The following is a 101,472-nucleotide window of genomic DNA, read 5'->3' on the forward strand; positions in this document are numbered from 1 at the left end:
AGACCATGGTTCAAAAGGCGTCCCTCAGTAAAAGGTCATGTAAAGAAAGCTGTGAAAAAAATCATTATTTCAAAGTAGTGTGAAAAAAGCCATGTTTCAAAGGCGTCCCTCTCGCAAAAGGCCATTTAAAAAAGCTGTGTAAAAAAGTCATTGTTTCAAAGGGGGGTAAAAAACTCGAGGTTACAATCTATCGTTTAAAAATATGGAATCTATATGTTTTTGAAATATATAGGTGCGTTTAAATTTTAAAAACCGTCTTTAGAAATCAAGTGGTAACAAACATCTTTTCGGAGAGGGCTCGGCAGCGCAAATTTTAGCGTAGCTAAAATTGAGCAGGGGATGGAGCCCTCGAGAATTCAGGCGACGATGGTGGGAAATTTTTCACGAAGTGAAAAATTGGAGTCGCCCCCCGTGGGTCCGAAGGACGACAGACATAAAAAATGCTCTTTACAAAATATGGAATCTATATGTTTTTGAAATATATAGGTGCGTTTAAATTTTACAAACAGTCTTTACAAACAAATGTTAACAAGCATCGGTTCGGAGGGGGATCGGCAGCGCAGATCACGAAGTGATCGAGCAGGGGAATGGATCCCCCGAGAATTCTGGAACCCAGGCGGGGAAAATTTTCACGAAGTGAAAATTCGGGGTTCCCCCGTAGATTCGATGAATATTCGAAGAATTTTCGAGAATAACAGAGGCTTAAAAAATGCTCTTCAAAAAACCGTCTTTAATAATCAAGTGTTAATAATCAAGTGTTATTAAAATATCAGTAGCAGCGCGCTTTATAGTCTACGTGGTATAATGGTTTATCTTGTGGCTTTTAACAATGGTCTTAAAACTCAGCGCGTGGTAGAAATATTCTTTAATAATCAAGTGTTAATAAATCATCTTTTTAAATCGTTGTCTTGGGCGAGAAATTTCAGGCAACTAAGCCTGAAATTTTGAGCGCAACAATGTCATAGATGCTCTTTACAAAATATGGAATCTATATGTTTTACATAATTTTTGTTAAAAAGTGTTTTTAATAATTGTTTTAGGATTTTGAATTTTTTTGTATATCGCTTTTGTATTAATTACTTATTGCAAACAGTTATGTGATATGTAGTCAAACATGAGGAGCAGGTATGTATGATTTTACTCTAACAGAGACCCCACGCTACATGCTTACGACACATTATAACTGTTTGTTAATATTTAGTTATTTGAACCGATATTATAATGGCCATAAGCTAATGTTGTTACACCATCATCTAATATATATCGTTTATCATCAAAACAGCTGAGTGATACTTTATTAATTTCATAGCTACTAAGCTGATGGTTTACACTTCTAATAGTTTTCATTGTATGATGCATTTGTTTGTTTTCAAATAGTGTTGTTTTATAGTCTTCATGTTTTATTTCACTCTTAATAATATTTTTCTTAATTCCTTTAGCTTTTTTATCTCCTTTATTATTATCTTTAATATAACTATACATCTTACTTCTTAAACCAACAAATTCTTTAACACTATTCCAGCAGCTTCATCTTTCATTTTACCAATAACTTTTTTATTAGTTTTATCATGATATTTATGGTATTCTGGGTAATCACTAAAATCAAATTTATCTTTATCAACCCAAAAATCTTTATAGACATCTTCAGTTTCGATTTCATATGTTAGACTATCTGTGTCTGTGAAAAGAAGTTTAGCTTTATCACCATACCGCTTCTTGATATAGTTGTAATGAAAATCATACATCAACGTTTTACTTAAATCTAAGATGCACATACCTACATATGCCGGCCTATTAAGGGTTAGTGTTTCTTTGATCTTATGCACAGCCACAAGGTTCTCATTGAAGATTTTACTACTTACATAAGTAGGTTTTGAAGCTAATTTTAATAATTTATCTTTATTAGTTACTAGTCTAACATCTACTCTTTTTCGTAAGTTTTCCATCGTCTTACCGAATACTGAATTATTCATGAGTTTGAAGAAGTCTTTTTCAAAAGAATTTTTTGCATTAGTTCTTTTTTGAGTATTAAAGTCTATGTATTTTTTTAACCATGGAGATTGATTAAATTCAAGTACTCTATGTACTTTAGTTAATTTTAACCCAAGATCTAGGTATAATTGAAGATTTCTATAATGCAGTACATACTTGTATTTATTTTGTAATGTAGGTATTAATTTTGAAACTAAGCCTGTTGATATATTGTGAGTAGATGAAATTTTTTCACAATATGGTGATAACATTTTGTTAGTTACCTTAACTTTTTCTGGTGCGACAGGATAATCGTTATGTAAATTATGTAGTTCTTCAGGGTATTCTAAATCAACTTCTAAAATTAAACCTTTTTTACTATCTGCTTGATATTTAGCAAGGTTTATGTTGTTAATCTGTTTCTCAGTTAACCATTTAAAGCCCACCCATATAAATTGTTTGCGTCAAGATACATTATATATTTTGAGGGTTTATTCTTATCAAATGTTTTCATATATTTGTTATTTGCCTTACCATATCGATTACAAATATAACTCATGCCTCCACGCATAGCATTTTCGATGAATTGAAACATGTCAATATCAGTCATTAGTTCTAATTTAATATCTGTCATTTTAAGCATAGCATCCCATGAAAGACCAGGACTAGTAAAATAATGACATGGGTCTAAGTTATAGTATTCTAAGCATGTTTTTCGAAAGTTTTCAAATACATCAGCTAATAACAAAACATCAGATTTCAGATACAGGTTGTGATACTCACCCATGTTTTTGAGATTGAATGTATTCCACACTTTTTGTGCATGCTTATAAGAATCATCTGATATATTCTCATCAGTAAGAATACTATAAAAGTCTTTTTTTGAAGGCAACCCCTCATCAAACTTTTCAAAGCTATCCATATAATCATATGGGTATATACCTTTTTTAGTCATTAAATTAAGTTTTTCACCTTTAAACTGCTTAGAGGTGTATTTAAACGATTCTTTAGGTAAGTTACTAACAAGCTTATCAAGACTAGAACTCATAAATTGAAAACTATCAATAAAAGTAAGATGGTTACCTAACATAAAAGCCATATACTTTTCCATATTATTTGGTATACAATTTATATTCATATGCGTTTCCTCACCTTTTTTGTTTTTGTATGTATGTTTCTTAACAATTGCTCCGATTTCTTGCATAATAAAATGGCTATCATACCCACGTAGATTGTGAAATATTACTGGGATCTTTAATTTATCAGAGTCTATTCTAAGTTTTAAATTACAATCTTGATGTGCTGAGCCTCTATATTTACCAGTGATATGACAATGGTCTCGAACTCGAATATCTTTGTTAGTATATATTTTGTTACAGATATGACATTCATCAGCTTTTTTAAATTCTTCTTCATCATCAGAGGTCATTTTTAATGGTTTATTAAAGTGAGTTTTCATAATATTTTTACAATATTTAACTTCTTTTAACATAGCTTCCATAAATTTGTAAACAGCCTTTTCACCTCTATATATTTGAATTGGTTTAGTGAATTTATCATTTTAACAACAAACAATTTTGTATCCATAACCACAGTCAGTATGTTTCTGATAGGCTTCTGTATATGATTTTTTATTATTTTGGTTACAACCAGATATCTTTTCTGTTAGAGCCTCAAAGTCAGCATATATGACAAATGGTACTTTTTGCTGCTTATTATAGTTTTTGAATTTCAATATGTTATTATTTTTATCAGGCATTCTTACTGATTGTATACCATTTATTAGTATACAGTTTTCTATATGGTTATTTAATATTTTTTCAGAACTAAAACATTGAAGACATCTCATACAAAAATGTTTTCTTTCTTTATGTTTAGTTTGATTGTACATAAATTTATTAAAATCTTTTATTAATATATAATGTTTGTTTTCATTATCAGTTATCAATAGTAGTTCCATATGGTCTTGAAATTTTTCTTTTGAAATGAATAATGGATATGGTTGTTTATCTTCATAACCGAAAACGTTAATGTTAATTCTGTTTTGCTTTTCGATTTTATTATAATGTTTAACAGTCACTGGAAATTCAATCTCAGAGTAGTCTAATTTGTTAATATATTCCTTATCAGATATTTTAATTCTCTGTGGGCTTTTATTTTCTGGGTTAATATGTCTAATATGGCACCATCTAAAACATTCATTGTCTCTATTTTTGATATTAATTAATCCTTTTTTACTATTTTTAAGTTCTTGTGGTAAATTAATGTATGAAGATCCTTGTAATGGCTTGTATTTAACAACATTAAGATAATGATTATCTATAGAACGAATAAGCCATCCAGAACCTTCTTGAGTGAATTTATCAATCTTATTTAATATATTTTGTTCTGAAATTTTTAATGGTTGATTGATTTCATTAGTATTAATAATTATCATAGATGGACTGTTGAAATAAGCTGTTTTGTTAAAAACCAGCTGTACCACCATCTTTTATTTCAAATTTTTCAAATGTTACCTTAAGCGTTTCAATAAATTTTAATCCTTTCATTGTTGTTAATATTTCTTTAATATAATATGTAAGATACTTTCTTGTGCTTTGCATTTGTATTAATGGTACTTTATTGTTAATAATACTTATTTCATATGACTTTGTATAACCTTTAAGAGCATTGTTTGTTTCTCTTATTTTAACTCTAGGTGTTGGTAATGGTTTTTTATTTTTATCTGATAGCATCTGTGTATTATTCTCATACTCTTTAACCATCTCTTTTACACTCTTTCTTGGTTTGGGGACTGGTGTTAATACTTTGATTAATTCGTTTTTTCTAAGTTTATAATAACCTTTAACCTTTTTTTCTTTAGCAATAACTTTTAACTGTTGTACAGTCATTTGTTTGATATTGGATTGTGATAGTACTTTTTGTACTGGTTTGGAAATTGAAGTATTAATAACTTCATCCCTAGGCTTTTGATTTAATATTATATTAATTAAATCATTTCTAGTCAACTTTTTGAGCGCATCTCTATTCATCTTCTGCATACTATTTAAAATACTCATGTCTTTAAGTACCTTATGTTTTGTTTTATCTCTATTCATATATATACTATATATTTTAATTTTTTTTTAAACGCACTAATTTTAATTATAGAAATAAATCTATATTTAAAACTTTTTATAAAAATAATTAAATTAATTTATTTAACTTTTTAAATATTTTGTAAATATTCTTCTAATTCAGCTTGAGTTTTTATTGTATTAGGTAACATACCGGGTCTTAGACCGACCTCCCATGGAACCCTTCTCGTGTACCCAGGTCACTCTGTTTAATTTTTCTCTAATAATTGGGTCATCGAGAGCTTCTTTTGTTGTTGTATTATAATAATAGTGAAGTTCTTGTTTATGATCATTAGTTTTAAATATTAATAACCTTAAATGTTTATGATGTTCAACTAATTTTAATTGACGTTTATTTGCTTTTGTAATTAGTGTATGTATAAATGTTGGGAGATCTTTACATTTTTCATATCCTGTAGAATCAGGTGTATAATGTAATAATTTTGTTGGTAACGAATCTATGTATATAAAAAAACTAAATTTAGAATATAAATCTTTATCAACCATTCTAAAATCCCAGCCAGCGCCGAAATACACTAGACTAAGAATTTCCTTATTATTTTTTATATTTTCTATCATATATATTATGTATATATATTTCTTTAAGTATATTTAAACGCACCATAAAATTTTATAAAAACTATATTATTTTTTAATGTTTTGAATTTATTAAATGTTTCCTAGTTCTAAGATTTAAAGTTTTATATGCTAAACTATATGTTTTATTACATGAATCACAATACCATGGTTTTGAGAGCATATATAATGTCCTATGTTGTTTGATTTGTTCTTTAGTATAAATTTTTGGTCTTCCTCGTATTGGTTTATCTGAACACATATATACTAATACTATATATTTTATTTTTTAAATAGTTATTTAATGCGTTTGAGATAAATTTTAATAATTCCATTAGCACTTGAATGATTACAATATTCATATAAATCAAATTTTATAACATAAACATCTGTATCTATATTGTTGATTTCATACTTAAAATAACAATCATCCCATCCATGATATTTATTAAACAAAGCTTCAGTGATATGTGTAAACTGTGGTATATAAAAATCACTACTAATAGTATATATATTAGGTATATAAAAATCACTACTAATAGTATATATATTAGATGGTTTAAATGTATTCAATATAACAGGTTCATAATCAATATTCATACTACACATAACATGTAATATTTTTTTTATATTTTCTACATTATATCTATCTTTTGAAAAAGATAACCAGTCTTTTGTATGTAATTCATACTTTGTATCTATATATCTATCCGTATCGTTTTTATAATAAATTTCGTACGTTAATGATTTAATATACATGTTTTTTTCTTCCATTAATATATTTAATAAATCTAAATTAATTTCATGTCCTTTAAATTTATATACATCTTTGTTTTTTATAACTTTCACCATTCTATATAATTACTATATATTTTATTTTTTTAAGGTGCGTTTAAATTATCCTTTGTTTTATACAATGTTTTTTCAAAATCCTTCAAAACACCTTCTATATTAGAACTAGTTTTTTTACAACATAGAATAAAATTTCTAATCTTTTTTAATATATCTTTAAGATCCATATATAATCGTAAATGTTTTATTTCTTTGATTCTATCCAATTTTTATAATAAGTACAGTCATTATCTATATCCCACTTCAGAATTTTATATACTCCACCAAATAATCTATCATCAAAAACCCTCTTTGTCTTACTATTTTTCATATCTCTAACAGGGTGTTTTAATGGTATACCCCTCCTACTAGCTAAGCGTATTATATAATAATTATACATACTAATATTCTTTTTCCGTATCAACTTATGTTTAATCATAGTACTAACAACCTTTACAAAATCATTTGTCAATTTCTCAACATATTCAAAAGTTACATACAATCTAATTTTATTATAAAACCATTTCTTTCTTGAATGAACTGATCGTTGACATTTCCAAATTTCAGGTATCCATTCATTAACAATCTTATATGAGTGAACAGACCCACAGTGCTTACAAACATTCATTTTTTTGTTATCTGAAATAATTTCTTGATTTTCACAACATAAGTATGTCTTAACAGATCTGTTAATATAACTATCACATATCTTTTTATCACAAAAGCAACAATTTACATAACCAAAAAACTCTTCTAACTCTTTATGAATCAATTTATTACAATACATATACTAATACTATATATTTTATTTTTAAGTAATTTTATATAATAAATATCCCGATATAATACCAATCACAACCATTGTACCAGATTGATAATTTTTCATATTCTTAGATGGTTTGTAAAAGTCATTTAATTGTGGTTCTCTATGAAATGTTAACCCATTGTAATGTATTGTTTTTACTTTTCTAAGCTCATCTAGAGCTATATTTGTAAGTTCTATATCATTATCAGCATATTGAAGTTCTTGTCTTAGCTGTTGTATTTTATCATGTTGCTTTACTTCATTTTCATAGAATGCCTCTTTAGCCTTTTGTAGTTTTACTAAAGAATCGTGGTATCTTTTCATTTCCTCAGCGTAACCGTTTTTATCAAGTTTATGAAATACCCAGCCTGCTAGGCTAAATCCTAACCCATTGACAACAGCTCCAAAAGCTGTTTCAATTCCGCTAGTAATAACACTTGTCATATATATTTATATAGATTTAAATGGATTTTCAGGAACCCATTTTTTGTCTTGAGCATATTTAACTAGCATTGTTGATGTCGTAATAGCAATAGTTAGTTTTGTAAAATCTTTAATATTATCAGTATCTGTTAATTTTTGACCTAGTAGTTTTTTAGAAACCATAGAAAGACCTATAGCAGTTGTTGTTATAAGCAGTGCATCAAAAGCTTCTTTCATAAATTGTTTCTTATTCATAGTATTACTCATATATAATAGGAAATATTTTATTCAAATGAGTCTAAATTATATTTTTTATTTTTTTGTATTAAAACATGTTTTTCACTAGTTGTTTCTTCTCTCGCTTTATCGTTTGTTAATTTTTCCTGCCTTTTATCATTTTTCCTTGTATAATAGAGACTAGCAATAGCAGTTAATACTCCAATAGTTCCAAATAAGAATCCGTAATTAATATTCCAGCTATTATCTTCAATTTTCTTTTCATTTTCTAATTCAATTTTATCTCGCATTTTGTTTTCTTTAGAAGCTTTCGATATAGCAGCTAAGCGTTTACCAGCTTCGATTCTAAGAGGGTCTTTCTCTTTTTTAACAGTAGTTATCTTTAGGTTTTCTTCAGACATGTTATATAATAATGTAGATTTTATTCACAGATAACTCACAGATAATCTTATAGATAACTTACAGATAACTCACAGATCTTTATATCTTTTATTATATTTACTCACCATACCATCTATAGTAGTACAATTGCCTATTATAATATCATCTATAACTTTTATGTCTGATAGAAATATCACTTCATCATAAGGTAATCCTCTTAAATATGATCTTATATCTATAAGTATTTTTTCATATGATGTATATGCAAATTTACACATTTCTAAGTTATTATTAATCTTACTCTTAACTAAATAACCTTGAATTAAAGCCCCTAAACCACTCAGGGTCGCTATAACTATCGGGTTTACGGTTATACTACCTACAATACCAGCAGTCGAGACTAGAAAAATACTTCCCATGTTTAATGATAGTCTAATTTTCTTTAATTTACTATACTTCCATTTATAACAGGTATATAACTTGTGATAGTACAAATACAACTTTTTCAGCTTTTCAAATTCCTCTTGACTCAACTCACTTGAAATATGATTAAAATCTAAAACTTTTTTCATATTATATTATAAAACATATTTAACTAATATGAATGATGATAGCGTTGATATGCCTAGTAAAGCAATCATATCTGTTTGATGGGGATTATTTACTATCATTTTAGTATGTTTATGTACTACTGGTTTTTTATAAACTTCATCTAGAGTATCTAGGTGTTGTGAGGGTGTATTATTTTGATGTACTTTTTTAGGTTCTTCCTTTTTAACTCCATAATAATTCACTTTAAAGTTAACCCCGAATTTCATAGTTTTATTAGCTAATGTTAAAATATTATTATACCCATCAATCTTTTTATCTAATATAATCATACGTCTGGGTATTAAAATCATACCAGGACTGATTGCCATATTTAAAATAACATTCGTGTCTTTTATACTTTTTCTCATGTTAGATATCAATACAGTCGTATCATTCTGTACTATAGTATCCTCTACTAATTTCCTAAAAACTTTTGAGTTTGCATACTCTTAGCGCCATGATTAACTATTGACCATCTTGTATTCGCCTGGGCTCCTAAAATTGTATAAACAAAGCTTTCAATAGACTCTTGCAAAAGAACTTTTCCGACTGATGTAATACCTTCAGAATGATATGCAATGAAGCTACGATAATCAGTAGTTGAATATTGAAAATTAACATAATACCCATCATTGTTTTTATCAAATTTTAAAATACCTTTATAAGGTATATGCTTTTTCAATTCCGTAAAGTCATATTTATCTAATAACGATGGATGCTTCATAAATTTTCTGATCTGATAATACAAATGATATTTAACAAGGCTTTGTATAATTCTACTTTTATTAAAATTTAAATGATTAAGCGCAATACCGCATAAAAAACTGGCAACATATGCCCCACAAATCATAGCGTAGTACTCTTCTTTTTTATAATTTAAATGATTTTTAATATTGTATCTTATACCAGTCGGCTGTTCTTTTTTACTTTTAATTTCACTTGTCCACGTGGCTGTTATAGGTGGTAAATTACTCATAAAATAATCATTCTCTGTTACATACAATCTGAAGTTACAGATATCAACATTTACTGGTCTTTGAAATGTAGGTTTTACAATAAACTTTGAGGACCACCTATGTAACATAGGATCGAAATAATCCTGGCTATAACCTTCGTCTCCATTTTGAGCTGCTATGAGATTTGAAAACAAAGGTGTTTTAGTTGTTTTTAAATATATTTTTGGCCATGTTGGTACATGTTTTAAATCATCATCGCCTAATTTTATAGCATTTTCTTCTATTTGCTTGTTTGACATATAATATAAGCTATGTTATGTATGAAAAAGTTCACTGTTTTTATAGACGGAGATAGTAAAAAAATTGACTTACAAGAAAGTATAGTAACAACTAACTATTCATATTTATATATTAAAAAAGCTTATGTGTATTGGGAATATAAAAATGTTAAATTAAATAATACTTTAATTTTTACAATAGGCACAACAAAATATAATATAGATGCTGGGTACTATACTTTTAAAATGCTTAAAACGTTTCTTGAGTCTGTTAACGTAAAGCTTAAGATGGTAGAAAGCAACGGAACATGTAAAATAACTAATAATAATGATGAGGTACTAGTATTGGCTGATACTCTTATAAAAATGCTAGGTTTTAATGATACTATAAAAACTATGAAAAAAGGTATCGTACAAAACGGTATTTTTAAAGTGGATATAAACAGAGGATTACACTATATTCAAATTTCTTCTAATATTGTAAATTCAAGTTATAATAATAACCCTGAAGGAAAAAAAAGTAATATAGCTTTAACTTTACCAGTAATAACAATTCAGTCGTTATATGGTACTGTTTACGAATACAATGATATTGAATCTAAAGTTACAATTATAAAAGGAGCCTTTAACGAGCTAATATTTAATGTATTAGATCAAAATGGTAACCCTGTTAATGTAGGTAGTATTCTACTTGAATGTTATCTTGAGTAAATTAAATGGATGAAGACATTAAAATTGAGCAAAGTTTAAGAGATATTTATTATAATCCACAAACAGGGTATCAATCAGCAGAACGGCTGTATCAGAAAGCATTAGAAGAAGGTATAGATGTTAATAGAAAACAGGTTAAAGAATGGTTAATATCTCAAGATACATACACTAGATATAAACCTATTATTAGGAGACATAAATTCAGACAAACAAGGGTAAACTATCTTGGTGAACAAATACAATTAGATTTAGTTGATATGGGTTCTTATAAGTATAAAAACAATGGTTATTATTGGATATTAACAGCTATTGAAATATTAAGTAGATATGCATTTGCTATCCCTGTTTATAGGAAAGACACAAATAATATGACAAAAGCTGTTGCAAAACTATTAAGTCAATTTAAAGATAGATTTAATGATTACCCGAAACTAGCGCAATTTGATGATGGTAAAGAATTTTATAATTTAGGTGTAAAATCATTATTAGAGAAACATGGAATTAAGTACTTCTCTACTAAAAATGATAAAAAGGCTGCGATTGTCGAACGATTTAACAGAACTCTTAAAACATCTATGTGGAAATATTTTTACAGTAAAGAACATATAAATGGATTGATATATTGGATGATTTAGTATATAATTATAACAATACAAAACACAGTACAATCTTGATGAAGCCTAAAGATGTTAATGAAAATAATGAAGATGAAGTATGGAATACATTATACGGTCATGAAGTTGCTTATTTACCATTACCTAAGATTAAAATTGGTGATATGGTTAGAATATCAAAGTATAAATCTATATTTACGAAAGGCTATGAAGCAAATTTTACAGAAGAGTTGTTTAAAGTGACTAAAGTTATTAGAGGAGATCCGAATTTATATGAGATAGAAGATTTAGAAGAAGAGCCTATAATTGGTAAATTTTATGAAGAGGAACTATCAGTTGTGAATAAGAAAGATGATGTTTATAGAGTTGAAAAGATATTAAAACGTAAGAAGGTTAAAGGTAAAAAGATGGTTTTAGTTAAATGGTTAGGTTATGATAATAAACATAACAGTTGGATTCCTGAAAGTGAAATACAAAATATAGAGTAATCTATATAATGGCTGAAGGAGGTTTTGATTATATTGAATTAGAAGATAAGAAGAAAGAAGATAATAATGATGATAATGAATATTATGATGAAACGTCATTTACTGATGATAATGATGATAGATTATTTATTACTGATAATTATGGTGTAACAATAAGAAAAAAGACAAATAAAACTAATACTCTTCCTGATGTTCCTACTTCAACTCCTATTTATACAAATATTAATAGACCTAAAAATGAAGTTTCTTTTGCTGTTGAAAAGTTCATTACAAAAAATTATAAAAAAGAATTTAGATTTAATAGCCTAAAAGGTATGGCAGCTTCTGAAGGTATAAATTTAAAATTAAATTTAGGTAAAACTGATATAAATAATATTACTTACAAACCATTAAATACAAGAAATAAGCGAGGTAAAGGTATAATTGTTTTACAACGTAATAGTAATGGAATACTACAATATAATAAACATAAAAATGCTAAAGAAGCTGTTAAACAATTTAAAAACGAAATTAAAAGAATTATTAATTTGCAAGATGAATATATAATAACTGAAGAGAGTATGCCTATGGTTGATTTAAATAATCAATATACAGAGAATTTCAATCAAATAACTAATGAAGAACTTAGAGAACATATAGGTGTGATGGCCCCATCTGAAACTATTGATAAAAAAACACGACCACAATTCATAGAAGCACAAATAAATCACTTTGCTGAAGAGTTAAACAAAACTATAGCTAGAATAGATGACATAGAAAATGAAAACGGTATTGACAACAATATTGATGAATTGACTAATTTGCACGAAAGAGCCGAAGAATTAGAAATTATAATTAGAGAAGAAAAAGATCAATTAGAAAAAGAAGATGTACTAGAGAAACAAGAAGAAGATATTACTAGATTACAACGATTTAAAGAATGGGTTAAGGAAAATATACCAGGATTATCAGCTTTAGCTATATCTGTAGCTAGTATAATTACAACCATTTTCATTGCTTCAAGAAAAGCAATCCTACAAGGTGCTCAAGCTACTAGTAAATTTTCTAAGGCTTTAGTAAATATAGGTAAAAAATTATGGCCAGTATTAGGACCATTATTGAATATTATCGCTCAGGCTATATCTTTGGGAGCTAAAGGCCTAGTATGGGTAGCTTCTAATCTTTGGATTTTAGGTATTGGTGCTGCTTTGTTAATATATGATCAGTATAAACAAAGAAGAAAATAAAATATGTTTTAATATATATGAATAGATTATTACAAGAAGAGCTTTTACCTGGTTATAAAAGGACTGCTATGACAAAAATTAAAGGTAACCGTACTTTTTATAGTATAACCTTTAATCCTAATAGCCTTAAACCTAATGATCAAGTTTATATTAATATTCCGAAATTGAAAGCAAATAGTTGCTTAGTGCCTGGTTCACTTAATCTATCGTTTGATCTTAAAATCAGTAATACAAAAAGTCACTTTCTAAATAATCTCAGTCAAATTTTACAAAATAGGTTACAAATTAAAGTTGCTGGAGAAACCCTTTACGATTGTAAGTGAACATAATGTTATAAGTATATACAAAGACTTGTGGTTACCTAAAACTGATAGACAAGGTCTTATTGAATATGGCATATGTAGTCAAAATCTAAGAAAACTGATTTCTAAGGATGATAGTGCTGTAACAAGTGGAGATTCAGAAAAAGTAGCAGACAAATTAATGTATGATATTTATGGTACAAGGCAGAAAATTAATATTGATAATATTCTTAAAGACCATGGCTTGTATTGCCCTTTCAATATGAATAATAACTTTCAATACATAATAACATTACCACCAAGTGATCAAGTCCTTATCCCTCAAAGCGGTAATTCTATAGGTGATTATGAATTAGAAAATATTCAGCTTGAATATGAAACTATTGAAAATCAAGAAATTGCTGATGATGTAACAAATTTATATTCTATAGGGACGAGTCTATTTTATGAACATATAACCCTCTTAAAAAAGGAAAAATGGGATAAGTCGAGTACATTACAGAATGTTAACGTCAATGTCCCCCGCAAAAGCATGAAAGGTATTGTACTACTATTCAAAGAAAATTCAGTTAGTAATAGTGAAAATTTTGTATATCCACTCATCGATGAAGTTAAATTAACTGTAGAGGGAGTACCTAATGTGATTTTTTCTCAAGGCATGAATAAAACACTCTTTTATGAAGAAGCAAGAAAATTTTTTGATAGAACTATTCCGATAGATTGCTTCATGACAATTGAAAAATTTTATAAAGATAAATTTGCATTAGTTATCGATCTACGCACCTTTCAAGAAAAAAATATTGCTGGTAACGGAAAACGAATCATGAATACGCAAAACGGCATTCTGCTCGAAATTAAAAAAAGAGTATATACAAAAGATTTAAACTGTTATATCTATGTTGTTAGTGATGCTCTTGTTCAATTTGTAAATAATGATCTCCAAAGTATCCAATACTAGAATAACCAGTAATATATAAATGAATACACCCTTTAATATGATTATTGTAGGAATGACGAATTGTGGTAAAAGTCATTACCTTCTAACAATGTTAAAAAAAAACTTTAATGGACATTTTGATTACATTATTTTATTATGTCCAACGCTATCATATAATAAAACCTATCAAGAATGGAAATATATAAATGATTCTGATTTAATTAAAGTAGAATGTGACCAAGATCAGGTAGATATTGTTTTAAAATATGTTAGTAATGTATATAAAGGTACAAATAGTCTTATTATACTTGATGATTGTGCTAGTGGCTTAGATGTTAAAAATAGGACATCAGAATTAGTACGATTAGGGTACAGTGCTCGCCATTATGGGCTTTCTACTATTGTGATTACACAGCAATTGACTAGTATTTCTAAACCTTATCGCGAAAATATAAGTTATTTAGTTACATTTTATAACCCAAACCGCAATGACATGAAAACCATATTTGATGATTATCTTTATGGTGTTGAGAAAGATGATATAGAAGAAATAACCAAAAAATTGAAAAATAATAAGTATGCACATTTAGAAATTCAACTTGTATACCCATACCAATGGAAAATTGTTATTCCGCAATAAAACATGTGTTATATATATATATATATGCCAAAGCGTAAAGAGCCTGAAACAATTAATGATATAATTAATGAGATTGATTCCGCAAATGATGCTATCAAAGATGCTGTATGTGATGATAATAAACAAGATAAACTGCAAGAGGGTTTTAATAAAAGAGATCAACTACTTAAACTAGCTGAAGATGGTGATTTAGACAAGTCAGTTGCTTACATTAAAAAAGCTAGCCAAAAAATTATTGATAAATTGTACACTGAATACAAGAAAAAACGATTACAAAAAGCTAATGAGTTTTTAACTGATTTAGTTATATCAAAATTTTCAGATATATTAAAAGGGTTTGATGCTATTGAAGATCCCAAAGAATTAACAAAACAGCTTAAATCAGACGACCTTTTAAAACGAGATGTGTATAGTTTAGTAGAAAAAGTATCCCCTCTATTGCCTTTTTTAGGGTTTCTATCTGGGGGTATAATAACCGTTAAACATGTTTACGAACATAAAAATAATAAACCGGATATAAAATCTGAGGAATAATATAAATGAGCTTATTTTATGGGTATGATAAAACAGATATTAATGTAAATATACAAGGATCTGTAGATAAAACAAATCTATCAGATCATTATTATACTAAAACTCAAGCTGATGGTAAATTTAATGACTACTATACTAAAACACAAGCTGATGGTAAGTATGCTTTGATTTCTAATTTACTAAAATATTATACTAAAACACAAGCTGATAATAAATATGTTTTTGTTTCAAGATTAGCCAACTATTATACAAAGAATGAAACAAATGGTAAGTATGCTTTAAGTTCTAATTTAAATAAATATTATACAAAGACTGAAACAGATGGTAAGTATGCTTTGACTTCTAATTTAACTAACTATTATACTAAAACACAAACTGATGGTAAATATTATACAAAGACTGAAACAGATGGTAAGTATGCTTTAAGTTCAAGATTAGCCAACTATTATAATATGAATGAAACAGATAATAAGTATGCTTTAAATTCTAATTTAAATAAATATTATACAAAGACTGAAACAGATGGTAAGTATGCTTTGACTTCTAATTTAACTAACTATTATACTAAAACACAAGCTGATGGTAAATATTATACAAAGAATGAAACAGATGGTAAGTATGCTTTAAGTTCTAATTTAAATAAATATTATACAAAGACTGAAACAGATGGTAAGTATGCTTTGACTTCTAATTTAACTAACTATTATACTCGAACTCAATCTGATAATAGATATGCTTTAAATTTTAATTTAGCCAATAACTATTATACTAAAAATGAAATAGATGATATAGTAAATAGTAAAGTAGTATATCAAAGTAACCAATTAAATTATACCACAAATGTTGATAGCCAACGAAATATTATCAGAATTGTTTTTGATAATATTACATTTATTGAATTTACCCTTTTATTAATAAATATATCTGATTACTCAAAAACAGTAAAATTAGATATTATGGTAGATAAGATTAACAAAAAATTTATCATTAAAATAACAAATGATAACGAAAAAAAGATAGCTAATGCATTACTAGATTTATATTACGTATACTGTGTTGATGATAATTTAAACTATATTTATATTATTATTGAACCAAAAAAATCTCCAGCTTCAATTGATTATGACGAATGGAAAAGAAAATGGCTGGCAGCATTTAATGGATTAACTAAAATGCAAGTTTATTCACACAATCAATCTACATTATCTATGAGATATAATGGTTATTCACAAAATTTCGGAGCTATTATACAAGATAATATACTATCAACTAAAAAATTTGTAAATGATGAAATCGAAAAATTAAAAAAATTTATTAAAGATAACTATCAAGCTAAACCTAAAGATGAAGAATAATCCTCATGTTTGACTACATATCACATAACTTTTGTAATAAGTAATTAATACAAAAGCGATATACAAAAGAATTCAAAATCCTGAAACAATTAGTAAAAACACTTTTAACAAAAATTCTATAAAACATTGTGAAACATGCTCATGTGACACACGCTTAACAGACAAATTAAAAAAACATATAGATTCCATATTTTGTAAAACATTGTATTATTATACATGCGCTGGTGACATGTGCTATTACATTAAACAACCATTGTTGAAAAACATGCACTAAGACACGCGCTTGACAGACTCCTGGCAGGGCCTTGTTAACAATTGATTTTTAACACTTGATTATTAAAGACGGTTTTTTGAAGAGCATTTTTTAAGCCTCTATTATTCTTGAATATTCTTCCAATATTCATCGAATCTACGGGGGAACCCCGAATTATCACTTCGTGAAAATTTTCCCCGCCTGGGCTCCAGAATTCTCCCCTGCTCGATCACTTCGTGATCTGCGCTGCCCTCCTCGAACCGATGCTTGTTAACATTTGTTTGTAAAGACTGTTTGTAAATTTAAACGCACCTATATATTTCAAAAACATATAGATTCCATATTTTGTAAAGAGCATTTTTTATGTCTGTCGTCCTTCGGACCCACGGGGGGCGACTCCAATTTTTCACTTCGTGAAAAATTTCCCACCATCGTCGCCTGAATTATCGAGGGCTCCATCCCCTGCTCAATTTTAGCTACGCTAAAATTTGCGCTGCCGAGCCCTCTTTGAAAAGATGCTTGTTACCACTTGATTTCTAAAGACGGTTTTTAAAATTTAAACGCACCTATATATTTCAAAAACATATAGATTCCATATTTTTAAACGATAGATTGTAACCTCGAGTTTTTTACCCCCCTTTGAAACAATGACTTTTTTACACAGCTTTTTTACATGGCCTTTTGCGAGAGGGACGCCTTTGAAACATGGTCTTTTTCACACTACTTTGAAATATTGATTTTTTTCACAGCTTTCTTTACATGACCTTTTACTGAGGGACGCCTTTTGAACCATGGTCTTGTTTTACGCTGTTATAAAGATAGTTTTTACCCACGGTTATATGTAGTATAGTACATGGGGGATATGAGTGCACTTTTAGTGCACTCGTACCCCCATGTACTATACTACTGAAAAACATCTCGATGGAAGTTCAAATGTTAATGACGAGTCCGTTAATGGCGATTCCCCAAGTGTAGGCCAGATACAAGATGTTAGTGATCCATCTGAATCCAAAGTAATCCCACCAAATTGCGTTGATGTTGATTCCCCAAGTGTGGGCCAGGTGCAAGATGTTAGTGATCCATCTGAATCCAAAGTAATCCCACCAAATAGCGTTAATGTTGATTCAGAAGCAAAGACAAATGACTCGACAACTAGCGAAGTTTCAGAGCCCAAGGAGGATGATGGGAATGAAGTTCCGTCTCCGAGTCTCAGTCTGATATGCCCAGCGAGACGTCAAGTGAAGGCAAGCCACCTCAACAAGATTTTATCATATCACCCAGAAGGATGCATTCTTGGTGTTTGATCATTGTGTAAACTATCGATGAAACTCGCTTGCTTTATTTTTGACTACTCGTTGTGAAATTAAACAAACTTTATCTACTACTAAAGATATCTTAACTAAGATCTTTACTGTTCTTAAAGATCTTACGGTAAAGAATCATCTCTTATTGATATAACTTTATGTACTACATGAACAAATTGAACTCAACTCAATACTAAATAGCTCTATCAGTATTTTTAGCATTTTGTTAAGATTTACTTGCGATAAAAAAAACCTTTCATGATTTTCAGATCGCATGAACTCAAATCTAAAGTTCTCTCACTAGAGTTGCTGTTAACTTGTCTACAAAGTGCCGGACCTGTTTTCCGTACTCATGCAATGTTTATCAACGCTATAAAACAATATTTACACGTCGCATTATCAAAGAATGGCATCTCATCTGTTCCTGCTGTGTTTGAACTATCGTTGTCACTTTTGTCAACTTGCATGAAAATTCAGATTGAGGTGAGTTTTAGGAATTAAACTTTCACGTGACATTTTAGGTTCTGTCGAAACTATGATTTAGATCAATCATGAATCCGATATTATTGTGTAAACTTTCCGTGAAGTGTTAATTGTTTCGTTTGTTTTATAATTTCGTTTGCTGTTGCAATAAGCGCTGATATTTTTAACATTTCAAAACTTTTCACTTTTTTGCTATAATTTCCGTGTCGTAACCAGACGACTTAGGTTAGTACTTTATGTTATATTGTATAATTTTGACCAGGTGTTCTTCAAAGATATTTTCTTAAACATTTTGGAAACGTCGACAAGTTCTTTTCAACATAAATGGATGGTAATGGGGACGTTAACTAGAATATGTTCAAGTAATTTCATCATTGTCATGTAAGTGTGTGTACATCACTTCAGTTCATCATAATTTCAGTTCATCGTCAACTTTTTCATGTATTCCTTCTTATCCATTTAGTCACCAATCTTTCAATCCATTCGTTACAATCATCCATTGAATGCCCTTCGTTTGTACCACAATTCATCTTACCTGTACACCTGTACATTTGGTCTATCCAATTCATCTTACGTGTACACCTGTACATTTCGTCTATCCAATTCATCTTACCTGTACACCTGTACATTTCGTCTATCCAATCCATCTTACGTGTACACCTGTACATTTCGTCTATCCAATCCATCTTACGTGTACACCTGTACATTTCGTCTATCCAATCCATCTTACCTGTACACCTGTACATTTCGTCTATCCAATCCATCTTACCTGCACCTGTACGTTTCCATCAACCATCTTACTGTACACCAGTACATTCGTCTATCAACCATCTTACACTTACATTTCGTCTATCCAATCCATCTTACGTCCTGTACATTCATCCATCCAATCCATCTTTTGTCCCATTTCGTCATCAATCCATCTTGCGGTACACCTGTATTTCGTCTATCCAATCCATCCGTGTACACCTGTACATTTCGTCTATCCAATTCATCTTACGTGTACACCTGTACATTTCGTCTATCCAATCCATCTTACGTGTACACCTGTACATTTCGTCTATCCATTCATCTTACGTGTACACCTGTACATTTTCGTCTATCAATTCATCTTACGTGTACACCTGTACATTCGTCATCCAATTCATCTTACGTGTGCACCTGTACATTTGGTCTATCCATCTTACGTGTACACCTGTACGTTTCGTCTATCAAATTCATCTTACGTGTACACCTGTACATTCGTCTATCCAATCCATCTTACGTGTACACCTGTACATTTCGTCTATCAATTCATCTTACGTGTGTACATTTCGTCTATCCAATTCATCTTACGTGTACCTGTACATTTCGTCTATCCAATTCATCTTACGTGCACACCTGTACATTTCGTCTATCAATTCATCTTACGTGTACCAGTACATTTGGTCTATCAATCTCGTTCATCTGCACATTTATCCATTTAACAATAATATAACGCGTGAAATGATTGCTCTGTAGCTGTGTTTGCATTAGCCTGTACAAACTGATGCTATCTGAGCTGTCAATTATATCAATCAAAGATAATTTGCAAATGAATCATGAATACATGTTAGAGAAAACTTTTAAACTTTTTCTTGAAGTTGTCTGTTTCGCATTACTTCTATTTACAAAAGAACTAAAAGATGTTTTTTGTGTTTGTACTGGCTTATGCAAACCTTGTGACTTTTGTGAGAACTCTCCAGCTGGTGCAAACCGTCAACTTTCGGTGTAAAGCTTCCACTGACATTGTATCCAGTTCTACCAAATATCTCCTCCGTTTGCTTACCCCTGTACAACAATTAAGCATCTTTTATTTCCAAATCCCATCCTATATTCAGTCTTCACAATTCTCTCGTTCGAATTTTCTTCGTGGGTGTGCAAGAGGTGAGGTGTGACCTTTCCCTTATTAATTATCAATATACCAACAATCAAATTTTTGATTTTGTCTTCCTGTCATCCATTAATATCCATTGATATTAGCCATTAATATTTGCCATTGATATTAGCCATTAAAGTTTTCCCCGTAAGTTTTGCTTTTTATCGTTAACATTTCTATGCTGTCTTAGACATTTCTATGCTATCTAGAAATAAAAAAACATTTTCTGTGTTTCTATGGAGTTATAGAAACACGCGGAAAACTTTTCCCCGTAAGTTTTGCTTTTTATCGTTAACATTTCTATACTGTCTTAGACATTTCTATGCTAACTAGAAATAAAAAAGCATTTTCTGTGTTTCTATGGAGTTATAGAAACACGCGGAAAAGTTTTCCCCGTAAGTTTTGCTTTTTATCGTTAACATTTGTATGCTGCCTTAGACATTTCTATGCTATCTAGAAATAAAAAAACATTTTCTGTGTTTCTATGGGTTATAGAAACACGCGGAAAAGTTTTCCCGTAAGTTTGCTTTTATCGTTAACATTTCTATGCTGTCTTAGACATTTCTATGCTATCTAGAAATAAAAAACATTTTCTGTGTTTCTATGGAGTTATAGAAACACGGAAAATTTTCCCGTAAGTTTTGCTTTTATCGTTAACATTTCTATGTCTTAGACATTTCTATGCTATCTGAAATAAAAAGCATTTTCTGTGTTTCTATGGAGTTATAGAAACACGCGGAAAGTTTTCCCCGTAAGTTTTGCTTTTATCGTTAACATTTCTATGCTGTCTTAGACATTTCTATGCTAACTAGAAATAAAAAAGCATTTTCTGTGTTTCTATGGAGTTATAGAAACACGCGGAAAAGTTTTGCTTTTATCGTTAACATTTGTATGCTGCCTTAGACATTTCTATGCTATCTAGAAATAAAAACATTTTCTGTGTTTCTATGGGTTATAGAAACACGCGGAAAAGTTTTCCCGTAAGTTTTGCTTTTATCGTTAACATTTCTATACTGTCTTAAAGACATTTCTATGCTAACTAGAAATAAAAAGCATTTTCTGTGTTTTCTATGGAGTTATAGAAACACGCGGAAAAGTTTCCCCGTAAGTTTTGCTTTTATCGTTAACATTTGTATGCTGCCTTAGACATTTCTATGCTATCTAGAAATAAAAAAACATTTTCTGTGTTTCTATGGAGTTATAGAAACACGCGGAAAAGTTTTCCCGTAAGTTTTGCTTTTTATCGTTAACATTTCTATGCTGTCTTAGACATTTCTATGCTATCTAGAAATAAAAAACATTTTCTGTGTTTCTATGGAGTTATAGAAACACGCGGAAATGTTTTCCATGGTTTTGCTTTTTATCGTTAACATTTCTATGCTGCCTTAGACATTTCTATGCTATCTAGAAATAAAAAAACATTTTCTGTGTTTCTATGGAGTTATAGAAACACGCGGAAAAGTTTTCCCCGTAAGTTTTGCTTTTTATCGTTAACATTTCTATACTGTCTTAGACATTTCTATACTATCTAGAAATAAAAAAACATTTTCTGTGTTTCTATGGAGTCATAGAAACACGCGGAAAAGTTTTCCCCGTAAGTTTTGCTTTTTAATTTCTATGCTGTCTTAGACATTTCTATGCTATCTAGAAATAAAAACACATTCTGTGTTTCTATGGAGTTAGAAACACGCGGAAAGTTTTCCCGTAAGTTTTGCTTTTTATCGTTAACATTTCTATGCTGCCTTGGATTACTTTGCTATCTAGAAATAAAAACATTTTCTGTGTTTCTATGGAGTTATAGAAACGCGAAAAGTTTTCCCGTAAGTTTTGCTTTTTATCGTTAACATTTCTATACTGCCTTAGACATTTCTATGCTATCTAGAAATAAAAACATTTTCTGTGTTTCTATGGGTTATAGAAGCACGCGGAAAAGTTCCCCGTAAGTTTTGTTTTTATCGTTAACATTTCTATACTGTCTTAGACATTTATACTATCTGGAAATAAAGAACATTTTCTGTGTTTCTATGGAGTTATAGAAACACGCGGAAAAGTTTTCCCGTAAGTTTTGCTTTTTATCGTTAACATTTCTATGCTGTCTTAGACATTTCTATGCTATCTAGACATAAAAACATTTTCTGTGTTTCTATGGAGTTATAGAAACACGCGGAAAAGTTTTCCCTAAGTTTTGCTTTTTATCGTTAACATTTCTATGCCTTTTACATTACTATGCTATCTAGAAATAAAAAAGCATTTTCTGTTTCTATGGAGTTATAGAAACACGCGGAAAAGTTTTCCGTAAGTTTTGCTTTTTATCGTTAACATTTGTATGCTGCCTTAGACATTTCTATGCTATCTAGAAATAAAAACATTTTCTGTGTTTCTATGGGTTATAGAAACACGCGGAAAATTTTCCCGTAAGTTTTGCTTTTTATCGTTAACAATTCTATATTGTCTTAGACATTTCTATGCTATCTAGAAATAAAAACATTTTCTGTGTTTCTATGGAGTCATAGAAACACGCGAAAGTTCCCGTAAGTTTGCTTTTATCGTTAACATTTCTATGCTGTCTTAGACATTTCTATGCTATCTAGAAATAAAAACATTTTCTGTGTTTCTATGGAGTTATAGAAACACGGAAAGTTGTAAGTTTTTTTTTTATCGTTAACATTTCTATGCTGTCTTAGACATTTCTATGCTATCTAGAAATAAAAGCATTTTCTGTGTTTCTATGGAGTTATAGAAAACGCGGAAATTCCCCGTAAGTTTTGCTTTTTATCGTTAACATTTGTATGCTGCCTTAGACATTTTCTATGCTATCTAGAAATAAAAAACATTTTCTGTGTTTCTATGGGTTAACAAACGCGGAAAAGTTTTCCCCGGTTTTGCTTTTTATCGTTAACATTTCTATACTGTCTTAGGATTTCTATACTATAAATAAAAAACATTTTCTGTTCATAATAGGTCGAAACACGCGGAAAAGTTTTCCCCGTAAGTTTACTTTTAATCGTTATGCTTGTCTTGACTTAGTTTCTATGCTATCTAGAAATAAAAACATTTTCTGTGTTTCTATGGAGTTATAGAAACACGGAAAAGTTTTCCCCGTAAGTTTTACTTTTATCGTTAACATTTCTATGCTGCCTTAGACATTTCTATGCTATCTAGAAATAAAAAAACATTTTCTGTGTTTCTATGGGTTATGAAACACGCGAGTTTTCCCCGTAAGTTTCCTTTTATCGTTAACATTTCTATGCTGCTTTAGACATTTCTATGCTATCTAGAAATAAAAACATTTTCTGTGTTTCTATGGAGTTATGAAACACTGCGGAAAGTTTTTCCCTTTTATCGTTAACATTTCTATGCTGCTTTAGACATTTCTATGCTATCTAGAAATAAAAAGCATTTTCTGTGTTTCTATGGAGTTATAGAAACACGGAAAAGTTTCCTAAGTTTTGCTTTATCGTTAACATTTGTATGCTGTATAGACATTTCTATGCTATCTAGAAATAAAAACATTTCCTGTGTTTCTATGGAGTTATAGAAGCACGGAAAAGTTTTCCCGTAAGTTTTGCTTTTATCGTTAACATTTCTATGCTGTCTTAGACATTTCTATGCTATCTAGAAATAAAAACATTTTCTGTGTTTCTGGAGTTATAGAAACACGCGAAATGTTTCCCATCAGTTTTGCTTTTATCGTTAACATTTCTATACTGTCTTAGACATTTCTATACTATCTAGAAATCTTTTCTGTGTTTCTAAGTCATAGAAAACATTTCTGTTTACAGCCTTAGACATTACTATGCTATCTAGAAATAAAAAAAAACATTTTCTGTGTTTCTATGGAGTTATAGAAACACGCGGAAAAGTTTTCCCCGTAAGTTTTGCTTTTCATCGTTAACATTTCTATGCTGTCTTAGACATTTCTATGCTATCTAGACATAAAAAAACATTTTCTGTGTTTCTATGGAGTTATAGAAACACGCGGAAAAGTTGAGAAATTTTTCAAGAACGCGTGCATGAAGTGCGATCGCTTCCAAGCAATTTCAAATTTTATGTATTTTCAAAAATTCAAATTTTTTAAGTTTACTATTTTCTAAAGGGAATTATCATAGCTATTACAACGGAAAAATCTAAAACATCCTTTGAAAACTCAAGATTCGTGTTATATTGACAAAGACAAATTTATAAACGATATTTCCACTATTTTAAAAGTAAATATCCTTTCAATTAAAATCGTAGATTTGTCTCTTGTTAATAACTCGAATCTTGAGTTTACAAGATGATGTTTTGTAGTGTGTTTTGTGCTATATTTCTTTCAGTAATCGGCTGAAATACTTTTAGAATAGCTAAGCTTTATGTATTTTTCGAGACTTGTTTGAAATTTGTGCGGTCTTTTATTTTGTGGTTTTGCAAAATTTGTCTGATTTGAGAGTTATTTTGACTTATCATTTATGTATAGCTAATCGGACTTTGTCCGATTTTTATTGGGTTTGAACGAAAGCTAATCGTAGTTGTGCAAATGTCCTATTGGTTCCTGTTAACAGGTGCAAAATGTAATACTTCTACCAACTTTTTCCGAATTTTGTCAATGAAACTCAATTTGAAAGTCTAACTAAAAATAATCAACGTAAATAATTTTAGAAGGAAAGGTCCTACCTAAACCGTGTCATACCTTCTTCTAAAACATCGTCGGTACAGAATAACTATTACCGATATTATGAGGATTAAGCCAAAGCATGCACCCACTGACGGTAAGACGATGTTGAAAATCAAGTTGTTCTTGTCTGTAGTCCTCGTTTTTGTCGATACGAAGAATTTGGAAGAAAACACGATTTTCACTCGGGTTGTGTTCCTAAAACTTGCCCCACCAGAAATATTAAACAAATGAACAAAAATGTAGACGCCTTTTTCATTTTCTGGTATGGAGTAAAATTGAAGTCGCATAGATGAATTCCACTGGCCTTCCCTCATAAGCACTTCTCCTAATTCAGGAGATACTTTGAATGAACTTTGTTGAAACTCGACTTTCCACGATATATTTATATCTCCGGTCGAACCTTTGAGTCTCATCAGTGGTAAAAACATTTGTTTACTATGAAGTTTAGGATCGTACATCACACTGTCGTGTTTGTCAATGTATCCATAAGGCATCGTGGGCGACATATCTGATTTATAATTTCATGTCAGCAGTAGTAGATGCGTAGTAGCTCCTGCCGACAATCTTGCATTTGTTTTTTGCATAAAAAAATTTTACGTCAAAAACCCTTGAGATGATCATCATCATCATCATCATCAGCCTGTCACGCCACTGCTGGCGGATGGCCTCCACATCTTTCTCTACTCTTCACGGTCTTGGGCTCTCTGGGTCCACATGCTGCCCGCTCTCTGCTCGATGTCATCTCTCCATCTACTTTTCGGTCTTCCCTTGCCTCTTTTTTTGTCCCACGGGGTCCATTCAGTTGTTTTCTTTGCCCATTCATGATTTTTCATTCGGGCTAGATGTCCTGCCCACTTTCCTTTGGCTTTATTAACTTTCTCGATGACATCCTTCACTTTTGTTCTTGCTCTCAGGTCTTCATTCCGGATCTTATCTCTCCTCGTGACACCGAGCATTGATCTTTCCATACTTCTTTGCGGATTGCCAGTTTCTCTCTTTGATGGTTGGTAAGTGCCCACGTCTCTGCTCCATAAGTCATTGCTGGTAGTATGACAGTGTTCATGATCTTCCTTTTGAGACACATGGGCATTCTTTGATCTCTCATGAACATGCTGTACTGTCCAAATCTCTTCCAAGCTGATGTTATTCTCTCATCTATTTCTCTCGCCATCTCATTTCCTGGTGTTAGTAGTCTTCCCAAATACTTGTACTCTTCAACCTCTTCCAGCCGTTCTCCATCAATCGATATTCCTTTTCTTCTCCTTTTCTTTGCTATTTCATTGCACATGATCTTTGTCTTCTTTTTGTTCATTTTCATTCCATCTTTCCTCCCTTCTTCGTTCAGATCGTTCAAAAGTTTGCTGAGGTGTTCTTCCTTTTCAGCAAATAAGATGATATCATCTGCAAATCTCAGGTTGTTCATCCTCTCTCCATTGATGTTAATTCCCACTTCAACTTCCATTCTACTGAATATTTCTTCCAGCGCTGCTGTAAACATCACTGGTGACAAGGTGTCTCCTTGCCTCACTCCCTTCATGATCTTGATTTTTCGGCTAGTTGATTCAGTTCGAATCTGAGCTGTGCTTCCATTATATGTTTCTTTTAAGATGTTGATGTACTTTTCCTGTACGCTGTGCTGTTTTAGCGCCTCAAAGACAGCCTTATGCTGGATGGAGTCAAAGGCTTTTTCATAGTCTACAAATGCCATGTGGATGGGTATTTTATACTCATTGGTTTTCTCGAGTATTTGCACAACTGACTGCAGATGGTCGATGGTGGAATGACCTCTTCTGTAGGCTGCTTGTTCTGGTGGTTGGTGGTCACTAAGGGTGTTGTTTAATCTATTTTTCAAGATCTTCATGAAGAGTTTGTAGACTTGAGAGAGTAAGCTGATTGGTCTGTAGTTTGCGAGGTTTTCTTTTCTCCCTTCTTAAATATGTGTGATGATGGCATTTTTCCACCCATTTGGCACTATTTCTTCAGTCATCACTCTATTGAAGAGCGTCCTCAGCTTCGATCTGACCACTTCGCCTCCCGCTTTTAGCATTTCAATCACAACCTGATCTTCTCCTGGTGCTTTGTTGTTCTTCATACTTTTCATTGCGTGCTCAATTTCACTGTCAAGGATCGGTGGAACATCCTCTGCCTCTTCTTTTCTGATGTTCTGGGCTGCATCTTGGTATAAGTTTTCATAAAATTCTGCGCACCTCTCCAGAATTCGCTCTCTGTTATTGATGACGGTTCCATCTTGTTCCTCTAAAGTTGGTATAAGAACCTTGCAGCCTTCTTTCTCTTTAGCTCTCTTCAATCCTTTCCCACTCCCAATTGCTTCCTTCACTCGCATGGTGTTGTGCTCTCTGAGGTCTTCTCTCATTCTCTTCCTGATGGTCTTACAAAGTTCATTGTACTCTCTTCTCTCCTGGTCATTCAGATCTCTCTTTGCCATTTCTCTTCTCTCTTTCAACAGTTCTTTTGTTTCAGGCTTGAGCTTTTCCTCTTGTCGTCTTTCAACTCTTCCAGCTGTTTCCATGGCACATTCTTTGATAGTCTTTGTGATGTTAAGGGCCATTTCCTCCACACTGTCTTCTTGTAAGGTTTCGAATTCATCACATATGAGAATATGTTTAATATCACGCTAAGAAAATTGTATATAATAAATCTAATCATGCAGTTTGAGTTAACAAAATTTAAAACTTGCACAAATCTAATGCCTGCACTAAAATGAACGTTTTCAAAGGTACGCATTATGTATATGTGTCCATTCCATTTTGCTTTACTTATAATTGAAGGACAATGAAAGATACATTCTCACTTTCTTTAAGTGCACATGCCAATAATGGTATTGTGTAGTTATCTACACTTACACAGACAAGAAACTACAAATATGTTAACTATGAGCTTACGGAGTAAAATAAGTTGAGTTCTGTCTAAGTTGAGAAAATCAAACAAAGAAAAAATGGCATCTATATACTTTACACAGCAATCTATGATGATAATGACATGTTACCTTAAATCTAGAACAACCTTGCTTGCCTGGAGCATATTTTAAAAATTCGGCAATTTGCTCTTCAACGTTGGCCTCGCTGCATCCTTTATGAGCTCTGAGGCAGGCTTCTAACCAGTGAAACGAAACAGAAAAGACATACTTTAAATAAATTGCATTGATAAAACACTAAATCATTTTCGTGAGATGAATGATAAACAACAATTCATTATAGTGACATATGCAAAACAGTTTAATGTATTAACTTCTAAAATTTGCAACAATATTCCTTATGATTAGGAGCAGCATAAATAGCTGTATTTCCAATTCATGAACGAGAAAAAGGAGACAAAACATGGTACTGCTGCAGCAATCATTATCATCTAATTGTGCTTACTTGTTATAACTTTGCAGAGGGCAAGGTGCTGAAATGGTCGCTTTGACTTTCTGCCTTTTAAACTATATTTGAACCATAGAATATTTGTTCCCAGCTTTGTCATAATTCTTCTAACACTGTTTGCACAGGTGTTTGCGCACAGTGCTACCAACAAAGCAGCTAGTAAAGAAAGTAAAAGATAAATTATATGGAAAAGTTCAATTTAGACATATATATAAATAACGATTTTGACCTTGAATTGCAAAACAAAACCATCCAAAGTGAATGGTGAGAGCTTTTAGAAAGACCAGCTTCTTCGTTGAAATTTTCAGCACAAATAAAACGACACACCCCTAAGAGCCGCTTGAAGTATCGTAACGTATTTAAATCAATCAGAACACGACATTGCTCTTACGAAAAACACGATGCTAGATTCATATAGTTTAATCAGATAATCTGACCCCCTAACGTCACGAAAATGGTCATTAAAATTACGTTTTAGACTTTGACAAACGTGCATGTTTTCAAGCTTCAAACACAAATGGTAGAAGAAAAGTCAATATTATGTTACGTAATTGCAAATGAAACTATCGTTTTCACGTTTCCAAACTGATAAAGGGGAAGGGCTATGCCTTCCCTTGTCACATTTTTTTTACGTAACACTTGAAAGAGTCATGCATAAAAACTAGTCGGTGCAATAAATATTACTAAATACGTATGGGTGGTTAACTTTCCAAAACTTACCAACTTTCTTCTGGACTTTTCTTCATCAAGACTAGAGGATAGGTCCTCAAGTTCTTCAATGAATCTAAGGGATTAGGTACAACATCTTCCAAAATTTCGTGCTCGTCTACACCTTTCTTAGTGCTTAACAGAGCACACAATATTGACAACGCTTCTTCTTGTTTATCAATTAATGTTTCCAGTTTGGTGAGAACTGATCTTTGGAAGCGTACAAGATGGATAAGAAAATAATAGAATAACTTATGTATAACCTACGTAATATCTTAAAAATATAAAACCTTACAACATGCTAACAAGAAAATTCAAATAAAACTCGCATCAAATTGCTATTTAAATACGCATACACAATAACAACGCTATTCAAAATTATATACTGTAGAAAAGTTACCATTAATGTTTGGTTGAATGGCTTCCTGCAGGTGTTATGTTCATAAAACTTGTCGAAGGCGTTTCGTGCGATGAAAGGTCATGCGCATCTGCAAAGCAATCACGTGTTGCAGTTAGTTGTGAAGAAAATAAAAACATTTCAAACGACACGAAATGAACGTAAATGAAAACGTAACAACAAGACATGCAATAATGAATTGTAAGAAAAGCTTGCCTAAGACATCACTGTTTCGTTGAGAATGTATTTCTCTTGTTGTGCCAGTTGTAAGAATTCCTTGCGAAGAGACGTTGCCCTTTATCTACGGAGAAGACATGTACTGGGTTTAACATATATCTTAATTGCACGCACGAACGTCATTTAAATTAAGGCACTACAAGTTTCAAAAGTCAAAAACAGAAAGGTGACTAAAATAAAAAACTTCGAGAAAGTTTCATTAAGTTGTTTGATAGCGATCGCTGACAATTAGATTTGAACGAATGTATTTTGATTAAATCGTGGTGAACACAACTGCAATTTTAACTATAACTAACATTTTTTCAACTAATTACAACAACATTTTAAAGGACGAGCGCCTACAGCACCTGTAGAACATACATAGGCCCTATAATGCGACGATGGGCGAAAAAGAAACAGTAAATGTACATTACGAATGTAAAAGTTAGTTAAAAAGAATCAATCAAAATTATTGTTTGAGATTGAACTCTTGATGGTAGACAGTTTGAGATAGAGCTTTTTGTTGAGATTGAACTCTTGATGGTAAACAGTTTGAAATAGAGCTTTTTGTTGAGATTGAACTTTTGATGGTAGATGGTTTGAGATAGAGCTTTTTGTTGAGATTGAACTCTTGATGGTAGATAGTTTGAGATAGAGCTTTTTGTTTGAGATTGAACTCTTGATTGTAGACAGTTTGAGATAGAGCTTTTTGTTGAGATTGGACTGTTGATGGTAGATAGTTTGAGATTGAGGTTTTTGTTGAGATTGAACTCTTGATGGTAAACAGTTTGAAATAGAGCTTTTTGTTGAGATTGAACTTTTGATGGTAGATGGTTTGAGATAGAGCTTTTTGTTGAGATTGAACTCTTGATGGTAGATAGTTTGAGATAGAGCTTTTTGTTTGAGATTGAACTCTTGATTGTAGACAGTTTGAGATAGAGCTTTTTGTTGAGATTGGACTGTTGATGGTAGATAGTTTGAGATTGAGGTTTTTGTTGAGATTGAACTCTTGATGGTAGATAGTTTGAGATAGAGCTTTTTGTTTGAGATTGAACTCTTGATTGTAGACAGTTTGAGATAGAGCTTTTTGTTGAGATTGGACTGTTGATGGTAGATAGTTTGAGATTGAGGTTTTTGTTGAGATTGAACTCTTGATGGTAGATAGTTTGAGATAGAGCTTTTTATATGTTTGTAAATGATGATCGTCCAGGTTAATAAAGTCCTGAGAAGGACTGTTTTTGTTGTTGTTGACTGACGTTTCGACAACCTTAGCGGTAGTCATCTTCAGAGTCAAAATGAACTCTGACTTTTGTGGGCCTGCTAGAACGGAAAAAATTAGATTACCAAAAGCTGGTCTTGGACGTGGACGTATTTCTTTTCATAAAGATTCAAGTGCAGCCAAAGTGAAGGCAAAATTAGAAGAGATCTATCCCCGGCTGGTATCAGGCGGGGGTTTTGAGATATTAAGGAGTTGTTTATCACCCAAAGATTTGTATCTTATAACCCCTCCACCAAATATTAGATATTCTGTCCACTTTCTTCGTGATAGTTCAGGCCTAGGGCAGGCAATTGCATATATTCGACCAGTTCAAGCTGATCTAGATTCCTCATCCTTGGAAACGAATGATCACGCTCTTGCAGGAGATGCTCCAGAAAACAAGGTATTGTATTCATAGCTTTGAGTAATTTAAGGGATAAATTATTATACAGAAAATGTTATATGTATACATACATTGTTTTTGCTAGGATATGTCTATTGGACCAACAGTGAAATGTTTAAATTGCTCAGTGCAGATTCCAATGAATTCAATCAGGAATCATATGGTTGAATGTGGAATGGACAATCACCATATACAATTTAAGAAGGTCAAGATCAATGTATGATATAAGCTTGCATTAATTCATATTACACATTTACTTTGAAAATGTCACACTGTTTTTTGTTCACCTACTTATTTTGAAAGTTGAAAGTATTTTATCTCAGATAATATGAATAATTTTTTTATCAGGCAAGTTTTTCTGGAACTCCATTAATGTCTGAACTGCATGAAATGTTTCCTGACCTTTATGATACTGCCATAGAAGAAGCTGTAAGAGTTTGTGAGGGAGACATTGAAGTGGCAGTTTCATCATTGTTGGATCACAGTAAGTACTTACATCATTATATCAAGTTCCATGTATGGGATTATCAATATATTTTGGTCGTAGCATAAACTCCATTGAGGCTGAATGGTGGTGTGAAAACACAAATATTTTATTTTTCATTTTTTTAATAACTACCTCCAGACAATGAATGAATTAATGTGTTTATACATGTAACTTCAATTATAAAGGCAAAGGAATATTACTTAAAGAGGAGATGCCTAATTATGGTGCTGTTGATAGCTCAGACTCAGATTCAGAAAATCTTCAACAGGCAACAGCAGTTCTTCTACAAGAAGGTAAGAAGAAATTAATAGGTACATACATGCTGCTAAACACTCATAAATGCATCATAATTGCAGCATTTATCTTAATTATTTTCAAAAGAAACAAGTTGTAAATGATTTGATATAGTTTTCTTGATTGGTTAAAAATGATGCTTGCTTCATGCATGACTTTTAGCTTGTTGTTTTAACTGGATACTTGTTAATTTAACAAAACTCACAAGGATAAAAGATTGATGTTACAAGAAGGTATGAACTTTCATCACCATTTTTAATCTGATATGTATGTGGTCGCGTTGTTTATATTAAATCTCTCATCCGTTTGTTGAGTATGTGACATGTAAAGAACTAAAGCAAGCATAATTTTGTTCACACAGTCGTCTTACTTCTAAAACGGAAGTAATTTTAGAAAAATTAAGCGATATTTTAGAACTACATTACCGACATTACAAATTAGCTAAAGCAACATCTCGATGAAGTATGACTAAACATGCATGAGAAATCATATCTAAATTCATATACCAACTTTCTAACTATTGACAATAAGCTGCATGGTAAAGGAAACAAAGCATGTTCAAAGGTATGGGAGAGGTGAAAAAGCATACTTGTCTATGGAAAAAATGGGAATCTGTGAAAATTTATGTAGGGAGGATAGCATGTCCAATCAGGCATCACCTCCCTTCTTTGCTGACGCCACTTTTGATTTATCTCTGTATGTCTAGCAAAATGTTGATAGTTGTATACAACAAACCGTTTTTTTTAAAGTAAGAAAATTTGAAAACTAAGCAAATGTTGAACACAGGAAGAATAAATTAACACACAGAGGAAGAACGCGACCGAATCTATTTTTGTGAAATGTTGTTTCATGCAACACAGTGTGCTTTTAAAATTATACTTTTGATCATATTTGTATAACAAATTTAAGATTTACTTTTATTGCATCCTTTACTGTTGTATCTACAGTGTTTTTTATTGAACATATAAATAATTACAATTTCTTGCAGCTGATGTTTAAAATGTATTCATGATTTACAAAGTTTTATCTAATAACAAAGTTTCTTTATAATATGAACTGACTTCTGCAAGAATATACATGTATGGAATTTTTTAGTAATGAAGTGAAAAAATCCATTCAAAGTTTCGAAAATCGTGTCTCAATCATTGGCATTCAAATCCTGTCTTAGATAGGTGATTCTCTATTCCTGAGTTAAAACTTGTGAAACTTTATAAGATTTACCAGCAGTCCTTTGGAATTTGTCCAATCTCACTGTTATTATGTACTCTGCATGAGGTTCTTATTTATGTATTTTTATTTTTATAACAATTGTTTTTAGTCAGTGATGTATACTCAATTATATAACTGGAATATTCTACATGGGCGTCATTAAAGTGTTTTAATACTGTTTGTTGAAGGAGACCCTGACTCACTCTTCATCTTCCTTCGTTATTCAAATGTGTTTATGTGACAAAGCTCACAAGGATAAAAGATTGATGTTACAATAAGGTATGAACTTTCATCACCATTTTAATATGATATGTATGTTGTCGCGTTGTTTATATCAAATCTCTCATCCGTTTGTTGAGTATGTGACATGTAAAGAACTAGAGCAAGCATAATTTTGTTCACACGGTCGTCTTACTTCTAAAACAAAAGTAATTTTAGAAAAATTAAGCGATATTTTAGAACTACATTACCGACATAACAAATTAGCTAAAGTAACATCTCGATAAAGTATGACTAAACATTCATGAGAAATCATATCTAAATTCATATACCAAGTTTCTAACTATTGACAATAAGCTGCATGGTAAAGGAAAGCAAAGTCTTTTCAAAGGTATGGGAGAGGAGAAATAGCATACTTGTCTATGGAAAAAATTGGAATCTGTGAAAATTTATGTAGGGAGTATAGCATGTCCAATCATGCATAACCTCCCTTCTTTGCTGACGCAACTTTTGACTAATCTCTGTGTGTCTAGCAAAATGTTGATAGTTCTATACAACAAACCATTTTTTAAAGTAAGAAAATTGGAAAAGTAAGCAAGTGTTACACACAGGAAGAATAAATTACATACAGAGGAAGAACGCGACCGAATCTATTTTTGTGACATGTTGATTCATGCAACACAGTGTGCTTTTAAAATTATACTTTTTATCATGTTTTTATAACAGATTTAGGGTTTACTTTATTGCATCCTTTACTGTTGTATCTACAGTGTTTTTATTGAACATATAAATAATTACAATTTCTTGCAGCTGATGTTTGAAATGTATTCATGATTTACAAAGTTTTAATTAATAACAAAGATCTTTTATAATATGAAGTGACTTATGCAAGAATATACATGTATGGAATTTTTTAGTAATGAAGTGAAAAAATCCGTTCACAGTTTCGAAAATCGTGTCTTAATCATTTACATTCAAATCCTGTCTTAGATAGGTGATTCTTTATTCCTGAGTTAAAAATTGTGAAACTTTATAAGATTTAGCAGCAGTCCTTTGGAATTTGACTAATCTCAATGTCATTATGCACTCTGATGACGTTCTTATTTATGTATTTTTATTTCTATAACAATTGTTTTTAGTCAGTGGTGTATACTCAGTTATATAACTAGAATGTTCTACACATAGACGTCATTAATGCGTTTTAATACTGTTTGTTGAAGGAGATCCTGACTCACTTTTCATCTTCGTTCGTTGTTCAAATGTGTATATGTAACAAAACTCACAAGGATAAAATTTGATATTACAATATGGTATAAACTTTCATCACCATTTTTAATCTGATATGTATGTGGTCGCGTTGTTTATATTAAATCTCTCATCCGTTTGTTGAGTATGTGACATGTAAAGAACAAAAGCAAGTATAATTTTGTTCACACGGTCGTCTTACTTCTAAAACGGAAGTAATTTTAGAAAAATTAAGCGATATTTTAGAACTACATTACCGACATAACAAATTAGCTAAAGCAGCATTTCGATAAAGTATGACTAAACATGCATGAGAAATCATATCTAAATTCATATACCAACTTTCTAACGATTGACAACAAGATGCATGGTAAAGGAAAGCAAAAACCTGTTCAAAGGTATGGGGAGGAAGAATAACATGGTTGTATTTTCTACATGTAGGACGTTGAATTTTTCTTAATAAACTATATTTGCTTTTGGAAAAAGTGATGAGGTGAAATTTATGTAGGGGAAGGGGACAAGCATGTCCAACAAATGTGCAAAAAAGTGAAATGTTAAACACGGGAAGAACATATTTACACAGAGAAAAAACGCAACCGAATCTTTTTTTGTGAAATGTTGATTCATGCAATACAGTGAGCTTTTAAAATTATACTTTTGATCATGTTTGTTTAACAGTTTTAGGGTTTACTTTTATTGCATCCTTTACTGTTGTTTCTACAGTGCCTTTATTGATCATAAGTAATTATAATTGCGTGCAGTTGATTTCCGCCATGTATTCATGATTTACAAAGGTTTATTTAATAACAAAGACTTTTTATAATATGAACTGACTTACACAGGAATATACCTGTATGGAATTTTCGATTAATAAAAAGAAAAAATCCATTCACAGTTTCAAAATCGTGTTTCAATTATTGGCATTTAAATCCTGTCTTAGATATTCCTGAATTAAGGTAGCATTTTGCCTGGTGCTAGTAATATAATAGGGGCCGGCGCCTCCACATTTGGACACATGAAAATTGCAAAATTAAAGTTTATAGAAAAAGCAATGAATGATTTGTGTATTATTTGTACTTTTCTAATGTTATCTCATCATGCAGAAGACATTCATCAATTGTTAAGTTTTTAGAAGTTCTCGTAGCATCTTCAAACGGAATCACGTTTTAAATGTTATCACAATGAGCAGGCATGTGGCTAGGATGTAAAATTTGGGGGAGCAACAACATTTTTTGTGGGGGAAGAAGTTGTAGACGTCAAATTATACATTGTTATAACAATAATATAACTTATCGGTGGTTAGTTTTTGTTGGTAGCCGCTGTGCATGCGCGGCAACCACTATGCCATTCTGAAAAAGTGTCTGAGTAAGGCAGTGAGGCAGGCAATGTTTCTTCGTCGTGATATCCTCGGCTGTGTCATCGGTGATAGTCGTATATGCAAACGATCACGAAAAGAATTGTTTTAATTAAAGTCAATATTTATTTTGTTCTTCAATTACCTATGCTTTAGAGCGTATAATCTTCACTTTGTTTTAGTGACTATAGTCAAAACCTTGCAACTGAAAATATCATTCATTTATACGCTTTACTGGTGATATATAGACGTCAAATATACCTCGTTTGGGCAAAAAATACAAGGAACTTGATACTCTGTGCAGTCCATACTTGTATTTTGTTCTGTATTTTATTCATATGTCGAGTTGTTTATCTCTCACCCTGTGTTCTGTGTTTTGGTGAGGAAAATGTAAAGCAGATAGGAAATAGTTTTCTTTATTTTCATTTCAATTAGTAATGATGACGATTTGGATTTAACAGATTGTCAAAAATGACGAATAATTTAAATTTATGATTAGAGTCAATCTATGGTCCTATGAGGTCTACTGCAGTTTAGCGGACACCTTGGACGCTGACCCAAACCCTACCCTATAATCCCAAGCAAAAACGAGCCCGCGGTCACAAGCGCTTCGGGTGTCCGCTAAACTGCAGTCTAGCAAAAATATAAATTGGATCAGAATCATCTGCAATATAGTCCTATCAAAATGTTAATAAGCAAATAGTCATAGAACACAGCAAACCAGTTTGATATATCCTGTTAAAAGAACGACGTATCTCTTCACCACACGATTGTTAGACAAATAAGATATATTATTTATTAACTAGGAGTTATTATATCGAGGTAGTTACTGCCTCTCGCGCAAGTCTACTATTTTAATGCCTTGATGTAAGATCAATTACGAGTCATGTCTCTAGGCAGTGAACTTAATTTTTATGGAGGAAGAGAAATGAAGCACACAAGTCTTTATAAATGACTTGTAGTACTATTTTTAATTTATCCTTTTAACTTTTGTGAACATTTTGTACATTTAAAGTTATACCTTTTTTCGCAAACTCATTCCTCATTTCTAGAATAAAAAATGGCTTCCCCACCTAAAAAATTAAAGATTGAGGAGAATGGATCTCGTTTAAGTAAACTTTTAATCAATAAAGCAACCCAAGCCTTAAAAAAAACATTGCAATTTATTATAAACCTTCAATCATCAAACTTGAAAGATAAACTTAATGATGCTTTTAACAAAAAGAAATTGGAATCGTTAAAAAAAAAAAATGTTGTCAACAAAGAGCAATGGAACCTTCTTTACCCGTCGACTGGTTCACCTGACATTGAAAGCTTTGATATTTCATTATTGACTGTCTTATTGCGTAACATATGTGGTCTAACAGCGCCACATAGTGGATGGGATAATCTTCCTTCCTCTTCAGATACTTCACTCTCAGCAAATATTGCAAGAATAAAGTTTTATCGAAACAAAGTCTACGGTCACATAACTACAACTAGTGTAGATGACAGTGAGTTTGAGCATTTATGGCAGGAAATTTCAAAAGCATTGGTTGGTTTGGGTATTCAACAAACTGAAATAGATGAAGTAAAGAAAGCTCCTCTCACTGCCGATGAAGCAAATTATATTGAAATGTTAAAAAACTGGTGTACTGTTGCTGAGAAAACAAAAGAAGATGTGGAAGATATAAAAAATGACGTGAAGGAAATTAAAGAAATTGTGTCAGCAAAAGCTGATGTAACTGAAATTACACAAGTGATGTCAACAAAAGCTGATGAAGCTCAAATTACACAAGTGATGGCAATAAAAGCTGATGTAGCAGAAATGAAACAAGAGATGGCAACAAAATCGGATGTAATAGAAGCAAGAGAAATGTTACGGGGAAAAACAAGTTCGAATCTTGCGAAGTGTAATTTCAAAGGTCTTATAGAAGATCTTAACAAGAAATACCTTGAAGGCACTAGACAATGGTTATTTGAAAGACTCACAACTTGGTTTAACAATAGAAGTAAAGATGCTTCTAATGTCATGATTTTGATTGCCGGTCCTGGCGTTGGTAAAAGTGTGTTTGCTGCTGAGGTGTGTCGACGATATTCTGAAAAGAAGAAACTTGCTGCTTCTCATTTCTGCAGATATAATAGATCAGATTATAAAAATCCTCAAATATTGATTGAATCTTTGGCCAGTAGCATGTGTGATACAATATTAGATTTCAAACCTAAAGTGAATGAAGAATTACAGAGAAAACATTCCTACGAATCAGTCACCGATGCATTCCTTGTTTTATTAAATAATCCATTGCATTCATTTGAAGATCATGAACCAATGCTTTTGGTTATTGATGCCTTAGATGAAAGCCAAATTGATGGCAAAAGTGAATTGCTGGAATTGATTGCAGAAGAGTTTGACCGACTGCCTAAATGGATTAAAATCCTCATCACCAGTCGTCCAGAACTTCCTGTTCAAAAGGCGTTGAAAGACATGAATCCTGTGGAAATTACAACTCATCCTCGTGATATAAACAACGAAGAAGACCTGCACAAGTATTTGAGACATCAATTGAATTATCGGGTGCAGAATGATTACTACAATCTATATTCATTAGTTATAAAATGTGAGGGATCATTTCTTTATGCTTACTACGCGCAACTGAGCTTGAAAGAAAAAAATGTTGACCTTACTTACGAAAACATTCAAAAATTAGTACCTAGTGGGTTAAGCGGTGTTTACACAAAGCAATTTAAAAGAGTGAAAGAATTGTTAACGAAGAAAAGTCCAGGAAATTCTGTTGTCTCAGAAACTACTTTCATACAATTTCTTCAATTGTTGGCTGCCTGTCGGGAGTTTTTACCATTAACTTTAATGTTTAGCTATTTAGGTTTTTCTGGTGACATCAAGTTTGAAGTCTGCAATAAATTCATTGAACTAATATCGCAAATTTTGCCAGTTTACGATGACTGTTTAACCGTGTATCACATATCGCTAATTGATTGGTTGAAATCAGATGGTTACGAACAGCATGAGTTTACAGTTAATCCAAAAAATGGTCATAAGTTCTTATGGCATGCTTGTGAGAAAGTGTTTGAACAAATCAAGTCGATGAACATTTTTGAAGATCAGATGGACACTGCTATGATTAAATATGCTTTGAAGAATGGAATCTATCATATGATAGAATGTGGCGAAAATGTTGACTTAACCTGGGCAGTAGATGTCAAAGTGGTTTGTGCGAGGTTAAGGGTTGTGAAAGGCATTATCATGAAAACCATTATGTCTGAATTAGTTGGAATCTTTAAGAAACAACAAGCCTTCTTGAAAAAAGATGTATTTGAGGAACTAGTGTTTCATTTGTTTATGACAAAAAAGATGTCATTTCTTTTTGATAATAGCGTAATTTGTTTACAAATTATTGCAAACAGAATTCATGGCAGTAACGAAAAAAGATTATTGTCAAGGGATTTATTGAAACAAGGAAAGGTTGTTTGGTTTGAGAATTTAAACTTAACATATTTAATAAACCATCATCATTTGACTGTCTCCTTGCGTGCTAACGTTACATCTCATTGTTTGTCGTCCAATGAAGAACTTCTTGCTGTAGGATATGAAAATGGTCAAATATCTATTTTTGAACTACCTGGATTTGAAGAACGATGCATTCTCGGCAATGCACTTGATGATTCAAGGTTGGATAAGTGGGATGATGAATGTCGTATGAATAATGTTAACACAATTATGTCCCTGTATGACATCTATGACTATTCAACATTAAAGGAATCTTGTTTTGTACGTGGAAACATCTGTTGTTGTTCCTTTTCATCTACCGGTAATAGACTAGTAACTAGTGATGGATCTACTGAAGTAAAGTTGTGGGACGTTAACAATGAACGTTTGTTATTATGTTTACAGTCAGATGATGTCGTTAATCGTTGCTCTTTCTTAGATTCTGGCTTGTACATTACAGCAGATCATGTAAAAAATTACATTGAACTTCCTAAAGAAGTGTTCACTGTATGGAATTCAGTAACTTTACAAAGAATTGATCGACGCTGCGTTGTTGATTACCAAAAACTACAATGCACCGATAAATATTCAGAGTTCTTTGTTGCACAATTCGTCAAGACTTCGTATGTTTTTCAATTCCCAAATGCAATCGATATTTTTTCAAGTGAAAAGAAATATTCAGTAACTTTCGATTCAATGATAACACACCATTATCGTGATTGTATTTTTTATCATACAAGCCAGAATTTAAAGCTTTCTGAAATCACTCAGTTCACAAAATACAATGATCAAGGAGAAATTGAGTTTTGTTTACCAAGTGTTGGGTGTCAATGTGCTCATATGAGTATTAACAAAGTCCATCCAATCTCGTTTAAGGAATTTTACGTTGTGCCGTATTTTTCTAAGCTTAAAATTTTCAAAACTGATCATCCTTTGAAACCTTCATTTATCTTTGAGAAATTTATAATTAAATGTTGTTGTTTTTCACCGGATGGATCTTTTTTTGCTGCTTTCGCTGTTGGTGACCACATCAACATTCATATTTGGAGCATTGAACGTTGCACTATTATTCAAACTGTACCAATGCAAATGAAGGATGCAAAAGGATGTTGGTGGTCGCATGGTTTACTGTGGATATGGGATGGTTCTGATCATTTTATGAAGATATCAACTTCGTCTGAAATTTATGTAGATTCTACTCAAGCAAAGCATGTTAACATTGGATTTAAACCTAAGAAAATCTTAACATTTGGTGATGTCTTAGTTTGTATTGACAAAGAAGAAGATTTTGTTCAAGTTGTTAGAATTACCAAGGGTGAGATACAATACAACAAAAGACTTCCTGTTGATAGTTCAAAATTTAAAGCAGCAGCTGTATCACCTGATAATACTGTTATTTTAACTGTAAACAAAACAGTTTACACATTATGGAAATGGGAAAATAACAACAATGAACTTTACTTGAAACCTTGGCATACTGCAGAAATACCCATAACAGCTGTCAATGAAAAATTTGTTGACGAACAGATAACTGTAAATGATGTACAGTTCAACTGCTGTATAAGTGATAGTAAACAAGCAGTCATAGAATTTTGCAACCCCTTGAAAAGTATGGTCATTTATGTAATTAATGTTCACGAGAATGGTGATGTGAATGCCATTTTGCATAATGTCAGTGAAAAGTTATTGGGCCTCAACCTAATCGTACACAAATCTTTTTACATTGGAAAGTCTCGTGGGCCATTGCTTGCTGTAGATTTAAAGAGTGGTAAAGTATGCGCTAAATTTGACGATGGATTTCACCTTTGGCCTAATATAACTATGCATTCCAATACAGGAACTTTAGCTTTAGTTGGGAGATTATTTTGCAGAATTCAATTTTTAAAACTTAATGTTCCTGAATAAATACATCAACTCAAACTTTAATAGTAAATTCACAAATCTTTTGAGAAAATTGCACATAGATGTTGATGGTCCTAAGGATAGTTGCATGTTTTCAACTACTATAGTTTTCTACAGAAGAAGTAAACTTATTCTACCAGGCAATTTTTAAGAAATTATTTATATTTAACAAAAATAAATTTGGACCAATTTTGCAAAAGATCTTTTAATTTTATCTGTACACTTTCTTGGAATGTCTTACCTCTTGCTATTAAAGAATGTAAAACATTATCTATGTTTATGCAATAATCTGAAACGATGTATAATTGCTTTTTATAACACAAATGACTTGTATTTAAAATGAGCGCTTCTATACTAATTGATCATGAATATTTATTTTTTCCTTTCTAAGATTCTACTTGTAGTCTTCATAAATGAATTGTCATTTAAACAGGGCATCCTCTAGATTAGACTACTACTGTAAGATGCTCTGTCAAACTTATTATTATGTATTGTATCTCTGAACAAATTTCATGTTGATGATTTACTTTTTAATAGAAATGTATGGTTAGATAATTTGGTTATTTTTATTTAACAAATAGATAACATTTAACAGTTGTCTATGCAGTTATAGATACACGGGTATGGCGTCATTGTGATAAAAACTGAGTGGCCACGAGCCGCCGGGAATATAAAATGTTTGAAAACCGGGGTTTTTTTTCTTTTTGCTCAAATGCGTCCAATGCTTCAACTAGGCATTCTTAATTTCTTTATTTGCCCATTCAGGGATATATTCATGTAAATATTCAAATAAATTCTCCGTTCGTTTGTCATTTAAAAACAAGGAATTTTCTGTGACCTCAATTCCGTGCGTCTGTCCTCTTATAGATCATAGCTCTCGACTAATGAAATTGCTTAAATTCTTCCGGCTATTATATAATATTATAAATAAGACGTTCACTGCAAAGAAATGAAAGATTGTCGACAACTCATTCATTGTGAGTCATTTGATAATATGGTGTTGTTGTAGATAAAGATTATTTTGATGAAATTATACAGTGACTTTCTTTTGACATGCTTTCAAGAATTGTAAATACAATTTAATATCGTGGAAATAGGTTTTGTATGCTGTTAATAATTCAGGTGTATAAAAGCACCATTTGGCTTTTATGGTCATTAGTTGAAAAATGTGAGAGATCATTTTTTACGTTTATTATGTACATATGACCTTAAAGACAGAAAATGTTATATACTGTCAACAATTCCCGTATGTAAAAACATCATCATGACGTCATGTCAATAACTGTGATGAAAATCAATAAAACTTTTACGATTTTGACATAAGTTCTTTTGAATTGAGGAATTAAATTTTCTTGAATAATATTTTCTTGATTAAAATATTGAATAATATTAATTCTCACTTTCTGTGTTCTCAATGGTTAAAATAAAATTTATCATCATGATGTTGGGGTTGATACAACGTCCAAGTACAGTTTCAATTTGTGACAATTGTAAAGAAAACAATAAACATTTTACTTACTATAAATATTAAAGCTCAGCAAAGTGCTTTTAAAAAACCCATTCAATACAAAAATGACGTATAAAAAGGAATATTTATTTAGTAGCGTAACGTTTCGTTTTGGTTCTCAAGATATCATCAGACAGTATTGAATTACAAGTATAAAGGGATTTATATATATAATAGCTATTTACATAATATTAAATTATATGGTTGGATTAAAAAGGTGAAAGTATGTGTGGGATAAGATGGTTTGAAGTGGAATAAGTGGAAATCACGAAAGAAACAAAAACACACACAATCACAAAGTATACAGACATGGAGTTTTCTTGTGAATTGCATTTATCCTTGGTCTTTAATATTTATAATAAGAATTTTCTTTCCGCCTCGTATATCCCTAGTCACTATTCTGAAGGAACATTTTACTGATGATTTTAAAGATCTTTGTGCTTTAAACACTCAACGGATTATTTTAGTTCTAAGTTTGGGGCATCTTATGAAAGAACAGGTACGAGAGCGTACATTTTGTTGCCTTTTACTGATTAGTAAACAACTTAAGTAAACATTGGAGTTTTCCAAAATAAACATGTTTCAACATCACGTGATGTCATCTTTAGTATTAGTGACAATATTATGTATATGATACAACATATATGATAGTAATGTGATGCAGTGGTAATTTATTTATATATAGGTAAATTATATACAGTAAAATATTGACATGAATTAATGGTGATTGTCTTTGCAAGGGCTTCTTAAATTCAAAATTTTAAAATCTTAAGTTTTTAAGTTTTTCTTACTGTACGAAAGTGAGATAAAAATATCTGTGCGTGATAACTAAGGACAAAATAAAAATTTAGAGGGAGGAGGCTAATCTGCCCCCATGCCTCAAAACTATTTTAGAGGGAGTGCCACATATCCCCCTAGCAGTACCACAATCCATAAACCTTTGAGACCATACTATATAACATAGACTGGTTAACGTCTTTATTTAACATCTCTATTTCTGAATGACATGTTATTTGTAGTAGAAAATCAAACGTTCTCTGGGCTGGATCATGGGGAGGGCCTTGTTGGCGTTGACCACGTGACGAGTGATTTTGAGGGCCCCGCGCAAAGTAAATATTTTTAAAGGTACTATTGTCTTCGTGTGGCAAAAGTAAAGCAAAAATAAAACTTTATATTACAGTCAAAATTTGGAGTGCCTCCATTAGATGTCAACTAAGCATTTTATTACAAACTACGAATGGGATGAAATTTTATGTAAGTAAAACACATCGTAAGAAACGTTGGACTCATCATTGTAAGAAAATCATTGTTGAAAATAACAACGTTTTGTGGATAAAAGATGTTCGTTAGAAAGAAGAGATAGTTTTTGAACTGCCTGGGGCCCACGAAAGCTTGATCCGAACCCAAACGTTCGTCTACTTTTCATCAAATTTCTTATGACTTCTTTAAGATTATGATGATGGACTCTCCTGTCGGGGCGACAGATGGGTAGGCATGCAGGTCTATCTGCGAGAGTGGGACCTCATGTGTGAATGGAGGCAAATTTGTTATGCACACGAACGTCCGCAAACGCTGCAGGGGTACGAGACAAGAGGGGCAGAGCGTTGCTTCCTTCGGGCCCTCTTCTCCTTGATGGCGGCTTCTCTACTGGCTTCGAAGTTCCGAACGCCCTGGGAGCATAAATGCCTCCACTGCAGTCTGTCTCCCGCGAACTCCTCCCAGGTGTTTGGGTCTATGTTGCAGCTCTTGATGTTGACTTTAAGGGTGTCTTTGTATCTCTTCAGCGGTCTTCCTTGGACACGGCTCCCGTCTTGTAGCTGACCATACAGCAGCATCTTTGGGATTCTGATGTAATCCATCCTTACGACATGGCCTGTCCATCGGACTTGAGCTTTGATTATCAAACTCTCAATGCTGGGGAGTCCACCCCTTTCAAGGACTTCAAGGTTGCACACTTTGTCCTGCCACTTGATGCGGAGGATTTTTCTCAGGCAGCGCTGTTGGAACTGCTCCAGCTGTTGTATGTGCCTGCGATAAGTGGTCCTGGTTTCACAGCAGTACAGCAGAACACTCAGGACCACAGCCCTGTACACAGCAATTTTGGTGACGATCTTGATGCCGTGTTCCTGCCAGAGTCTTCTCTTTAGTCTGCAGAAAGCAGCACTGGCCTTTGCAATACGCAGCGTTACCTCTGCGTCCAGGGAACCATTGTTGCTGATGTTGCTGCCAAGGTAGCAGAATTTGTCAACAGTCTTGATGTTGGTGTGATTAATGATGACAGGATGTGGTGGTGAGGTGTCACTAGTCTGGGATGGTGGAAGCTGGACCAGGGTCTCAGTCTTGCCCAGGCTGAAGGTCAACCCAAAGCGATCTCATGCAGTTGCGAAGCGGTCTGTTATGCACTGGATGTCTTCATGGGAGTGAACAGCTAGTGCACAGTCATCTGCGAAGAGAAATTCACGCAGGAGTGCCTCGTAGACTTTGGTCTTGGCCTGAAGTCTTCTGAGGCTGAAGAGCTTTCCATCAGTACTGAACTGAATGTACACCCCTTTGTCGAAGTCACGGAAGGCGTCGAGCAGCATCGCTGCGAGCAGGATGGAGAAGAGAGTGGGGGCAAGAACACAACCTTGCTTCACACCGTTCTTCACGGGAAATGGGTCCGATCTCCCCCACTTTCCTGGACTCTTGCCTGCATGCCATCGTGAAAGGAGGCTACCAGAGAGACTAGCTTCTTTGGACACCCAAATTTTCCCAGGATCCTCCAAAGGCCTTCCCGATTAACGGTGTCGAATGCCTTAGTTAGGTCTACGAAGACCATGTGGAGTTCCTTGTCTTGCTCGCGGCACTTTTCCTGCAACTGGCGAATAGCGAAACCATATCAGTAGTTCCCCGGCCTGCCCGGAAACCACACTGAGATTCAGCGACGATGGCCTCGGCAACATTTGTGATTAGCTTGTTGAGGACTACTCGGGCCAAACTCTTGCCTGCGATGCAGAGGAGGGATATGCCTCGATGGTTGTCACATGAGGTCTTATCGCCTTTCCTCTTATAGATGTGCACGACGGCAGCCTCTTTGAAGTCCTGGGGGACCTTGACAACTTTCCAAACCTCCTGGAACAGGGATGTCAGTTCGTCCAGGAGTGCCTGGCCTCCGTTTTTGTAGACGTCAACTGGAATGCCAGGAGCCTTTCCAGACCCTGTCTGCTTGAGGGCTTTCGCAACCGCGTCTCTGGTGGGTGGGTCGGCAATTTCCTCTTTGATTGGCAGCTGGGGGAGGGACTCAGTGGCTTCTTCTTTCATCTGTGACTCTCTATTCAGCAGTTTGTTGAAGTGTTCAGCCCAGCGTGGAAGTATGTCAGCTTTGTTTGTTAGCAGTGTCGTTCGGTCTGCAGACCTGATGGGGGTAGAGCCTGACGATTTTGGACTGTATACCGCGCGGAGGCCATCGTGGAGCTTTTTTGAGTCGTGAGCATCAGCTGCTACTTGGATTTCTTCGGCTTTCTTTTCCCACCAGGCGTTCTTCAATTCCCGCAGCTTGTGTTGCACATGCTGCCTCAGTTGCTGGTAGTCTTGTTTCTTCTTCTCGCAAGCTTTGTCCCCTATAAGGTCGCTGTGAGCCTTATGGAGCCTGTCAATAAGCCCGTTGATCTCAGCGTCATTCTCGTCAAACCAGTCTCGATGTTTTCGCTCAACGTATCCAAGGACACTCGCTGCAGAGTTGTAGACGGCTTCTTTGAAAGTGCTCCAGTCTTCCTCTATATCTTTGCCCGTGATGTTAATGTTTCCCAGGGCTACCTCCAGCATCTCTTGCAGCTCTTCTTTGTTGGGTGGAATGCGAGCTACATTCAACTTCCTCAGTGGCTTCTCTCTTGCTGATTTGTTCTTTCTGGCGAGCTGGATGTTCATCTTGCTCCGTAGCAGGCGGTGATCAGACCAACAGTCGGCACCACGCATGCAGCGTGTGATGTGCACGTCTCTGCGGTCCCTCTGGCGGACGATTACGTAGTCCAGCATGTGCCACTGTCTGGAGCGAAGGTGCATCCATGTGTTCTTCAGCTTGTCAGCTTGTTGAAAGAGAGTGTTAGTAATGGTTAGCTCGTGCTGTGCGCACAGAGATAGTAGCATCAGGCCATTGTAGTTGCACTTACCAGCTCCATGGCGACCCAGGATGTTTGGCCATATGCTGTAGTCTACTCCAACTCGTGCGTTAAAGTCTTCAAGGATGATGAGTTTGTCTCTGTGGTCAACAGTGGAGAGTAGCTGGTTGAGCTCTTCATAGAAAGCTTCCTTCACTTCATCTGGGTTTGTCATTGTATGGGCGTAGGCGCTGACAATTGTAGCGTTGAAGTCTTTCTGGAGTTTCAGCCGCAGGGTCATGTAGCGATCGCTGATGCCATGTGAGTGCGTATGGCAAATCCCACGCCTGAGTCTCTTGGGGCGTTTTCCGGTTTCCCCATGCAGTAGAAGATGTAGCCACCACCGACCTCTTCCAGTTGAGTTTCATCTGCAAGTCTGGTCTCACTCAATGCGGCTATGTCCACGTGGTATTGTCCAATTATGTACGACACTTATGTAACTTATTTCGACACTTACGACACTTATTGCTATTATGTACGACCGCTTACGTACCGTATAGTACGACCCAGGCAGGTGCAAGTAGGGCAGGCTTTGTTTAAGACGTTCCATGCCCCAATGCTTAAGCGCTTTCTTGTTTTGTTATATTTAGTTGTACGACCGCTTAGTTGGATGCCCATCGTTCATAAAGTTCAGCATAAGTTTTCAAAAGAGAGTGGATATCTTTTCCTTCAAGCGTCATCACAAATGTCGTTTGATTTTCCCATTCTTACTTGCACCTGGCAGGTGCGGTTCCTGCCAGGTGCAAGTAGGGCAGGCTTTGTTTTGAATGAAGCTATTTTGTTATCTTTCGGTATAAAAAATTTTTTAGACTCTAAAAAGTATATGTTCTCAAAATTTTAATTTAATATTTTCGAAAAACGCAAGTTGCTCCTTAAGAAAAATTCATGAACTTACTGCAGAGAGAAGTTTTTGTGATTAATTGTTTGGTATAAGCTAACCTCGAATGTTACCAGTTAAAAAATTTATGAAATGTCTAATAATTGTTGATACGTTTTTTTAAAGTGTACGCCTTTCCTAATTGGGGAAATTTAAGCTATTTTAATGTATTTATTTTGTTTCTTTAACCCTTGATTATAATCTTTTTATCTAGAAGAGTGGAAATACATTGATGAATCAACGAAACATAGAGAATTGTTTTTAAAATTGATTGAATATGGGTGCAATCCCAGTGTTGAGGTTAAAGTGGTGGGCAATGTACGTGTAATATTCTCAGAAGAATTTTGCATTAGCGAAGGAAGTGATGCAACCCGTGTTTATCTTGGACTGGGTAAGGATGGTTACGGTAAAGCAGTCAAACGAATACATCGAGATAGCTTTATCCAGCTTGCACAGCAAGAAAAGAAAATTTTGAATGAATTCAATGCAAAAAAGTCGAAATATGTTGTGAATTATTTCTACTTAGAAGAAGATACTGGAACGGATTATGTTTATTTGATCTAAGACTTATGTGAAGAATCACTGGTGAAGTTTGTGGAAGATTCTACTTTGCATGATCTTCAAAAAGCTCTTCCTGATATGCTTAGACAAATTTTAAAAGGATTAGCTGATCTTCATAGCGACCCAAATCCTATTCTACATCGGAATTTGAAGCCTTCCAATGTTCTGCGAGACTCAAAAAGCAAATTTCTGATAGCTGACTTTGGCATGAGTCGAATAATGAAGAATGACACAACAACATATAAAAGCAATTCTTCCATGGGAACCCAGCATTGGATAGCTCCTGAATCATATTGCGAAGATGATGATTCAGTAAACAAAGCGCGTTACAAAAGAAGGTCTGATGTATATGTAAGTGTAGGAATGTAAACATTTGTAAGTTGTAAAGAAACTCAACGTTGTTAAAGGGGTTATATCACGAATTTTAGCCCCCCTTTTTTATTAGCTAAATTGAAAGACCTTATTTCAGTGATTTTAAATCTGCAATTATAATTGAAATTGGATTGGTGAAAGTGATTTTATGGACGTTCAAAGTCACGATTTTCAGCATTTTTTTTGCGAACTTTTTGATGGTATGCTAATGACTTGTGACGTAGATTGTTGAACACATATATCAACATGGCGTATTCTACTAGTAATCTTAATAAGAAACGCGGAGGAAAACGCTGTGTTGCTGGCGGACCTAATCAAATTAGTTGCGCCAATGATTCAAAAACAGAAGGAATGTCGATGCATCTGTTTCCTAATAAAGAAACAGAGCCGCAAAGACATAGAAAATGGGTAAATTTTGTGCGTAAACATAGACCGGGTTTTGAGGCTTCCTCTACCTCGTGTCTGTGTTCTGCGCATTTTGAAGATTCTTGTTTTGACCTTAATTTGAGCTTGCAAGTCAAGCTCAAAAGAAGGTTGAAGAAAGATGCTATCCCAACCATTGACGTGGCTGGGATTCCTGAACCATTACAGGACGAAATAACCGATCGAAAGCGCAGACAAGTAAGTTTACGCTTGTTTATGTTAATTTTTCTTTTGTCATATGTAAATTCGATATATGTTTTGTAGATTATTCGACATACTCTCCATAAGCCATCGCTGAAGGAAACATGTTCTCTCGATGAGGAAGTACCATCTACTAGTGATGGAGCTGAGCATGTTGAAGTATGCACTGGGGAAGCAAACGATTCGCCATTTGAAGAAGAACTACATGCAGTTGGTGAAGATATTTGTGAATCCCAGTCTCCATGTAAATCGTGCCATCGTCTTAAGAAAAAACTTACATCTTTACAAAAGACTTTAAGCTGGTATAAAAAGACAAAAGCATCTTTGAAGAAAAAGGCCCAGAATTATTTTACAATTATTTTAGGATGTAATGATCTGCATTTTTTCCTTAGTGGAACAGCAAAGACAGCAGTTACAAGACCTAACAGATGATGCAGATCAAATATTAAATAGCTCTGGGAATAAAAGTACTTGCAAATGTACTAAATGCAAAGCTCCAATGAAAGGACATCCTCGAGGTCAATGCTTCACTGAAAAAGAATAAATTGAAGTTGGTAGATGATAGGGCAGTGGTCAGACATTGCTTGGAGCCTGTCTCGAATGGAGAAGTAAGGCACCTCCTTCCCACCACCAGCCTGAGGGTTCACCTTAGGCAAGTGATAGTACCCTCTAGCCTCCCTATCTGGGCACTGATATACACACCTTTCTTGATGATTACAGTATTAATATAACATTGAATGGTATGTATACTTGTCAGATTGAAGATGACTATCTCACTCGATTGTGCAACTAATTAATTTTCATGAATAATTTTTTTTATTGTAGTTTAATGCCCAACATGCCCTTTGTGGATGCAGTGCACTCAAGTGTGATGACCTTATAAGATAATCTCATGTGGCTTGCTATTTTCCATTTTTACATTTATGCTATGATTTAATTCCATATAATTTTTCTTTTTTTTTCCCAGACTGACATTGCAGAAAAGATTTTCTTTACCGTATAGTGCATCCATGTATCTCCTATTTGGTTTTCATCTAGGCATATTTCCTGACCATTCTAAACTCAGCAAAGAAGGCCGACAGTCTCTACAGTGCACAAGTTAAAAGACCTTTCCATCATCGCCCCTCTGATGGTATGTAACCTTTTGTGTTGCCACTTGGATATGCTTTCCGAATAAAGTGGTAAACACAAGCAGGTAAAGGCCGAGTATTCTCCCATCCCATAGACCCACAAAACCATCGCATCAGCCATCTGTATGCCACAGCTCTCAAGTACCTGAAGTAAATAAAAAGGTTGGACTAATTATTGTTGATGAAACAATGTTGATGATAACATTCTTTCTCATACAATTTACAATCTTACATATTTAATGATTGTGATGCTTGGCGGCGATAAGCACGTCCATTCCTATCTCTCAATAGTGGCCCGACGTTTTCAAGGACAGCCTCATGAACTAAAGGCCCAAATTTGGCATGCTGTGTTATGCATGATATTTTCTCAATGCTGCCATCGAATGTCATTTTCTGCAAAGCTGGTCCTATTTCCTTACAGCATCTGTACTCTAATGCGCCTTCTAACAAATCGGTATGACAGCATTGACAATTACACCTGAAACGTGGGAGCATTGTGGTTTATAAAGTAACTTTATGTATATTACAAACAGGAGAAAACAACAACTTACCATTCACCGAGTGGAATTACGCCATCACTTCGTTGTTCTAAGGTCGCAGGAGAATTCCATCGGGATCATCTGGAGTATGCACTTCATCACCATCTCCTGCGAGCGGTTCATCGTCATATGCGAAGTCGTTTAAATGCTCGACATAACCCACGGATTCCGAGCTCGAATCAGATACGCATTCAGACATCGAATTCGAATTATCTGAGCACTGATTTGAAGCCATACTTTCCGGACAACTTGTTTTTTAATATTTTATTGAAAATACTGTCATTATTTGTTTTTAACACAAGAAAAACGACAACAAAATCACCTCCTATAATATAGTATTATATTGACGGAAACAGACGTGTTCAACTATCTACGTCACAAGTATCAATATGGCGTCGTAAAAAATTCGCAAAAAGTACCCGACTTTGGAGGCAAAATTAAGGAACTTATATTTATCTGTTTAAGTCCAGCGACATGTCATAGTTCTTCAAATAATCCAAATTTTCAATTAAGCTAATAAAAAAGGGGGGCTAAAATTCGTGATATAACCCCTTTAAATTGCATTTTGATGTAACGCTTTTTATTATTTTAGAATGCAGGGATGGTAGCTTATTATGTAACAACAAAAGGAAAACATCCTTTTGGAATTCAACGGTATAGACCGGACAACATGCTGAATGGAAACCCTGTTGGTTTGAAAGAAATCAAGGATGAAACATTAAAGGACCTTCTGTCGTGGATGCTAAATCTAAAACCTGAAGACAGACCATATTCTAACGAAGCATTAAAGCACCCATTTCTCATGTCAGATGATGAGAAGTTTGAAATGTTATGTGAAGTTGGGAATCTTCATCAGATTAAGATGAATGATCTCCAGTCAAGTGTCGTTCAACAATTGAATAGCGAATGCGTACTTTGGAAAAATCAAATTAATTGGGATGTCTATGATTATTTTCGCACGTACGAGAGAAATGGAAAACTTCATAAGGTCTATTATACATCTTCATGGGCAGAATGCTTGCGGCTCATTCGAAATACTCGCCAGCATTGGAACGATCGACCTCTACCACAACCAGAATTATTTTACAAGATTGGCGATTACAGGGCGTATTTTCTCCGAACAATTCCTAATCTCTCTTTTCGGGTACATGCTGCTGTCAGGTCAAATGAAGAATTAAAAATCAAACCAGAACTCAAGAACTTTTTTAATTTTAATGAAAGCGAACTACATCAATAAACAATTTAGACAAAACAGAACCTGTTAGGAGTAAAAAAAGTAGTTGTTAAGAAATCATTCATACTGTAAAGATCTTATTTTACAGATATAAAGAAAAACAGTTTCCACGACGTATTTAGATGAGATTTCACCACATTTCTGCTGAATCTATAGCCTGTGGTATTCATTGATACAATGTAATATACCTGATTATTTAATTTTTATTGTAATTGTTTTGAAGAAAGACTGAAGGTGAATATCACATCAAAAGTTGACTTTTATGTTTGGCTGCACTGATAAATTTTGCACTACATTCATCCAAAGTAATAAACTCATTTACGATAAAGAATTGTGTTTCTAAAATTATTATAATTACTAAAAGTCTGGCATTGGTGTTTAGGGCTCTTGGGAGCTCCTTATCGCATAAATTTGACCATCAGGAGTTGTGCATAATTCCATAAGTAGAATCTTTTGTGTATTACTATCCCACATTAATTACGTAACTGAACCACATAAAATAGTTAAATTATATAACTTTTTCATGAGATTGAGTGATTGACAGCATTTCATCTAATAATTTGTAAATGGACTCAATAATATTTTAATTAGTTTTATAGAAAAATATTCATAGTTGTTCTCATTTTCTGATGTTTTGCTTATTTCATGCGCTGTAACCATGACAATTATTTTGTGCCTAAATCCATACAACTAAAATGCAAGTGCTATGTATTTAAGATTTCTTAAATGAATATTGAATATACACCTAAATACACGTAAGGTTAACTACGGCGCTCTCTATTGCCTATATTCTAAAAACTCTCTCACACTCACATTTACTGAGTAAAGTTTTAAAATAATCTTAGAACTGCTGGAAAACCTTGTATTTACTCCACAGATAGAAAATAGTGCAAAGTTATGTTGATTTTATCATCTCAGATCCCATATCATCTGGTAGGTATCCGCACATTAATGTCACATGAAAGCGCTCAGTATTAGTTGTGTGAGAGTTTTAGTTTAAAGTTTTGTAAATCATTTATATAAATTTTGAGCTTTTTGGCTTTTTTATTTCATTGAATTCACTTCGCAAAGAGCATACTATAACAACAAAACAACGTAAATAACTTCTAAATGACAAAGAACAATGCTACAGCTTTCTCCAGTTACTGTAGCCTTTTAAACACAACGTTGCAAAGAGCATACTATAACAACAAAAGAACGTAAATAACTTCGAAATGACAAAGGACAATGCTACAGCTTTCTCCAGTTACTGCAACCTTTTAAACACAACGTTACCAACATTAAAAACAACACGATTTATATAATGTATAATAAGTGCGAAAGATGTATCTTGAATTGGCGAAGGCTGACATTTTTGCCTCTTAAGTTGTTTGGATTTATTCTAGAGTGTACTGCATCTATTTATTTAAGATTTTAGAAACGTTCTTATTTTACAATGAGTTGTAACATATGACAGCTAAATTTTCTGGATTGTACAATCGTGTTTGACTTTGGCAGCGAAGATTGGCTTGTAATAGTAACTAATCTTCATCAATCTTCACATGACTATAAATTATTTTGTATTCGTTTACAAACCAAATAGTATGCTCTTTTAAAGGACCTATGACACAAAAATTTTTATGTTTGCAATGACCAGAACTTTTAAAATGACAGTGTACTTTCTAGAACAGTTTATGTATATCACTTTTAATTCTTGAGATATTGAGGTTTATGCTATGTCCGATTTATCTAACTTGTGACGTCACATTGCATAATGAGAGCTAGGAGTATTAGGTATATTTAACGATACTTTCCTTCACAAGGAAATAGTTCCATTTGTTTTGACGTGCTTAATGGTATAAAATGCTCGCTATTAGTATCAACCTAAAGTTGTCAGGAAAATGAAGAGTATTAGAAAAATTTTTAGAACTCATTATGCAATATGACGTCACAAGTTAGATAAAATAGAAATAACAAAAACTTCAATATCTCGCAAAGGAAAAGAGATATGCATTAATTTTTTTAGAAAGTACAATGTCATTTCAAAAGTTCTGGTGATTGAAAAAATAAAAATTTTCATGTCATCGGCACTTTAAAACGTCATAAGTAATTGTACATTTCCAAGTATAACATTGGGCTGAATTGTAAGGGATATTTTATAACACTTAGTAAATATGTATGCTTTGTAACTTATGAAGCGGTAGATAAAGCTGATAAATCACCTGCTGAAATTCACTATCCACCAGCTAGAGGACCACCTTTCACTTGAGGGAAACAAATGTAAATTATAATCCCATTTACCCCAAAAATTGGATGGAAGTGTCAATAACCATTATGAACATTTTTAGAAAGCCAAAATTTCATTTAATCAAATTGAAGCATTCGTATGTACTATAATTTGAAGCATTCGTGTGTACTATTATTTGAAGCATTCGTATGTACTATAATATGTCATGAAAAATGGCTATTCTTTTCTAAACATAAACTACGTAAAAAGAAAAAAATCATCTTCTTTACTTTAAAGACTTATTCCTAGTGAATGAATTTCAAAAAAATTCGTTTTCAGACTTGACCACATACATTTGCCAATAAAATTATAACTGAGAACATAATTATTTTAAATATAGGTATAGCCATAAATGCCTTTCCTATTACAATGTACAATTTTTGATGTTAACGTCAGAAATTACTTAAAAACTTCAACTATAATATGGGCATTTCTAAAACAAAAACAGTGTATTGGGAATCGAAACCAAAGACTAAATTGTACAGCTTCTAAAAGATGTGTGTGCCATTTTTTGGTAAATTAAATCATCAATTCGTAAAATAATTCAGAAATTTAATCTTCCGAAGATTGTCAGACGGTCAAAAATGGTTCATGGTCACGTTAACTTTATCTGGAGCACGTACTCAAAAAACGTCTTTTACAAAATGAATTCTGTCTGTAGTTTTGATGATTGTACATAACATGAAGTAGAACTTTAGTCTCTCACTAAGGTCACTGTTTTTTAGACCCAACCGAAGGCACGAGAACTTGGAGAATACTGAAAAGGAAAAAACCACTGGGGATTTTAGCCGAAATTCCGCGCCCAAGGGAAACCCTTACAAACAATAATTTTCACATACCTTTGAAGCGATTCAAAAAGCCAAAATGTCAAAAAAGTATAAGAGAAAGATTAAAATGCACTTTCAAGTCTGAAAATATGGTCTTGAAGGTATATAGTCATTTTTGTAAATTTCTCCATTTTTAACGAACACAGAATTTGCTACTGTTTATCGACACACAAATCTATCATTGAACTGAACAATTTTCTACTTTGAACGAGAAAATTGTTATTGATAAGAATTTCGTAAAACGTGTGCTTTTCACATCTAATCCATATCCGAATGATTAAGACAAAACCTTAGCTGATATCCTAGAGTATCACATGGAACATTGTTGGTCATGTATCGAGGGTGATGCAACTAATGCAAATGCCTCAGTCTGATTATTTTAATGATTTCATAATTTTTATTACTTTGTTACTTCGCTTCGTGTACTTTAAGCTAAAACTTAATAAAAATCTCAAATCTAGGAATTTTTCTTAACCACAAAGATTGATCGTCGCCAATTTTTGTTGCTATTACTGTTATTTACCTTTATCTAACAAAACGTAAACATTCGCGAATCAATACAAAGACGGTCTCCTAAATAATATTCAAAATTGTGAAATATGTCTAATGATGCAATCTTTTCATTGGAAACATCGCTCAGTATTTCACTCAGACTTCAGTTATCAAATAAAGAGTTACGTTGGAGCATTACGTCGAGGTGGGGCGAAAATTGCATCAGTCCGAGATCCTTGATCAAGTTTTCACAAGGACACGTCACAAAATTGATTGTTCTCTTCCCTAAGTTGCGTTGGGAAAAGGTCTCTGGATAATGCGAAGACGTTCAGATGGACTTCGGCTGACAAGATAGCAAGTAACTTCTTTTTGACTCTGAAGATGACTACTGCTAAGGTTCTCGAAACGTCAGTCAACATCAACAACAAAAATAGTCCTTCTCAGGACTCTACTAACCTGGACGATCTACATCCACAAACATGTAACGACACTCCCGCGGGTTCAAACCAATTACTTAAAAAATATCGTTAATAAGTTAGTTTCCGTTAACATTCTTTTGCTTGCTTGATCAATTATTTTTGTTGTTTCGTGCGAGAACTTGCAAAGCGATAAAAGAGTGAATACAGCCGACGACGTTAAAGAAAAGCTCGACTCGTGTCCTGTATTAATTACCATTACCATAAATAGATTAAAATAATTTAAAATTCTAACGCATATAGCATAGAAATACTTCTCGTAATGAATTGTACTTCTCGTTTGTAAAATAAATAAAAAACGAAGGGTAAGGGTGTAAGTGAACCAGCAGATGACCCGATTCTTCGACAGTCGTGCCCAATTTTACTGTTGTACATTTTCGCTCGTTTTTTAACGTAGTATACGTTTCCTTCAAATTGTTTGAAAATTAAAATGTCTTAAAGGTGTAACTCGTCTTAAAGGTGTATATCTTTTGTAACAAACGTCATCTATCAAAATGAAAGTTGTTTTTCATGCCCTTAATCAAAAACTCTCAAAATTTTATGTGCTCTGCTAAATCTACGTCTACTTTTGTGCATAAAACACATTAATGCAAGATGCTGGAGGATGCATTCTTTACCAAGACATTATAAATTTAGGGTGATATAGTAACTATTGACAAAAATATTATTCATCAGTTTCCGTAAAAATTGTGGACCACATAAACGAGATTGAGCATTTGTTGTAGAAAAATAAAGCTGTGTGCATGTGGCATTGATATTGAAATATGTTCTCATTGGTTTTTACTCTCAGGTCAACAAAATTACAATTCCTGTGTTTTAGCAAAATTTTAAACCATTGGCTCCTTTGTCAATCAATTTACTCTCATATACTTCAAACTCACACAGGCAGCACTTACTAATTTTTAGGAATTCTAGTCTAGAATATAACAAGGCAGACGGCGATTTGCAACCTTCAACCACAAACAACGTGGTATTGTTTAACATGGTATTGTTTATGACTATGTTTAAAATTATTTGTTGAGCTCTAATATTTATATTGAGAATCCGCTTTCCGCCTGGCTCTTCATTGGCAACAATATTGATAAATCGATATGACAATAAAACGCGTAAAGAATTCAGGAAGTATCAAAAGCAAAATTGAGCTAAAAATTCCTTACAACATGTCAAATGCGTAAATGGCGGATCTGACTTAAGGACATAAAAATTCTGGGACACATCGCACCCCTGATTTGCCCAACTGTTCTCTTCCTATTTTGAGCTTTAACGTAAGTCAGGTCCATTTAACTTTATAAAGATGAAATGTAAGTACTGTGTATTTACTGGCGAAGTAAGAAATTTATGGCAGAAATCAACAGGTCTGGTTATAATCTTTGTAATGTGAATGGTTTTACTATTCGCCACTAAAAGGTTTAACCTATAGTGGCAAATTTGTTCAGAAAGGATGGTCCCTGATATCTGTACTGTATTGGTTAAATATGGAGGTTACACCATAAATGGAATGATATAAAGTTATTAAAAGAACATTGTACAAAATCATACGTATGTATGAACATTTACATTGGACTATGAAAACTGACGACATTCTATAATGACTTTATTCTATAAAAATGAAAATAGGCAAATGCAAAAGAGAATGAAAAAACATGATCCAGGTTTTATAGAACTTAAATGAGTTCATAAGTGTCAAATTTTATTTGCATTAATATGAGGTTATCATGAAGGATCACGGTGGTCTATTTTTACAATTTGAATAAAAACAAAAGAAATCATCTTTAAACTAGGATTTTGTAACCAAATCTTTCAATCTGTAGTTGTCAATATAACGCGACCACGTCTTGACCACGTTCAACGCGTTTAAATATAAAAATCGTTTTGAATCTTATGATTTTTTTGCGTTTTAATGTCGTTATGCAAAGGAACGATGCATGATGTTGTAGAGTAGGTTAGGATTCATTAGACCTTAAAGGACATTGGCAACGAAAATTTTTTTTTCATACGTTTATCATAGATAGCTATGGAATACTTAATTTCGTGTTTTCGTGTCTCTTTTGAATTTTGCTGTTGAGAAAATTTGACATAAAGTTGAATCCTTATCCGCCATTTTGGAAAAAAAGCCTTATGCTAAATTATGCCGAAATACATTACTGACGTCATTGGCTGGTATCCACTGAATGACACAATATAAAATAATAGTATTATAATAATATATAGCACATTTGTTCACTGGAATTTTAAAACAAAAACAACAGTCGGTGGTTGTTAAGATTAACAAAAGTTGTGCAGTTTATCACGCTTATATACTTTTCCAATATTTAGTCGTTATAAGACGTAGAAAAGTTTATTTTAGCAGATCTTACAACTAGGCTTTCGCGACATACCAAGTGTAAGCCCAGACAACAACAAGCGCGTTTTATACACTGCACATTTCGTGCAATAGAAATAATTCATTTTACATATTACAAACCTGTGACCAACAAATGAGTTATACGTTTAATTTATTATTTGTATACATAAGAGTCTTTGAAAGATTATGTAGTTTTATATAGGTGATAAGCTCTAAGCCGCTATGTCTTGTTCATGACTGTAGAGTTTCGTTTATCCGTAATGTTTTACGTGCGTGTTTGCGTGCACAATGTACAAGTACACTTTTCGATTAACTTTATAACTTATGAATGAATACAAGTTTTGGGTGGATCACTCATGCATTTTGCTTTTGCGCAGTTCGTGACAACCCTTTGACAATGATATGGCATTGCAATTGCAGATCATAACAAAGAACATCAAAGAGCGTCTGTCTAAGACTTTAAATTTACGGTCTTTCGTGATAATATGCGTATTTAAAATGTGTATAAAGTCCGTCTGGTGACGCGAAGCGTTTTCGTATGTTAGCATAAACACAAGCAGGAACTGGTCTTCGATGTTTCTTCCCCAAAATTTGAAAAATCCACCTAGAACATCTTTGATAGGCAACTAGTCGATACAGCTTGTGTACTCTCTCTAGATCCTCATCAGACAGGGGCCAGTTTTCTTCAAGATGCCGACACACGTCTATCTTTAACACACTATCTGAGAGCATATTGTCCCTAAATTCTTGGTGTGTTGTCAAGCAATACTCTCCTTGAGTTTCTGTTTGGCCTAGCAAAGCCTCATACTCATCGTATTCAAGTGCTTTTTCGTGGCAAAATCGATTGCCTTTTTTGACAAAGTACAATGTCCACACTTACACCAACTAAGAGTTTGAAGGCGCCAAGCATTTGCTTTCTCAAATTCAGCATGTATTTCATCCTCCGACGAGGACAAGTCGCTCTGCTCACTCTTCTGTTCGGAACCACTTTCTTCACTAGTTTTGGCCTTCACTTCAGGTTCATATTGATAGGGCAGAACCTCACCCGGTTGATTTTCGTGTATGTCATCCATTACAGCAAAAAAAACCCGTAAAATACGCTTTAAATGTGTTGTAACGCAGTCAATCACAAAGTATATTGTATTGTTGTTTTGACTGCTCACCAGCCAATGACGTCACTACCGGTCGAGATAATTTTATCAAAATTTTATCCAAGATGGCGCAATTTATAAAACTTTTGCTGCAAATATCTCAGCAACAAAATATTTTTGAGAAAAAATTTTTCTATTTTAGTTGTTAGACATCACAAAGGTTCAAAAATATGCCATAAAAATTTTCGTTGCCAATATCCTTTAATGAATTTAAAAACTAGACTTTAATTTTGAGGAAATCTTTATTGAATCTTGCAGTCATGTCTGGATAAGTTAAGGTTCTGAGATTGGTTTAAAGGCGTTCTGATTGACGTCACCAATATCTACTAGACCAAAATTATAATATTAGCGTTATTTAATGTGCGGAATAATTTAATTAATAAAAAATTGACGTAATATCGCTGAAAAATAGTCAATTGTTAGTAGCATTTCATATATATTAATGAAGGGAGAGCTTAGTTCTTTTGTTTGGCAACAATACGTTTTATTTTTAAAAATTAGATTTGATAGATATCCGGTAATTTGTTCCAGTACAAACAATGAATTTTAACCTTATAGAGGCCGTTGTACCTCACAAGCAACAATCACCAAACTAGATGTGTAAGAACTTTTGAAAAGGCACGGCTCTCAGAGGGTTAAACAATCATGCGGAACAAATACATATAATGACATGCTTAACACTATTTATAAAGACATCATCCACTTCAAGCCACATATAAACCACGAGGCGTCATGGAAAGTAAATGTTGTTCATATGAGGTGGAACAAGACTTTACACATAGATGACAAGTATAAAGATTTGTGATTGTGCCAAGCAAAATAAAGTTGTTGCCTTCAACTCTCCTCGAAGACTAGTTACCGAAACACGTCTCAATTGATTACAGATGTACTTAAACGTGTTGATAAAAAATCAAGACTACCAATATCTGAATGCTACTGAACAAGGACATACCGCACATATTCAAACATTTGAAAGCCACGATGTACAGATATATACTATCCGTATCACATCCTAAGTGTTGATAGCAGCAGCAAAAAGAAATTTGAAAGAGGAAAACCGTTATGACATATGATACACACGAAGTTACCTGTTTCAAAATCATGTATGAAAATAGATCCTACGGCTGGAAACTACAAATGTAAGTGACTAAACTGACGATAAATGATATTTTGTATTTGCATTTATCTCTATTGCTCTTGTGAAACTCTCAATGCATAGAAGTATAGTTTTCATAGATTAAGGTGTAGACTTGCAATGAACGAGAGCCGTAATTGTTTTTTGCTCATTTTTCTACGATTCTCTACTATATTTTTAGTAGTAGAACCTCGGAGAAAACAGAACGCCCTTAAATTCTCTCCTAAACTTAACTTAGCAACATATGATTGAAGATTCAATTAATATTTGGACAAGATTAAAGTCCAGTTTATAAATTCATTATCGTCTCATGAATCTTAACCTACAACATATTGCATCTTTGCTTTGCATAACGACATTAAAACGCCAAAAAAATTGTAGATTCTGATGAATTTTTTGTTCAAATACGTAGAAGGATTACTTGTTGTCTTACTGAAAAGTGAAAAGCTCCTAAGGAGCCAATCACAAAAAAAAATTTTAGTCATGACATAAATTAAGCAAATGTTAACAACAAGATCTTAGTCACTTAAACGTTGTAGAAAGAAAGGTGAATTTTGTCTTTTTATTGACGGATTACTGAAGTATGAGTTGCATGGAATAATCAACTAGTCTTAATGGTAGGCCTCGTAATATGAAGAGTTCTTCATCACGAAATGTCGTACAGGTGTTTCATATTTTCTTATATTGTAGATCCCACATGGATGGAGTTGTGAAAGTCCCTTTACCACCTGTGTCATTCACTTCAATTACTCTTACTAGTTTGTCATTACTCATGTGTCGTGGTGATTCATGGCCAAGAATGTTCATTTGTAGTTTGGATTTTTTGTGGATGTCAGTTGTTTGTTTATATAATGATGATGGGCCCCATTGTTATATGAGCCCACCCAAAGGTGGTCAGCTGACATTCATAGGAGTTCAAATCTGCACAAAGCATTCTTTGAGTGATGATATAACTGGGGTATTGAAGTGTTCTCTTTTCCTTCACTTTAATTTACCATAAGAGTGCATTGTAAAGAGTAATCTATCGAAATGGTGATTCATAATACCAGTAGCCCCTCGATTGGTTACGTTGATAACTATGTGTATGGAATGGTACAAACATATTGAATGGACATTGGCTAACGGCATTTGTACATGTGAACATTAATATTGAAATGATTGGACCATAATCTACGAAGATGGAAAACAAGCGAGTGGAAAAACATGATCCATGTCTTGTGGTTTGTAAGTTGAGTAGATGAGCTTTAAAATTGACTTATAGCTATGAGTAACTGCATGTGATATTCAAAAAGGATCCCGATGGTCTATTTATATAATTTGAACCATAATCATGAAAAACACCCATATTAGCTAAAAAAATGTCCATAAAAGATGTCAACTGCTGTGAGAAAATAGCTGGCTTTCACTCGTTACTTTTTACTAATTTTATTGAACGTTTATAAACAAAATTGCAATGCTGCAAGTAGGGTTCATTGAATTTTTAAGATAAAAATGTTACGATATACACGTTACGATATATACGTAAAAACTGCGCTGTGAAAAAAGTGGAAGAGACCTACTGAGGCGCCTGGATCCGACGGAGCAAGACAATGCTTGAAAATCAGGTATTAAAGTTTTGTTCTTTTCAAAATATATAATTTCTGACTTTATTCATTCATTATGTTTACATTTATAATGTGTTTTTTTATAGAGTAGCTATGTCTGTAGGCGTAATAACTAGACATTGAATGAACGATCAAGTTGGACAGAAGCACGAAGAAACAAGCGTCCTTATTGAATGATCCCTACTTGCGACTTTCGTTATGCATACTATTAATCAGTATAACGCATTTTTAAATTCAACCGTTAAAAATTTCCGTAAAACTAAATTTTCACAATTGTCAAATTTTCGGACGAAACACACGAGTGAAAGCCAGCTATTAATGAAGGTCTTAATAAAGCAACATAGAAATTTTGATCGAATGAAATCTAGTAGACATCAAAAATAATTTGTATGCAAGTCACGACGTCACTTTGGTCATTTCATTTTTCATTGTTATTGGTCGGTGAATGATCAGGCCGAACGTACTGAATAAATTTTTCATATGATTTATGTATGAGCTGCTATTAGTTTTTATTTTTCGTCTATTCATGAAAATTTTTGTTAACATTCTGCACTCTTTCATTTTTTGTTCTCTACTAAAGTTTTCGTTTCTTTCGTTCAAACACAAAATATTTGCGGTGTCAATAAGTAGGGTAGCCAGCCAACTTTTTTGTCGCCGCTTTTTTGTCGACGTGTTATTTGTCGCTTTGTGAATTTAAGATACGAACGACGAAGCTACGATCTGACTACGCTTCATGTTAAAGTAGATCATCGGGATCATTGAAAACAACAAAAATATGAAACATCTTAAAACAACAAAAATTTTAGGAAATTTTTCTAAATTTTGATCTTTTTATTTATTGGAGGGTTTTTTACCGGATCCACCGGTTTTCCCTCCCATTTCGTTTTGTTTTGGAAAAAAAAACAGTGTCCACATTTGGGGCCAAGCGAAGTCATTTGTCATAACAATATTGTAGCTATCATTATTATTCACGTCTATTTTATATTTCTCGGCCTTTGGGTATATTTCCCAAAACACTGCGTTTAATAAATACAATTACATACATTTTCAAAAAAAATATGTACGCAAGTTTTCTGCTCAGTCAGATCTTCTAAGACAAATTTTTTTAATCTTCTGCATCAACCGACTTAGCGAGAAAATAAAGATGATTTGGAATACCTGATACAGTATGGAAATGTGATTTTGCGTATTTTGTGTGATTTGTAATTTAGTATTTACACCAAAATTAGTTTTCAGCAAATATTTTAATTATGTATTTCCAAACTAGTGTGAAATAATATATTTATTGTGCAACTGTGACGATGTTAACAAGTCGCGTGACATGTATTTTTAGCCAGAGCCTTTGATCAGTAGCTGCGGGGAGTGTGACAATTCCCAGCCTTTCATGAAGATCTCAAATTGTTTATCAACTGGAAAGGAGATTTATTTTTCGAATAATTGTTATCCAACTTTTTTGCATTCGGCCCCTGGTGAATTGTGAAATTGTTTGCTTAAAGATCATGTTTAATTAAGAATTGATCATATGAAGCTCAGTTGATATTCATGTGAATGTTGGTTTGAGATCAATTAATCCTTTTATGTTGTTGTATCTTAATCATCTATGGTGAATTCCTGTGATGACGTTATAATCTCATGACGTCATTGACATGGTATGATTGCGTGACTAGTAGAAATGTAAAATTATTGTGAAAGACAAGCTTTTAGCAATTTAGTATTTCCACCAAAAATAGTTTTCAGTGAAAATTTTGATGATGGCATTTCTAAATTTTTGTGAAATCTTATTTATGACGCAAATGTGACGATGTTAGCAAGTCACGTGACATGTATTATTAGCCAGAGACTTTGAACAGTGACTGTGGGGAGTGTGACAATCCCTTTCTTTTGATGAAGATGTGAAAAATTTGATCAAGTGAAAAAGAGATTTATCCTATTGATAAGAGTTATCCACCTTTTGTGCAACCAGCCCCTGTGACTTGTCCAATTGTTTACATTAATATATAAGATCGTATTTAAGTAAGAATTTATCGTATGAAGCTCAGTTGATATTCATGTGAATTTTGGTTTGAGGTCAGTTAATCCTTTTATGTTATTGTATGTTAATCATCCATGATGATTTCTCATGATGACGTTATAATCTACGGTGGCCGGTACGGGTCACCAGAAAAATAATTTAGAAAACATAATAAACAATACGAAAACATCACTCAAAATCATACTACACATTTCAAAATACTCGCTACACATTTCAAAATACTCACTACACATTACTACACTACACATTTCAAAATACTCACTACACATTTCAAAACTCTACACATTTCAAAATACTCACTACACATTACAAAATACTCACTACACATTTCAAAATACTCACTACACATTTCAAAATACTCACTACACATTTCAAAATACTCACTACACATTTCAAAATACTCACTACACATTCGTCCCAGTCTTACCCTGGTCTGGCCTGCCCACGGTCATCATTAGTTTCCATCTACGAAACTGACATGACATCATAAAGTAAGCATATTAAATATATAATTCCGCATTTCACAAGACAAACAAAATGGGACGTTGGGAAAATAGCATGAAAATATTGGCTGAACTCTGATCAGAAATTCTTCCAGGGTTTTGCTGGACTTGGTCGGGCAACAACATTAGTAGACGATCTACATACCAAATGAAAATACAAAAGCAACCACCTTCCAAACCTCTATAATTTCCCTACCCAAAACAACTATTTTAAGGGGAGTGCCACATATGCTCCCTAGCAGTTCCACAATCCATAAGGCTTTGAGCCCATACCATATTACACAGACTGATTAACGTCTTTATTAAACATCTCTATTTCTGAATGACATGTTGTTTGTAGTAGAATATCAAACTTTCTCTTCGCTGGATCATGGAAAAGACGTTGTGGCGGTGGTTACATGACGAGCGGTTTTGAGAGCTCCGCGCAAAGTAAATACTTTTAATGGTACTATTGTCTTTGTGTGGCGAAAGTAAAGCAAAAACCGTAGTTCGGAAGAAAGAATTTTAGTTTTTTTTATAAAACTTCATATTACAGACAAAATTTGGAGTGCCTCCATTAGATGTCAATTGGGCATTTTATTACAAACTATGAATGAGATGAAATTTTATGTAAGTAAAACACATCGTAAGAAACGTTGGGCTCATCATTGTAAGAAAATTATTGTTGAAAAAAACAACTTTTGTATTTAACGCTTTAGCGGAAACATTCTTAGTAAATATCACAACTTTTATTGTAGCTATTTTTGTTCTAAAACAATTTTTAATGTTTTTTGTAGATAAAGGTTGTCAGTTAGGGGGAAGAGATAGTTTTTGAACCACCTGGGGCCTACAAAAACTTGATCCGAACCCAAACAATTGTCTACTTTTCATCAAATTGCTTATAACTTGTTTATGATTATATGACAGAAAAAAAGACGTAGCAAGTAAAATATAAAGGTTTAGCTCTCTGACGATGATTATCAAAATGCGTTTAATTTTTATTATAAGTTGTGTTTGTGTTTGGAAATCAGAATTATTAAGTCATTGCAACAAAGCCAAAAAAGCAGAACATCAAATTCATAAATAATTTTTGTGATCGACTGAGAAAATTTCTCTTGCTCTATAGAATAATTTTAATTGCTTTCATGTGACTCACGTTGGTTAGTTCATGGTTATGGACTTTGCCCCACTCATTATTATCAAATGTTTATGTTTGATAAATATTAAGACGACCAACCTCTTTGTACGTCTTTTCCATTAATGATTTCGTCGATCTTTCCTTCATTTGCTTGTATCGCTCCATTTTGACCGAATCAATAAAAATCAGTAGATACAACATAATGTATTTGAAAGGAATTTACATTGTGTTGTATCTACTGGTTTTTATGATCAAATGTATTTCTTTCTTTACATATTACAGTTTGTAGCAATAATGTTGAAATTACCTTTTCTTGTACTTCTTTTTTTGTAACAAGTAAAAATACAACAAAATAAAGTAGCAATAGTTCTGTCTACTTCTTATATCGATCTACTTTGAAGCTGTGGTGACTTGTGCAATGAAGTGTTTATTGTGAGATTGTATTTAAGTAATAATTGATAACATGAAAATCAAACGATATTCATGAAAATCAAACGATATTCATCCATGACGATTTCTTGTGATGACGTTATAATCTCATGATATGGTATGATTGCATTACTGGAATAATGTCATAGTAAAGTGAAAATAGCTCTTGTCCTTTTCTGTAGCTAGTGCGATCATCATCATCATCATCATCATCAGCCGTTCACGCCACTGCTGGCAGATGGCCTCCACAACTTCTTCCACTCGATTCGGTTTTTAGCTCTCCTCATCCAGGTCTTTCCAGTTTCCTCTTCGATCTCGTCCCTCCATCTTCTCTTTGGCTTTCCTCTTCCTCTGGTGCAGTTTCTTGGGTACCATTCTGTTGTCAATACCTGCAAATTTAGGAGTTTGGAAGTGTAAGAACAACCTTAGTTAAAGACAATAGTTAAAAGTCTAATCATTACTAACATATATTACTGAAAGTACTTAACAAAAAACGGAAAATGCCAAATGAGAAATTAATTTAACCTAGTGCAGAGAAGCCTTAACCTCGTGAAAGGAGCCTTTGTTAAAAGATATTATATCTTTTATTACATGAAGTACGACAACTTAATGTTGCCTGTTTTCTGAGAAAGTTTTCCTTCTTGTTTCAATGTAATAAACCATATTTAATCATTGGTACTTTGTTTGAAGTTTTCTCTTATGCCAAAGAAGACAAGTACCTCCAAAGTTTGTACGCTTCTACCTAGGTATTTATATAAACAACTAATATTTGAAATATCATCGATCAATTTTCTATAAAAGCGATTGCGTTGAGTAGCGTTGTCAGTTCTCAAGTTTAGTCACGCTATGAAAATTTCGGAACTTTATGATCATTTATTTCCTTAGAAACCTTTTGTTTTCATTGAGAGTCTTTTACTGATCATCAGAAAGTTTAATAAAATCAATTGTGTTTTTTTAATGTACACCGTGAATGTTTAACGACATCAAAACTCAATGTTCTAAAGCTATTCATCCGACATCACTATTTACTTAATAAAAACTTAAACTGTGTTTGCATTAGCCTGTACAAACGTTCGTATCTGAGCTACATCAATTATATCAATCAAAGATAATTTGCAAATGAATCATAAATACATGTTAGAGAAAAATTTTAAACTTTTTTCTTGAAGTTGTCTGTTTCACATTACTATTATTTACAAAAGAACTAAAAGATTTTTTTTGTGTTTGTACTGGCTTATGCAAGCCTTGAGACTTTTGTGAGAACTCTCTAGCTGGTGCAAACCGTCAACATTCGGTGTAAAGCTTGCACTGACATTGTCTCAAGTTCTACCAAATGTCTCCTCCGTTGGCTTAACCCTGTACAACAATTAAACATCTTTTATTTCCAAATCCCATCCTATATTCAGTCTTCACAATCCTCTTGTTCGAATTTTCTTCGTGGGTGTACAAGAAGTGAGGTGTGACCTTTCCCTTACTAATTATCAATATACCAACAATTAAATTTTTGATTTTATCTTCTTGTCATCCATTAATATCGATTCATATTAGCCATTAATGTCCATTTGTGTCCTTTATTGCAGACACACAGACGGTCGTTGATATATATTTAAATTACAACTGTGAATTGGCTTTGTCGAATATCTTTCAAAGATTGATCAATGATTTGTCTAAAGTTGCCCATGGACGTCAAGCTATTGAATTAGGAGCGACACCAGTAAGTTGATGAATATGTTTCATAATGTTTACTTCTCTACATTCTCTTGTTCATATCTATGCCAATCGAAAGGGACTGGAACGTAGTCTATTATTATGAAAAGGACTGGAACCTAGTCTATCAACATGAAAAAACTGTAGCATAGTCTATCAACATGAAAAAAACTGGAGCATAGTCTATCAACATGAAAAGGACTAGAACATGTCTCTAATATTTTGTGCTGACAATGTTGATTATAATACATTTTTTTATCACGTTTTTATATGAATAGTATCAATGTCGTCTTATTTTTATATGATTTTTCCAGGTTCAAGAACGCGATATTGGTATCAAAGTTCTGGAATGTCTCGTTTCTATTCTTAAATGTATGGTAGAATGGAGCAGGGATCTTTACTTTAAACCTGATTCTCAGGTGGACGATAACTTTGGTGAGTTTTAACATCTTTATGAAACTGAAGAAACTCGCATGTAGCGAATATAAACTTAATATTGTTATACATTTGGATAAGTTATCGCTTTATGATCCGTTGTACCCCTCTTTTGATATCGGTTCCACTGACGATTTTTGTCTCCATCAAGATCTCATCTTTCTATACTCTGTATCCCCTATTTATCGAAGGTACTCCATTATTTTCTTATACACACGTTAATGTCCTTAATCGTAACTAGTTGTTCAACAATTGTAGTTAACCTCTCAGGATCTAAGTTATCCCTTAGTTATCTTTTTTACCTTTGCTGGTCTCGCGGTAGATCAAGGCTATATCTTAATGTTTATAGTTACTCATTATTGACCCATTGTACCCTCAATGTTCTAGTCTATCTCTCAATAATCTATACTATCTTCCCGATGATCTAGGCTATCTGTTAATGATCTATGCTAACCTCTTAATGATCCACGCGATCCCTTATTGATCTCTAAATCATCATAGTTATTCCTCAATACTTTTGTTTAATCTCTTCCATATAAATTTCCTGACAGATCTGGTTGATGGTGCACCAACAATTTCTCGAAAAAGAAAGCACCGAGGAGAATGAAAACGGGGGGGGGCGGGTAACCCGGTGATTTACAATCTCAAAAAACAGGGGTTACTCTGTCGTCTCTAAATAGTACAAAAGCCATCGATAATGCTGAAGAATTCGAGAGTCTTAAACAGAAGAAGGAGACCAAAGAAAAGGGAATTCAATTGTAAGTTTGGTCAACAATTTTGCTTATCTTCTGTACTTTTATTCAATTTTACGATTTACTTTAAGATTTAACAAGAATCCATCAAAAGGTATTAAATTTCTTCAATCTGAAGGTGTCCTTGGTGAGACAGCAACGGAAGTATCTCAGTTCTTACACACTGATGATACACTAGACAAGGTGAGGATCATTTTAGACCATCTATATCCCTTGCAATCCTTATGTTTCATTTCACATGATGTTGTCTTCTTTCACTAAAGTTTTCATTTTGTCACACTTGCACGCTATCTTTGAGGAATTTGTAGAAACATTAAATGTTGCTTTTGATTTTGACCCAGTGTTGCGTTTTATGGTTTTAGACTATGATTGGTGAGCTGAATGGTGATCCAGGACAGTAAGTATGTTTTTTCACACCTCCCTCGCGTGACAATCACGTGAAAATCACGTTAAGACGTTTGATTCTCATCTTAAGTATTTATTTCAACATAAATTGAGTCAAGAAAAGTTGATTATGTTAATTTGCCATGAAGCCCATGGATGGTTTGCTCATGATACATGAAATAGTAAATCAGAAAATTTAATCGTAAAAGCAAGAATGTTTAAATTTGTTTAAGGTTGCATTAAACTCCATGTAAAAGGACAAAAGCTGTTTGAAAGTAAGCATTATCTTCAAATCTTTTGGTTATTTTGTCCATAAAAAACAAAACAATTTTTAAATGCTCAAAATTTCTCTATCCAGTGGATAATATTGACCGAATTCAGTAAGATTTTCCACTGTTCAAAATAAGCAAACAGTATGTTTAGTACACTTAGATATATTGTTCGTCATATCCTCAACTGTTCGTCATATCCTCAACTGTTCCTCGTGTCTTCCTATATTTGCTACATATGAACGGGAGATAATGTACGCCTATATAGATCAGTTGGATTTCACTGGTACCAATCTTGTGCAAGCTCTGCGATTGTTCTTACATAACTTCCGGCTTCCCGGTGAAGCGCAAAAGATCGATCGACTCATGGAGGAATTTGCGAGTAGGTTCTGTGAAACGAACCCAAAGTAAGGACATGATTTGTGTCTTGTTATCTGTTGTTTTACATCTCGCATTGCATGCTGGTTAATGAAACTTACGAAATGACTTTTGTCTATGAACCATGTGTTAATTTTTTTTTCATTTAACATCAACAATAATTTAGGACTAGTTTTTGACGATTTTTGTTTTTTTTATGTATTTTCTCATCGAACTTTTATTATTCGAGTTTTGAGGACTGCAATTTGCTGTTAGATAGATGTAAAGTGAGTTGTTTGAACTGGGAGTATTGTTACATGTTTGTAGATGTAGATCGTCCAGGTTCGTAGAGTCCTGAGAAGGACTGTTGTTGTTGTTGTTGACTGACGTTTCTACAACCTTATTCATGTACAAACATGTCTAGATATAGCTAGGTTAGACTGTCTATGATAAACTTTTATTTTATATTTATCATTTATATTTTAGTGACGATGTATTTGCTAGTGCAGACGCTGCCTACGTTCTGGCTTATTCTATCATCATGTTGACTACTGATCTACATAGTTCACAGGTTACACAGACTTACTTCATTTGCAATGGTTTTCTATAAAAGTGACTTTATGTCTAAGATCACGTGACTCCATTGTGGTCACGCGAGATTTTCATGGCGTTGATATGGAGCCTTCATTGCAATCACGTGAAAAATTGAGCCTTTAGATGCGACATCGTAATCACGTGAAATTTTCTTTCAGGTTAAACGGAAGATAACGAAAGAGCAGTACATTCAAATGAATCGTGGTATAAATGACAGTAAAGATCTTCCATCTGAATATCTTGAAGCAATTTATGATGATATTGCACAGAATGAAATCAAGATGAAACATACACCAAAAGTGAACAGTAGATACGATGCTACATGTATGTATTGGAACATTAATACGAGAATCAAGGCTTAACTGAAAAATTGTACAGATGCTAGGTAAAGGTCTTGACTGCGAAGTGTAGAGTCCTAGCTCTGAGATGAAGGTGAAGGTCTTGAGATGGAGGTGTTGGTCTTGAGATGGGTGTAGGAAAGGGCTTATAATGGATATTGTGATGTTCGGTGTTGGTCTTAAGAGAGCTCCAATGCATTTTCATGAAAGTAAAGAGATTTTTATTGTGCTTCCACTTTATAGATTTACAAAGTGAGAAACATCGTCGTATGTTGTATTCTATGGAAATGGAGCAGATGGCGGAAAACGCCAAAACACAAATGGAAGACGTGAGTCATATTCAGACGGATTTTGTCACGGCGACACAGATTGGTCACGTGAAGACAATGTTCAAGGTACGGGGGGCGGGGTGGAGTCTTGAGGGTAATGTTTGTGGTGTATGTAAGGGTTCATTAACGAAGCGTTAATTGTGATGTCAACTTATACGGACTGTGCCAAGTACGGGGGGCATAGATTTCAAAACATGATGACATTCATCATAATCTTGTTAAAGAAAAGAATTTATGTAATGATTTTGTGTAATGAATGTTTACGATGACGAAGAGTAAATTTGTTTGATAATCTAATATTTTAACTGACCAGTGAATGATTTGACTGGATTTTCTATTGAGATAATCCACTACTTAAGCTAAATCTGCTTCTTACAACCGGCCCCAGTCCCCATTGTTGACCATTTTGTTTTGTGTGTTTAAGGTTGCATGGAGTCCGTTTCTTGCCGCGTTCAGCGTCAATCTACAAGACAACGACGATCCTTCTGTTGCTTCATTTTGTCTTGATGGAATCCGCTGTGCAATACGAATATCTTGCATATTCAGCATGCCTGTAAGTTGATAATCACACAACATTCTGTTTTTTTAATATTTGGGTATGAAATAACGACATTAATGTCTCTGCATACCTTTTCATCCCTGGTGACCCTTTCCGGACATAAATATATATTCAAAAATATGTTGAATGTTGAACTGTTGAAATTTATGAATATATTTACGTAGTTACATACACGTCGTGTTCTTTGCGTGTTATATGTTCAAGGTTTAGATGATACTCATATGTATACAATAAAAACAGATGTTTGTTTACCTTTGAATTAATTGTCTGTTTGTGTACATGTATGGATATATCAGGATGCATGTGAATGTGAAATAATCTTTTCTTAAAAGTTTTTCAATGATTACAGTTAGTTAAAATGATGCTAGGGAATATGAATGGAGATTCTTTACCATTAAGTTCATTTTTCGATACTCCTAATAACTCTTTTCACATTGTAGTGGGAAAGAGATGCTTTCGTACAAGCGCTATCCAGGTTCACTTTACTTACTGCGACCAGTGGCACGCATATTCATGAAATGAAAACGAAGAACATCGAGACGATCAAGACACTTCTTACCATCGCTCAAACGGATGGTAATTACATCGGGAAGTCTTGGCTCGAGGTAGAGAGAATCGTCTTGCTATATATTATGGTTGGTGTCTACGACTGAAAATATGATCGGTTGTTTTTTTCATCAAAGGAAAAAGTCTAGGTCTTGTCTGTAGTGGAAACTTCACGATATTGCTACAGTCTTTAACTTTCATTTTTCCAAGTGCTTTGTTGACCGTATTTCATACCCTTCATCAGAGAATCGTATCACAAATGTACATCTGTAATAAATATGCATAAGAAAATGAAGTTTTCTCTCAAGATATTTTTTATTTGAAGATATTTTCTACGTATGTATTTAACGTTTATGTTCGTCTTGTTGGACACTCATTTTCGTTGCTCAAATGCTCGTTCCGCTCGGCGCATCTTTTTACGTTTCCCTAAAGTCATTGTTTTCATTCTAGATACTGAAATGCATTTCCCAACTTGAATTGGCTCAACTTATCGGTACTGGTGTGAAAACGCGATACCTTCACACGGCGTCCAGCGGTGTTACTAATTCACCCACAGCATTCACCGCAAACAACAAGACATCTTATGATATAACCTCAGGTTGCTTATAACATTGTTGTGACGCTCATAGAAAAATGTCAAATACTAACGTTGGGTGCTTTTCTTTGCTTGTATTTCTATGAAGGTCGGATGCCTGTTGCCGCTGACTCGAAAAAAGCGGCTGGCTCACAGGAAGCCATTGGGGAGACCGCTGCACAAATTGTTGTCGTTGCAATTGACAGGTAACGTTTACTTTAATGATAGCTATGTGGATTGTGTTTTGTGACCTATTTCCCACCCCAAGGGCGAAGCTAAAACCTTAATGCAGGGGGAGAGGTGGGTATTCATATATATGGTCATATATTCCGATGTGACCAACTAATTTCTTTTCGAATTAAAATAGCTTTTAAACCAAATCAGTCAGGCAAAACTAAATATATGAATATTCACCCCTCCCATCCAGCGTTCTGGCTTTGCCCCTGCCCCCCCCCCTCCCACGAATTTTTGAAATTGTCTTTAAGCTAGAGTGGGGCTTGTAACAGCAAGAAACGTCGATGGATGATTCTCTATGTAGACATGTTCATTGACCATGTTAGCAGAGTCCTGAGAATGACTGTTATTGTTATTGTTGACTGACGTTTTGACATCCTTAGCGGTAGTCATCTTCAGGCTCAAGTGAACCAGAGAACCTTGAACATAAACATTAAAATATAATTTTAAAGAACTCGTGCACTGTCCATGCGTTATGTTCTCTCAGCAGAATATCTTCATCTCAACTTCTTCATTGTGTTTTTTTACGTTTAGAGTTTTCACGGGATCAGTGAAACTGGATGGTGATGCTATCGGTAGGTTTGCATGTATCCATTAAACTGCATCTCATAAAATTTTTATACATCTAACTTGACCATAATTCACTGACCATTCTTTATCCCAAGTACCCAAATCTCCAATACCCAAAATCCCAAGTATCCCAAATCTCCAGTTCTCAAATCCTAAGTATCGTTATCTCCTGTATCCAAATCTCAAAATGTTATCGTTTTTCTCGTAAGTCGATTTCGTGGAAGGTTTACGTCAAGTCTCGGAAGTGTAGCTTTCCAATCCTACAATGATACGTATGTTTAGTCTGCAGAAGATCGTAGAGATTGCTTGTTACAATATGGGTCGTATTCGGCTGCAATGGTCACGAATATGGGCTGTATTGGGAGATCATTTTAACAAGGTTAGCGATTATTAACGACTAAAATTGTATCATTATATTATGGATAATAACATCACGTTGTCATGATGTACTCAGGTATAGTAACAAGATAATCATCGTTTTCAATGCCCTATCAACTAAAGTATCAGATCAACTGTGAACTATGATGGTATTTCAAAACACAGTTCTAGTTTCTTTCATATCTCAAGTATAAAAACAAGATAATCAAATCCTTCATATCCAATGTTCTACCAACTATGGTACTTCTCCATCATAGGTAATTTATGTGCCATTTTAGTGTGGTTGTAACCTTAATGAATAAGTTGCGTTCTTCTGTGTCGACTCTTTGCGACAATTATCCATGAAATTCTTGGAAAAGGGGGAATTGCCGGGACTGCGTCTGATCATGATGAAGGAATCGTGGAACTCGCTTTTCAAACAACAGGTTTGTAGTTTAAGGAAGGAGCTTTTTCTTCTAATCTTACCGCCGACCTGTCTGTTGTGCTCTTGTGTAAGGTTCTTGTATCGATGTAAAGTTTAAAATTTTAAAATAAAAATGGTTGCATATGTTTGAAGAAATGATGGTGAATCCGTTTCCAAGCTTGGACTACTTAGACATCTGTAAAATATTGTGAAATTAAATTCAATATGAATTTGTATATTATTTAAGTAAATGTGTTTCTCGGATGTGACAGAGAACTCGTTTATTTTTCAACAAGAATTTTATGTGTTCGTTCTTTTCCATGGTAATTCTGCCATATTCGTATACGTTTTCGAGGTAAACTTTTATTTACCATAAAGTCGAACTTTTATTTACCATAAACTTTTATTTACCATCATGTTCGCCTCATGATGCATGAATGAAAATTAAACGAGAGTTAATGGAGAAATGAAATAAATGTATCAAACATTTTTTCGTTGATGCAAATTACGTGTCAAAAGGCAGAGTTTTTTAAACTTTTCTAGCCCTGTTTCTCTATTTTTTCAACAGCACATGTAAATCAAAGCTTTGACAGATTCATTTATCCCACAAGATTATCAGTGTGTAAATTTCACATCCCCCATTTTCTCTTTCAGCCACGATTTTTGAGAAATATTTCTCCGCGACCATCGACTCTTTTCAAGATGCCGTGAAGTGTCTCTCGGCATTCGCATGCAACGCAAGTTTCCGGACACGAGTATGGAAGCAATAAGACTGATACGAAATTGTGCCAAATTTGTTTCCAAAAATCCTGTGGTGAGACGATTGCAAATCTACTTTCTTTTCACCTTTGAAATGATTTAAAATTTTGCCAAATCACATCAAAGCTAACCACTTTAGATCTAATCAAACCCAAATCATCTATTTCAATCGCTTTTTCGTGTAGCATTTTCCAATGGTGTCTGTTTTCTTTTCTTTTATAAACAGACGTTTAAAGACTACGAAGTAGAGGATGCTGGATATCAGAGCAGGACAGAATCTGGGTGAAAGGCTGGTTTCCAGTCCTTTTTGAGCTTTCGTGTATCATCAACCGATGTAAACTAGATGTCAGAACAAGGTATGGTGGAAATATTGAGTTGTATGTACTGTATAGATTAGTGTGTATTGTATAATTTGATTGTGAGCTATTTTCCATCCATGAACTAGAGGCCTAACCGTGATGTTTGAAATCATGAAAACATACGGGAACACGTTTCTCCAACATTGGTGGCGTGATGTGTTTAAAGTCGTGTTTCGAATTTTCGACAACATGAAACTACCAGACAGACAGATAGATTGGCAGGAGGTTAGAAATCTGTCATTATTGTGCTCTTATTATATGGTCAATTCCGGCTAAATGGCGCGCTTTGATTGGCTCAGAAACATTTTTGCCGGTCATTATTCTCCCGTAATCGACCATGTTTCAAAACACGTAGTTTATAACATGTCGTTATTGTGGTCTTATTATCTATGATTGCCATAAACACACATTATATCGCAAAAAGTCAACTTACATACACGACTATCCAGTTCTACATGGAATAATATTCATTTTATGTGTTCATGTCTATCCACCTTCATTCCTCATTCACTCGTCCATTTCAAATGTTTATCCACTCCATTGAACTAAAATACATGCAACGCTACCTGTAATAGAAAACCGTAGTAATTTTTTAAAGCTAAATTTTACACCCGGACACGTGTGTAGTTCGATCAATTTTCACTCCGCGAGAGAATCTCGAAACACTAAACACGCGTGTCTGGGTGTAAGATTTGGCTTCAATTATTTGCTTCATGTAGCTTTCCATGTATTTTAGTTCAATGATCCCCTCATATCCTCCTCTATTTCGTATTCACTTCTATCCACTTTTATTGTAGAGTCACTTCATTCTGTATATCTACTCGTATTCACTTCATTCTCTATCCATTCTTATCCTCTTGCATTCCCTATTCACTTACCGATTTAATTTTGTGTAAACGATTTGTACCAGTATGGAAGGTTTGAAACACTCGTTTGTGAAAGTTACCCACCTGTAAGAATGCTTTTTTCTTTAAATCAGGAGGAAGTAATGTTAAGGAAATAAGAATAAAGTCCGTGTATAAGGTGTTGTATTTCCTCGTTATAAAATGAGACATCAGCTGAGGATGTTTTGAAATTTGTGATGTTTTTTTATAGAAATCAGAATGGATGACAACAACTTGTAATCACGCTCTACATGCTATCATCGATGTTTTTACTCAGTATTTTGATATTCTTGCTGAAATTCTTCTTGATGATATGTATGGCCATCTAGAGTGGTGTGTCAAACAAGGTAAGCTTGAGATTACGCAAAGTGTTTGTGCTTGGCATTTGCCTTGGTGATTAGTTCGTTGTGTCAGGGTTTGTGATTGGTTTTAAGTATGAGAGTGTGTGATTGGTTTAAAATATGATAGTTTGTTATTGGTTTGGTTTGAGGTACTTTAATATACAAGAAGTATCAGACATTCTTACATGTTCGACTGTAAATGCTTTGTAACACCATGTTCTGCTTTGCTCGTTCATTCAATACATGTCTTTAGATAACGAGCAGTTAGCGAGGTCTGGTACCAATTGTTTGGAAAATCTCGTCATATCCAATGGCAACACGTTCTCCGAAGACGTCTGGGAAAAGACATGTAAATGTGTAAAGACGATATTTGAATCAACCGTACCTCACGAACTATTGAAATGGAGACCCGCTGACCAACAAGTAATGAGTCTACCCACACCTGATGTCACCCCTGCGTCATCACCACTCAAGGTAAGTTACACTTAGGGCCTCATTATATGGAAGCGATCTGGCCCGGATAGCGAGCTAGCCCCGATGATTTCAAGGGATTGAAAAGAGCCAAAACGTCAAGCTTTAAAATTACAACTGTTTGCGAAGCGCCACACGTCATTCGGTTTGTAATTATGAAATTATGGCAAATTGGTTGTTTTAATTTTAAATGTTTTGCGTAGTTATTGAATCAGAATATTGTGAAATTGCTTGAGAAAATTTATCTGATGATAAGTATTGAATTGTTTCCATTTGCCAAAATGATTTAACGCTTGGCTGAATCCCGGCTACCTGGATCATTTAATCCGCCCCTCAGTATTTTTTATGATGTTTTAAAGCCCGACACTCTAAAATTATAGACAAACTTTCATAACTATTCTGTTTGTTTTATGTATTTATTACTCTTAAAATTGACGTATATTGTAGATAATGTCACCTGTCGACCTGGAGGATGATATCGTGCCCAAATATCCGGAAGGTAAATAAAAAGTTTGTGAATTCTTTTAAAGGAAAATTTTTGCTTCAATTGTCTCCATGATTATGAGATTGGAAAATATTTCATGGTAAGCTAAAGCTCGTATATTAAAAAAGCTCATTTGAACCAAAAGCTCATATGAAGCAAAAGTTCGCATATTGCAATTTAGCTCGTGTGAATCTTTAACTCGTATGGACCAACACCTTGCATTCTTTGAATAACAAGTGAAAAATTTTCCGTATTATTTTTCAGACGAGGACGAACAAGATGGTCAGCAATCGTCAAAAGGTTTGAATGAAACGGAGGAGGAAATGCCTCAAGAAACAGTTGAAGAAACCAAAGAACAAGACAGCATTAGTTTACATAGTACGCTTAGTTTACGATTTGAACCTGTCGAAGAACACGAACCAGGTAACTATGTAATCAATTGAGATTAATAATTTGTTGTCACAGCCTGCTGCCATTTACGTGTTTAATTTACTTTGGTTTATTGGAAAGGTTTAGCAAAACGTATAATTGATATATGCGTTTGAAAATCTTCTAATAAGATAAATTAGCCCTTTGTTTGGCATATTCAAAAGTTCGATTTTTACCGACAAATGAAAAAATCGTCTGAACGTGAATACGGAAATGTTCAACCAACACCCGAGTGTCATTTTTAATTTTTTCATGTATGTACTTTAACGTCGTAAAATCATCTCATTATTTTAGTTGTGCAGACGGAGAGGATGCTGTTCAATTCATTGATCATTAAGTGTGTCGTTCAATTGGAACTTATCCAATTGATCGACAATGTCGTCTTTTCCCAAGCACCAGCAAGCGAGAAGATGAAGATACTATGGCTGAATTACAGGTCAGTTGTAATTACGGTCATTGTAGGTAATACTGAGATATATTGCTTGGTTGTAATGTTGTTATACCAGAGTTCCCCTTGGTGGCATGACAAAGTTCTTAGCTGAAGCACAGAATATGTAATATACAGAAAAGACACTTGGCATCTTTAGTTGTTAGCAATAAATTTAATTAATGAAAAAGTTTGTCAAACATAATGTGCCAGGATTATTACCATTGCACATGACTGTATACAAGTAAGTTGTTTTTGTTTGATGTGTTAGGACACTTGGAGTCTTTAGTTGTAAGAAATAGATTTAATCTCGGAAACATTGTCATTTCGTTATCTCTAAGCCATTACAATTGGATAGCACAAAATAAAGTTGCTACAGAACATTTTTTGTTAGTTTCCTCCTAAATTCCTCCCAGAATAAGCTAGAGGATCCATACTTCTAAAAATTTGTCATTATTGCTATCCTTATCTATCCACAGTACTTACTCGTATCCAATCCTCCAAGTTCCCATGCGTCTTTTCACCAGAATCCTTTATCCCTCCATATATCTATGTAGGTCATGTATTCATCTTATATAAAGTTCTATATTTCATATTATTTGTTCTTAGAAACGGTCTATATATCATATTCTTTGTTCTTAGAAACTCATTGCTTATGGTCATATTGTTGGCGATACACCTGACTCCATTGAACCAGAGAGGCGTTTAATTGACAGAATTATCGAGACTATTTGTAGTTGCTTTACTGGTATAAATACTGATGTAAACGTTCAAATACAAATTATAAAGATATTTATAAAAGTAATGTCAAACTGTTAAAGTATTTAATGAGGGAATTATATATCCTTGAGAAATTTAACGAGGGTAACGACATATGTTTTTTACATTTTTTGTCTAATTTTTTATTATTTTCAATATTACGTCACCTACACCAGATATAATATAAAGTTCACAAAAAATATTCTCGTACTATATTGAACTTGCAGGAACGATGTCTCTTTCAAGGGAAGGAGCTATTTTTTATATATATATATGAAGTTAATCATGTATTGAAACTAAAAGTTTTGTCAAATTTTCGTAGATTCTTTACAATACGACAATATGAAATTGAAGGTCTGTTGTGCCGATCGGTGCTTAGTACCTATTACATCATACATCTCTTGATCTTTGACCCTGGAATTTCGGAAAAACAGTTTCGCCATTTTCATTTGGACAATTTTTGGCCTTTATTCTTTTCAATTTTTTTTTAAAATTTATACTGGGGCCTTTTGCACGAAGCCTGGATAGCGTTATCCATTGGATAGTAGTTTTTTAAATTTATACTGGAGCCTGTTGCATGAAGCCTGGATAGCGTTATCCATTGGATAGTAGTTTTTTAAATTTATACTGGAGCCTGTTGCACGAAGCGTGGATAGCGTTATCCATTGGATAGTAGTTTTTTAAATTTATACTGGAGCCTGTTGCATGAAGCGTGATAGCGTTATCCATTGGATAGTAGTTTTTAAATTTATACTGGAGCCTGTTGCATGAAGCGTGGATAGCGTTATCCATTGGATAGTAGTTTTTTAAATTTATACTGGAGCCTGTTGCACGAAGCGTGGATAGCGTTATCCATTGGATAGTAGTTTTTTAAATTTATACTGAAGTCTGTTGCATGAAGCGTGGATAGCGTTATCCATTGGATAGTAGTTTTTTAAATTTATACTGGAGCCTGTTGCATGAAGCGTGGATAGCGTTATCCATTGGATAGTAGTTTTTTAAATTTATACTGGAGCCTGTTGCATGAAGCGTAGATAGCGTTATCCATTGGATAGTAGTTTTTTAAATTTATACTGGAGCCTGTTGCATGAAGCGTGGATAGCGTTATCCATTGGATAGTAGTTTTTTAAATTTATACTGGAGCCTGTTGCACGAAGCGTGGATAGCGTTATCCATTGGATAGTACTTTTTTAAATTTATACTGGAGCCTGTTGCACGAAGCGTGGATAGCGTTATCCATTGGATAGTAGTTTTTTAAATTTATACTGGAGCCTGTTGCATGAAGCGTAGATAGCGTTATCCATTGGATAGTAGTTTTTTAAATTTATACTGGAGCCTGTTGCACGAAGCGTGGATAGCGTTATCCATTGGATAGTAGTTTTTTAAATTTATACTGGAGCCTGTTGCATGAAGCGTAGATAGCGTTATCCATTGGATAGTAGTTTTTTAAATTTATACTGTAGCCTGTTGCACGAAGCGTGGATAGCGTTATCCATTGGATAGTAGTTTTTTAAATTTGTGAATGTGCATGGTTATATTTTGTTTATGATGATGAAACTTTGCAATTCTAGAACCAATATTGTATATTATTTATTGTCCTGTTCGAATCGTTGATTTTTCCCTTTAAAGATATTTTTGAAGCGCTCAAAAACGTTGCTACTCTGTTCAATAATGATAGCGTTATTCGACGTTCGTGCAACTGATCTCTTCGCCGGTAATTTATTGGTAAAGTCTCTGCAAAAATATAAATCTGGTGAGAACCATATATGGCAATGAACATGATTGTTGTCTACATTTCAGCTGTATCCAGTTACAAGTGCGGAAGTAAATCAGAATGATCTCGTGATGAGCCCATCCCATGCATTTCAATGATGTGTACATTACAATACGATTAAAGACAAAATTGAAGAAATATTTCAATATAAAACTGTGACTTTACGTTGTGGAACGAAATAATAAGTGTGGAAAAGAAGAAATAGTCGCTTTGGTCATATTTGGTGAGTAAAAATGTGTAAAACATTGATTTTAAAGCCGTATTGTTTAGCTACTCGTTGTATTGTATCAAAGGTTTGACTAAATGGCAGAATACTCGTTCACTTGGATTTATTGACTGTGCATCAACATTTTCAGTAGATACACAGATGATATTATGCCGTATATAAGACGATTCTAACTTCTGAGAAAAGAAAAATCAACGTGAAACGAAACTATAAGATGAATAGCGCTACATCTATTGGACAATACGATAATATATATTTATGCTTAGTTTATCAAATTGCGTTTCATCATATAAACACAAATGATCTGTTTATCAATCAAAACGACTATATTTTATTATTTAAATCAACCACGAACGATTTGCATCAATTATACATTACCACATTGATAGATAATTATAGATTTATAGTGCCATTGTCGCACAACCTAAGCTTTCTGTTGTGCGGGATGCTAAATCACGATTCTTTTGAGACAAACGTTGGTTCATTACCACGAGCATTAAAATCAAAAAATGCTTATCCAATTCGTCTTTTTAAGACTTCAACTCAATGCGTTACAATGCATTAATCAAATGCGTCGATAAAATGCGACCATCAAAATGCATATTGAAACAACCAGAAACAGCGTTTGCAGCCTCTATATATACTAAACATTCAACAAGATAAAATTACAAAGTTTCCTCTTTGCGACGATTGGAAAGAAAGTCTTCCTCAGCAACTCAATGCTTTAAACTTCCCATGACAAATGCATGTGCGTAATTTAACGTAAATAGTTCCCATTTTACCATGCTCTTACTTCTTTAGTAATGTTCGTGCTTACAGAAAGAGAAAGATACTTCACTTGTTTTGATTATTATGAAAATTTCTTCCCGTATACTATTTTATACTGATAAGTTTTACATCGTCCATATTATTATTGATAAATTGATAAATATTACGACAAGCCAGGTCACTTGGCCAGAAAAACTGTCTGTTGCACATTTCTTTTGCTGTTTTTCACTTTTTCCAATTTTTATGAGCACAAAACGGTTAAAGCCACAAAGAATTCAATATAATTTATGTATTTTTTTAATGATCCTTTTATTCGTTTGAAAATGACTGACTCAAGTAGTACCAACTATTGTCTGACTATATCACCACAATCCCTTGCCCTCAAACAAAAACGTCAGTGTGAAACGTTATGAAAACAATTGACAAAACTGAGACAAGACTCAAACACCTTAAACGAATATGATAAGATAATCAAAGAGAGCATTTAGAATCCGGAATAATAGAGAAAGTGGTTGAATTAGAGAACCAGAGTATAAATATAATATATTAATCCTAACACAGTTTTTAATATGTTTATGAAAAACATGTGACTTAGACGAGATTTGAACTCGCACCTTCGAGTCCGCCGCTCTACCTGTTGAGCTACCAAGCCCACAGAGATTGGAGACGAGTCAAATCTCTTAAAACTGCGTATGGACGAGAGATTCTCACCATATTTCTCGGCAGCGTGTTTCGACTTTATTCCAAAGCCATCATCATAGTATAAATATAATATATTAATCCTATTGTTTTTTCATGTGCATATTAAAAACCGTGTTAGGATTAATATATTATATTTATACTCTGATGATGGCTTTGGAATAGAGAAACCAGAGAGAGTACATTATTTACCACACCACGCAGTTGTCAGAAAAGAAGCAAAAAGTACCAAGGTTAGAGTGGTGTACAATGCATCTTGCAAGGAGAGTAAGAATAGTGCGTCTTTGAATGATCGAAAAAAGTGTTGTTGAATGGAGGATTTTGGTTGCGAAAATGGTTGAGTAATAGCGTGAAAGTTCGTAAAATGATCGCACGGGAAGAGGATGAGTCTGTTATAAAGTTCGTAAAATGATCGCACGGGAAGAGGATGAGTCTGTTATAAAGTTCGTAAAATGATCGCACGGGAAGAGGGTGAGTCTGTTATAAAGTTCGTAAAATGATCGCACGGGAAGAGGATGAGTCTGTTATAAAGTTCGTAAAATGATCGCACGGGAAGAGGATGAGTCTGTTATAAAGTTCGTGAAATGATCGCACGGGAAGAGGGTGAGTCTGTTATAAAGTTCGTAAAATGATCGCACGGGAAGAGGGTGAGTCTGTTATAAAGTTCGTAAAATGATCGCACGGGAAGAGGGTGAGTCTGTTATAAAGTTCGTAAAATGATCGCACGGGAAGAGGATGAGTGTGTTATAAAGTTCGTAAAATGATCGCACGGGAAGAGGATGAGTCTGTTATAAAGTTCGTAAAATGATCGCACGGGAAGAGGATGAGTCTGTTATAAAGTTCGTAAAATGATCGCACGGGAAGAGGATGAGTCTGTTATAAAGTTCGTAAAATGATCGCACGGGAAGAGGATGAGTCTGTTATAAAGTTCGTAAAATGATCGCACGGGAAGAGGATGAGTCTGTTATAAAGTTCGTAAAATGATCGCACGGAAGAGGGTGAGTCTGTTATAAAGTTCGTAAAATGATCGCACGGGAAGAGGGTGAGTCTGTTATAAAGTTCGTAAAATGATCGCACGGGAAGAGGATGAGTCTGTTATAAAGTTAGTAAAATGATCGCACGGGAAGAGGGTGAGTCTGTTATAAAGTTCGTAAAATGATCGCACGGGAAGAGGGTGAGTCTGTTATAAAGTTCGTAAAATGATCGCACGGGAAGAGGATGAGTCTGTTATAAAGTTCGTAAAATGATCTCACGGGAAGAGGGTGAGTCTGTTATAAAGTTCGTAAAATGATCGCACTGGAAGAGGGTGAGTCTGTTATAAAGTTCGTAAAATGATCGCACGGGAAGAGGATGAGTCTGTTATAAAGTTCGTAAAATGATCGCACGGGAAGAGGATGAGTCTGTTATAAAGTTAGTAAAATGATCGCACGGGAAGAGGATGAGTCTGTTATAAAGTTCGTGAAATGATCGCACGGGAAGAGGGTGAGTATGTTATAAAGTTCGTAAAATGATCTCACGGGAAGAGGTGAGTCTGTTATAAAGTTCGTAAAATGATCGCACGGGAAGAGGTGAGTCTTTTATAAAGTTCGTAAAATGATCTCACGGGAAGAGGATGAGTCTGTTATAAAGTTCGTAAAATGATCTCACGGGAGGAGGGTGAGTGTGTTATAAAGTTCGTAAAATGATCTCACGGGAAGAGGGTGAGTCTGTTATAAAGTTCGTAAAATGATCGCACGGGAAGAGGGTGAGTTATAAAGTTCGTAAAATGATCTCACGGGAAGAGGATGAGTCTGTTATAAAGTTCGTGAAATGATCTCACGGGAGGAGGATGAGTATGTTATAAAGTTCGTGAAATGATCTCACGGGAAGAGGGTGAGTCTGTTATAAAGTTCGTAAAATGATCTCACGGGAAGAGGGTGAGTCTGTTATAAAGTTCGTAAAATGATCGCACGGGAAGAGGATGAGTATGTTATAAAGTTCGAAATGATCGCACGGAAGAGGGTGAGTCTGTTATAAAGTTCGTAAAATGATCTCACGGGAAGAGATTGAGTCTGTTATAAAGTTCGTAAAATGATCCTTTGGGAAGAGGGTGAGTCTGTTATAAAGTTCGTAAAATGATCTCACGGGAAGAGGATGAGTCTGTTATAAAGTTCGTGAAATGATCTCACGGGAAGAGGGTGAGTCTGTTATAAAGTTCGTAAAATGATCGCTTTTGGGAAGACAGTGAGTCTGTTATAAAGTTCGTAAAATGATCGCGGGAAGAGGATGAGTCTGTTATAAAGTTCGTAAAATGATCGCACGGGAAGAGGGTGAGTCTGTTATAAAGTTCGTAAAATAATCGCACGTGAAGAGGGTGAGTCTGTTATAAAGTTAGTAAAATGATCGCACGGGAAGAGGATGAGTCTGTTATAAAGTTCGTAAAATGATCCACGGGAAGAGGATGAGTCTGTTATAAAGTTCGTAAATGATCTCACGGGAAGAGGGTGAGTCTGTTATAAAGTTCGTAAAATGATCGCACGGAAGAGGGTGAGTCTGTTATAAAGTTCGTAAAATGATCTCACGGGAAGAGGGTGAGTGTGTTATAAAGTTCGTAAAATAATCGCACGGGAAGCGGATGAGTCTGTTATAAAGTTCGTAAAATGATCGCACGGGAAGAGGGTGAGTATGTTATAAAGTTCGTAAAATGATCGCACGGGAAGAGGATGAGTCTGTTATAAAGTTCGTAAAATGATCGCACGGGAAGAGGTGAGTATGTTATAAAGTTCGTAAAATGATCGCACGGGAAGAGGGTGAGTCTGTTATAAAGTTCGTAAAAATGATCGCTTTTGGAAGAGGATGAGTCTGTTATAAAGTTCGTAAAATGATCTCACGGGAAGAGGGTGAGTCTGTTATAAAGTTCGTAAAATGATCTCACGGGAAGAGGGTGAGTGTTATAAAGTTCGTAAAATAATCTCACGGGAAGAGGGTGAGTGTGTTATAAAGTTCGTAAAATGATCGCACGGGAAGAGGATGAGTCTGTTATAAAGTTCGTAAAATGATCTCACGGGAAGAGGATGAGTCTGTTATAAAGTTCGTAAAATGATCGCACGGGAAGAGGATGAGTCTGTTATAAAGTTCGTAAAATGATCTCACGGGAAGAGGTGAGTCTGTTATAAAGTTCGTAAAATGATCTCACGGGAAGAGGGTGAGTGTGTTATAAAGTTCGTAAAATGATCGCACGGGAAGAGGGTGAGTGTGTTATAAAGTTCGTAAAATGATCGCACGGGAAGAGGATGAGTCTGTTATAAAGTTCGTAAAATGATCTCACGGGAAGAGGATGAGTCTGTTATAAAGTTCGTAAAATGATCCACGGAAGAGGATGAGTCTGTTATAAAGTTCGTAAAATGATCTCACGGGAAGAGGTGAGTCTGTTATAAAGTTCGTAAAATGATCTCACGGGAAGAGGTGAGTCTGTTATAAAGTTCGTAAAATGATCGCACGGGAAGAGGATGAGTCTGTTATAAAGTTCGTAAAATGATCGGGAAGGGTGAGTCTGTTATAAAGTTCGTAAAATGATCGCACGGGAAGAGGGTGAGTCTGTTATAAAGTTCGTAAAATGATCGCACGGGAAGAGGATGAGTCTGTTATAAAGTTCGTAAAATGATCTCACGGGAAGAGGATGAGTCTGTTATAAAGTTCGTAAAATGATCCACGGGAAGAGGGTGAGTCTGTTATAAAGTTCGTAAAATGATCTCACGGGAAGAGGGTGAGTCTGTTATAAAGTTCGTAAAATGATCGCACGGGAAGAGGATGAGTCTGTTATAAAGTTCGTAAAATGATCTCACGGGAAGAGGTGAGTCTGTTATAAAGTTCGTAAAATGATCGCACGGGAAGAGGGTGAGTCTGTTATAAAGTTCGTAAAATGATCGCACGGGAAGAGGATGAGTCTGTTATAAAGTTCGTAAAATGATCGCACGGGAAGAGGGTGAGTCTGTTATAAAGTTCGTAAAATGATCGCACTGGAAGAGGTGAGTCTGTTATAAAGTTCGTAAAATGATCGCACGGGAAGAGGGTGAGTCTGTTATAAAGTTCGTAAAATGATCTCACGGGAAGAGGGTGAGTCTGTTATAAAGTTCGTAAAATGATCTCACGGGAAGAGGGTGAGTCTGTTATAAAGTTCGTAAAATGATCTCACGGGAAGAGGGTGAGTCTGTTATAAAGTTCGTAAAATGATCTCACGGGAAGAGGGTGAGTCTGTTATAAAGTTCGTAAAATGATCGCAAGGGAAGAGGGTGAGTGTGTTATAAAGTTCGTAAAATGATCGCACTGGAAGAGGGTGAGTCTGTTATAAAGTTCGTAAAATGATCGCACGGGAAGAGGGTGAGTCTGTTATAAAGTTCGTAAAATGATCTCACGGGAAGAGGGTGAGTCTGTTATAAAGTTCGTAAAATGATCGCACGGGAAGAGGGTGAGTGTGTTATAAAGTTCGTAAAATGATCGCACGGGAAGAGGATGAGTCTGTTATAAAGTTCGTAAAATGATCGCACGGGAAGAGGGTGAGTCTGTTATAAAGTTCGTAAAATGATCGCACGGGAAGAGGGTGAGTCTGTTATAAAGTTCGTAAAATGATCTCACGGGAAGAGGATGAGTCTGTTATAAAGTTCGTAAAATGATCGCACGGGAAGAGGGTGAGTCTGTTATAAAGTTCGTAAAATGATCTCACGGGAAGAGGGTGAGTCTGTTATAAAGTTCGTAAAATGATCTCACGGGAAGAGGGTGAGTCTGTTATAAAGTTCGTAAAATGATCGCACGGGAAGAGGTGAGTCTGTTATAAAGTTCGTAAAATGATCTCACGGGAAGAGGGTGAGTCTGTTATAAAGTTCGTAAAATGATCGCACGGGAAGAGGGTGAGTCTGTTATAAAGTTCGTAAAATGATCGCACGGGAAGAGGGTGAGTCTGTTATAAAGTTCGTAAAATGATCGCACGGGAGGAGAGGATGAGTCTGTTATAAAGTTCGTAAAATGATCGCACGGGAAGAGGATGAGTCTGTTGTAAAGTTCGTAAAATGATCGCAAGGGAAGAGGGTGAGTGTGTTATAAAGTTCGTAAAATGATCGCACTGGAAGAGGGTGAGTCTGTTATAAAGTTCGTAAAATGATCCTTGGGGAAGAGGGTGAGTCTGTTATAAAGTTCGTAAAATGATCCTTTGGGAGGAGGATAGTCTGTTATAAAGTTCGTAAAATGATCTTTGGGAAGAGGATGAGTCTGTTATAAAGTTCGTAAAATGATCTCACGGGAAGAGGATGAGTGTGTTATAAGTTCGTAAAATGATCGCTGAGGAAGAGGTGAGTCTGTTATAAAGAATTCGTAAAATGATCTCACGGGAGAGGATGAGTCTGTTATAAAGTTCGTAAAATGATCTTTTGGGAAAGAGGGTGAGTGTGTTATAAATTTCATAAAATGATCGCACGGGAAGAGGGTGAGTGTTATAAAGTTCGTAAAATGATCACACGGGAAGAGGGTGAGTGTGTTATAAAGTTCATAAATGATCACTTGGGAAGAGGGTGAGTGTGTTATAAAGTTCGTAAAATGATCGCATGGGAAGAGGTGAGTCTGTTATAAGAGTTCGTAAAATGATCTCACGGGAAGAGGGTGAGTCTGTTATAAAGTTCGTAAAATGATCAAAGGAAGGGTGAGTGTGTTATAAAGTTCGTGAAAATGATCGGGGAAGAGGATGAGTGTGTTATAAAGTTCGTAAAATGATCGCTTGGGAAGAGGGTGAGTGTTATAAAGTTCGTAAAATGATCGCAAGGGAAGAGGGTGAGTGTGTTATAAAGTTCGTAAAATGATCGCAAAGGGAAGAGGGTAATGTGTTATAAAGTTCGTAAAATGATCGCGGAAGAGGGTGATTCTGTTATAAAGTTCGTAAAATGATCTCACGGGAAGGGTGAGTCTGTTATAAAGTTCGTAAAATGATCTCACGGGAAGAGGGTGAGTCTGTTATAAAGTTCGTAAAATGATCTCACGGGAAGAGGTGAGTCTGTTATAAAGTTCGTAAAATGATGTCACGGAAGAGGTGAGTCTGTTATAAAGTTCGTAAAATGATCTAAGGGAAGAGGGTGAGTGTGTTATAAAGTTCGTAAAATGATCGCACGGGAAGAGAATTGAGTCTGTTATAAAGTTCGTAAAATGATCACAGGAAGAGGGTGAGTGTGTTATAAAGTTCGTAAAATGATCGCAAGGGAAATAGGATGAGTCTGTTATAAAGTTCGTAAAATGATCTCACGGGAAGAGGGTGAGTCTGTTATAAAGTTCGTAAAATGATCTCAAAGGGAAGAGGTGAGTCTGTTATAAAGTTCGTAAAATGATCTCACGGGAAGAGGTGAGTCTGTTATAAAGTTCGTAAAATGATCTTTTGGGAAGAGGGTGAGTCTGTTATAAAGTTCGTAAAATGATCTCACGGGAAGAGGGTGAGTCTGTTATAAAGTTCGTAAAATGATCGCACGGGAAGAGGGTGAGTGTGTTATAAAGTTCGTAAAATGATCGCACGGGAAGAAGGTGAGTCTGTTATAAAGTTCGTAAAATGATCGCACAGGAAGAGGATGAGTCTGTTATAAAGTTCGTAAAATGATCTCACGGGAAGAGGGTGAGTGTGTTATAAAGTTCGTAAAATGATCTCACGGGAAGAGGATGAGTCTGTTATAAAGTTCGTAAAATGATCTCACGGGAAGAGGGTGAGTCTGTTATAAAGTTCGTAAAATGATCTCACGGGAAGAGGGTGAGTCTGTTATAAAGTTCGTAAAATGATCTCACGGGAAGAGGATGAGTCTGTTATAAAGTTCGTAAAATGATCTCACGGGAAGAGGGTGAGTCTGTTATAAAGTTCGTAAAATGATCTCACGGGAAGAGGATGAGTCTGTTATAAAGTTCGTAAAATGATCTCACGGGAAGAGGGTGAGTCTGTTATAAAGTTCGTAAAATGATCTCATGGGAAGAGGGTGAGTGTGTTATAAAGTTCGTAAAATGATCTCACGGGAAGAGGGTGAGTCTGTTATAAAGTTCGTAAAATGATCTCACGGGAAGAGGGTGAGTCTGTTATAAATTCTCTTTCACAAGCCGAAGAAGACTCTTTTGCGAAAAGCACTTTTGGAGCTAACAATAAGACGAAATTTGAAAGGATTCTAGGCCTTCCATGGAATTTTCATTATGATACTTTTCATTTTGAAATACGCCAAATTGCATCAAAGGTAGTGGGGTTCAAGCCGACTTGGCGTATCATCTTAAGTATTTTAGCTACTCTTTACGATCCATTAGGAATAGTTAGTCCAATTGTGGTAACAATCAAAATTTTTATCAAGGATATTTGTAAGGAAGGGTTAGACTGGGTTAGTGTTATTAACAGCAATATGTGTAATATAAGGAATGCATGGATAAATGACTTGAACATAATACAAGAGATTGTTGTTAACAGATGTATATATGGAAAAATAGATAAGCCAATGAAATGTATGTTGCATGGATTTTCTGATGCTAGTGTTAAAGCTTATTGTGCTGTAATTTACTGTCTTTGAATTAAATGGTGCCTATATCGAAGACTAGAGTTGCTCCAATGAAGGCACAGACGATTCCTCGTCTAGAACTTATGTCAGCCTTGATCCAAGACTAATGTCTACTGTTTTGATTGCACTAGGATCAGACGTTCATAACTTGAGATGTAGACAGAGGCCGCGGAACCGGGAGGGCATTGCAAGTGCCCCCCCTTTTGCAACAGGGGAAAATGTGCCCTTTTTCTGGAGTGAAAGTGCCCTTTTTCATGGTATAGAAATGCCCTTGTTTTAGGTAAAATTGGACTGATAAAGTTTTTCTTAGATACAAGTAGCCCCGAGAGTAGAACAAAGTCTGTCGGCATCATGCGAAATCAGCTATAGCTTAGTTTTTGATTTTGATTACCCAGATGGATCAAAAATCGCGTTTGTCGATTGGGGTTGTCTTCGCAGGCGTCCGCCCAGTAACTTAACCAATGAGAAGTCGCAATTTATGATCCACATGAGACTATAAATTCTACGGCAACGCATTGCTCCCGTCGTATTGTCTTTCAGGCCATTGGTCCTACAAAACTGTTGACAATTCATCAATCATAATAATTGAAACTTTTGCGGTTTAAATCACTTCTAATCGAAATCATTATGCCTAGAACTGCTAGGCGAAAACGAGAAAAGGAAAAAGAGCTTGTAGAAACAGCTAAAAGGATGCGAAAACTGACGAGATTTTTTAGTAGTGCTCCAGCAGAGAACGTTGTTGACCAAAACATCGACTCTAGGTCTAATTTGACACTGCCGTCAGCTACAGAAACTCCATCAACGTGTTTATCTCCTCATTCTCACGAATCTGACTCTACATCGTCTTCAGAGATACTAGTCGCGCCGCCGACCGAACCAGTTCACACACCTTCTCAAAACCTAACGTATGCGTTTTTGCCAAGTTCCACGACTACCGCCCTATTGGTAGGACCTATGCAAATTGAGTCAACGGAATGTTTGCTAGGACTCGATTGTACGCGTTTGTGCTGTACAGGCCGACAGCCTTACCATCCTACCCTAGAAGAAATAAAGCACTCGCCTAGAAATAAGCCCAGTACAGCAGGATCGTCGAATGTACGAACTTGTCCGTCTTCCATATTTTTGAATTTTTGAAATATACATGTGTCACATACTGCATGACAAAAGGCACCATTGCCTGTTCTGTAAAAGAGCGATGCGTCAAGACTTTGTTACTTTCAGTCATAATGGTGAAAAGGCTTTTCTCCTAGGACAATTCAGCGACGTTTAATAGCTAAGGACGTTTAATAGCTAAGGACTTTGTTCTCAAAAACGAACGTAGGGTTAGATTTTTTGGGAAATTTTAATAGTAGAGAATACGCATAGCATTCTAAGAATGTCTACCAATATTTCGCAGACTTTGAAACTTAATCATGATTCATGAAGCAATGCATATCTGTAATATACTAAAACAGTAAGCTGCAAACTCACATGCCCTTTTCGGTCAGTGCCCCCCCACTTTTGAGATACTTCCGCGGCCCCTGGATGTAGATTTTGGGTAGATAGTAAGACTGTGTTATGTTGGATTGAAAATAAAGGTGAATGGAAACAATTTGTCAGACATCGCGTTAATGAGATTTTGAAATTGAGCGACAAGCCAAGCTGGGAACATTGCCCAGGGGAACAAAATCCAGCCGATATAGGATAGCGGGATTGCAGCGCGTCTTTGCTTAAGGGAAGCACTTTGTGGTGGAAGGGTCCCCCATGGTTATCAAGTTCGGAAGGTTTTTGGCTAGCTAACTGCATGATCAAAGAGACATCAGAATCGTGCCAAGACATAAGAAAGGCAGTAATGGTAACCCAAGTGACACGAAATGCATGTAGCATTACAAATTTTTTAAATATAGAGCGTTTTGCAAATCTTGGCAAGTTGCTCAGAGTAACTGCATATATTCTACGTTTTATTAACAATTTGCGTGCCGGCAAAGATATGAGTGCGATGAGGAAAGGAACTGTAAAAGCTTTCGAGATAAGAGAGGCAGAAAGGGTGTGGTTGAAGACAGCACAGAATGAGCTTCGTCTGCAGGGAAATTACGACCAATTAGCACGTGAACTTGAAGTTGTAGAAAAGGATGATTTGTTGAGATGTCAGGGAAGGTTGAAAAACGCCGACTTAGATTTAGAAGGTAGAGAGTCAGTAGCATTGCCTAGAGCACATCCACTCACCACTCTGATCGTTAAGGTTTTCATAAGAGAGTTCTACATAGTGGGCTTAGAGTAACTTTGGCTCAGGTTAGAAGGCGGTTTTGGATAACAAAGGGTCGACAGGTCGTAAAGAGTATAATAGGAAAGTGCTTGAAGTGTAGTAGACATGAAGAGAAAGCGTTTCCTAGTCCAGAAGTAGCAAGTTTACCAGAATTTCTAGTACGCCAGGCAGTTCCGTTCGGAAATGTTGGAGTAGATTTTGCAGGACCGTTGTACGTTAAGGAAAAGAAAGAAACATGGAAAGTTTACATTGCGCTTTGGACTTGCTGTGTCACTAGGGCTGTACATTTAGATCTAGTACAAGATTTGTCAACGAACACCTTCATCAAGTGTTTACGCAGATTTATTTCTCGTAGAGGACGTCCAGGTTTGATAGTTTCGGACAACGCGAAAACATTCAAAGCTAGGTTACTTAAGGATTTACGTAACAATGAAGAAGAGCATGGGTACTTAGCACAAAGCCACGTAGAATGGATCTTCAATCTTAAAAAATCCCATTGGTGGGGTGGGTTTTTTGAGCGAATGGTAGGGACAGTAAAGCGAGCGTTGAGGAAAGTTTAAGACAAGCAAAATTGACTTACGACGAACTTCTCACAAATTTGATTGAAATTGAAGGAATTGTTAACTCACGACCGTTGACTTATGACTACGACGAGACCGACGGAGAAGTATTGACACCCTCACACTTGATATTTGGGTATAGATTAGATTCTTTATCTGACGATGTAATATGTACAATGGATAAAGATACAGATGAGGCTAAGAGCCTTCGTAAACCTTACAGATTTATGATTAAGTTGAGAAATCATTTTTGGTATCGATGGAGAAGAGAATATTTAACGAATTTAAGAGAGATTCACAAAGGAAAGGGTAAGGTGAAAGGTTCAATTGCAAAGGTTGGAGACGTTGTGTTAGTTTATGATGAAGGATTAAAGCGTGGCTTTTGGAAGTTAGTTGTTATGGAGAGGTTGGTTAAGGGTAAGGATGGGGTCGTTCGGGGTGCAACTGTTAGAATGGTTGAGAAGGGACGATCAAGGGCTTTAAACAGGCCACTGCAAAAGCTGCATCCCTTGGAAATAAGTGAAGAATGTTTGAATGAGGTTGAGACACGTAAAAATAAGGCTTGTAAAGGTGAATCTAGTCAGGTTGGCGAGGAAGCAAGGCCACGAGTATTTCGTCGAGCCGCAGCGTTGAACTCTCTAAGTAGAAAACCTCAGCAATGCTTGAACCATAAGTGTTCAAGGAGGGGTGTGTGTGGGATATTGCATTCTTTTGAACTTAGCAATAAAATTGTCGTAACTATGTTAGTTTCACTTTAACATTTTTATGTTTTAAGTACGTTTTGTAAGTTCTTTGTTTGTTTAGTTAGTTCTTTTTTGTTGCAACGCGTGAGAACTTGAAACGCAATGAAAGAGTGAGTACTGCTAATGACTTAAAAGGAAAGCTCGACTTATGTTTTGTTGTAATTACCGTTAGTATAAATACATGTAAATAATTAACTCTAATAGATAGTGTAAAAATACTCCAGTGGTGTACTTGTAGCTTGTTTAGCTTGTAAAATAAAAGGTTCAAAACGAAAAGTGTTAGTGAACCAGCTGAGGAGCGCATTCCTCGACAAGGTTCTTGTTTATGTATTTTTATTTCTATAACAATTGTTTTTAGTCAGTGATGTATACTTGGTTATATCACTAGAATGTTCTACATAGATGTCATTAATGTTTTATAATACTGTTTTTTGAAGGCGATCCTGACTCACTCTTCATCTTCGTTCGCTATTTAAAAGTGTTTATGTAACAAAACTTACATGGATAAAAAATTGATGTTACAATAAGGTATGAATTATGATCATCATTTTTAACTGTTATGTATGTGGTCGCGTTCGTTATATTAAATCTTTCATCTTTGTTAGATATGTGACATGTAAAGAACTAAAGCAGGCATAATTTTGTCCACAAGGTCGTCGTATATGAAGTCGTATTTCTAAAATGAAGGTAATTTTTTTAACTGCATTACTGATATAACAATCTTGCTTCTGAAATATTTAGATAAGGTATGACTAAAACTGCATAACAAACCAATGTTTATATCCATTCCAAAACTACATATTAAGTTCAATACCATGACTAAAAGATATGTTTTATTTTTTATTAAAAATCGTCCACTATAAAAATTGAGGTTCGTACGTAAATGAAAGATTGGTTAATAAATAACTTTAAATCAGTGATGAGCTTGATACTTGCCACGTCATGATATAAGATTGTTTTCTTTTCGAATATATTTAAAGTTTAGTTAACACGACAACGTACAGATGTAAAGCAAAGATATAAAGTTAGTATTTCATCTTCAATTATTATTTTTGCCCCCAAAATTTTGTCTAATGACCACCTTCTAGCAAACTTAAACTAGTAAGATGTATAATAACGTTCAAGACGCTTCTTTTGTTGCCGAACAATTACGCCGAAATTTTAAAGTTACAAAAACCGTTTCGTTTTCTCTTGAAATTATTTCTAAGTTTCATTAACAATTGTTAAAATGAGGAAAATCAAAATATTTGACAAATGGTTTCGTTTACTCTGGTGAATCTTTGGAGAAAGCAAATGAATGATATTTTTTGAGTTTCTTTAAATGAATTAATATCTCATATATATTTAAAAATAAATGATTCTTTATGAAACCATGATCAAAAGACAGAAGAAATAACTATTTACGTTGTTTAAAACATTTACAGTTCAAATATCAAACATACATTAGATACATTTGTCGGAAAATTGACGGTCGTAACAACCAGTGGTGTAGCTAGCGGTCCCGCTACTTCCACCCAGCGAGTAGAAATTTCCCAATAAATAATAAATATTCTATTTGGAGATTAGATATACATTATTTTACAAACAATTTGTATTAATATGTTTTATTCGTTCATTTTCACGCTTTTATCCGGTGGCTCGTAATCGTAATTCCGAAAAATCTCAAGATTTGTCTTGTAACCTAGCAACCGCCTTTCCTCGCCCATTTCAATGCATACTGGCGCGATTTCTCCACGTATTCCGCCTATCTTCAGAGGGCGAAACATACAATACAATTGTATATGAGAAGTTTTGAATTCTGGCACTTGGCGCATGCTCAAATCTGCTGTTTTTATAGTCGAACTCCCGCTTTTTTAAATTGGCGGAGATTGTAATTATTCAACCTTTTAATACGAGTACAGCGGTTAATGATTATCAAATTACGAGATCATTGTCGGTATTAATTTTCTATTGTCCTTGCTCTGAAAATGCTACTTTGTATTTGTGTATGACACAATGGCTTCAAGTGCAACTGCGATTTGCTCAATTGATGTTGATTTAGTAAATAGCTTATTAGCTAAACCGTTCTCTGCTCGATCTTTGGTCGAACAGAATGTTATCGTTCATGAACGGCCTACTCCTGATTTAACTATCCAAAATAAGGGACGAGCATTTTAGAGAAGAGGCGAAGGACTGGCTGTGTGACTGTACAACCTTACAGAAAGTGTTTCGTTGGCCATGTCTAATGTTTTCCCTGCAAACATCGCCGACATGGACTAAGAATGGCTACAACGATGTGCGAAGTATTATGTCTGATGCTAAGAAGCATGAGAACATCTAAATCTCATTTGACTTCTTTTAAGACATGGAAAACGTATGGAGCTAGTGAACGAATTGATTGTCTTATGTCTCTTGCGAGAAGAAGCGAGATTAAGCGTCACAATGACAAGTTAAGACAAAATCGAGAAATTTTAAAAACTGTTACTGAGAAAGTGCAGCATTTTTCAAAGCAAGAGTTGCCATTTAGAGGTCACGATGAGTCCGAAGGTAGCTTGAACAAAGTTAAGCATAGAGAGTTGCTCGAATGTTTTGCTAAGTTTGATTCTACCTTTGAGCGTTGACTGCACAGTAGACTAGCAGAAGCTGATATAGTTAGTGACAGAAGATTTACTGGAGTCTCCCTAGAATTTCAAAATGATCTTATGAGCTGTCTTGATGCAATTATTGAAGATGAAATCAGAAAGGAAATAAATGATTGCACGTTTATGAGTATTCAGGTTGATGAATCATCTGATGTGTCCACCAAAGAGCAGCTAAGTGTTATTGCTCGGTTTGACAAAGCAAGTAAATTATTGAGAGGCAATTAGGATTTGTGGATATAAACAGCTTTATTTTGAGATTATTGATTCCATTAAAGGCATGTTAAGTGAACCATTTCGAGTTTATAGATCTTGTAAATCCTATACTATTTTCCACATGGAAGGGCATAGTTCCACGGGATAAGTTCAATCTTCTTAAAGATAAATATAGTCCTCTTTCTGACATCCCAACTTTTGATAGTCAACTTTCCTTCATTTACAACGACAAGGACTTTCAGAAAGAGTGCAGTAATGAGGTGCTTAAATACATACACAATTTTAATCTCCAGTCGAGTTAACGTCAAATGGTAAATTTGTTAAAATTGAATGGTGTCTTGGCAGTGTCAAGTGCTTCAGTATAGAGGTCGTTTTCTTGCTTGAAAAGGGTGAAAAGCTATTTGAGGAATAGAATGGGTTAAGGTCGGCTTAGCTCTTTGTGTAGAATGTCTATTCACAAAGATATCGTTGAACAAAAAGAGGATTCAGAGGTGTTGCATAATGAGGTAGTTGAAAAATTTGTAGAAAAACCCAGGAGGCTGGCTTTTCTTTATAAATGATGGGTATATTAAGGTACTTCACTGAGAAAATTAAGCATAACTCTAAAGAATAAAGCCATTCCTGTCTACCTGCCCCAATCTAAACAAGTGTAAACTAAATAGTGGAATGCTAAGAACAATCTCTCCCTATGCATTTTAGGAAGTGTCGTATACTATGTTATTTTTTTGTGGTAATCCAAATTTCTTCTTTTTATTCAAGGGACAGTGATGAGTTTGATTCATTATGTTTTAGGGGACAATTGTCTCCTGCGTAACGTTTCTCTGAGCCACCTTTAGTACCTTTTTAACTAGTTGCAGTTTCGACGATTGACACATTAAGAATTCAGCTAATAAAAAGTAGTTTTTGTAACTTATTTGACAACAAGTAATTCGCCTTCCAAAGCGCAGGAAATGCTGTTCCCAAAGCTATGGAGTTCAAAATTTTCCGGGGGAGCATAGTGGGGGTCGCATCTTTGGCACGAGATGGTGGGCGGGGGTTACTATTTTTCTTTGCTACGCCACTGGTAACAACCACAAATAGTCTTAAAATAATACTGTGAAAAAATGATTGAAAAACGTCACAATTCTTAAATACAGTTCCAGAATATTTTTAGTAGTTTTTGCAAACTTTCAAATAAGTGAAACAAGTGTGTAGGTTGAAGTGATTGAAGGAATATCATGTTTGTCATAACAAGATTATTTCCAAAAATAAATTGTTGATGTCATCGTAATTATTTCAATTTTTTATACGAAAGATATAAAAGAGAAGGACTATTTATAAAATTTCTTGTAATATTGTTTTTTATTAATCCCTTCCATGTTGTGTTAATTTTGCACATTGTAAATTGATGCTTTTTGCAAAAACTCATTCTTCATTTTTAGTTTGAAAAATGGATTCACCTCCTAATAAATTGAAGATTGAGGCAAATGGATCTCGTTTAAGTAAACTCTTAATAAATAAAGGAACACAAGCTTTGAAAACAACATTGCAGTTTAATATAAATTTTCGTTCGTCAAACCTAAGCGATGAACTTAATAAACCCTCAAATAAAAGTACATTGGAATCATTAAGAAAAAAAAGCGTCATCAACAAAGAGCAGTGGAACCTTCTTTACCCATCAACTGGTTTGCCAAACCTTGAAAACTTTGACATCACATTATTGACTGTCTTATTGCGTAACATTTGTGGTCTAACAGCGCCACATGGTGGATGGAATAATCTTCCTTCCTCTTCAGATACTTCAATCTCAGATAATATTGCAAGAATAAAGTTTTATCGAAACAAAGTGTACGGTCACATAACTACAATTAGTCTAGATGACAGTGAGTTTGAGTATTTGTGGCAGGAAATTTCAAAAGCATTGATAGGTTTGGGTATTCAACAAACTGAAATAGACAAAGCAAAGAAAGCTCCTCTCAGTCCTGTTGAGACAAACCATATTGAAATATTGAAAAACTGGTATGAAAAAGAAAAACAGTTAATCAATGTCGCTGAGGAAACTAAAAAGAATGTAAACGAATTAAAAAAAGGTTTTGAAGTTATGAAAAATAAAGTTGAAGAAATTAAAGAAAACATGCCAACAAAAGCTGATGTAGAAATGCTACAGGGCAAAATATGCTCAGATCTTCAGAAGCTTGGAAAGTGTAATTTCAATGGTCTTATAAAAGATCTTAACAAGAAATATCTTGAAGGCACTAGACAATGGTTATTTGAAAAACTCGACACTTGGTTTAACGATAGAAGGGAAAATGCTTCTAATGTCATGATTTTGATTGCCAGTCCTGGCGTTGGTAAAAGTTTGTTTGCTGCCGAGGTGTGTCGACGATATTCTGAAAAGAAGAAACTTGCTGCTTGTCATTTCTGCAGGTATAATAGATCAGATTATAGAAATCCTCGAAAATTGATAGAATCATTGGCCAGTAGCATGTGTGATACAATATCAAATTTTAAAAGTATACTGAATGAAGAATTACAGAGAAATAATTCCAAAGAATCGATCACCGATAAATTCCTTGTTTTATTAAATAATCCATTGCATTCATTGGGAGATTATGAGCCAATGCTTTTGGTTATTGATGCCTTAGATGAAAGTCAAGTTGAAGGCAAAAGTGAATTGTTGGAGTTGATTACTGATGAATTTGGCCGACTGCCTAAATGGATTAAAATTTTCATCACCAGTCGTCCAGAACTTCCTGTTCAAAAGTTGAAAGACATGAATCCTGTGGAAATTACAACTCATCCTCGTGATAAAAACAACGAAGAAGATCTGCACAAGTATTTGAAACACCAGTTGAACAATCGTGTGCAGAGAAATCGCGACGTTCTTCAGTCATTAGTTGAAAAATGTGAGGGATCATTTCTTTATGCGTATTACGCACAACTGCAATTTAAAGAAGAAAATGTTGAGCTAACTGTCGAGAATATTGAACAATTGGTTCCTACTGGGTTGAGTAAATTTTACACAGAACAATTCAAGAGATTAAATAAATTATTGAAAGAAATAATTTTATCAACACACAAAACCGTTATTTCCGATAAGAACTTTACGGAATGTCTTGAAGTGTTGGTGACTTATCAAAGTGTTTTGCCTTTGTCTTTTTTTTGTCAATGTTTAGGTTTTTCTAATGACATGAAGTTTGAAGATCGTAGTAAAATACATGAAGTGCTATCTCAATTTTTTCCAATTTACGATGATTATTTGACCGTGTATCACAAGTCTCTAATT

The 101,472-nt window shown here is 34.2% G+C and overlaps 3 protein-coding genes, 5 long non-coding RNA genes and 1 pseudogene across 8 annotated transcripts; 8 read left to right on the forward strand and 1 right to left on the reverse strand.

Annotated features, from left to right (window-relative positions):
- The first annotated feature begins 18,179 nt into the window (after window positions 1-18,179).
- LOC124451224 lies at window positions 18,180-80,920 on the forward strand (annotated as a pseudogene).
- Window positions 28,573-29,725, reverse strand: LOC124451662. The gene is made up of 3 exons (XR_006950604.1): window positions 29,667-29,725; window positions 28,944-29,005; window positions 28,573-28,677 (listed from the first exon to the last, which is right to left on the reverse strand). It is a non-coding gene; the product is annotated as an uncharacterized LOC124451662 (long non-coding RNA).
- Window positions 32,005-32,810, forward strand: LOC124451661. The gene is made up of 3 exons (XM_047002268.1): window positions 32,005-32,145; window positions 32,277-32,412; window positions 32,601-32,810. The coding sequence occupies exons 1-3, from the start codon at window positions 32,017-32,019 to the stop codon at window positions 32,807-32,809; spliced, it is 474 nt and encodes a 157-aa protein (XP_046858224.1). The 5' UTR covers window positions 32,005-32,016; the 3' UTR covers window position 32,810.
- LOC124451660 (serine/threonine-protein kinase/endoribonuclease IRE1-like) lies at window positions 34,158-53,354 on the forward strand. Its single transcript, XM_047002267.1, has 3 exons — window positions 34,158-34,197; window positions 48,857-49,554; window positions 52,461-53,354. Exons 2-3 carry the CDS (start codon window positions 49,282-49,284, stop codon window positions 53,103-53,105), a joined length of 918 nt encoding a protein of 305 aa, XP_046858223.1. The 5' UTR covers window positions 34,158-34,197; window positions 48,857-49,281; the 3' UTR covers window positions 53,106-53,354.
- Window positions 50,089-50,517, forward strand: LOC124451663. The gene is made up of 2 exons (XR_006950605.1): window positions 50,089-50,196; window positions 50,263-50,517. It is a non-coding gene; the product is annotated as an uncharacterized LOC124451663 (long non-coding RNA).
- Window positions 80,921-82,347: 1,427 nt separating the features above from the next.
- On the forward strand, window positions 82,348-94,758 carry LOC124451667. Its single transcript, XR_006950609.1, has 3 exons — window positions 82,348-82,534; window positions 82,621-82,817; window positions 94,426-94,758. It is a non-coding gene; the product is annotated as an uncharacterized LOC124451667 (long non-coding RNA).
- On the forward strand, window positions 85,830-89,979 carry LOC124451669. The gene is made up of 3 exons (XR_006950611.1): window positions 85,830-85,855; window positions 89,525-89,584; window positions 89,890-89,979. It is a non-coding gene; the product is annotated as an uncharacterized LOC124451669 (long non-coding RNA).
- LOC124451668 lies at window positions 86,835-87,326 on the forward strand. The gene is made up of 2 exons (XR_006950610.1): window positions 86,835-87,032; window positions 87,252-87,326. It is a non-coding gene; the product is annotated as an uncharacterized LOC124451668 (long non-coding RNA).
- Window positions 94,759-94,806: 48 nt separating the features above from the next.
- LOC124451225 lies at window positions 94,807-95,388 on the forward strand. Its single transcript, XM_047001850.1, has one exon. The coding sequence runs from the start codon at window positions 94,807-94,809 to the stop codon at window positions 95,386-95,388; it is 582 nt and encodes a 193-aa protein (XP_046857806.1).
- Window positions 95,389-101,472: the final 6,084 nt, after the last annotated feature.

Source organism: Xenia sp. Carnegie-2017, unplaced genomic scaffold (assembly GCF_021976095.1).
Source record: "Xenia sp. Carnegie-2017 unplaced genomic scaffold, XeniaSp_v1 HiC_scaffold_24, whole genome shotgun sequence".
NCBI classification, from domain to species: domain Eukaryota; kingdom Metazoa; phylum Cnidaria; class Anthozoa; order Malacalcyonacea; family Xeniidae; genus Xenia; species Xenia sp. Carnegie-2017.

What these genes read in the sequence shown, in the direction of transcription:
- LOC124451225 (XM_047001850.1), top strand. Translation starts at nt 94,807, where the DNA reads ATGGATAAAGATACAGATGAGGCTAAGAGCCTTCGTAAACCTTACAGA.
- LOC124451660 (XM_047002267.1), top strand. Translation starts at nt 49,282, where the DNA reads ATGCTTAGACAAATTTTAAAAGGATTAGCTGATCTTCATAGCGACCCA. An exon ending in AAAGAAGGTCTGATGTATAT is followed by an intron (nt 49,555 to 52,460) that starts GTAAGTGTAGGA and finishes TTATTATTTTAG; the next exon opens with AATGCAGGGATGGTAGCTTA.
- LOC124451661 (XM_047002268.1), top strand. Translation starts at nt 32,017, where the DNA reads ATGTCTATTGGACCAACAGTGAAATGTTTAAATTGCTCAGTGCAGATT. An exon ending in TTAAGAAGGTCAAGATCAAT is followed by an intron (nt 32,146 to 32,276) that starts GTATGATATAAG and finishes TTTTTTTATCAG; the next exon opens with GCAAGTTTTTCTGGAACTCC. An exon ending in TTCATCATTGTTGGATCACA is followed by an intron (nt 32,413 to 32,600) that starts GTAAGTACTTAC and finishes TCAATTATAAAG; the next exon opens with GCAAAGGAATATTACTTAAA.